This window comes from Lagopus muta, chromosome Z (genome assembly GCF_023343835.1).
Source record: "Lagopus muta isolate bLagMut1 chromosome Z, bLagMut1 primary, whole genome shotgun sequence".
NCBI lineage: Eukaryota > Metazoa > Chordata > Aves > Galliformes > Phasianidae > Lagopus > Lagopus muta.
Genome location: NC_064472.1, coordinates 25,241,498 through 25,385,676, shown reverse-complemented (window position 1 = coordinate 25,385,676; position 144,179 = coordinate 25,241,498).

Below are 144,179 nucleotides of genomic sequence, written 5' to 3'. Positions count from 1 at the left end.
GGGAACAAAGCCTTGGATGTGGGAGTAAGCCTGAGTGCCTGTGCAGCAGGCAGAGGGCATTGCAGGGTTTCCAGAACCTGCAGCTCTGAAATAACCTTGCTAAAGAAGCCATTAAAAGCAGGAGCCAGTAACACTCCCAAAGCTTCTGCAGACCATTTTTGGAGCCAGCAGGAACCTTTGGGTCGCTGGAAATCTTGGCTGTGCTGGGGGCTTTGACCCCTGGTAATTTCAAGTTGAGTTTCATTTTGGAAAGTGAGCTTCAGGTGATTCTGAAGGTAAATCCTTTTGGAAATGTTCCTTTCCACGTATACATTTTAAGCTGACACTGAGTATTTTCCTCCAAGAATTTTCCTAAAGTGAATAAAGTGATTTTCCAAAGATTGGTGAAATGCTGCCAAAAACATTTTTGATGCTATTTACTGTATACAAATGAGAATACCTGCTGAAAGCTAAGACCAGGGACTGTCTACCCAGTACTTTTTGAAAGGTTTTTCTTCATTTCCAATGCTTTGTGTCTCAAAACCACCACTGGGAAGGGCTGTTGATGCTGCTCTGGAGGCAGTAACGTCCATGCGTTGTGCAGGAAACTGAGCGCCATGAGGAGCTGAGCCAGTCTGCTGGAGAAAGGACCCTGAACACACAGAATGGTATGAGGAAGATTTGAGGTCTTTTGTGCCTTTATTTGTTCATTTCCTTTTCAAGCCTCAATCTTCTCAGCAACTGCAACAAAAAAAAAAAAACCCTTTTATTCTCAGATGTTGACTTTCTGCCCTGGAAAAACCCTTCTTGACTTCTGCTTGCCACCCCAGCCTTGCCCCTCTCCTACTGGAGGAGGCTTGATGGAAAACCTAGCAGGTGACAAGTGTACCCACAACCAGCGCCAATCTGCAGAGTGCTTCTGCCAATATGCCATGCCACTGAGATCCATTTGGAGGCCATGCTTCTTGGGTGAGCCTTGTGCTGTCCTTTCATTCATGCTCCTTACTGTGTGTTTGCATGGCCACTGCTCCCAAATAACTCTGAAAATTAAGTTTCCAACTCAAATGAATGGCTGACTGTACATGGTCATATCATCACATCCTCCACATTTTTTCAACATCTGCAAAGATTTGACCATTACATCCTTTATACCTGAGGCACTGCATCAGGATGGATCCTCCTTCGAGCTGCCAGAACTACAGGGACTGCTTGTGAGTAGATTGAAAGCCATCTCTGGATCGGAACATGACAGCTTTTAAGAATGCACAACAGTAGCACAGAATAATTTGGTAGAGGAGGTTGGAAGAAATGCTGCATCCAGCTGACACGGAGGGAACATTCACAGGTAAGAAGAATGTAATTATCCAGGCTGGAAGCAGGCCAGGATGCCATTCATACTGCAGACTTGGCATTTCTCAAAGTGAAAGAACAGATGTTTTTGTGAACTTCTGTCAGGCATACATTTTATTAATTAAATCTCTAAAAATTGCTCTGCCTTTGGCTCTTCTCTTTTTTCTAGAAATGTAAGAAACCTTAATGTCATATATGGATAGATAGATATGCATATGCATGTATATATACATATCCACACACCCATTTTCTGGTTCAGAACAGATTAATTTTCTGAAGTCAGCGAAAGGGGAAAAAGTTGCTCTCTGGGGCCTCATGTTCATCTCTATACTTCAGCTACAAGAGAGACCCCAGACAGACAAAACATGAGAAAATTTGCCGGAGGCAGCAATTTAAGCTGACAAGGTGATGGACTAGGTGATCATATAGATTTGTGCTACTTTTAACCTCTCAGAGGAAGAGAACCAGCTACAAGGAGGGGTATGTTTTAGGAAAGACAGACAGGAGGAGAAATGTAACGAATGCACTGAACAGAAGCAGGTGTACAGTCCTTCAAAGAGGCAGAAGTCATTTTTCCATTCTGCAGCTGCCTTCTGCAGTGTGTACCTAGTTAACAGAGACACAGATCAAAGTTGTGGTCTGTAGTCTTTGTAATAGGTAACACACACAGGTAAACTAAACTCACCCTCTATTCTGAATTGTTCTACCACTTATTTCTTCCAGAAAATGGAAAACAGAGAGAAACTCACTTGATGTACAGCCAAAACAAACAAACAAAACAACAGAAAGAGGTAGTGTGTTTTTTGCTGTTGTTATGTTCTTTTGTTCTCTTTGCAATAAGTGAAATGTTATGCATAGTAACATATTGGCTTTTTTAAACTCTGCACAACAGTGCTGACCTATCCCCCTGTCCCCAGAAGTACTGTGCTTGTGTGAGACTGAAGTGCTATGAGACAATATAGCAGCAGCAAACTGAATTCAAATGTCTCCGTAAAAGTCTCCCTTTGGGCCTTGGTGACACCAGTAACTGCAGTGGTATTCCTCCAGTAACACAGGAAACTCTGGTGATCCTCCGTGCTCTGACAGCTCAGTCCCTTCTGCTGATCACTACTGATCATGGACTTCCTCCTTTGTGATGCTCTGGTGTTTGGAATGAAAGGAAGCTCTGAGAGAAGTAATCCCTTCTGCTTAAAAAGAGAATTCTTCCTGCAGAGCTAAGGGAAAAGCTGTCATGGAAGATCCCATGTTTCTGACCTCAACTCCCCAATCAAGTTTTCCTGGCTTGCAAAGCAAACTAAAACACTAATTTACATATGTATATTTTCCTCAACAGATTTTGAACTTTTTTTGAGTCAGAACAAATCAAGCCAGAGCATTTATCTGCTTCATAAATCGTGTTTATATGGGTGTCTGAAGGTTGGTTCTTTGATAAGTAAAAATAAGTGAATTAAATAGCAATAACTTCTTATTCTTTCAGCTGGGTCATTATTTGATTAGATTGAATAAGAACATAGGGAAAATTCAGATATTTTATTGTTAAACCACTCAAACTATTGTAACTTGACATGAACAAATGCAGTAGCATATCCAAATTCAGTGCTCCCACTTAAAACTGATGTTGAAAAATGGAGAGTAGTTAAAAAGAGCTACATGACTCAATGAATGAATGATCCACAAAACATGCCTGGTGGTGGGAAACTCAATACACTCAATCAATCTGTTTTATCTGAAAGGAAATCAAAGGGGAAAAGTCTGCTGATAGCAGATGATTCTTTAATGAAGCAGAAGAGGGCAGAACAAGATTTAGGGGTGGGAAGCTCATCATGGATTTAACAGATAAAAATAATTTCTGACAGTCAGGGTGATTAGCACTGAACCACCCCTCCAAAGATGTATTTACCTGGGTCAGTGCAGACCTTGCCAGACATTTCTAGGAGAGAACTGGGCAAGGTGTTTCATTTATACATCTCAGAGCCAGGGCAAGGTGCTCCCTCAGGTCCTGCAAGTGATTACTATGACACCAGACTGTGATTCAGAAGCTGGGTTTCTCTACTGCCAGTAGTAGCTGGGAATCCACTCAACTCTGTTTTGCACACAGACATAGTCTGAATTTTTTAAGCCAAGATGGATACTCTTTGAAATGGTACTCATACACAAGGGTTTGTGCTGAAGTAATTTTCAGCTCAGGCTTAATTTGAAAAGCAGTTGTTCAGATTAGTTCTGGGTTCAAGCTCACTCACTGTGAACCCAGCCTCTGACTCATGATTCTTGTTGGATATAACTGAGGCACCACAGATGATCTAAGCCACCTGCAACAGTCATAGTTTCTGCAGCAGAATGGCATGGGGTAATGCAGCCTTCTCTAGCACGGCAAGATCAGCTAGTTTGAATCAATGCAGAAGGTGCGTGGGGTCTTGTACTGAAGAGAGAACACAATTCACACTGTTATTCTGATGCTGCTGTGAGGTGGGAGCCCTGCACCCAGCTGAGAGGACAGATGGTGTGGCAGTGGTCCAAACTGCTTGGGTTGAAGCCAGCAAATACAGTGAGCCATGGCCCCATAGAGGGAGGGCAAGCTCTTGTCCTCCCGTTCTCTACTCCAGCCTTGCAGTGCAGCAAAGGCAAGCAGAGTCCCCAACACTGTGATGTTTTCTATTTGGTTCCCTCCCAAGGTGGGGAGGAGTTTTTATGCTCATCAGAAAAAATTAACGGACTCTCCACTATCTGGTGGGAAGTAGGCTGTTAGCTAAACAGGAAGAAAATTGTTTGGAAACTACTGAGAAAGATTAAAGTAGTTATTTACTCCAGGAAACCAGAAGGTACCCCAGCTGAGAGGTCAGGACATTCCAATGGTCATGGAAGATTTGAAAGATTAACCACAGAGTAAATTCTGTGCATACATCTCAGCATATATTACTAGATTGAAATCACCTGTTCATATTTGTTTTCATACAAGCAAAATCAACAGATTAAAATACTGACTCCTAAAGAGTTGGTGCTGGATTCCTTTATCTTGAAATTGAATAAGGACCTACTGGTTGTACAAAATGTCTCTTTTCTAAATGTGCAATTGAATTCCTTGGCTGTACAACTGAAAACAAACCTGCTTCTGATGCACAACAATTAATTAGAAGAAATTTCTTGCTTTGGTATTTCCATAGGGCAGATTATGAACCACAGCAGTAGAAGTTTGCAGAATCTTCTGGAGAACATCATGTCCAACTTCCCCACTCAAAGAACAGTCAGCGAGAGCAAGTGGTTCATCGCCTTTTCCTGCTTGTTTTTGATGGTCTCCACAACATTTCTGGGCAACCAGTGAATACTGGACAACTGTCACAGCTGGAAAATGATTTTTTCTTACACTGAAAGGGATTTTTCTGTATTTTGTGTTTTGGTTAGTGGCTGTTGCTCTTGCTGCTTCGCATAATGCCAATGAGGAGTCTGGTTCTGATCAAAGTCAGTAAGGAGACCAGTACCCGAAATGCTCCATGGTTTGAAGGAAGAAGACTGGGGTAAGCTGGAAAACGTACCACAGGACAATGCACTTGTGAGATTTGCCTTTCTCCCCTGCTGTCTGGATGAACATCCATTCCACTCTCTCTTGCAAAGCCTCACGAGACCAGTCAATGTCTGCTATGCATTATTTTGAGTCAAAGCCTGTGGGAAGAGGTAATGATTTCTATTAACATAGCAGATATTGCTGAGGGGAAAAAAAAAAAACAAAAAACTTTTTAGCCACAAACTTTTTACAGGACTGTTCCTGTAAAAGTAACTGAAAGATTTTGCCTTATTACATGTTGCAGCTGTTTAATTCATGCCTAACTCATTCGCTGTAAAAAATCTAAAGTTTCTTCTTTTCAAGTATAAAACGAGTACATTTGTTTCTTGTAAGGAAGTAAAAAAGGTGTGTTCAAATTAGAATAAAAGCACCAACACGTAGTTAATGAAAAGATAATATGCCAGTTCATACAATATGTAAGTTCAGTAAGAGCTGATTCCACTTCAGTCTCACACGCAATCTGAGTTTTCCAGTGTAGAGTCAGCGCTTGTGAACATATAACCTTTTTTGCCTCTGGAGGCTGGAACTCACTAGATGCTAGATGGATGGTAGAACTGCTTCTGTCTGACTGTTATGAAATGTAAGATAGAAGACAATACAGAACACTGACATATTTTTCTTTTCATTTGACATTGCCCATATGCCCCTGTTTGTTCCAGCTACATGAAATTATTTCTTAGAAGTCTGGGTTATGCTGGCTCAGTCCTGTAGTCTTCTTCATTTACTGTCAATAAATGGTATTGATTTCAACAGATATTTTGTCTGAGCTATATCTTAAAGCATAAAGACTTTAATTCAAAGTGTATATAGCCGAACAAAAATCACCTAATGCTGAGCAGATATCAGGTTAAATTTCAGTCATGATTCATACACTGGCCTGATAACAGAATTTCCTGTTGATATCAGCACAAAGCGTCTTCAGATCTGAAGCACTGGTATTAAGGAGAGTTCAAGCTTAAGAAGAAACACATGTCTCTGTAAGAAGGTGATTCCAGATTCCTATGGTGACTGAGCTTATTCTTCTTTTTTTAATTTAACCTCGTATCTTCATACACCCTTCCTGCAAAAAGCTAAGCCCAGAAATATTGAGTCGTGTCCATCATGCAACCCCTCAGTAATTCATTTATTCACTAAGTGCAACCATCAGCAAAAAACTGTTCAGCCATGTTTATCATTACTAACAAACACATCTGAAGCCAAACCCAAAAAACAGTTTCAGTTTAGTTCAGTGAGATAAAAAGAGTGTTTTGTTGACCCCAGTTTATTGTCTGTTTAGAGGCACACTGTGGATCTCAGAGGGCTTTGGTCAACTCAGAGAAACAAGTAGTAGAGAAATTTATTCTGACTTTGTCAGAATGAGCAGATTTGCAAATTGGGCTGGAAATCTCAGGAGCGCAAAGTTTGTGTTAATACATTTTGGCAGCAGTCTGGCAGAATTGAAGGAATAGAACTGTTTACTATGGGGCAGTTCAGCATCTCCACTTCCCATCTCTGACAGAGAAAAGATTTCCAAAGGTGCTGAAATAGAAAGGCTGACCTGGGGTCTCCAATCACCAGAGGTGTGCAATCTTGTATCTTTCTGGTGCCCTGATCTGGAAAACGGCCTTATTTACACAGGTAAGAAGTCCTACTGAGTTCAAGATGCTATTTTCATGAAAGCTGTTTCCAAAACTGAAGCACAAACAAGAGATCTTATCAGTTGCTTCTCTAGGCCTGACTTCAGTCTGTCTGGGAAAGAGGTTCCTTTTGGGTTACTGGCTTATGACATTAAGCAAAAGGTATTGTGGCTCATGACGATGATCAGGGATACCAGGGCATTGTCCAATGTCTCTTGAGCCTCTCCTCGTAGGTTGTGCTCTCCAGCCTGGTTACCAGCTGAGTTCCCTCCTCTGGGTGCTTTCAAGGGCTTTAACATCCTCTTTATATTGTAGAACCCAGAACTGCACACAGTGTTAATTGTAGGAATTAGCCTTCAATGAGAAACCCAACAACCTCATATCTGCTAAGCAGGGCAGTCCTAGAGGCCAGGAAGCTAAACAGCAAGTTGTCAAGGTGAGGAGCAGATCCTGCTGCGTATTCCTTGAGCATTCAGTACCTGACCTCTTCCATTTGGAAGCCAGAGCCAGGAAATGAGCTTGGAGCCGAGACCAGACTAGGCTTTTTCAGTAAAACAAGAAAAGACATGGATGAAGTCCCACTCCTATTGTTGACTTTTTCTGGTGGTTTTATGGTCTTTCTCTGGGGAACTTGGTTGAAATCCTGCCCACATGAAACAAGAATGTGGACCCTGGTTTCTGTCTCCCACTCTCAGCTGCATTTCCTGTGTATTGCACAAGCAGCACGACTTCTTTATTTTGTGGAAGAGCCAGTTTAGAAGTCAATTTTCAGACACCAGCCAGGGAAGGCATGGAGGCTTATGGCAAGCTGGGCAAGAGGGGAACATTCTGTAACGCTGCAGAGAAGCACAGCAGGGCTGCCCCAAATGCATGCTCATACAGGTCATGGCAGACAGATAAAGCACCATGAAGATGTTACTGGGAGAAGTAAAAGAGCAGAGAAAATCTGGTGTCTTCTCAAATTATGCAGCAGCTGAACAGAAGAATCAAAATTTTGGAAAGAGTTAAAGTGTCAGTCTCTGTGAATGTAGCTACTGAATGCCTAGAAAGAGATTAATTTCAATCTGCATATCAGACATGCTTACTAGGAGAGGTGCTCTCAGTTCAGACTGGGATTTAGGAATAGTGCCATAGTAAAAAAAATGTTTAAAGCCTGAAAATATTTTTTGAGTTGTATTTTAATTATACTGGTGATAATGCTGTAAATATAAATGAAAATGTAAAGCATATGGCTTGGAGAAACAATAAAACATGTCTTGTAAGTGAGACACGGTCATATTCTATCAGAAAAAGTACAATAATAGGTATATTAGAGGAGTCAGAAAATGCTTGGGTATTTGATACTGAAAATGAAACTAGCTTGCATTAAAATGTAGCTTGAGCAAAAGAGAATTTTTTTGCTCTTTTTCTGTGAGCAGATTACAATACAGTGGACTTCTTAATAGTTTTAAGATAAACTAATCATCAAGTTATTTTCACATTTTGCACATGATGCCAAGCATGTTTGTAGCCTTATGTTTCACAATGACTTTTTTATTTCAAACAAGGTTTAATAAATTTGTCCCATGCTTATTTCTTTATAAAGCAGCACAGGAAGGTCAAAGAAAGGGTTTCCTTTTATATTATGACAGCCCCCAGTGGGGTAAAGAATAAAAGTGGTTTATAAATAAAAGCCTCTTTCATCTGTCCTTTGATCCCCCCACAAAACAAAACCTCCTTGCAAGTATTTTGCTTGACATAGTCATCATTTCATATTAGTTTCAAAATTTCTGCAAAACAATGTCTTGATCATTAGTTACGGTTAAACTCTGTTGGTAACAGAGAAAGGAGTGCATTGTGAAGGTATGGAAGAGACTGCATATTATTTTTGTTCATTACTTTCAGCTCCCCAGACCTTGATAAAATAGCCCAATGATTAAACCATATTTTATATGCTGCACATTTCAGGGCAGCTCCATAGTTGGATAAAGCTTGAGTTACCTACAAACATTGTGTATGTTCACTTCTGCTCAGGCTTTCCAATGCACTTCTGTGGCAGATGGCATAAGCTCTAGCTGTTTGTGTCAGGTGATTTAGGAAGTTTCTGTAGCCCACTGCTCTCCTAGCTCTGAGGAGGAAGGAGCAAGAGGTACATCACATCTACTCTTCTGCTTCCACACCCTTCTCTTCAGTTCTTGTCTGGCCTGAGACGCACAGTGTTTTAATAAGCACCATGGAGAATGGTGCGTATTCAGGTCATTCCTCAGTGACCTGGATGAAGGGGTAGAATGCACCCTCAGCAAGTTTGCTGATGATACAAAGCTGAGTGGAGCAGCTGACATACAAGAAGGATGTGCTGCCGTTCAGAGAGATCTGGATAGACTGGAGAGCTGGATGGACTGGAATCTTATCAAGATCAGTGAGAGCAAGTGTAGAGTTCTGCACCTGGAGAGGAGTAATCACACATCAGTACAGGTCAGAGGAAGAGCTGCTGGAGAGAAGAGAGCTCTGCAGAGAAGTCCTGGGTGTTCTGATGGACACAGGTTGGCCATGAGCCAGAAGTGTGCCCTTATGGACAAGAAGTTCAATGAATCTTCAGGTGCATTAAAGAGAGCGTGGGCAGCAGGCCAAGGGAGGTGATCCTCCCAGTCTATGCTGCCCTGATGAGGTCATATCTGGAGAACTGTGCCCAGATCTGGGCTCCCCATTTCAAGACAGACAGGGAACTACTGTAGAGAGTCCAGCTGAGGGCTGCAAAGATAACAGGGGCCTGGAGCATCTCTGTTATAAGGAAAGACAGAGAGACCCGAGAGTGTTCAGCCTGAAGGAATCTGAGACAGGATCTGGTCAGTGCTTATGAATATCTGAAGAGCAGGTGTCAAGTGAATGGGGGCCAGGCTGTTTTCAGTGGTACAGGACAAGGAGCAATGGATGAAAACTAGAACACAGGAATTTCCATGCAAATATACAAAAGAAGTCCTTTACTGGAAGGGTGACAGAGCAGTGGAACAGGCTGGCCGGAGAAGCTGTAGAGCCTCCATCTCTAGGGTTATTCAAGACCTGCTTGGACACTTTACTGTGTGACCTACTGTAGGGAACGTGCCTTAGCAGAGGTCTGGACTAGGTGATCTCTGAAGGTCCCTTCCAACTGCTGCAATTTTGTGAAAACAGCAGGCAGTTGAGAAGGCAACCAAGACCATTCTCAGACTGCAGCAGGAATATGGGATGGACAGCAATGGAAGGGAGGAATCCACATCAAGCTTCGTGAGTCCTAGGTGCACAAGTAAAGCTGAGCTCCAGGTGCAGAGCCAGCACCCTAACCACTTCTGTGAGCTGAGGATAAGAGAACTTTCGGAAAAAGGCCCTCTCTTTGAGAGATCTAACTGCACCTGAAAGACAATTATGCTCACATAATGAAACAAAATGAAAACAGATGCATAAAAAGAACTATTTTTAGCTGTCATTACATTATTTTTCATACTGTAGCATTTGAAATTTTAATCTGTTTGCATCTTTTTATTTATGCTCAAGCTACATGGGGTTTGTTTAGTCCCTTTTCTGTAATAAAATTAATATTTACATATATATCATTAATTTTCATTTATTAAAAACAGCTTTCCTGCAAAAAAGTAATTCAACTGATTATTAAAAACATACTTAAGAAGGCACCAAAAACATATTGATTGCAGGGATTTTGAATGGCAAGAAATATGCTTTTAATTATTGTTATTTTATTAATGGACAAGAACTGTCTTATTAATAAATCTAAATTGGATATGTTCTGAGGAACACTAATGCAAACCATTCCAACCACAAAAATTAAATACACGTTGGTATATAATAAAGCTCTCGTATAGAATTGAGGTGACTTACAAAAAGATCTTTCAGCTTTTGAACAGACCAACAGGGAAGTATTTCACTGTCTGAGTTCACAGTAAGGTCTCTCACATAAAGTATGTTGCATAAAAGAGCCCGCATCTTCTTTCTGTTGGGATCACATGTTTGTGTATCTCCATCAGCTTCCAGGGTATTGCTTCCAACTTAAGGCAAGATCAAAACAAGATTTGGGCTGGGAAAGCTGAAACCATCCAGCTAAAGTAGTAGAGTAGACATGAACTATCAAACATTGACCCTAAAAATGCATTTCAGTATAGGCTGTTCATCTTGACTTCCTTCTCTTTCCAGGCAGCAATTTAGTTGCCAACAGTTAAAGAAGCCAGGAGTTAGAGAAGTTGGAGATGGTTGTGGACAGCGTCACAGACCAACACTCATCCTCTCGACTATGATAATATCTGATTGCAACCCGGGTTTGCAGAATGCAGAATGTGAATCTTCTTCCTCTTACATTTGTTTTTGGCCCAGCAGTGTAACAGGTCTCTTGAAAGCTGTCCGTGCCTATTCCAGATGCTTCTTATGATACTTTTGTGTTGATAAGCTGACTCTCTAATCCCATCTTTCACCAGAATACCTAGCAAAGCCACAATGCCCACATATGTGTACCAGAATCCTTTATTTTGAGCAGCAAGAGTTGCTTGAGTTTCCAATGCAAGTCTGTTATTGCTTCATTTATGTGGTTCCAGTAAAGAAACAAGCATATTTTGTTATTCTTTAATCGGGGGGTTGTTATTAGACTGATGATCTGAGCAAAAATACCTCACCCCCAGAGCAGCAGTTGGTTTGTCCTAGACATATTGGAATACCAAAAAGGAATTTCCTGTATTTACTTGGAATAAACAGTTTTCTGCAACAAGTATTAAGAATTTGAACACTGTTTAGAGTGAGAAGTGGAAAGCACATAGACACAACAAAGCTGGAAGGTTTTTTTGTGTGTGTGTGTTTTTATTTTTGTTCTAAAGGGAATGAAATGACTTCCAATTGTTCAGTGTTTCACAATCAGCTCCTCCAAACACACAGCTAGATGGTCAGCTTTTCTGATGCCAGGGGTTAGAGGCCAATGTCAAGGTACTTGTATGGTCTATAAGGAACATCATCAGCATTCTGCTGGCCATGGGGATATAAATGCATCCCTGTAAAGTAGAATAATTGCACTTGGCTCACAGGTGAGTGGACAGAGGTATGTATGTATGCCTGTGCACCTGGCCTATCAAAGAGATGACGCTGTGCAGTGCTGAGGCTGCTAGGGCATGAAAAGGAATTAGAGGTCGTGGCAGGTCCTCACAGCTCAGTAAACCCTCTCAGTGCTTCAGCAGCTGTTTCTTCTGCTTCCCAGGAGGCTGAGAGGATAACCGGGCAAAAGGGAGATACTGCTGTGATACACCTTTGCCATGGAACATTTTGCCATCCTTGGGAAGGCAAGAGAGGTGGCAGTGTGTTTCTTTGGCTCTTTTGCCACTGTGTCACATCAGGTTCATGGGCTGGAAACTGAATAATACTGCATAACACACTAGAAAAATCCATAACTATGATCTACAGCCCAAAGAGATATTACAGAATATTTGGAGAACTTACAAGTTTTTTTCTTTTTTGTTGTTGTTATTATTGTTATGTGTACCTGATAAGAAAACGATTGTTTCATAAAATAAGCCAAGTTATGGTGATTTTGTACTGGAAAGCATACTGTGAAATCAGTAAGAACTTATCCCAGTTTAAGGCCCAGAGAATTTTTGGCCTTAGGAAAAGGAGAGTGTAAATTAAAATCCAAATGCCAGCTGGTGTGTATTACACAAACTGTATCCTGAACTTCTCTGTCTTCAAGGTTAATTTAAGGAGTACAGCTAGTTCTTGAAATCTGGCATGATGCTTTTCTACAGCTATTCTTTCTATCTGAAAAAAAGCAAATCATTTGGTAATTGCTAGCAACCAAAAGCTCAGTACATGGAAATGATTAACATTGAGGAAACCAAATAATTTTGTTGCTGCTGCCTTCACCATACACCTGAATAATACACCAAGCACAGGTGAAACTCTGTAGTAAATTTGAATCCACAAAGACTGTGCTTTGATAGGTCTTGGACTGCCTGCATAAATTGAGGACATGGAAAAAAAGTTCTTTGCAGAAGGTCATCTACCAGTAATTACAGGGCATATTTAGCTATTGAGGTGAAAACTGATAATTTTATAGGTCTCTGCCTAAAATGTCCTCTTATTCAGTTAGATTCCACTCCCATTAGCTTAGAAAAACTAAAAACCCATTTCTCTGACACAGAATGTTATGTTCTGATAGAGCAAAAATATTCAGCTGAGAGAAGACAGTTCTTCCATCCACTTACTTTTTATTTATTTATTTTATAATTTAGCTATGTTGGGACTGTAGCTCATTCTTCAGACTTTACCATGCTCAGAAAAAATAAATAAATAAAACAAATAAAACAAATTGTATAAAAGCAACGGCAACAGAACAGAAACACAAGAGTTTGCATGTAAGTAGACTTATGTCCATAAAACTGCATAGGGACTGCATATGCATTTGCTGCATAACTGCAAATAGGACTATTTTTACATGCAAGTACCAGAATTACTGGAGTCCTCAAATGGATTTACACAATAACGAAGGAGCTGCACAGTGAAGTTACACAGCAAAACTTCTTCAGTGAATGCTGTCTGTAAACTTTTTCAGAAGAACTGGTTAGATTCCTCTCCAACGCAGTGTGCAACTTTTGGCTACTGAGATCTCATTTCAAAGTATTCCACTGTCCAGCTTTGCGTGAACAATGAATCCCTGAGAGTGAACAAGACAAATAAATCTTGGGAAGGTGGAGCAAGTGATGATTCAAGATCCATTTGAGTTCAAGGTGAGGACAGGACCCACAGAAGCCAAGTAAGGCTGTTTCAAAATGAGCCCTTTGTCCTGCATGTTCAGTTACTTCATCTGTTTAATAAAGCAGAACAAATCAGCACACCACAGCTGAGCTGTATGAAGCTTCTGCTTTGTAGGAAAAACACAAGCATAGAAACCTCCACTTTGGTGACTGCATCTACAGATGGTGGATAGCAGCTGAGAGAAAGGCATCAATATCTTTGTTGCTGCGCGGAACGCATGGATTTTTCAATAATTTGCCTGGTTTCAGGCAAAAATAAATAAATAAATAAATAAAAAATTTAAAAAAAAATTAAAGATGACATATTGTAATCCAGAAATCTGCGAAACCTGAAGTGAAGTAGTCAAATGCAAGGTTTTGAAACAGAAATACAGAAAACGCTTGACGTCATTTTTGACCAAAAGAGTTTGAAGTCACAGAGACAATCCTGCACCCCTGAAAAGAGAGTAGACACAATTCAAACAAAAGCTCAGAGGAAACCCAGACATCAATTTTGACAGAGAAAGAGAAGAGCATAATCACGTATACTGGGCATCTTTGGAAAGATTTGGTGTTGTGAAGGTAAGCTAAACAAATGCTGATGATAAGAGCCTGTCTGCATGGGGTGTGGATGGGAGCGGAGATTTCCCAGTAAAGATCATGATAGTGCTAGGGCCATCACTACGTAACTGCTGGAGCACAAAAGAAGTGCGACAATTTCTTGGAATTGTGGTTTGCATAGAGAAATTTACAACTAAAGTAGTTGTCTGAATGAACAGACTTAGAGCACGCCTGCTCAAAAATATTCGTAGAACAACAGATGCAAATCTTAAGAGAGAGCCTGAGAAACTGAAGGATTTAATTAAAAAGGCCCCAGTTCTGAGATACTACAACAATAAGCACAAAAGTAGCTTGTCCATGGATGCATCCCAGGAGAGTATTGGCACAATCTTCTTTCAGTAACACAGTTGAAGCTGGAGACAAGTGGCTAATGCATCATGGTCACTAACAAAGACTGAATGTAAATATGCTGAAAGAATGAAGGAGGCCTTGGCCTTAAGCCATGTCTGTAAAAAAAAAAAGTTCTTTATTTATGGGAGACCAGTATTAGCTGAAACTGACCATAAACTACACACATCTAGTGCCAAGATAGGCTTGATAAATACCTCCTGGAGAATACAGAGATTGTTTTTTTTTCAGCTGCAAATGTATGTTCTACAAATAGAGTAAGCCTGGGTGAGATTTGGTGGATGCAGACAAACTCTAAACTTCATATTGTATAACTTCCAGACATTGATTTTGGGTGTACTGAATCTATGAAGGAAAAGGAAGCTATTTACAGGCAAAATGTGGACTCCAATTGTCAATATCATAATGAATTTGTGATAATGGGAAAGGCAACCAAGTCTTGACACAAAGCTGCCAGTGCCATATTCCAGACTCATATATTGCTTCAGTGGTGGGGCCTGAATAAGTAGTTGTGGATTTTTAATGAATCTTGAATGGAGAATCCTAAACACGTCAGAAAGAGGTATATGAAAGTCATTAAGGAAAGTGAATTTGTAGAGAAAGGCTAGGTGCAGTTGAAAAGTCAACACTGGTATGAAAAATACACAATATTATTAAATAACTCTCCTCATGCCTGCAATATAGGCAACCCACTACAAAAGAGTTCATAAAGGTGGCAAAACAGAAAGAAGTTTGTGTAAATCTTCTAATTTTTATTTATTATGTTAATGAAAGCTGCAATGAAAGCAATGCCTCCTACTTTATTATGTTGGCCCAAAATGTCAGAGATGGATGTTAGTGGTGGAGTAGCAGACGTTGAACCTTCCCACCAATATCCCACTAGGTTTTACTTCCTTGTGACAGATGGCAGCAAAGTGGTACTCTCACAAAACGGTGTCTGACATAAAAATGCATATGAAGTAAAGGAGTGTCACTGAATTCCTCCTTGTGAAAAAAATGACACCTGCTGTCATTCATTGACACTTACTGAACATTTCTGGAGACAAAACAGTGGAAGTGAGCACAGTGAGGCAGCTGCTGGTGCTTTTCAGCAGTGGTGACAGTGAGGTGAAAGATAAGCCATGTTCTAGATTGCCATGTGGATTTTGATGAGCGCGGCATGCAGGCTGTTGTTCATCACTGGCAAGAATGCATAGCCAATGGTGGTGACTATGTGAAAAAAGAGTATTTTGTAGCTATGAGTTTAATCTAACAAATACCGTAATTGTGCTCTTTGTATTTTTAATGGAAATAAATAGGAGGCATTACTAATTAAAATGTATTATTATTATTGATAATGGTAGCGTTAACTATTATCTCCACAACATGGCCTTCCTAGGAGTTATTGTAGCCAAACAAGTGGCCATACACTCTTCATTCATTTTAATTACATCTAACACACCAAGCATAAAAATCTGACAACAGTCACCTATGCAGGGGGTATATGGCAGCTATTTGTACTGAAATACTGATCCAGTTTTATCACCACCAATCCCCAGTACTTTCTGACTTTGAAGACTAGCTGAAAACCATTGGAAATAGTAGTCTGATCTGATCATCAAAGCATTACACAGAGTTCTTGCTGCACTGGGCTGATAGTCAGTGCTTGAAGCAGTGGATAACAAAGCTCCAAACTCCCAGTTTCCCAGTGGTCCCTAAACAGTTGCAGTGTAGGCAGATTTTGTGCTGATATGGACACTTGCATGTCACTGGTGTGATTGCTAAACAAGTAAAGGCAAGCTATAGAATACTAGAAGAATACTTTATGTAAGTTTTAGCCCCATTTACACAGGAATACTTGCTGAGATAGAAAAACTGTTAAGAAAACTTGCTGATGATTTCTACATCAGCAACCAAGTCCAATGAATACGGTCCTTAGGGAATACTTTCTGAAGATGTCAGTGAATTAGTAGTTAGCAAGCCTCATAATTTTTATCATTGTTGCCCCTAAAGTCCTTTCATTACTTTAACATCTGTTTTCGCAGTTAAAATGGACTCCTAACCCCCACCCTGGAGAAATACTTGAAAGTACTAATCCCAGTGGCAAATGCAAAGAACCAAGTGCACTACCCTTTTAACCTCACTGGGCTTGGTAAGCATGGTAAGGTGCCTTTTTGGTTTTGTTTTGTTTTTAATATTATGTATGCAACTTTAGACTTCTCATTTCACAGCAAGTGAGAGCAATTTTAGCCTGTGCAGCACAGGGAACATTGCAGCTTTCATTCAAAGCTTAATCGTAAGCATGCTGTGATGGTGGAGAAGGCTTGGAATGAGGCCAGTGGCTGTGAAGCATGACTTGAGTGTGGGCTTATGGTTGTGTGGCTGATCACTGAGCACAGTCTTTTCCCACCCAGTGGGTATCCAAGGCCCTATCAGAGACTATCAGCAGGTCATTATTTCTGCTGAGAATGCTGTCATACACACTGGACAAGGAAAAAGCTGTAATCAATTCGTAGTGTGTCAGAAGTCTGTGAGAGCATGAGCCCTGCTCCTCTTCAATATGCAATGTTTCTGTCAGCAGCACTTTGCCAGGAAACCAGAACTCAGCTGACATAATCAAAAGGATCTGAAAATAAGCTGCCTGTACCACCAGCAGTGGATGGATGTGTCTCCATGGGCAGAAAGGTGCTCTCTCTCACTTGTTTTGTTTTCTGAGACTGAAGGGAAGGAAGCATTTGAGATACGAGGTTAGCTTCATTATTGTGAAACTGCAAAACAGTCAGGTGAGATTTAGGTCACACTAGAAATTAAATTTAACATCCTTATTCTATAGAGGAACTGATGACTTGATTCTCCATGAAATAAAACAGATTCTGTTTGTTGTATTTCCTTTCTTCAGTTTTATTATTTCCTCTGTGCTCAAACCATACTACCCCTTTTATAATACAGGTGTGCTTCATTGTTTGTTTTTTCCTGGAATATTACTTAGAGTTAGCCAACTGAAAAAAGCATGATGTGCATTTGTTATGGTAACCAATACACACATAATTATATCTGCCATTACGCAGCTCATTTGAATAGGGTTGTGAATTTTCTTCTTGAAAGGGTGTGGAGAACGGAGATGTCACCATTATTCGTCATGTTCTTCTGTATTTAGTTTACTCAGTGTTGTAGATCTTGTCCTAAAACAAGAAATCACCGCTGTCATTTATTAATACATGATATCTGACATTGAAATTAGCACACAAAACCAGTTGTAAAAATGGAGGAAGCTTCGTAAAAAATCTCAGGGGACTCTCACATGGTCTTACATTAACAGCTGTGGAAAATGGCATTCTGACCATCCGTGGGAATTTGCAAAAGATGAACGTTAACAATTCTTGAACATCAGAATTAAAGCTTGAAAATCTTTATTAATTTAAATTTAAATTTAAATAAATTTAAAGCTTGAAAGTCTTTAAGCCTTGAAGAGAGTGATGGAAGTACTAAACTGCATTGCAACAGAGAAGGAAGCAAATTGCATGTACATGTTGGCACCTTGAATCTTGAATCACTGCAGTGAAGAAATGGAAAAATACTAGAAGAAAATGCAATCAGGAACACAGGAAAAATCTGTCTGTGGCGGAACCTCAAAATGATGTGGTGTTTTGCTTTGTTGTTACTGTTAAGACATAAAAATCAGAAAAGACTTTTTCATTTGCTTGGGAAAAAATTCATCTGTTGGCAATAATTCAAAAGTTAAGGAAGATTTATACACTAAAGTCCCATTTTGTATTCCTTGGGTAGAATCCCAAATTCTCTTCACTTTCACCTCCAAGGAGTCATTAGCATTTATCAGGTAAATAATCTGTAGAGGCAGATTATATACCCATAAATCCATTATAATTACATTGATTTCAAAAGCTTTTTTGAAGATTTATATCCACGTTGCTGACCTCACAGTCGGTAAGCTTTGTAAGGAAGATTCTAAATATTTCCTCAAGAGAAAACAGCCCTTACCATGTGCTATTTTTTTTTTTTTTTTGTTCTAAACGTCCTCACCTTCCATCATAATGAAGTATTTTATATAAACACAACATGAGGTAATGACACTAACTGAGAAGAAAAATAAATTCACACCGGAGTATCAAGCTGAAGTCTTCTCACCTGTTTTCTATTAGCTCAGACCACCATCTTAACGTTATTTAGCATAGTATTCTTGCTTAATTCAGGCCATCTCTTCCCTCCTTACTTTGTCTACCTGACAAAAAACTTTCTTCTCACTGTATTTTAATGCCAGGCATCCAACCTGCATCTTCACAGATTCTTCAGAGTGAACACTGATAGAAAGTGCACTCATGGGCTACTTTCTGTTGCATATCTGGATGCTAATGCACACTTTCTGTGCTGATGAACCATCCTGAAGGATCAGCTCAGCCCTCACAAAAAGGTGTATGGAAGCCAGTAACACGCTGTGAGTACTGCTATGGAGAAGCTAGTAGGAGTCCTGTTAGCAGATCCTAAAAACTGTTGTGCTGCTCTTCTACTGACAACATCTAACCCATTATTACTGACAAAACAATACATAGATAGAGTATTGTTACAACAATAATAATGGAGTCTACAAAAGACATTCATTTAATCCTCGATGCACAAGATAAAGCAATACTAACTAAATGTCTACATAATCAGTCTCGGAAATGTCTTGGTTACTCTTTCAATTATAGCATTACTGCTTTTAAGATTGTGTTTGCAGTGAGGTGAATAACTAACAATCATTAGTATGTTGGTATTTTTGGAGAGAATAAACATCAGTGTGACTGTTGTGTGATAAACTGGAATCATAAAGGGTTCAGTTTGCTACAATTAAGGTTGCTTATTTGTATAAGGGAGGCTTGTATAGAGGCTGAGCTCAACATAGAGAGCTCACAAGTGTGGGAAGTCCACAGTAACACAGTGAAACTGAGTGGGTGCACTGTGTGAGCCCTGATTCTGGGGATCATGCTGTGAATCTCAGATCAGCAGCCCAACTAGAAGTGCCAAAGTACTAAGATACACAGCTGAAGAAAGTGGGGGGGAAAAAGGAAAGAAAAAAAATCCAGAGCAAAATTAATGGTTGGATGAGAAGAATAACATAACAAAACTGTGTGATCAGATATGACAAACATCTGCAAAGCCAGATGGTTCCAGCACAGGATCAGCTGTTATGTAAATACAGCTTTTTCTTTCCTCTTCTTACACCTCACCCAAGGTATTATTAGTTCTTGTACATCATCGTTTTTCAATTTTCTCCTTTTTATTTTAACAAAGAAGGCGAGAAAATATTGCAGACAAAAATATTTCCTCATCTGACAAATCTTTCTGCTGGCAGAGACAGATCCCAAGATGGTGAGCAGAACGCATTTTGTGTCCTCATCATCCTTACCAGTCAGGGACATGGGAATCCATCATACAACAGGAGCATCATATCACTGATGGATTCCCCCAGGGTCAAGTGCTACCTGGGGGAGTAAGAAGAGGTTTTCCCTAGGGGATGAGTAGTGATCAATGGTCCTAATGAGATACCTATTGTCCAAAGCAACCTTCCTTTCACAAAAGAACAGGTTTACTAGTTAATATCTCCTTTAGGTTCTGCTCTGTAAAAGTGGAGAAGGGTTCGAGTGAAGATTCTCCTTTAAATCATCCCATAGTCAACCTACACATACCCAGCCTCAACATGTGTCCTTCCTCACCCATCCCGTGTAATAATTTTCCATCTTCTCCTGCAAACATAAATGTAATCTCTCATGAGGAAGAAACGCAAACACTGGGCTCTCAGTGTCTGTTAATGCCTCCAGATGTTCTCCCATTTGCACTGCAGGGTGATACGGCAAGAACGCTAAGTGTGACTGCCTGTGTTCCTCTTCTCACACAGACCTCATTTCTCAAATTCCAGCTTGGTTCCCACAGGAAAACTTCCTGAAAAAAAAAAAAAAAGAAAACTTTCTGAAAGGCTTTCTCAGCTCCTTGCTAGTTTCATTTTAAAACTACTCAGACTTTTTTAAAAAACACTGGGTTCACATTCCAGACCCTTCACTTTTTGAACTTGCAGATGTTACGCAGTGGACCTAGGGTGTTGTTATTAGCTTGAAGTTTGCTACAGAGACTGTTTTCTGTACAGGTGTCCAAAAGGACCAGCTGAAATATGACAAAGAAGGTGCTTTGTGCTTTGGTTGCCATTCCTACAAAAAGCTTATACACGTGAAATTATTATTAAAAGTTATCAATGGATATTCTGTTACTGTATCATGACCTAGCTGAAGAATAAGACCCATCTCAATAACAAAATGTATTGCTGTGAACCTGTACACACCTGCACAGTAACAAGAAGTACTGGTTTTAGGCTGACTCCAGTTTGGGTTTAGGAATGCTAATCAGTCTGTGCAGTGTCATAATTTTGGTTTTACTTCATAGCACTTTCTAATTATCTGCACAGTTTTTCTCCTGTTGCTATAAGGCAGTTGTCTCCTATACAATAAGGGACATTTGGGCTGTACAACATGTTGGCTACGACACAAGTGGCACAGTTCTGAAACACTTCAGAAGCTTCTGAAGTAAGATTAGGAAGGCAAGGGAACAGTGCACAGGCACGCCCAGCAGCACACCTGGGCAGGGAATTGTTTGCTCCTGATGATGTTAGCACTAGCTGCTCACAATCCTCTAGCCTGGCTCCTGTGATGGTTCACAAAACTTGGCATAAAGTGCACAGATGAAGTGCCATGAAAACACAGCTGCCTCTGCCCCACTGGGTAGCAATAAGCTACAACATGATAATGGACAGAATGGGAAAATTAATCTAAAATGCTTAGGAATCAAATTGAAAACAGTATTGTTGGGTCTTTCTGAGGAAGACCTGATGTCAGCAGTTGTGATGCTTGGCTGCCAGATCTGGACATCCACTGACAGAACAACACTGCAGTCTCCAGGAGAGACTGATAAGAGCATGAGGCAGCTGGGATCATGCTGATGCAGTATCTCACAACTTTAGCTTTCATCTTTGAGTCTCCAACTCTGTAGTTAAAACCTACATTCTGTACCCTATTGAAATCAGATTGTGTCATTCCTGGCTTGTTTTGCATTCTATTCCCAAGTGCTCATGATTTTGGTTGAGATATCCACACTTCTCAGGGACTGCTTGACTGATAATGTTTCTTTGATGCACTAAATAATCATGAAAATATTCCAACACAACAGTATTGTCCTTGTTCTAGTATTCAGATAAACTTGCTGGTGGTTTTGTTCCTGGCAAATGCAAGACAAAGCTTCCTGCAGGAACTGAAGGCATTGGTGGGTACTTAATTTATGCACTTAATATTTAAATGAGGTGAATAACCACATTTTTGAAGTTCTGCCCCCTGGCAGGATTCACGCAGTCTGGTTTCACCTCATTCAAAAGGTTTAATGAGACATGGATCTCATGTGCATGCATTTATGGAAATAGAGAGAAGGGCTGTAGAGAGCTAGGAAGCATGAGACTGTGAGAAAGAAACAGCTTTGTGGGCTGACCTCAGGTATTCCTCACCTATCAGATCTTCACACGCAGAATAGGTGGAGCCAGAAGAAGGAAAACACATAGAAAGGCTTATGTGCCTACAAGCCTACGTGTTTTCCTTGACCAGAAAGCACTGTTGCTCTTTACTAACTTTACCCTGTTTCTAAGTGTTTCGTCACTTTGATCCATTTCTAAAAGTGTTCCCCCAAAGCAAATCATGCTTGGTTTTATAGCAGCAACTAGGGGCTGGCTTTGTTGCACCGAGACCTGCCTGAGGGAAGCACAGTGGGAAGCAGCAGTCACTAGCAGCAGAAGTGTTTGTTTCGGCAGGGAAAACCATGGGAGAAGGAGGTGATGGTTGCAGGGGCAAGCTGTGGACAGAGTGCCAATAGATAGAAGGCCTATATTCCGGAGAAATTCAATTAACGAAAGGACTGTGGGAGGTTTCAAATTTTAAGTTATTCCTACATGGGGACAAGCTTCTAGAGCGTTAGTAATCTTAATTAATATTGCCTCAGACTTCAATCAGTGATCCACCCAGTTCCTTCTCTATTATATTTCTAATTTTAGATAGGTTTTTCCAATTCCTATACCATTTACACAGAGGAATAATAACAAATACCTCTAAATTAGAAGAGCGGTGACTCAATAGGACAATTACCAGGTAACCACATCTCTCCTAATACTGATATACTTCTTTAGTTGTGGTATTCCAGGCAGCCACATGCTTAACCAATGCCTAGTGCTGCCTCTGCCAAAAACAAATCAGTTTCTCCTCTGGATTTACAGACATTTCTTCCTCGCTGTTAAATAGCTTACTGAAACCTTCTTTTTACCACTTCCAAACAGTCTGCTGAAGTGTGTTAAAAAATTGTTTCTTTACAAGTCATTACTATGAAGTGACTTGCAGTTTTACTTAGTTGTTCAATCAAGAATCACAGATCTTATACTATAAACACTAAGGGATATTCCCAAACTTTCTAGAAAGGGGACTCATCTAGGCAATGGCAGCTCAAGTTAGAAGCAGCAATGGAACCTTTCAAATACTAGTATTTCTCTAAGCCTGGGTGTTACAGCTTCAAAAGAAGCAGCTTGCATATAGATTTTGCATATTTTCTTTCCAGGGATCTTGCAATTTCCAGAGCTGGACAAGTAACTAATAACGTGGTTTTTAAATGGCGGTATTAGATAACTAAGTCACTGTTTGAAGGTACATTGTGAGAAGTCTGTAAGGCAAATCTTATCCTAGAGGCTGTGAACAAGCCATTAGATATAACCACTCAATACTCCAGACTCAGCTTCCTCAGCAATGCTGTTTTTGCTGTGTTTTGTCTGGATAAACAGAATATTTCCAATGAGCTTTCTTCTGCAGATACTCATAATCTTGAATTATATTCCTATTTTCTGCCTTGAGCCAGCAATGTTTGCCTGAATTTTGCTCTTCTGGCAAACAGTTTAAAATGTACTTCTATTGGCTACAAGTGTCACTGCAAATGAAAACAAAAGAGATTATAAAACCATTTTAAACAACTGAACAAAATGTGAATAATTCTTCTCAGATAATACTCATACTATGTTGTCCTATTATTGCTTTAGCAAACATTAAGAGAAATTGAGCTTGTAAAAGAACTGAAATAATTAAGCCCTTTTGAAAATACTGATCAGTTGGAAACTATCTTAAAATTTCTCTAGGATTGTGTATTTTTGAAGTTGTGAAAAGTGCAATAATTAGTATAGTAATTTCCAGTATTTATTTTTTGTAAAGCTTGTCAGATTGTAATCTCTCACTTGCTAAAATGGTGCCACACTCTTAAAAAATACTAACTCCAGTAATGAAATAAATATTGAACATTGCATATGTTTTAAAATAATTCTCAAGATTTCCAATTTTGCTTGAAAATGAGAATTCTCTTTGCTGGAGAATGAGAGCTGCTTTTTCATGAATGACTGGATATTTCTCTGGAGACATCTTCTGATGTTTTGAACCCTACTATACACCAGGAGTATTTTCTTTATGGTAACAAGGCCTGATATCTTCTGATGCATCACTATACTCTTTTGCATCTTGCTGCTTACAGACTTATAGTGAATTACCACTAGCCTGCTTGCCTCCAAATTTCCTACAGGTCTGATCTCTGGTGTGTCTGCTCTATCTCTTAAAAGCAGTGTTTTTCATTCAGTGAAATTTCTTTGTTTATTTTACTCCTGGCCACATGTTTTCTTCAGTAGTTCCTGGAAGCCAAGGAGAATCATGCCTTCTGCATTTAATTTTAATCACTCTCTTCTTAATGGGGATCACATTCAAGAAGATTCTGCCGAAGCACCTTTATACCCTTCTACCCAAGAGTCTCATTCTGAAACAGCCTCAGCAATAAGGAGGGATTACACATACTCAGCACTCCTGAAAAGCTCTTCCAATGACAATCCAGGGCCATGCTACCTAAAAATGTCCAACCTGATTTAGAGGTGGATTTGGTGGAAAAACAGTTTTGAAGGACAATTCTTTTCCTCTACTGTAGTGTGGTAATATCTGTATATACTACTAGCACATGGTGATCACACACAGAGTGTACTGCATATTTCTTTTCCCATGATCAAACTTGCTAAGTAGTTGCAAAAGATTATTTGCATTACTTTAATTAAAAAAAAAAAAAAAAAAAACATTACTTTTTCTATCAATTGTATCACTTAAACCATTGTTGTTACTGGCTTAATAAGTAATCCTGGATAAAAGTACTAAAGGTGAGAAGGAAAAAAAAGATTTTCTCCTTGCTCAATATTGAACATGTTTTCTTACCTTTTACTGAACCAGACAAAGACTCTACCACATTCTACTGACATTTCTGTGAAGGCAGGTGCCTTGCAGCTGAGTACACATACTACAAAAACTACTCCATACACACAGGCTGTAGGTCCCGACTCTCACCATCCGTTACTATTCTGCCAGGTCAGGGTAAAGCAAACTCTTTCTCATTCTCTGTACAGTTGGAAATATACATTTTCCTGTCATTTCTACACAGCCATAGGAGTGAAAAGGATTACTGTACAGGTCTTCAAAAATCACTTAGCTCCTTCCCCGTGATTGATCTCCTATTTCTACCTCTTGCCCGGAGTAGCAAAGGAAACATATATTCATATATATATGTATGTATACATACATTTTATAAAATAGGAGACTACAAGCACATCCTTGCCTGTGGAGGAGGTTAACTGATATGTTTAGTACAAAAGATCACCCAGGTAACCATTACAGACAATGAAATAGCAGATTCTGACCCAACCAACCCTGAAGAAAAAAATACCGTTAACTGTTAAGAAGAGACTTGTCTCGTTTCTCAGATTACCTCTCAATCGGTTGCTTCAGAGCTGACTGCAGATTTCCTATCCTGTTTACAGTGAGACATGTCATGTCGTATCTAAAAATAAACTGTATCGTAGCCTTCAATTTTGCAACTGTCCCACAGGAAAACAGAGCCCGGGTTACAAACTTTTGCCTCAAGCAAAGAAGATAATTATGAGAAAGGCTGTAAGAACTGCCTTTCTAATAATTGGGCAAAGTGGGAAAAAGCTGCAGGCAAATTGCCCTGCTATTTCCATTAGATGAAATAATAGAAAATGTCAGCCACTTTTGTGGTAAAGGGTTTACGCTTAGTTTCATTAGATCTCTTCTGAAGCTAGTAGGACAGAAAATAGTTGTTCTCCAACACAGTGGTATCTGATGGGATGTATCTTACTGGTGGATCTGCCAAGTGAAAAGGAAAAATAAATTACCTTCCTACATTCAGTTTTCATAATTTAGAGTATTTCAGGCCCCAAAAATCCATTGTGGTTATCCAGCTTGATTTGTGCAACATAGTATAAGGATACTTATTTCTAATTCCTCTGTCAGGTCCGTATCTTGTGGCTGAAATATGATGTAATTTTTTGATTACACATTGTGCTTTTGAATTAACAGATTTGAAGTAACTGTGAACGTTCCTGACCAAAGCATCCCTGCAGTCAGCCATCACATCTCTGAATATCTCTATGGACACATCCATCATCATCTACTCACCATCAAATCTTGCTGTGTCTTTGTCTGCTAGTTTAAAAACATTTATCCTATCATAAAATTGTTTTCCTTTTTAGGTATGTATCAAACGCAGTAAATCACCCCTTAATCTTCACCCTCTGAGAAGCTAAGTAGGTATGTCTTCATTTCCCACTGTAGGGTAAACCTGCCAGATCTTACAGTATCTTTTTGATCTTCTCTGTTCCCCTTCTAACTTCCTTGTGCTGTCCTGAATTGCAGGTATCAGACTGGGCACAGCCTTCTATGAATTACATTTTTTAATAGAAAAATAAGGGAATTTCCACTCTTGTTCTCAATATTCGCATCCATAGATGCACCCTGCTCTCCTCACAAAGAATAGGGAAGGATCTGATGCCTGCTTGAGCATATGCTCAGGTGGAAAACTGGTGTATTCTGGAGCATAGACCTTTGCCCACACATGGGTTCAGGGCTGTAGTTGCTCCATCTGTAGCATCACCTCTCTAGATGAACGGTAGCACTGAATGTGCAGCTTATCCCTAGTGCTCATATGCAAATTACTGAATTTACATCCAATCTACATTTCGTACATTTCTACTTTGCTTGTAAGTGTACTAATGCTCACTTGAAAATTCGATATTAAAGCACAAGCTCAGTACTCAAGAGCAAGAAAAAGACCCAGTTCAGCATACTTCTCTGCAGGAAGACTCTCATTCTTTCCCATTGCATGTATAGGATCGTTTTTACCTAGTTTCACCATTAAAATCAATGAAATGTCTGACATAGGTGGAATTACCTTCACACATAATTGTTTATACTATTAAAGTCCACAGTGCTTATCCTAACAAAGAATAGATAAAGTCTAGAAAAAAATTCTGGTAGTTTTCCTAGAGGGGAAGTCCCTTTTTTCAATCAGAAGAATCGCTGTTTGCAAAGGTCTGCCTATGCAAAGCCAATCATGTGACTGAAACCCAAGTCAACAAACTACATGAGAATATAAAGAGTGGTAATCCTCCCCTTCCAGAATAGGGTCATGTTTGAGAGAGAAGTTGGACTGCAGGAGGCAGACAAAAGGCTGAAAAGTGGAATCACTACTTAGACATTTGCACAATCACTATACGGAGAAAATGCCACCTGTGAGAGAGTGCAAAGTCTACTGAAACAACATAGAAAAACCACTGAGTAATTCCATTCACCTCAGTAGGCTTCAGACCCTAATTGCGCCTTTGATTTAATTCAACTTGAAAAAGTCAGAGTGATGCTATTCTTTCCCTGACTCACCAATGCATTCTGATAGAAATTCCAAGATAGTGCTTTGACTGTTTTGCAGATCCCAAATGTTTTTCAGCAGTTGAAAAATGATTACTTGTGCAGCATAGCCCTTGAAACCCTATGTCCAATTCTGCCATGAGAGAGTGATCACAGTATATTTCACTCAGTGGCCTGGTGGGACATCAAAGGCCATCAATGCAGCAGAATGCAGCACGGCTGGGTATGCACTGGGAAGGACACAATAAGGTGATACTGTATGAAAATAGCTGCCATTTCACAAGCATATGCCTCCAATGTAGGAAAAGGTGCTTTTATGCAGAGTGTCACAAAAGTCATGCAGATCATTACTCATAAGATCAAGACACCATCCTATCTCCACCATCTTTTGAATAACAGATGACTCTTCTCAAAAAAAGAAGCATATCTAACTGAAGTGCACAGGGTCTTTGGTCTGTTTATATCCAGTACACCATGGGAGACTGTTCAGCACCGCTCTGAGAAGCTCTCCCTGACACCGAGGCTATTTGGATCAGGGTCTCAATACAGGCTCCTAATTTCAGCTGTTCTCAAATAGACCTGTCTGTACCCCGCCACTACATATTTCACTGTAGGAAATTCCTGTGATAATGGTATAACATACCACAGCTGCTACTCAATGTCTCTTTCAAGCTTTTAACAGTTGCTGAAAAAAAAAATTATTCTTTGCTGAAACAAATAGTGTCATCCAGCCCTAGAATGAAAATTGCTGCCTATACCACTCAAACTTCACAGGCTGGGAATTTCCTTCTAGCATCAAAGTTTTGAAAGACCTCCTGTTCTGAAATCACATTTCGTTTGAACATTCATACATGTCAATGCTTTGAGATAATGACTTGTGAAATCATTATTGTAGCACCCTGGGTAAGTAAAACTGTTGGCACCTACCTAGAAGGCAGAGTGTATTACACACAAATGTCATCTCCTTCAGACTTCCCAAACTTGTATTTCTGTGTTTGTAGGAGAAGAACTTACAAAGGTCTTAGATATAAACAGTACCCTTATGGTCTGAGTACCCCATAGAGAGTGTACAAGAACCCTTTTCCTCAAAGTGTATGCACAAAGGACAGAGCAAACAGGGAGTCGGGTCTGTAAAATGTCAAGCACAAAGTCAGCAGTAGAGCCAGGATTACATTCCTGCAGTACAACTCTCAGAGGTCTACTGCACTTCCCTTGCCTTTTAACAGTAAATATTTGTGATGCCTCCATTGAGACCTTGAGATCAATGACCTCTAGCTTCCTTTCTACCTCAGCTGTTAAATACAGTTCAGGACGAAAGCACTTTCCAAAGTGAGAAAGTTAGGCTGGCATAGCATCTTCCAATCTACTAGCTACTAGCTCTGAGACATACCTGATTCCATGTGTTAGGGTGGCAAGGCACGTGGCAGGAAGAGAAGAAGTGATTTATTACCTCCAAAGCTTCTCAAACTCCACAGGGTACTGATCAAAATTTCAAGGACAACAACAACAAAAAATACTGTATTAGCTTTGCTGCTGCAGAAACAGACCAGCAGACAGTAACTTCTTTTTTTCTTTCTTCCTGCAGCCATCCCTGTCAGTGTTCAAACAGACCTTTCCTCTGACTAGACACCTGGAACATCTCTTTGAGCCAATACTGCAGGTACACAGCCAGGGAGTCTGGCAGCTCCACACTTCTTCCTACGTTGTGTACCTCACACTGTGCTCACCTGCCCCACCAGCACCTGTACTGCTGCCAAACAGTGTGCAGGACACTTCCCATGGTTCCTGCAGATGCTATGCAGCACACAGCAGATAATTTTCATAAAAGGCAAAAACAAATCACTTCTCATGGGTCTTCTGCTATGTGAGTTTTCAGTCTTTCAAAGTCTCTCATAGACATTTTTAAGTCACTTAAGGCACTAACCAGTCTTTTTTTCACATGTCCTGGGATATGCCTTCCTGTCCTTTGCACTAGGAGATAAGCCAAGTGATGAAAAGATGAAATATAACATAATCATCATCTGTAACATATGTAATATATATTACATAACAAAATCATCATCTGTACCACAAAAACTGTTACAGGAACCCAGGTAAAAATTGTAGCACAGTGTGTTTTCCAGAGCACTCTTCCTGAACATTAAGAAAACTACCATCAGATGGGACAAATGATGGAGGTTACGTTTACCAGACCTTGGAGACCAGCAGATAAGTAAGCTTCCCACGGATGAACTCCGAGGCCAGGTGCAGGGAGTTAGTGATAAGGCTGTCTTTTATGCCTGTACAAATGCAGAGAGCCATGCACTGAAAGCCACCATTAACCTTTGGAGGCTTAATGAGTTACGTACCTAACAACAGAACTTTTGAAGTAGTTACATACCATGAGGAGTATAGCAGAAAGGTGGGTCCTGCTTGTGTGATTTACTGCCACTGCAATGTGGAGGAAAATATGTCAGTTCTGTGGCTGCAGTCATCATCAGGAGCCCCATTAAAATTAGTTGCTACTTTTCTGAGGCAATAAAGATGTGTTGTTTTGGAGGAAAAGGTCCTAGTATTGAACAGGTTTGGGCATCCAGCAAGCCTTGCTGACCTGGGACAGACTAGCCTAGGACCCAAACGGTGTTTCCAGCCCCTCAGCATGCAGAGAAGCACTTCCCTAGGAGCTTCAGTTAGGAGTATTTTTTTTCTCTCTTTCATTTTATAAAACTTGATCATCTCTAAAAGGTCAGGAAGTTAAAAAGCTTACTGTTAACACTGAAATTTATACTAAAATTATTTTAGAAATTAAGGAGAACGCATTGAGCAGATCTCCTGTAATATCTTTTTCCCTCTATCCTTTACATGAGTCGCACTTTTCAAAGCCCTCAGCTGCTTGCACCCACTCAGCTAGATCTAGGGTTGAACCTTATTAACACAACAGGCTAAAGGACAACTGATTGAGAACTGGAACAAGGAGATCTCGTATCAACTTGCAACTTTCTGCATTAAGTCAATATACTGAAGTCTAATAGCAGCCTCTTTCAGAATTTAACCTCACCTTGCTGATACGTCTGTGTTGGCGAACACATAGGATTTGGAAGTCCACTGGAATTGATTTTTTTTTTTCCTTTTAAGATCCTTTACTCTGTCAACCTACAGCAAACTAAACATTTTATTGTGTATTCTTGAACTACCATTTTGAAGGTTTTCCATTTTTGTGACAATACATCTTGACCTTTAACATCTTCATATGGGAGAGAATAGTGAGTGAAGAACCAGTAGTTTCTTAATTGCTTTAGAGAGGGGTCAGGCAGGGCAATAAGCTGAGAGTCAAGGTAACAATGCAGTGGAAGGTCCTGTTGTGTGAGCTTTGTGTGTCAGTGAACTTGATTCATACTCAGTGTGAATAGAGGAACTCTCAGCTATTTCAGGAATGTCAGCAATTTTGTCATAAAGCAACTTTGATCTTGCTCCAATTTCCCAGGCTCATTCATTAGCTGAGAATGTGGAGGGTAAGATAGGCTCTCTCTTCCCTGAGAACGACTGCCTGCTACTTAAATAAATCACCTACTTTTTCTCCCCATCCTTCTCATAATAAAACAATCCTTCACAGGTCTTCTTGCCACACGACGAAACTTTTGACTCCAAGGAAATCTCTCCCTGATGCATGGGCTAAGAGGAATGCCTTTGAATTCTGAAACTGATGGTCACATTCTATAAACATACCACCCCAAAGCCCATCAGCCCCCATCTTCCTCCAAAGTAACATGAGACAAGCTGGTGACCTTTTGATACTTCTGACAATGTGGAAATTGAAGAAATTTCTAGCCTTCAGAAAAAAATGGGCTCTTCTTGCCTTTGTCCTGTCAGCTCTGGGTTTTTTAAAGTGTGGCACACTCTGTTCCTTCTCCTCAGACAGTCTATCATATAAAAGAAGTGTCAGGGCAGCGTTTGAGTCTCCCACAGAGACACAAGCACCAGCTGGACTAAACTTTGATATGCTGCTTGCTCTCTCCCTTCCCTGCAGGAGCAGGCAAATGTGCACAGAGGAATAGATCTTTGGGTACAGTGTGGAATGAGGAGATTTTTTTCTCTATTCTGATTTGGGATAAAAATGAATATTCTATGTTGTCTTTGATTTTCACCAACATTATAGGAATGCTTCACGGCCAGATTAGATAGGGCCCTAGACAGCCTGGTCTAGTATTAAATGGGGAGGTTGGTGACCCTGCATGTGGCAGGGAGGTTGGAGATTCATGATCCTTGAGGTCCCTTCCATTCCTGGCCATTCTGTGATTCACTATGGATTTTTATTTATTTATTTATTTATTTAATAATTAAAGCCCATTTTCACCCTCCCTTTCTCTTCTGCCCCTGCTGTGAAGCAGGAAGTCACCTTTTAAAAAAATGTTAAGTGAAGTACAGAGAAGCTAATTGATTCATCCAAAGGTCAGAGGGTGTCAGCAGCGGAAGGAGAAACTGAAACAGAATGTCCCAAGACTCCTTCAAAGGAGAATCGCCTTTAGAAATCACAATCTGCGACAGGTTTCCTCTGTGTCACCACCTATGCTTTTCAATTCCTCTCAGTTCATTTCATCTCAGACCTCCATATTTCAATCTCCCAAAGTTCTTGGCTTTGCAAGCAATGTGTTCGTGTTCTCAAACAAACAACACTCAGAACTCACCAGCACAGTTGTTAAGTCTTCTAATCTTACACATACTTACCTTAGAAAAAGAAATAACAAGCACACTTGTTCAAACAATCTTTGTGCCAGCTTTCCCCGTATTTTAATCTTACAAAAATGTTTCATTTACACAAAGGGATTCAGAAACATGTTTATGAACATTCTTCATAACATTTTTTAAGATTACAGTTAAAGCATTATAATTGCCAAGTGATGAGATTTTTGGATGTTGCAGAAGGAAGTGTATCCCTATGGCTCCATTTCCCATAGGCCCCTCTCTGCATCTCCTTCCCTTTCAGCAAAGGCTCGGAGGTGAAAACTTGTGAGCTTTGACCCAGAGCTGAAAGCCTCTGGGTCTGCTGGGAGGTTTTGTGACTGGATGTAGAATACACATCAGGGTCATCACAATCTCTATCGACTGGGATGGCTGTGCAATTATCCAGCTATATGCAGGATGGGTCAGTACTAATGGGAGAGAAAAGCTACCTTTTCCACTTATCTCTTTGGGTAAAATCATCCCTGTAAATGCCTGAGGCATTACCTTTTGTTCTCATTTTCACAGCCCTGCAGTGAAACCCATGATATCTTTTACTCGCTTTAAAATTCAAAAAAATGTAGTATCAGAGAGCAGAAATGATATTTGGTATTCCTAAAAGCAGCCTCCCTCAGTGCTGCTTTGTGTGTTTAAGCAGGGGGGCTGCAGGGAGGAACACCGCTCACTTCTTATCTTCAGACTGCTTTCAAAACTACTTAGCATGTGGATTCCTTGGACAATGAACGTATTTTCCCCTCTGAGGCAAGAATATCTGCTACACTCTTGCTTTGCTGCACAATAAATCAAACCATTCAAGTACGCTATAATAAAAATACTTGCTTTGAAGTACAACCTTACATGTCTAATTTCCTAGTAGTAACTATGATGCCTTATCACGTGTTTTTTTGGAGGTTTTTTTTTGTTTTTTTTTTCTTTCCCCTTCAGCCTCTTTTCTCTGTCCGGTTGTTTTGTTAACATGTGCGGCTGTCTAACGATTGGATTTTGGATTCCAGATGTTCTGGCAAGAGAAAGCACTAAACGGCCATATACATCCCAGAAACCTCATACCACCCAAGTAGCTGTTATGTCAACTGGCTAGTGTAAGCCTACCCAGACAATTTTCCCCTCTTCCTCCCCCTAGATGGCTGCTAACCCTTTAGTCATCAATACAAAATGACAAAAATTCTTTTCTGCGGCTAATATTACAGAGACACACAGAGTGGGGGATATAAAGCCCCCTACAAATGAGATCCGTGTGGTTTTGATGGAATGAAAGAGCATTTTAATTAAATAATGAGCTCAAGCTCTTTCCTGGTCAACAGAGCGATCAGCCTAATGATTTAAGGTACATTTACACAGGTAGACATACATGAATGCATGTGCACATACAATGCATGCATATATACAAAAGACACCTCTTTTGCAGGCTGCTTGTGATGCTATCAATTTTGACCTAAGCTTTTGCCTGCAGGAAAACAAAAGCAGTAAGAAGAAGCAGTCAGTAATGTTATGTATGTGTTGGCATGTGTTGGCGGGAGAGGTGTCTTCTTTGAAGAGGACAGGGGTATGATTTACCACTTACTATGCAATACCATTACTGCTTGGTATGGATTTTGCTAAGGCATTCCTTCACTGCCATGAGTTGGAAGAGCATAAATTGAGAGATCCTAAATTGCACCCCAATAGAGATTAAGCCCTGGAGCCAGCCATTAAAACTGGAAGAAAGAAAAGTACATGAGAAGTCAAAGAAGAAAAGCATTGCAGATTATTTTAAATAATTTTCTCTGTTTCTTCTCTTATGGGAAATCCTGATGTGCAAATTGCTGGCATATTTGCTGCCTGCTTTTTCTTCTGCTCTGAATACCTTATCATATGCTGCAATAATTTTCCTTCCCTTTAAGTATCAAAGACTTTGGGTCCAATCTCAGATCCAATGCTTTTGAAAAGCTTTGTCTCTCCACAGCCAGACTTTCTGTTTTGTCTTTACAATATAATCCATCATTTTTACTCCAGATGGTAGCCACAAGGGAGAAATCAAATAAGTTCATTCCTGGAAAGAGTTGACCATAATGTATTATCATCTCTGCCATTTCCTGCAGGGATCAGCAAAGGCAGATTTCTTTCTCTCACCTGGCTAGGTTCCACCAAACTCTTTAAGACTCTTGGGGCACATCAAAAGCCAGGTCTTGGGGTCTGGGTGGAAGAGAAAGAATGAGTTCACTGATATTAATTACTGGTTGTGTAGAGCTTTATGGTGGAAGGCATGATCAAAATAAGGGTTTAAACAGAAGAACAGTGAAGTAATGGATAATGGAAGTACAGACTGGATAGATATCTTAATGTGAAGGCTAATCTGCAGTCTGACTCAGAAGAGGCAGATTCACACAAATGGATAAGTGCATGTCAAGGGTAAAGGAAATCATTTTATCCATTATATTTTTAATGGAGTGGAAGAGAGCAAGACTGAGATAATCTGCAGAAGTACATTATGGAAATACATTACACGAGGTGAGAGTCAGAAGAAACAATGGGCAAACACCTAACCAAAGGAAAAAAAATATTGTAAGAAGGGGTTGGTTTCAATGTCAAGCAAGCTAGACCAGACTCCACCTGTGCAGTACTCAAATGCAGGCAACACAAACACTGCTCTCAGCTTTATATGCCTTAAAAAAAGAACTCTCAGGAGCAGGATGGTAGGGAGAAAGGAAAGAAAAAGGCAAAATAACACCAAAACTGCAAAAAATAGTGAAATGGGTGAGGCACAGAGAGTCTTATTCCATGCATAGGCATGCTTCCTACCTTCTGTTTATCTGAATCTGAGAAATTCCTTAGCCCAAATGCCATGCTCCCATACACTTCATATCTCTCAACTATAGCATGGAGGGATTCAATCTTTCCAAGTGCGATTCCCCAAAATCATTTACTGGAGCAAATAATTAGGCAATGGTGATTAAAAGAGATAATACACTGGAAGCTGAGTTACTGTTATTTAAATGGCCAAGCAAAAGGATTAGACAGTGAGTTTTCACAGGTCCACTCTGTAACAAAATGACTACCACAGATTGCCTGCATAATAAAAGATTTCAAAGAAATAACCTGTGAGCAGAAGGATCAGTGAAATTCATCCAAATGCAAATAGTGACCACCTCTTAAAGAGTCAAACTATTCATTTTGCTAGATGATTCTTCTGGCTTAGCATGATTAACACTAGTCAAACTCACCATTCACATTTAGAATCCAACTGCTCTTGGTAAATTACTTAGTATCTGAAATTCATTGCACCTATATAGTTTGAAGTTTAATCCTCTGGAATATCAGTGTAAATCTTTTTGATTAATTAAATGATTTGACCATTAACATGAATTGTGAGCATAGTGGCAATGTCAGTGCCACAACTGTGAGTAGTCCTCCTGATGATAACCACACCCAAGGATGGATAGATAACCATAACCATCTCCACCTGAAGAGTTCTGCATACAAAGGTCTCTTTTTAAGACCATTCCTTTGAATCTTTTTGACCATTTACTGAATACTTACCACAGTGAGGAGTGTTGAAATAAATGTCTTCAGGCTCATGCACTGCAAACCCCAGGAATAGCCCTCTAGAGCTGTTTAACTGTAATGTTTTAGGGTTCTGCTTTAGCTCCCCAGTGGCAAATTCATCAATCTATTTATTCAGGACATTTAAAACCATCTTCAATTTCATTCCCTCTTTCTGGGAGATTTTAGGCCCTCTGTAGTGGAAACTGCAGCATTTCTTTAGCCAGGAAGACTGGCATGAGCAGAATGAGTATCTGAAGTTCATTAAAAGCCAGTCATGTGAATATAGACCTACAAAGAAGGCTATTAATAATGCCTAAGAAATCAACAGGACTTCAGGGCCAACTTGTACAACTTTCTCATTAAATCATAAAACACTGAACCTTCTGTATGAAAGCCAGTTCCAGAGAGATAAGTGACTGTAGAAGATAAGTTTTAATCTCATTACTAATGTTCCAGTATGTATGAATCTAGTACAATTTGTTTCATACTTATAGGGACTGATAAATTGTAATCAAAAACCAAAAAGGAAGATAGAAAGTTTATTTTAAGGAAAATAGTATTTTTTCCCAAGGAAACTGAGGCGCTAATGACAAGGTAAATCTCACTTTTTCATGTCAATAATTACAGAAGTCACACAGCTAGCAATTTCTAACTATGCACACTTAGCTGCTAAGGTGCTGAATATTAGATATTCACTGAGATATTCTCTTTATTTTATTTCTTATATAGAAATCTCAAAATCTTATGTAGATTTTGTTTATAATTACCCTACTCCCAAAGATTAAAATATTAAACATTCCAAGGCAAAAGACTACTTCTCTCTCTCTCTCCGAGTGCTGCTCTGAAAGTAATGTCTCCTATTTTATTATGTTGGCTCAAAAGGTCAAAGGTGGATGTTGGTGGTATGGCAGTAAAGGTTGAACCTTCCCACCATCATACCATTACATATTGTTGTCATGTCACGGATGGCAGTAGAAGGGCAGTGTGAAAAATGGTGTCTGACGTGGAAGTGTGTATGAAGCAAACCTGTGTCACTGGATTTCTCCACGCAGAAAAAATGGTACCCCTTGATACCCATCAACACTGAACATTTCTGGAGACCAAACAGTGGATGTCAGCACAGTGAGGCAGTGCTTGGTATATCTCTGCAGTGGTGACAGCGAGGTGAAAGATAAGCCATGTTCAGGACAGCCATGCAAAGCTGTCATACCAAAAAATTTAGACTTTCTCAATCAACTCATTCACATAAATCAGCTAATGATGGTGACTATGCTGAAAAAGAGTGTTTCATAGCTGAGAATTTGCTCTACCAAATAGTGTTGTTGTGCTGTTTGCATCTGTTGTAGTTTTCATGGGAATAAACCAGAGGCACTATTTTCAGAGTGACCAAAATGGAAGTAAGCATATATGACTCAATATATTTATACAATCATGGCTACTTAGATAAACGCAAACTTGAATTTACTTAATTCATTCAAGAAGTCTGCTTATACTATTTGGTTTTAAAATGTTATTAAAATGATCTTTCCAAAATTAGGAAGTAGGAAGGGTTTATAGATAATTTTGCAGTTTTTAGTTAGTTATGTTTTCAACTTGTTAATAGGAATCATAAATGACTTAGTATTTAAATCTGAAAAGCATTCCATTTTAGTAACTAAACTAAAAAAAACAGTCTAAGCTTCACTTGTAACATTCACCAACAAATTATTTATGCAGCTAAAAAGGAAACAAGAATAAAGGCAACCAGAGAGGGTCCTGTTGGCAAGACATGAGTGCAGAGGATCATACCCAAGCATGTTTTCTCTCTTATCTTGAAGCAAAAGACATCCAAGAGGGAAAGATACCCCCAAAATTTCCTCACAGAGAAGCAATGTGGATCTAAACATTGCAAATCATCAGTCAAATGGCGTTGACAAGAATGTCAGGAAGTCTCTAAGTGACTGGCTGCTGGAAGCTGGCAGAATGCATTAGGGAAGGTTTGTTATTTAGGTACATTTTGTATACACCGAATATCTGTAACTGATCACTGTCAATAGAGATAGGATGCTGACCAAGACAGACTTGTATTCAAGCCCAGTTTGCTTGCTTTCACATCCTTGCTCTAAGAAATAAAGGAACCATTGTTAGACAAAAAATAGAACATTGTTATAAAAATACTCATACTTTATTTCTATGTGTGAATTTCATCTGGCATTCCTCTTGTGAATTATTTGTCTACATATCTACATAAAACTCCTCTGCAGTGAAGAAATGTTTGTGATAACTGATAATCTCTCTTCACTGTAACAGTCAGTTTAGGGCAAGATAGCTGACTTCGGCTTTGTACTGGTTTTAGTTGGGATAGGTTTCGTTTTCTTCGTAATAGTTTGTACAATGCTGTGTTTTGCATTTGTGGTAAACACAGCTCTGACAGCACACAGATGCCTTAGCTGCTGCCAAGCAGAGTTCACAGAGCTGAGGACTTTCCTGTTTCTCACAACTGCCTTACCATCTAAGAGGACTGGGGACACTCAAGCAGCTGTCAAGAGACACAACCAGAACAACCTGTTGCTGTCACAGAGAGCTCCCTGTGAGGAGCTGCAGCCACCATGAGGCCTCCTCTCAGCTCCTCTGCTCTGAGCTGAGCACACCCAGCGCCCTCAGCTGCTCCTCACACACCTTGCCCTCCAGACCTTTGCCCATCTTTTTTCACTGCTGGGGTGCAGCGAGTGACTGGCCGTGCAGGGATTAGGGCTTACCTAGGTTAAACCACAAAGAGCATTTGTTCACTTCCACCTGCCACTTTCACAACAATAATAGACAGACCTTCATCTCTTTCTTCGACTAGTCCCTCTGCCCTGCCTCACTTTATTACTGCCCTCACTAGCCAGGTGAGGCTAGTAATGGAATGAAGCTCTGGTCCCTCCTTGCTCAGGAGACCGGCTTTCACAGAATCACAGAATCACCCGGGTTGGAAGGGACCCCAAGGATCATGTAGTTCCAACCCCCCTGCCTAGCAGGGCCACCAAACATACACATTCAGATCAGGTTGCCCAGGACCCCGTCCAACCTGGCCTTAAACACGTCCAAGGACGGGGCATCCACAACCTCACTGGGCAGCCCGTTCCAGGGCCTAACCACTCTCCTAGTAAAGAACTTCCCCCTAACATCCAACCTAAATCTTCCCTCCTTCAACTTAAAACCATTTCCCCTAGTCCTGCTGTTGTCAGCCCTTTTGAAGAGTTTACTCCCCTCCTGGGTGTAGGTTCCCTTCAGGTACTGATAGGCTGCAATGAGGTCACCCCGCAGCCTTCTCTTCTCCAGGCTGAACAAGCCCAACTCCCTCAGCCTGTCCTCATAGGGGAGGTGCTTTCCCTGGCAGTCTCTGAGACCGCAGGCTGAAACATGGTCTCTACTAGACAGCGGGCTCGTTCTAAGAGGACCGTGGCAACCCAGACTGAAAGCTTACTGAGAAATATTGCTGTTCAGGCCTCTGGCTGCAGGGAGTGCCTGAGCCTACTTCTGCCCGGGGAGAGTGGCAGGGACTTCACCTGTGCGAGGTGTGAGCAGGTGGACGAGATGCTCAGCCTGGTGGTGGAGCTCAAGGATGAGGTGCAGAGACTTAGGACCATCAAGGAGTGTGAGCAGGAGATCGACTGGTTGAGGACTCCCTGGCTTACCAGAGGGGAAGGGCTCCGGGAAAAAAAAACCAGACAGGTAATGGACAGGTAATGGAGTGCACCCTCAGTAAGTTTGCAGATGACACCAAGCTGGGAGGTGGTGTCCATCTGCCTGAGGGTAGGGCAGCCCTTCAGAGGGATTTAGATAAGCTGGATCACTGGGCCGAGGTGAATGCGATGAGGTTCAACAAGGCCAAGTGCCGGGTCCTGCACTTTGGGGACAATAACCCCATGCAGCGTTACAGACTTGGGGATGAGTGGCTGGATGAGTGTGAAAAGGAAAGGAACCTGGGGGTGTTGGTTGATGCTCGGCTGAACATGAGCTGACAGTGTGCCCAGGTGGCCAAGAGGGCCAACGGCATCCTGGCCTGCATTAGAAATGGTGTGGCCAGCCGAGCAGGGAGGTGATCGTCCCTCTCTACTTAGCACTGGTGAGGCCGCACCTCAAGTACTGTGTTCAGTTTTGGGACCCTCACTACAAGAAAGACATCGAGGCCCTGGAAGGTGTCCAGAGAAGGGCAACGAAACTGGTGAGGGGTCTGGAGCACAAGTCTTAGGAGGAGCGGCTGAGGGAGCTGGGATTGTTCAGTCTGGAGAAGAGGAGGCTCAGGGGAGACCTCATTGCACTCTACAACTTCCTGAAGGGAGGTTGTGGTGAAGAGGGATTTGGCCTCTTCTCCCAGGCAATGAGCAGGACACGGGGCAATGGCCGCAAGTTGTATCAGAGGAGGTTTAGGTTAGGCATAAGGAAGAACATTTTCTCTCCAAGAGTGGTCAGGCACTGGAATGGCTGCCCAGGGAGGTGGTGGAGTTGCCGTCCCTGGCAGTGTTCAAGAGGCATCTGGATGAGGAGCTGCGTGATATGGGTTAGTGCTTGTGATGGCAATGGTGATGAGGAGACGGTTGGACTTGATGAACTTATAGGTCATTTCCAACCTTGTGATTGTATGATTCTATGATTCTAAAGTTGTGCACTGATGCTGTGAAATTTGGTCCTACTAATAAAAACAGAAACATAAAAGATAGAAATTATCACAATCAAGATCTAAATTACTTGATGACCAAACACACACGTATACATACATATGTGTAATATATCTACCTTCTCCTTCCCACATCCTGAAATCTGCAGCAGATAGACCACAGTGGGCCCAGATCTGAAACACGCAAAGCCAAGAATCATTAGGGAGTCAGATACTTAAATGCTTGTTTAGGTGTAGTAATGAAGGAAACAAGACAATCTACCTATGTGCAAATAAATTGGCTTTTGTTGGGACATACTGAAGATATTTCTGTTTTATGATAGTACGCTTCTACTTACAGTCTCCTTTAATTCTGTCTGTATTTCTTAATGCTTTCATTGCTGCAGGTGCAAAATTTACTGTGCTTTATCTGAAGTGATATGGATATCTGCTTTGACCTGATTTTTAGTCTATTTTGCTTCAGAGGAATATTAAAAAACTATGACTGCAATTAGGTGGTTTTAAACAAAGAGGTTATAACTCAATTTCCAACTTGTTGCCTTTGAATGAAAATATTTTAAGTGTCACTCTCCACTTTCTACTCGGAGCCTTCTAAAAACAACACCATTAACTTGCTTCTCTAATTAGCTGGCTATATCCATTGCCAAAACAGATTGCTAAGGGCTACGTCCTCTTACATAGCTTCCTTATTAGCAGAATTTATTGCAGCAAAATATAAATGGCCAAGAGATTACCAGTTATACCAGAGCTGTCAGAATATTTCTACACTGGCTGCTGTAGTGTCCACATTTCTAGTAAGTGCTAATCCAGTCATGAGACCACTGTGTTTACACCTATCAGATAAAGGATGGTTTTATCTATTAGGGCAACTAAAAATTATACTGATTAATTTCTTTGAAAAGCTCATGGGACTTAATTGCATATAGCTTTTGGACAAAAGCCCAAATAACTAGAAAGCATCAGCAAAATGCTCTTCATTTCTATATGGATCAGTAATACAAATATGAAATTCAAGCAGTAATTGCATCTTCTTGTTCATAAAATAGTTAGCAAAACAAGAAGTTAAAAGAAAAGGGGGGGAATGTTTTTCCTCCTTCTCCTCTCTTGCCCATGTTCTAGTCTATTAGTACAGCTGTCAAAGAGATTGTAGAATTCCTCATGTCTCTGATAGGAACTAACATTTGAAATAAATGTATGTATTTCCTACATGTTTGCTTGCATTTCTCTTGCTTCTGGTATCATCTGATGTGTTTTGCATTCTCAGTGTGCATGAAACTACCTTATTTCTTTCCCAAGTCCTTATTTTTATAGTGATTTCTGGCTTGCACAATTAATGTATGATAATTATCTGCTTTTTATAATAAGAAAAAGTGAAGCTGGAAATCTCTCTTAGATTTGGAGGATGTGTTCTGAACACAGAGTACCAGCTTAAAGAGCCAATGGTTTTAGAAAAAAGTCAACCAGGTATTAATCACCACAGTATCAAGCCAACAATGAGCAAAGTGCATTTCTGAAAAAGAAGCATACAGAAGGTGATGGAAATATCTCAGTTGAAGAAACTTGCTGTAGAAATAAAGTTTATGACAAGAGCTAACAAATGTCAGAAAGGCCACTGAAGACTAAACTTAAATCCAGTAGGGTGAATTTAGAAAGCATAATGTAAGGATTTAGCTGTGTGACTCCTGCTACAACCAGAGGAAATTTTTAAGCTAAAAAGCTTGCAAAGCATCTTGAAGATTTTTTTTGCAGAAAGGGTCTTAGTTAACATCTCTGAAGTTTCTTTTTTCCCCATCAAGCCTTATTAAAAATTCTGTTTTGTGTGGTTTTCTTCTACAGTTCAAATAACAACTAGTCTCCTATTGAGCTGCTAGCATGTAAATTGTACTTTGCTTTTTCTTCTATAGCTATCAAACCATAGTGGAGAGAGAAGCACAACAAATTATGTGATGAGTTCATCTCTTCTGCCATTCAATGATGTTAAATGTTGTAGAACCAGTGCAGCCAGGATTCAAGAACAAATAATCGTAATTGAGCAATGAGTTATATCATATACATGGCCAATCCCTTCCTCTTCCGTTTGCTATGCTAAAGCATAGCATGAAGTTTTCACACTGCTTGTTTAATGCACACAGAGCTGTTTTCCTGGGAACTGTGAATTGGTGAATAATTCAGGCCAGCAGCAGCAAAAGCTTAAAGGTGAGGTCAGCATCCTGTTGGGTATCAATGACAGCTGACGTAATCTTTCACTCTTTGTCCCAGTGCAAACCTTCCCAGTTCAGCTCAAATTGATGCATCTTTACTGAAGTGCCTGAAACTCCATCTCTATGCAACTTGCTGTTTTCTCACAGTTCTTACTTAACCTGTAATAAGAATCAAATGCAATCTTTAAAGGTGAAAATGTTGTTATATATTCTGAACGCATGTCATTTGGAAAACTCTGCATAACAACACATTGCAACTGGATGAATGGCTTCCTTTCCATCCAGTGACAAATGGAACATGAGGAAAATGCAATGCCTTCTCCATCAGAACGTTGCTTGTACAGAAGCCTTATTGTATTCAAGTGCCTTTACAACTGTGGGCCCTGACACAAAGTCACAAAGGATATACAAGCTGTTCCTTACAGCTTCATGCATCAGCTGTACATACAAAGAATGTTTTTGGCTGGGCAACACTCACAGTGATCTATAATAGTGCTGTTCTCAGCTTTGGTGTGAGTGACATGCCTGTTAATGATCCTACAGGCTGAACCAGGGGTGGTCTGTCTATCAGAAAACTCAGAATACTTCAAATGGCTCTGAACTTCAGGGACAAGCTATCCTTCTTAAAATTGTGGGGAAGTTCTTCTGGAACGATTAGCAGACAACAGATAACAGCTCACATCACTGTAGGAGGGTGGACAAGCAGCTAAGACCTAACAATCATTTTCCACAATCTGTGGTGAAGTTCAACTCTACTGCAACTCTGTCCTAGCAAAAGGCAGCACAACAGCTCACAAGCAGCCCATGGCCACCCCAGCACAACTCTCCTTTCACCAGGCTAAATCCTGCTCCCTTACCTAGTTCCAAAGTGGATGTTTCTGCTTCCATTTGATGAAGTACTTGACTGAAAGAAATGATATACACAACCCAGTGCTCTTCTATAAAACATAAGCAACTTCTCCCCAGTATCATTTGAGACATATGCATCCAGACAATACCATAATTAAAAGGAAATTAAAAAATGCTACTGTGGGATGCATCGAGAAACTTTAACTTCCCAGAAAGTAGATTAGCAAAGCTGGCATTATTTCAATTGGCACTGAGCTGGTTCTGTCTAAAATTGATGTGGGCGTTGGATAGGAAAAAAAATTTGGTTGCTTTGTTCCAAATCCTGCAGAGGTCTCAACTCTCCTGCTTCTCATTTTCACCAATTTTGCCACATTATGTTAGTTTCATTAACTGCAAATATATTCGGTTGGCTTCACCTTTGGTACGAGTTGTAGCAGTACTGTATGAAGCATTGTTGCAGCATGGCAGCTACGTTGATCCTAAGCCTGAACAGATAGCTGTGTGGGAGAAAAGCGATCTCAGGAGGAGGGGATGTCTCTGGAAAGAGTCATCATGAGTGATGCCTGAGACTGCCTTGCACTGAGATGCTGGAGCTTCCACCACAAAACGAGGCACCCTTGACTATATATGCTTTGCAGAAACTACTAGGAGCAATGAACTACCCAACTTTGGTCAAGATGGAGACCAAGGCACCAGCAAAAATCCAGGAGCAAAGTGAGAGCTCTCACCTGATAGTGATGGTGTTTCTCTGAACAGAAAGAACCAAAAATGTAAGAGAAGATTTGGCTACAGTAAAGAGGAACTTATTGGGTATGGCATCACTCATTCTGAGGAAAAGTATTCTGGAAAACGAATCACCTTACGCCCAGCCAGAATGCTTTGATTTCATTTGAAATGTTACATGGATGGATTTCCATACCCAGGTATCCCCTATCTTCATCCTTACATGAGAATGGCTAGAAAAAAAGCTCTTTCTGATGGTGGTGTTGGAGACCATTAACCCTAAAGCTGATTTTGAATCATTTAAATCATTTAAATCATCATGTGGCTCTTTGTGATGAGAGATTTGTCAGTCTTATTGAAACCACGTGCTTTTGTTCTGGAAATTGAATGAATTTTAGATGTTGTAATCTTACTGAAATAGAAACTGATAAAATGCTCAGTGCCTGCATACTGCAGATAGACATCTGCTTGTAGACAAAACAGGAGTGATGATATGCAAATCGACAGCATCAAAATATGACAACTTTTAATCTAAATGGAACCAAAGTTTAAGTCCTTAATAATTTAGGTGGAAATGTTGGTTTCGGAGAAAAGTATATATGTTCCTTTATGACACCTTTCCTACCAGCAAATGAAACTTAAATAAAACTCCAAATGACTAAAAGAGTCATGTTTGCAGAGTTGTTTTTCACTGTAACACCTATATGCAAGTACCTAAAGGTCAGTATAGCACTTTATATGCAAAACAGAAAGACTGTTGTTTTGTTTTTTTTTAATGTACAGTATAAATATGCTCCAGGGTTTAAATAATGAGGCAAACTTTGAACTGTCTTTGTTCTCCTGGAGGAATCCAAAAGGGGAAAAAATTGGCCTTTGAGGTTGTAGGAAGTGTTGCTTTACATTCTCCTGCAAAAAACATAATTCAATTATAAAAATGCTCAGGGCTTCAGAACAATTCAAGGACTAGAAATGAGACAGAAGCTATATTCCACTGAAATCCTAAGACATGGCAAACTTTCCTAGTAAATCTAACTTACACAGCTGTGGCTTTATAACAATTAGACACACCTAGAAGATCAAACCCAGATGCCAAGAAAATGTTCCCAGGACTGAAATGATAAACAGGCTGACATCATAGTCATTGATTTGTTTTTAAAATGCAAAAGCCTGTGCAAAAAGATCATGCTCTGATAAAAATCCCATCATTCGAGACACATAACTGTTTTCTATCAATTGCTTCTTGGAGTGGCTGGAAAAACATGATCTACAAAAGATAAAACTATTCCTACAAGCGCAGTAAAAAGGACTACAGTGAATGAATTATAGAAAAAAATATATCTGAATTTTCAAAAAGATGTCATTAGTTACAGCAGTAAGAGAATATTGTTCCATCCCAGTCAAAGACAGCTTATAAGTATACATGGATCTGAAAGAACATACTGGATATGAATGACCTCAAATATTTCTCTTTTAGGAGTCTTCTCAAAGACAGAAACTGATCTGACCCAGATTTCATATTTCATTTCTTACTAAATAAAATACAGTATATGAACATCCACATGGGATGAAATTCAGATCTCCAGAAACCAGAAAAGAATCTTATCAGAATGAGCAGTCTGTGAGAACAGGAAGAATAATATGCTATGATGAAATTTATATTAAATATATATACATGGTGGGATTTCTTTGGGGGGAGAAGATTAGGAAAGACTTGTTAGACAGGAAATTCCCATTCATTGCCTTCCCCCCAATAAAAACTAGGTTCACTTCAAGGCACTAGTGCCCAGAATAGAACAAACTTATAAATCGTGGAACATTTTTTTGGAGAGGGTACTGACACTGGTTAACTGTTTCTGTAGAATTAGTCTACTTTTCAGTTCTAAGCTGATCCAATATACTCGTTTCAAAGACTAGAATTCTTCGTCACAGGCTTTTCTATGATTTCTAGATTTTAAGTACATCGAATCAATCTAAACAAAAACAAAGCACTTCTTTAAGTGTTCTCTGCTTTTCAACAATTTAATTGCAAATGATAAAAATATCTGTACACTCCAATAAATAAATAAAGGATAATGGTTACAGTATATTATAATAATACATGCTGAAATGTCAATTAAGAAGCACTATATTTATATTAAGTATAAATATTTTATGTGAGCAAACAGGAAGAGAGCGTCTCAAGGTCATTGGATGAGTCTTCCAATTACATTAATACAAAAGTGGCAATAGAGAGGATGTGACATTTAAGCTAAACAAGTACTATGAATGAGCCCAGTTAAATAAACTGTTTTGCAAAGGATACTTCAGTGGGGTAATGTTGGGGTAATAAAGAAGGGCAATAACTTTTTTTTTACAATATACAGAGCTCCATTATCTACTTTGCAGTTCTACTCTGTCTTTTTCCCAGAGGGTAAAGGGAAGAGCAGATTCAGTCACTGTTCATCCTGATGAAGAGGCTCATAAAATTTAAAGAGATTATTTGTCATTAATTCATAGTAAAGAATTACAACTGACAGACAACATAAGGGAAATGAGCTCAGAAGTCTTTTCTTGTACAATACTAGATGCTACCATTGTTACCAAATGACTGTCTTGCAGCAAAAAACAAAGTTGTACTATGGGAATATGTGTAAGGAAGAAAGATTTTCACTGAGATAACAAAATAAAGTGAATTGAATTGATCATACGTTTACAGTGTACTACATTTTTTCTATTAAAAATAAAAAACTTATTCCAAAAAATATTTGACAATATATATATTTCCCAGTGATTTTACTGTATATCTTTGAAGTAAAAAGGGATCTTGATTTCCTCCTCTAGGACTCACAAACATGAGCCCTGACTTACAGAGGTGTATGATGTTGTGGTTCTGCCACATTTTGCAGACATCAGGAGCTTCCCTTTCTCACCTCAAACTCACAAACAGCCAGTCTGGACCTGTTCTCATACCTACCAAATTACTTACATAAATAACCAAACAGATGTAATTCAGAAGTATGTCAATTTGCCTGCAATCTAGATGCAGCATGACTCTAATTTTGTAAGCCAGCCTACTGAAACCCATTCTGTATGCCCACAGCCAACTGCTGGTCGTTTGGGATTTGCTGCTGAACAGAGAGCCATTAGTGAGCTGTGGAACTCATCATCACAGCAAGCCAACATTACAGATGAGCTCAAAAAGTGACTATACATTTAGGCAAAAAATCAACCATGAGCTAGTACATACATAACATTACCTAGACTCTCCAATTCAGGAAGCCCCTCCATGACAGACCACACAGCATGAGAAGAGCAGTGTTCCTCAGTAGCTGCTCCTTGCCTCACATTTTTTTACTAAGCACCTGCTATTTTCCATTTCCAGGGTTTGAGCAGTTTGTCCAACAGATCTCTGGCCTTAGCTAGTACACTTTTGCAGGTAAATAAGGACACAGAGGCCATATTCAGTAAAATCAGGATTAAAAGCCTGCACTTCCAGTTTCAAAACTGACAGACAGAGCAGATGCCAGATAAATAGTGATTGTGCTTTGAGGATGGGGAATAGCAGGATCTGCTTTTCTCACTGCCTTATTTTGCCTTCCTTTATTGTTCTCTTATCTAAGTACTTAAAGAGGAAATATATTTCCTGAGTAAAATTTCTATCCTTTTAATATTTATTTCATTTACTGAAAACTGATTTTGACAAAGCATTCATGCCATCTCTCAAAGCGCTGTAAATCAGAATTAGCACAACTGATGTCAATGACCTAGACCTACAAACTGAGCCTAATAACGGATTTCACATATTACCATTACAGCCTGAAAGTGCTCAGCCAAATGTGTGTTCATGTGGCAATAGTCAGTAACTGAAGAGAGTATGATTCACAGAGCACATAAGATAAAATAAATCAGAAAAGATGTGAACTTACTTCTAAGAATAAAACCAAAGTTTTAAAATTCTGTGAATTAAAAAAGAACAGTGCAAGTAAAAGCTACTGGGAAAAAATATATTTATTTTTCAGAGAAAGTGCTTTCTATGCTTTTATGCACACCACCTACACACTGCTGATGAGAAGTGAACAGTTCTATTTTCTACAGGTCCTCAGCTTTCAGATTTGGTTTATTTCACTCTAAGTGAAAAGAAGGTACTGCATAGCAATTGTGCTGACTGATTGTGTCATTTGTGTGATTATGTCATTTGACTGAAAGCATTACTTCTGATTTTACCTCCTGTAACGCTGGAAGTGAATAGAGGTGCAACTTGACTTCTCAGAAGATCAAAACAGTTCTGAGAAACAGGGTTTGTTCCAGCAGAACAGCATAATTCTAAGAAGTATGTAGCTCAACTATAACTTCTTATACAAATGAAGAACCTACATCTGACTACAGATTGCTCTGCTTTGACAACGATTTGTTTCAAACACTTCTAATGAACATTTCAGAGAACTAGGCCCCTTTTCCTGGCCCTACCTCGGCCTATTTTTGCCCTGTGAAATTAAATTTGCACATTTCGGATGTGATTAAGAAATACCTATCTGCTATAAATAAAAAAGCAGATGATATGACACAAACAAAAGTCAGGCCTGCCAAGTCCTAACAAGTCAAGGAGATGACACTGTTTATACACGCTTGAAACCACAGAGCAACGAATGCTTCCAACCCAAAGCAAGCATTGCCATGCCTGCACAAACAAAACTAGGTATGTCCATATTTCTGATACGTTTCATCTACACTTTTCAATACCAGGCCACCATGGAAATTTACTTGATATGTGGTTTGGATGTCTGATCAAATGTTTGAAAATTAACTTCTTGATGTAACTGAGATGGGTGTGGGTTCAAGATCTCTTATTAGGTGGAGTGATCCTTTGTAGTTCTCTGCAGACTACACCTTTGCATTTCTTAGCACGCTTTCTGGCTGTGTAACATCAGGGCCTATAGAGTGAAGCAGACAGTTACTGGGAATGGAAACTCCGTGTGCACTTTGCAAGACCCTATTTCAAAACAAGATCCGACAAAATAATTTCAGTGGCTTCAGTGAGTTCATATCATGACAGTTAAGTTGAACTTTGTCCTGTTTTCATTTTCCACAAAATCAAAGGTATTTCTAAAAGTACATTTGACTACTCTTTGCTCTGGAGGAATGATTCTCAGGGAGAAACAGCAACATACCTTTGACTTTAAAATTTCCGTAATTTTCTAATACTTTTGTACTGAAATAATTTTACAGGTTCATCAGTGCTTTTATTGATATCCCTGTGTCAATTAAAGAAACACACTCTTTCTTTGTTAAGGAAATGATAAGTACTGTGATACCAAGTGACAAGTCAATGAGGTATATTAGGTATTTTTTCCATTTAATTCTCTGCAGGATGTCTTTTGAAAGGAAGAGAACTGTGATTCACTGAATAGTATTTTACCTGAGCATCCTTATTGCTGGCTGTTTTATGGAATTAGTTTTATAGAAAGAAGGGATTTAGTTTCTGATAGAAAGTAAAAACTCTTTGAGTTAGTGAGCAGAGAAGGAATTCCCAAAATAAAAACATGCAACAGCATGAACACCTAGAATTCCCAAAAATAAGTTAAGGGTCAGAGCACTCTGTTTTCTAACACTGTTGTTACCATTCTTTGTGAATTTTATGGAAAGCTGAAAGTGCCAAGCTTAGTAATATTCACATCCAATGAGAACTTCAGGAAGCACGTGCTGTTCAGCCTCCATGGGCTTCATGGCTGAGACATCTAGTCAGATTTGAAGAGATGAAATAATCAGAAATCCTTTAAAGAAAAAAAAATATATTTTGTTCTAAGCTGCCTTGTTCTTGTATGTTACCATTCTGACTGGTCAAGATAACTTCATTATCTTCCATTTTTGAACTCTGGGAATCTTATTTTCTCAGATCCAGTTACAGTATATGAAATGGTCTGCAGAGTGAGAATCATACCAGAAAGGAGAAGGTCAGTCTGAAGTGCTAAACCTCGGGAAGAATGAACACCAGTACCTGTATTCCACAGAGAAATCAGTTTAGTGACATGGCTAACAATGGGCAACCCCAAATCATCAAAGACAGGAACAAAACTGACAAACAGACATAGCTTTTTCTCAAGGTCAGCTGATGAGGTGAAATCTGGAGGTTTGCTAGGAAAACAGGATGGGTCACTGTTGTTTAGTACAGGATGTTAATTGAAGATTTGAAATTACATCTTCATGCAATTTGAAGGTGAACATGTGTTTACCTATGCAGGATGGCCATGGGATTCCTGAGTAGCCTCTTTCAACACTCCTAATTAATACTTCTAAAATGTTCTGATGAGAAAAAGGCAAAACACACTTGTAGGGCTAAATTTAGACGCAAGATTTTGTCACTGGATTTGTATTTAGCACATTTGAAATAGAAACAATATTAGAATAGAGTGTAAACATGCTGCTGTGATGACTAACCATAAGGGTTTTTTTGAAAACTGGTTCCAGGGGACATGAAACTTCACAAATACCTGTTATTTGCTGAAAGTATTTGTTTCATCTTTAAAAGATAGCACCAGAAACTTTCACTTTTCCATTTATCTTCCTTTGATTATGACTTTCCAGACATACAGCTCTTTCCCTACCTACTTTATGTTACTTAATGTTACCATAAGGCCCAAACAAAATTAAAGAAGCATATATGAATGTGAACCAAAACCAGTGATGAACAGTAGAACAACTGAGGTCATCAAACAGGACACTAAATCCTGCATGTTTTCCTGACCTGATAGGATTATTATCTCCAGAGACCAGAAAGACAGCCAGCCTCAATGCTCATTGAATAATGATCATTCTATTGGAGATGCTCGCTGAGGTGATAGCAACAGTCTGTACCCACAGTCAGCACTTGCTCTTATTTGCTGACTTTTAATTGTGTGAAAATCAAGTTCTAGTTTCAGCTAAACCCACCCTCCTCGAGACATCCCTTTGTATTTCTGCTAGTTTGAAACCCCAACCCAAGCTTAACCTGAATTTTGTTTGTCCAACTAAGGGGTATCTAGAGGTTTTAACAAAATGAGGTTATTTTCTTAATAAAATAGTACCAGATAATCAGTTGAGGAAGTGGCACTATTTCAATACTAAAAGTATTAGGTCAATACAGGCCAAAGGTCTCTAAATTAATTCCTTTCTAAATGTATAGAAACATGCAGAACGTGTATTGTTGGCCTCAGAAAAACATTTACCTAATGGAGTGAAGCAGCTGAAGGGTGTGTATTTCTCTTACTCACTTCAGCACTGAGAAATACTGATATATTTAAGAGTGGAAGAAAAACTGTACACCTTTTATTATGAAAGTAAGTACATTGGGTTTTGGGGGGACTGAACAATCTCAATGTTTTCTAATCCTTATAGGCTCACAATCCTGAAAAGCTTTGATGCTCATGTACAGGAAGTATTTTGCAAATAGTCAAAACTGATCATTAATGCCACACAAAGCATCCATCAGGATCAGTGCACACAACCTAGAAACAGTACACAGGCCAAGATAGTCACAGGTAAACACATTAACTGGTTCTGACTTTATGATGTTAAGCTTAAGAAAGAATGAAGAAATTGTAGGTGGTATTTACTCGTATCTTGCAATCAACTGCATGGTTGATATTGACCCACCTAATTATATGACGAATATTCCTGCAACTGATGAACCAATATCACCCACTAAGACAGACACTGAAGAACTGGATTTTTGGCACTGAATTTCACAGAAGCAGAGCTGGATCTTCCAAAAGCACTGCTCAGTTGCTGAGGTTTTTTGATCTCTCATTTTATGACAGCACATTCAGCAGCGTTCAAAGATGAGGTTTTCGCAAGATGAGACAGCTCCAAACTGTGAAAAGAACAGAAGTTACCTCCCCATGCTGTTGTGGAAATGGCTGGATGTGGAAATGCAAAGGCATGTTGAGCCACAAGGAAGTGCTGAGCTGCAAGAAATATTTCAGTTAAAAGTAATCACAAGTAGCACCACAGAGTAAATTTCCAAATCAATATATAGACTCATCAAAAGTCACCTTAATTGCCCATTTTGGCTCTTTTATTAGATTACTTCAAGTCCAGGAGCATGGCCTTGATTTATAATCCAATCCACTTGTCATTAATAGTGAATCTGAAAATATATTTGCAAAATGAAAGAGTCAATTGGATACAGAAGGCAAGCTGCCAAAAGGCAGCAAGTTATTAATTTTAAGCAGATTTTAGTCTGATCTGATATTGAGCAAGCTGACTCACTAGTTTCCAAAGACGCAAAGAAGACAGAGAGTCATCATATTTGAATCAGAGAGTGATTAAAGTATTTTTGTACCCTAATTCTGTTTCACACTATTTGTCAAAGCTTCACCCATCTGGGACAACTCAACTCATTTGTCACAGGATTTAAAAGTGGCTCTTAATATTGACTTGCAGAAGATTGTGTGTAATCATAATTTCTTTTTCTAGCCAATAAAGTTGTATGGAGGTACATTCCCTTAAAGCACTCATACAGTTTCAGGACATATCTGCTCTGGGTAACAAAAAGATAAGGCAGAGTTTCTTGAACCAGTGCAAACCTCTGCCTGGAAAGACCTTATGGGCTCCTCTGTGCAAATTGTATGTTGGATTCAGAAATAATACAAGGTTAGACTAGACTGAATATTCTAGGCCTGAAATATTTAACAAGTTTTTTGAAAACATCAGTAACTGAGCTCCTACAGATTGACTTTGGTGTACATCACAGTGATTCCTACACTGTGGGCATTTTCAGCTGTGTTGGCTCCATAAATTAGTGCAGCAGCTTTATTACCAATCATTTTAGCACAAATGATAGCCTCACTTTGAACTCCACGAAAGAATTGCAACTTTCATCTTAGAATCAGGCCCTTCTCATCAAAATCAATTGTGACAACCTGAGTTCAAGCACTTGGCTAATTGTTGTCCAGAACCCTGCTGAGTTTCAATTTTCTTTTTTTTTTTGTCTTAAATTTAATTAATTAATTAAAAAATGTCTTCCCTAGCAAAAATGTGATACAACCCAAAAAGTAGTTCCAGTGCTACCTACACTTTTGTTAGCAGAAAAGAAAAATACCTTTCAAGTCATATGTTTATACATGTAAATTAGAATCCAATCACAGTCTTTTTACACAATTTAAAACAGCTAATGTTTGTGTTATTTCTTTAAGACATACACAGGTTCTTGCCACCTGTGAGTAGAGAAAATGCATTCATAATTTCCTCTACCTTAAGTAGAACAATTCAATAGTAGGTATTAATAACTATATCTTCTTGAAAATGCATTTGTTTTTCAATTGAATATATTTGATGATTCAAAAAAAAAAAAAAAAAAAAAAAAAAAGTTTTCTTGTTCTAAAGAAGCAAATAGTTTAGAGATACAGCCAGAACCAACAAGAGGCACAGAAGGTAAAGACTTCCAGCATAAGGAACTTAAGGAAGAGAGGATCAGTAGTACTGAGAAAGACAGTAATGAAAAATAAAATAAGTTCTGCTCCTGAGAAATCTTCTCAAGCATAGACTATAGAGACAGTGAAAACACAATAAACAAAAATTAACTGTCATTTACCTTACAATATATGTTTTTCTGTTTCTCTTTTCTTAGCACTCATTTTCTTTCAATCTCTCATATTCTCCATTATCTCTTCCACTCATTTTTCTTTTCCTTGTGCATTCCTATATGGTGTTCTCTTCCTTTCTCTTGCCATCTAATTTTATTTATCCTCTCCAGAGTTACGACTCTGCCTTTGCACTGTGCCACCTTCTTCCTTTACTCTGTCTTCCTTCAATCATCTTCAGATGACCACAACCCAGGCTTTTCACTCCTACCTGTACTTAACAGTCCAGAACTAGCCTTGATGCTGAATCCAGGTGCTTGGGGCCCCATTTGATAACTCTTATTTTACATTAAGGCTACAGATTGCTGAGCATTGTGCAGTGCAGATAAGCCTTCTTCTTTACCATATCCTCACTTGTGCCTTCAGTCCTTTCTTAAATGTTTTCCCCTCTGTTAATAAGAGAAGTACAGCCCATGGAGATATGTTTTTGTTTTGTTTTGTTTTTCTTTTCCTCACATCTCAGCACTGACAAGATATGTAGACTATGGGAAAGCCAAGCTCTGCCCACCACTATCCTATAGGACACCCTGAGGTAATAGCCTTCCAAACACTGCTGTTAGGCTGCAGGATGAACACTTCACGGAGCAGCAGAGTTGCTCTCTGATACTCTACTGTTCCCCAAGCTCTGCAGTGCTGAGGTGCACACAGGCAGAGTGGTTGATGCCTACTCTCATTGAACTGAAACTTGCTGCTGCTTCTGGGATAACTGGAGTTCAGTATGGATGATCTTTAATGCTCTCTGCACTGTTTCCTTTATGGGATCATGGAGGTGGAGCATGAAATGCAGAATGCACAAAGCAAGGATCATTTCCATAGCCACAGTGACAACCAGACTTGCTTAATGATTAGAGGAGCCAAAAGGAGCTTAATCTTTACGAAAAAGAAGAATCTCTAACATGCTTTTTATCTCATTCTTTCCTGTTTAGCTCTTTTAATGATTTTCTTGCAGCTGCTGCTGAGTGATGTTGTTTGTGGAAGAGGAATGCAAACAGTGCTGGACTGTGGACACAAGGAGGCTAAATCAGTTTGCCTTTCTTTGATCACTCTCTGGATACAGACAAATTCCCATGCATGATCAAGCTTTTGCTAACCAAGGGATGGTATCTGTGACAGATAACAAGCAACTTCTTGTCTCTCTTCTTAGCTATGAGGTAAAAGCTAAGAAATAGTCTTGTGTTAATGAGGAAGAAAACAAGGGATTAAAAATGAACTGTACCTTGGGGCCTGCAGAGCTTCAGTCTAAGGATTGTAGCAGAAATTCAGCACCTAAGAAAAAACTGGGTACGGAGTGAACTGCATCATTTAGAAGCATCAGTTATTTTTTGTACTGCTTGAAGTGCCCTTCCACACCTAATTGTCACTTGCAGAATATAGCACTACTCATTGTGTCAACTGTGTGTTCTTAAGGAAAAGACTACTGGGAGGGTGGGAGACATAGGGAAGTGTAATCTACCTTGCCTCTCCTTGATGGAGTCCTGATAGCTATTTGTTATGAACCACTGATGGTAGGGACCTATAATAATTGGCATTTGATTTTGCAGTAAGAAAATCTCATGAAGATACTTCATTGAAAACAAAGATTTTGGTAAAGCCAGTAGAATGGTGTGCAGGTAGTCTTTCTCTGCCTGTCCTTTAGCTGCACGTCACAGCACAGCTGCCTGCTGTTTAATTCACTGCCTCCTACACAGACCTTGTGTGCCTTCTTTGTGGATGCAGAGCCAAGCAGCAGACTCATTAGCCTTCCCTACAACATCAGCCCAGAGACGTAAGATGCATCTGCAGAGGGCATACAACACAGGATGTGTGCGTGCATCCCCAGATATTCCCAGAAGCTAAGAGCAAAATGTTGCTTCCCTGAACAGTAGATTTCTACCTATATAAACTATTTCATCATCTATTTTGAAATGGAGAAGTAGACACTAATCACAGGATCTGGGGATACGTGTGTTACAACAGTATCAATAAGGAATTACATATTTGGTGTATTTGCAAGACGTAATAGGGCAGGTGCCAGCATTCTCCACCTTCAGTAGGTCCCTTTGTAGGCCTGTAGATAAGACAAAACTGTGAGGATGGTCAAGAAGCTGTGGTGCAGTGCTATGCCCCTTTCACACTGGAGGAATGGGCCAAAAGGATTCTTTTCTGTTCAGCCAAGAAACGTGAAGACCTCCATATGTGTTGGTACAGGCTAGGGGCTCTGGTGCTACAGCTTTGCAGAAAAGTATCTGTGGCTTCTAATGGGCAGCAAGTTGCATATGAGTCAGCAGTATGCACTTCTAGCAATGAAAGCTGTGTACTGGGCTTCTTTAACAAGAGCATCACCAGCAGGTCAAGGGAAACTATTGTTTCCCTCTGTTTGCCACTCATGAGGAGGAGAAAAGACAAGTAAGGCTCCAGTAACAGCCTACAACTTTCTAAGGAGGGCAATAAAGGAGAGGATTATAGAAAAGACACGTCTAAAGTCTTCTAAGAGGTGTGCAAGCAAAGGGCAAAGGATGATCATTACAAGCAAGTGAAATTCCAGCTGTTATAAGGAAAAAGTTCCTCACCATAACAGTAGTTAAACACTGGGATATACTGTCCAGAGTCATCATGGAATCTCCACCTTTGGATATGTTCAAAATTTGACTGGAGAACACCTTGAGTAATCTGATAGAACTCTGCAGATAGCTCTGCCCTCAAAGGGGGCTGGATCAGCAATTTCCAGAGATCACTTCTACGTCAGAGTTTTCAATGATTTTTTACGATACATATGAAATGACAGCATCCAGAATGCAGTTACAGAGCACCAGAGATGGTGAATGTCTGGACTGTGGTGGATTTAAGTACTGGAAGAAGAGGGATCCTCTTACTTTACTGCAAAAAAACAAATCTTCAAATGGTCCCTGAAGTGTGAACAATCATCTTTAAAATTTTCTTTGCAAATGGATGCCATATTATACTTCTACATGCAGCTGGAAATAACTTCACAAGAGGATTATTCCTAGAAATGACTACTCCAACGTATGAGCCTGCAGTGTGCCTGTGTGGCCAAGAAGGCCAAGGGTATTCCTGGGGTGCATTAAAAAGAATGTGGCCAGAATGTTGAAGGAGGTTATCTTCCCTCTCTACCCTTCCCTGGTGAGGCCACCTCTGGAATACTGTGTCCAGGTCTGGACTCCCCAGTTCAAGAAAGGGAACTACTGAGTCCAGCTGAGGGCTACAAAGATGAATGGGGCCTGAAACATCTCACTTATGAGGAAAATCTGAGAGATCTGGGAGTGTTCAGCCTGTAGAACAGAAAACTGAGAGGATAAATAAATAAATATATATAATATATGTAAGTATCTAAAGGGGAGGGGGCGAGGTGTCAAATGCATGGGGCCAGACTCTTTTTGGTAATGCCCAGTGACAGGAAAAGGGGCAACAGGCACAAACTAGAACACAGGAAGTTCCACGTGAACACAAGAAAAGCTGTTTCTAAGGTTGACAGAGCACTGGAACAGGCTGCCCAGAGAGGCTGTGAAGTCTACTTCTCTGGAGATATTCAAAACCCTGGATGTTTTCCTGTGTGACCTGCTGTAGAGAACATACTTTAGCAGGGGGCTGGAAAGGATGATCTCCAGAGGTCCCTTATAACCGCCACGGTTCTGTGATGCTGTGATGTGAAATAGAGTGCTGCATTTTATAGTGCTCTTCTATCACTATCTCATTTATCATGACATTTAGTAACTTTCTTAAAAGTTCCTGAAGCCATGAGATTTGGGGAGAATTTCAGATTTTGTTTTCAAGAAAAAGCTGTGGGAAAAGTAGGGCAAAATTGTCAGGAAAGACAACTAATTTCCTAGGAGATGAGCAAAAAGACCTCAGACTATTTAAAAACCAAAAGTAATGCAGGATTTTCAAAACAGTCTGATGACTTTATGAAACCTGGCTTGTTATTATGAGATGCCTGTGGTGAGTCATTGGCTTGTTATTGTTAGATGCCTGTGGTCAGTCATGTTGTACAGAGAATACATCTGAACAAAACTCTTTTCAGTATTTTGGAAATGAGCTACTAGAATCCTTCTTATCTCCACAGCATAAGGAATCAACCTCCCAGACCTGTAAGGGCGCAGTCCAGAGTAGAGTCAGTAAACACAGGTACACTTCCAATGCTTAGGAGCCCAGCGTTTGCGTCAAAGCAACTAAGACATCTCAGAAAGGTCACTTGAGATTTACCAAACCAAGAATACAGCAAGAATCACTGATTTCTGCTTGAGAGAGCAAGAGCCCTTATGGCACTTATCACTTGTGCAGCTCGGACAGGAGCTGCTGACCTAGAAGGATTTTGTTCCTAGCACTGAGTGCTTCAGTAGGCAGACAAGAGGGAAGAGAGGATGAATTAAATTGCTGTGGACAAAAAATTGAGCTGATGAAACGCTTTCTGGAGATGGCAGGATATTTTCTACTGCCCTCTTTTTCCCCCATGATATCCAAAAGAAAAAAAAGAAAAGGAAAAGGAAAAACTTTCCTGAACAGCCTTGAGATTAGCACAGTATTTAAATCATTTAATTACTGTGATGAATTACACGCCTTCCATTGATCTCTTTGTTCTGATTTGCCTTGAACTACTAATAGGCTGTTCATTTTGCCTTTTAAAAGTACCAAGTTTGAAGTAGGTTCCTGTTTACTTATGCTAATAACTAATCACAGGAATCAAAATGAGCTGTACATGACTAATTGACCAGTTTGTTTTACTGTCCTCCGCGGCAAAGCTGATAAACTTTTCTGACAGCATGCAAATCACACTGCTATCTTACAAGAGAGGACTTCGCTGTAGAAATGCAAAAGGAGCAAGCAAGCTCTGGTTATTAGCTAGGAAAGATAGCAACCGCTTGGGGACAAGGAGCTCCCTTTAGCTGGAAATAACAGACCCGGGAGGGGGACGGGATTTAATGAGCTGTGAGAACAAGAGACCTGCAGTGTAATTAACTCCCAGAAGATCTCATTGAGGGTTCAGCAGAACAACCGCTCAGCGGTGCTTCTACCTTCTCTGGAATTAAAGTTTAATTTGGTGTCAAAGGGCAGAGGAAAGACCTGCATTATCAAGCACAGAAATCAATGAACTGTGTGAAGGAAAAGGTCACTCCCCCCATCTTTGCAGCACAGAAGGTTTGAAGAAAAAGGTGAAAATATAAAACAACTCAACACTTTCTCATCAGTGCTGGGAAGAAGAAGTGGTGGAGGTTTTACCCCACAGGCTTGTCTCTACCTCTCTTTCAATAGGAAATCACAATTTTCATGGAAAAGGGTGGTGAATACTAATGGGTTCAAGACAGATTTTTTTTTCTGTACGTAGTCACCATTGATGTTTCTGAAGAGTTCTTGCAGAAATTGTTACCTGGTTTATCTCAGATATGCATCAGGTAAAATTAACATTTCCATTCATAGTGGTCTCAGTCTTTTCAAGACACCATAATTAACTGCATTTTCCTTTTGTAGCAGGGCCACATATCCACTCTGCTACACACATGAGAATACCAACAGTAGTCAGTGCCAAAGGACTTACATTGCCCTGATGTATGGCAAATGAAACATTTTCAATGCAGAATCTTTCCTAAGTGATGACTAGTGGCCTAAAACAACACAGAACATGAGTAGCTCTCTGGTGGCCACAAGACCAGTGGAAAGTATGAAAGTATATATACCTTTCAATGACATGCAGCTTTCCCCAGAACAGCAGAGCCCTCTCCCTGGGAAAGCACCATATTAAGAATGGCAGAACTTCACCATGTCAAACCTGTCCCTCTCCAACTCTGTCCCTTGCCTCCATTTGATAATATCACTCTTCAAGTGAATCAAATCTTTGCTCTCCCTCTGCCATTCCCCTCCAGCTACCCATCAGTCCCACCCTGTGCTGAATCCACTGCAGAAATCTGTCATTCTGTCCCAGTAACTGCTTTTTTTCTGAACAGAGTGGGGACACTCTTACCATCGTAATCAAAGCATCTGGAAATTAATAAGGATTTTTATTCCTGTTCAGAGTAAGTGGGACAAACCCCTGTGAAACAAATGAGTAGTTATTCTCTCTCAGCTTGAGTAGTTATTCTCTCCCTCCCATAGGCAGGTTGCTCTTGGGAAACAACACCATCTCTGACCACACAGTTAATGACTTAAGTAACATCTGCGTGGAGTTACTTCACTGGTTACCTCACAGGGGTGCAAGTGGTCAACATTCCCCCATACACACAAACAGTGCCCTTGATATCAATTAAACACTGAGCTCTGGCTGTTCATTTTGCTGACACAAAGCCGCTCTTGCTGGCAGAAAAGTATGTTTGTTTCATTCTGCAAATGAGGCTGGTGCTATCGTTGCACGTACGTAGAATACAGAAAACATAGCTTGCCATTTAACCCCGAGAACATCTTGTAGTCTTTTTGGAGCAGAAGGTTTTCCTGAAATGTTTCTACTTCCCAATTTCAAGCATTTTGTCATGCTCAGAGGAAAGTAACAATCCTAAAGGAGAAAGCTTTCCTTTGTGCACAGGGATTTTCCTGAGCTGAAATTGTTAGCTTCAGCAGACCAGCTTGCAGGCTGCCCACAGCTGTACTCAGTTTTGGCTATACTTTCAACTGTTTTCAATTGACCTTCATCTTCACCAGCCTACATTCATTGCCTTTTCTTTCACACTTGCATTATCACCATGCAAGCATCCACCATGCCAATCATTTTGGGGTCACAACTGAGTGGCTCAGTACTTACTTACTTGCTTAACACTGGGCTTGAACAGACCTTCTACTTCTGTCTGCCAGATCATATCACTCTTCTGAGTGAGTTTAGCTATCCATGGAGCTTTTATGTCAGATGCCTAAATTACAGATGTTTCTGCCCATCCTTCATAGAACACAGTGGCAGCATAGGGTAGTAGCACATAGCATGTAGAAGTGGACGCTGGCTCTCTACAATTTCCCCCATGAGTCAGTAGGTTGTGCATCTCATGTACTTCTATAATAGAAAGGTGAACCACCTCACTCTGCTCAGTCACTGAGTTCAGGCAAGAATGGCTCCTGCTAATGTGCAGATACATTTGCCAGTTGATAAAGTCAAGCTTTTCTATAAGACTGCAGCAGAGCAAACCACATCACTTCAGCTGCAGCTAATTGTGGTTCATCAAACAGTCCCTTGGAGAAACAGTGGAAACATTATCTGAATTGCTTTTAGAATTAAGCCATTGATTTCTATTCATCTGTGTAGAAAAGTCAAAATTAATTCCACAGAAATAAACTATTTGTGATGCAACTCTTACATATGAAAAAAATTAGGAGCTTTTGATACATGATTTTGATGGATTTTACATTATTTGGGACTAGATGTGGACTTCATAATTACTCTACTATAGATAGTCTAATGTTGTTGTTTTTCATATGTTATTTGAAAGTTTCCATGATTATTCAGATTAATTCTTTCAATACAAAAATACAAAAGCCATTCTCAAACCTTTATACAATGACCATTTCACACAGGAAACCATCATCTTACAGAAAAGCTCTGCTACTATTCCAGCTCCCTTGCAAAATTCTTTGTACAAATTTCACTGCACAGAGGGGATTTCAGCCTTGTTTAATTTTTTATCTTTTTTTTTTTTGTGAGTAAGCCACAGATTAGTAGCAGAAGCACTCTTCAACCTCCAAGCACTATCTATCAGAAATATATTTTCACTTTCTTAAAACAGCTGTAGAGAAATTTTAACTTTCCAGTTCAATATGCAATGTCTGCCAATAGGTTTTCATAAACTTACAGAAGAAATTAAGTAGAATACATAAAGAATTTGGCCAAAAGCAACAAATCATACAGCTAAGTTTCATGTCTACTTCAAAAAATAAAGGAAGTTTTAAAGATGCTTCTATTTGACAAGTCTGAACAACTGGTCTTCTGTTGAATGTGACTAACTTGTGAATTAGAGTTAAAACTGTAATAGAAAGAGACATTTTTGTTAACATTCATCCAAAATGCCTACATTATCACAAGTTTTCTTGATGGCTTTTATAATCTTCTCTATTTGCTTTCTGCACTGTTTAGACTAGCAAGGCCTAATTCACAACAATATTTCCAGAAAGGCTCTTGAGTTAACATGGCTTAGAAGTGTTTGCAGACCTGCCTCCACAGCAGAATTACAGAGACAGACAGTCCATTTGTAAAAGCTTTACCACATGGCTTCAGTGACCAACATCCTGCAGGAACAATGAGAAACCAGCAGTGCACAGACCTGTCTCGTCAACTTGCCCAGAGAGGTAAAATGAACCTGCAGCAATCACTCCTTGTGTATTTTGGAGTATTGTTTTTTTTCAAATTCTTTATACAGTTATTTTGCACACAGAAAAAAAATGGGCAAAATATCAATAAAGGGGAAAAGAACATTTTAGGTTACCATGGGGGCAGTCAGTTGTTGGGAGGCATATGGCAGATCTGAGTTGCTTTTATCATTTGTTTGGGCCCCTGCTATATGCTGGAAAATTTTAATTCCTTATCTATCCATATAGTTTCTAGAAATTCAAGTTACAGCTTTCTTAACTTCAGACTTTTTCTGCAGTGAAACTAGATCTTGTAGGGTACTGCGAAGTGCCAAATGCCCCACTCCCAAGTGGATCTCAAGGAGAACATTGATTTGAATGATAATGCAAAATTCTGCATGCAAACAGAAATCTTTGCTTGAAACTAATGGCAGAAGCATAGCTAGAAAATTCTCTGTGCCCAGAGAAGAAAGGGAATGGAACCCACATTGCTCTGGCCAGCCCAACCAGAAGTATACCTCAGTGGACCTTTTTGAGTCCTTTATTTGCTCTTATGTTTTTTTTTAAAGTTTCTTATAGGCATGTATTTGGTGAACCAGTAGAGAAAGAAGGCGCATACATGCTCTGTTTGTGCAATTTATTCCTTCTTAAAAGACAGGCGTAAAGATCCCACAAGTCTACTGATAGGCAGAGGCTGCCTACTGAGCCTGCCTATTACCCTGTGCAAGTAGGTAGAATTAACACATGATGCAACATCAATACTACTTGTGCTGGTGGTGTTAACAGGTAAAAAAAGGTGACCTCTGTCAGGAGGGACACGGAAGGCTGCTTAGAACTGAGGGGTACTAGTTTTGGGCATGATGGATGCATTTCCTTGATTGGCATGAAACACCTGCACAGAACTCTGCAGACTCAGACTGAACGCAGCTGATGATTGAGAAATACAGAATCCCAAATACTTTGAGACACATCTTCAGGGCCTACAACAAGGGTGCACAGTAATTAAGTCCTTTTGTTTATTCATGGGCTTTGTTACTGCATCTGCTGAATCCCATTTGAGAAACTGGTACCACAAAGCAAGATGAACTAGTACAGCAAGATCACTGGAAGCAATGCTGAGGTCAGATATCTCTAGTTTCTTGCAATTTTCAGAGATCAGATGTGGTGTGCAGCAGTGAGGTGAGATGTCTCTGCTTTTCTTGCATCTAATTGTATTGCAATCTGTGTGTTACAAATGACCAAGTGGCCAAGAGCCTTAGGAAAATCTTAGGTAAAAAATAATTCCAGGGAAGGCATTGTGGTGATCTGCATCTTTACAGTGCAGCAGTCAGACTTACTGTGAAAGCACTGGCCATAATGAACAATGAAGCTCCAAATTTATCCGTTTGTTACACATTGCAGGTATTACCATACCAAAAATGTTTTCACAGCTTCAAGGAAGTGCTGGTTTCTAAACAAAAATGTCTTTGTCGCCAATTATCACAACCATCCTGAGAAGTTCTCAGAATCTGGAGTAATTGGTGCAACTAATAAGGCCTAGCCATAGTCGAACCATTGATGCATAAAAGGACAAGACTTAGTTTTGTCATCTGAGGACTACATTATTTACTGTGGTTGGAAGTAGGTCAAGTGCCCTCAGGAAATAGCTGTTTGGTTCTCACTGAGAAGTAACCTGATACTCACACATCTTCAGCCTTATTAAAACCTTGGTGTAAGGCAAAGCTGAGGATATCAGCTAAGTTTCTTGTTTCATTGAATAGACAAGGAGTGAGGTTTGAAAGCAAATAGTTTATTATTTTCAAGCAAACACTTGTGCAAATCAAACCGTGAATGTATCACATGCAGAGATGTTTGGTTTCCCAGCAGCCTCTACAAGACCTATGCTCTGAGGAAATAGCAGATCTGCTAGAAAATTGATTTTGCAAGGTGCTATGAACCACAAGGCCATGTAAAAGCTTAAGTGTATGCTTAATTTAAATGGCATGAGTATTCCTTTTTTTTTTTTTTTTTTCTTTTTTCTCCAGTAGAAGCATTTGTTTACATATTTGGCTCAGAACAGGAAGAGATAAAGGGCATAAGAAGAAATATCCCTGCATGCTAATAGGAATGAGGAGTACAACAGAGGTATCTGCAAGAGATTTTCAGGAGTGGTTGTGTGTTGGGCCGTAGCGTTTTGCTTCTCCAACCAGAACTGACATTGTCTGCTAAGCACATACTCTTTCCTGAGCCCTGTTATTAATTACATTAATTTTTAGCTCTTCAATGCTTGTTTTTCCTTGGGGAGAGGATTATGTAACTCTGATGTGTATTTCATGAGAGGATTGAAAACTGGGCTACATGGGCTGCATGCAATAATTTTTTGACTTGACTAGGGAGGTGATGTGGTCTCTGTTATGCAGGTTTCAAATGATGACACATCTTGATGTCTGATTTGACACAGAACTCACATGATGCTTATGGGGAAAAAAAGTCCTGCAAGAAAAGACACATGAAGTATATCCTTTGAAAGTTTCATTCGATTTTTAATTATTTGAGAACATAAACATTGTACTAAAACTTAGCTAAGGTAGGAAAGGCAGGTAGGCAAAGTAAGAAGTATAGCAATTCCCACTTTGCCATAGCACTTTCCCTGCCTTCCACGCTTGTCTTGATCTGAATCCTTTCTCCAATCCATTTAGGAAAATCTGGAGTCCTGCCTGTTGCCCATTCAGACTCTGGCACACTATCTGAAGGCTACCATGAGGATGCCAAATGGCATTTGTGGTTGACATCTTCCACCTCACCCATTCAAATGAGCACTCCTGACCAGAGGAGGAAGGTCTCCATAGACGTCAACTAGAGTCAGCCAGTGGGGATCCCCAGAGCAGGAAGCTCTAACGTAGTTCATCCTTCTCACAAAGAGATCTTGACATTTTTTGCAAAATCCTAGCAACTTAACTCACTCAAAGCCTAGCTCATTGAATATGGCGATTTCCATCAGATAGCCCCACTACAGAAGCTTCTCATGCTGAACCACAGAAAAAAGCCAACACTTGAGAAGGGTTACTGCAAGGGTACAGGTAGAGAGTTCTTGACTCAAACTCTGTCCTCTAGATACACCTCTTTTCAGTATGAGGTTTTTTTTTTTGTTTGTTTGTTTGTTTGTTTTTTGTCAAGCAACATCTGAGGGAAAAAAAAAAAAAGAAAAAAAAAGAAAACCTAACATGTTTTCAAAATAGACAGTCAAAGCCTTGGATGTCTCCTGAAGTGCCAAGCCAAGACACATTCCTTAGCAGCTTTTGATAGAAACAATTAACATTTTAACTTTACCTTTTCTTTCAGACAGTTATGAAAAGCTTGTCAAAAATTACTATAGTAGCATTCACTGGTGCTGACTCAGTCCTGCTCATTCTGAACTTTCATCAGCACAGGCTTTTGCTGGAAAGGGCAGCCTGAAAAGCTCAGGGAGACTTTCTTTCCAGTCTGATATTCCTAATGGCAGGAGGAAATTCAACAGTGACATGAAAGCAGGCCAGGTCAAATAGCACATCAAATAGCCTGATTTCCAACAATAAATTCTTTCTCCATGTTAATATTTTCATGTTGTTGTTAGTTTTGCCTGCAGCTGGTTTACTTCATTTACTCCCAAGGAATCTTATGAATCAGAGAGGCTTTCCTCTTGAGCCAAGGTCAAGAAATGCCAAAGGAAGAGTGGGATAATCACGTTGCCTAGCTCATTCCTCACCCTTTCATAACCCTTGAAAAGTTGGAGGGAAATTACATCCATTTCAATGGTTAGAGACAGAACCTCCTCATACTTACCGTGGTTTAAATCAGGAATATATTGAGGAACTTAGGTCAGCTAAGCTGATGTATAAGGGAAGTCAGGACTTCTGCTTAGCCTTTCTGTTCTTCAGATTATTTATGCCCTGAAGAAATGAAGAAAATGCACGACCCATTTCTAAGTCCCAGTTTAAAATTAAGCTCACTAAGTCAATCACAGCTGGAAGATAAGTATCACATTCTCCATAGGGCAGTATTACTCGGTAATAAATCAAACCACAAAGAACAGTGACATTTTCTTTTTTTTTTTCTTTCCTTTAGAAACTAAAAACTTTTCTATAACAGTTGCAGTCTCTGTCTCTTATTAAACTTATGTGTTACTGAGTTCCACTGATATCCAGATAAACAGTCTCTAGCGAGCTACATAGGTACCTACGTCCAGATAGATTTGTTGTCACTGGTAGAACTAATACCTACTTTAACTACTGAAGTAGGCATATTTGTTTTATTGCATAAAAAGGCTAATTCTCAAAGCTAGAGTTTGTTCTGTCTGGCTTTGTTACAGACACCAGTGCCGGTCTCATCTCCATGGGACAGGTCCCCACTGAAATGTATTGTCAGGACAGCATCCCTTTGTGCTTGTGAAGCTGATGTCACATCCACTGTATTGTGATTTCCTGCTGGAGATTCACAACTCTTTTCATAATTTTGGAGGGACACAACATCTGTAGCACCCTGCAGTGACAATCTTCTTGATTACTCTATATGGGAATTATTCTTCTGCAGGTGTCTAATTTCTGTAGTCTCCATCATGTTTTGGCATAGTATTACAATGGGAAGGAAATTGATACAAATCTGAGCTTTGAGGGCTAATGACCCACCAAACAGACAAAATGACAGTAGCAGGACTTTCCTCTAAGAACACTTTGCCATCAGATCACAAAATTCAGATTTGGGGATGGTCATGGTGAGTATGGTAACTTGGTTCAAATATCCAGTGGTGCAGAGAATATGAGAAAAGGAATCTTGTTCTAATAGTGGGATCCTAGTAATCCGAGCATCTCATCTCATTAGCTCAATCGAAGTGTACAAGTGGCTGTTAGTACAGACATATGTTCTTCATACATACAGTAAACGTTGATGTTATACCCAAAAATAAGTAGTTAAAAAAAAAAAAGAAAAAGATTTTAACTAGCAGTTCTAATACATGTGAACTAACATAAATATTTGCAGCAGTAATATTCACAAGAAGAGTGGAGGAATCAGTTTAATCAGCACTCAGATAAGCCACTCTGATTAACAGGATCCGTGAGCCTGACTCTGCAATATAATGAGCTGCCCTGGCAAGCAAACAGGAAGCCACTAGAGAAGTTTGGATTAAGGTATGGGATGTCACTTAGGCAGCCAGCAGCAAATTGTGCTAGTGCTGGAGCTGCTCAGTGGGCTTTCCTAGAGGAGGCAGCAATATTGCTCCTATTGTCAAGGTGACATGACCATGAAAAATAACAGTAATGGCTGTACCTTTTCTGCTTTACTGCTGTATGTGTACTTTGAGTCTGGCAACAGCTGTGGATGCAGCAAGACCGTGACCTATTCTGGCAACTGGTAATGTGCAGTGGAGTAAAAAGAGTTATATCACACAAATACCTGTGAGTACACATACAAATGCTTGCTTGAATTCATAGAATCATTAAGGCTGGAAAAGACCTCTAAGATCGTCAAATCCATCCATCAGTGCATCATCATCATGCCCACAAAATCATGACTGCAGGGGCTGCATCTACACACAATTGAAGGAATTTGGAAAAAAAAGAGAAAAAATGCTGCTAACTTGTAGCAGGTGAAATCATTAGTATGCAAGTAGATTTTAGTGCAGCAAAAACATTTACTGAAAGATTAAATAACATTGAACACAGAGAGTAGATTTGTGCAAAGCTCCCATTTAATGTGCTAAAAGGACTCACGTAAGTACTGCCTTTTAGTTGAAATTAAATGAAAAGCTATATATCAAGAAAATAGAAATATTAAACTTTGTTAAAAAATGGCTGCAGTGGTAAATTCTATAGAAAGTGACTTTGATAGGGAAACTTACTGAATGATGGCCTGGGTAGTTATTTTATAGCATCATAAGACTGGTACAAATAAAGAGACTGCCTGCCAGTTCCACACAGATTTAAATAAGAGGGTGAGATTTTGTATTGGCAGACTAATAAAAAGAAGTTAGAGATCAGTCCAGGTAAAATTTAAATGTTTTAACTTACAGTTCAATTAATAAAAAGTAAAACAACAAAACAGATCCTGTTCAAGACAGTTAGAAAAAAAGCAATGAAAAGGAAAGGCTAGCCTTATTCCCCATCTACTAAACCATGAGGTGGAACAAGTCTCTTTAATCAATAACACAGAGGGTACAGAATTCAGTTCTTATTTCAATCTGTCTAAAGAATGCTTTATGTGATATTCAGTGGGGAAGGTGACATGATAGACACACATCGCTCTCAATTTATCCTAACGGTGTTCCATTTTTCTGTAAAATACTTAAATACTCAGAAGCCAAAGGGAAGGAAAATAACTCTATAAATTCATGATAAATTGGATGCCTCCTGAGAGGTAGGATGTAGACTTGCATCTTAATTTCGAGGAACATTTTCTCAGAGTGAAAAAACACGTGCAGAGAAGTCTGAGAGTAAAACAGACGATGATTGAAGGAGTCAACAACTCCAGGGGTGAGGACATCCTCTTAAATGTGGGGAACACCAAGATCTTAATTCCAGGTTTCCATACCACAGATAAATACTCTAACTGCTATCTTTTCAATAGGAAGAGTGATCAACATCTCCCCTGCTTCATGAGAGCAGCCAGGAAAAAAATGTTCAGCTTGAGAAATTTGACTTGAATCCTTAAATAGAGATTCTCATGAAGCCAACAGATTTGCACCGGCACAAAACTGATTAGTCACACTGGAAAATGAGGCCTTCCACTTACTAAAGAGATTTTACAGCTGAGGTCAACATGCTCTTGGAGCCATGCTGTTTCTCCATTCTCTCCTGATTCATTCTCCTGGGCTCTACAGCAGGGAAATTTGCCCTTCTGCTTTTCTGTCTGATGTTCATAAACTCTCTAGTTCAACATTTAATACTGGGTCATGTCTGAGGATTGGAATATTAGTCTGGAAGCACAATTATACAGACTGTCATAATATACTGTGGAGGAAAATCCAGCACAGGATGTAGATTGGTGATCTTCATTTTGGGACAGGCTTCAGTGTGTATGTAATTCTCTAAATTACCAGTGACAACATAAAGGTAAGTGTCATGAATAACATACTAATGGCTATCAAATAAGCAGTTTAAAAACATCCTTTTTCTTCACACTGAAGAAAACATACAAACTGGGGGAAAGCTACAAAGATTATGTTTCACAGCATGCATCTTGATCAGTCCAACAATTAATAACTGGCTCTACTTACACCATATGGACTCCTCTTCATATCCAGATGTCAGCTGTACTCCTTGGAAAACTGGACTCTCACTCATTTTACTTCATTTTTAGTATTATTCATCCTCAGAGGATGTGCAGACAGGCTAATATAACATCATTCTGAACTGTATCACTTTGAGGTTAGCAAATTACAGAGGATACTCCAGGCTTCATTCAGGCTTCATGAGTGAAGAATGGTAATCTTATCTTGTCTCCAAGCTACAGTTGATTCACTGATCCATTTGTGATTTTGTTAAATCACAAATCTGGTGCTCCGATCTGGAATATCTTTCTAATTCTTTGCACAGTAACTTCCATTCAGTTCTGCATATGCTTTTAAGTACTGGTTCCTAAGTGACATGACAATGGCATCAGGCAGTGAGATTATCTCACACCACTTGCTGTCCCTGGCAATAGGCACCATCTCATGAAACAAGCAGGACAAATACACAGCAATGCTATGCATGTTATGCCATACATAAACCAAGCATATCACTAGCATGTGCCAGCTACTCTTCTGTCACCATTCTTCCTTTAAATTGTTTGGTCACTAATTTAACTTATTTATGCACTTGGCCTCCATAATCTCTGTAGCAAACAATTCCATAACGCAATTATGCATGGTGTGTCATAGTACTTCTTTTGTTTGATTTAAACCTCTTGCCCAAAAGCTGTTTGTCACATTGGCAGTACTGTCACTTTACTTATCTGTCACTTTACTGTCCTGTCACTCAGGGACTTCAGACCTTCACACAATTCTTTATCATAATGCTGAGGTTCAGCTTTCCCGAATGCTGTTATATATCTGCTAATTTTGTCACTTCACTGTTCACTCTTCTTTTAGATTGCACGTGTTAAAAAGCACAGATCTCATCATGAAACCCTGCAAAATTCCTTTATGACTTTCATTTCCATTGGTAAAAATGCCCTTTTATCCTTCCTGTATTTTAATTAACTGTTTATTCCTTGCCTTGCCTTGCCTTGCCTTGCCTTGCCTTGCCTTCCCTTCCCTTTTCCTTCCCTTTTCCTTTCTCTTCTCTTCTCTTCTCTTCTCTTCTCTTCTCTTCTCTTCTCTTCTCTTCTCTTCTCTTCTCTTCTCTTCTCTTCTCTTCTCTTCTCTTCTCTTCTCTTCTCTTCTCTTCTCTTCTCTCCTTTTCTTTTCCTTTTCCTTTTCCTTTTCCTTTTCCTTTTCCTTTTCCTTTTCCTTTTCCTTTTCCTTTTCCTTTTCCTTTTCCTTTTCCTTTTCCTTTTCCTTTTCCTTTTCCTTTTCCTTTTCCTTTTCCTTTTCCTTTTCCTTTTCCTTTTCCTTTTCCTTTTCCTTTCTTCTCTTCTCTTATAGTATTCTCCAATATACCTGCTAGTTTTTTCAAAATGAAAGTCAAATTCACTGGTTTATGGTTGCCTAGATTCTCCCTGGAAGCCTTATCTAAGAGGTAGTGATGCCATATTCACTTAACCTTTAATCATCTGAAACAAAGCTTGTGTAAGGTTGTGTGCTAAAGGTAGTACAATGGTTCCATACGTAAGCATCTATAGGGCACTAGGTCAATACAGTTTCATCCTGCTGTTCACCAGTTTTCAGCTTATTTTATTCTTATTTACATCATTTGTCACTTCCAGTGTGATAGTCAGGATAGAGGCTTGGGCTTTCCAATATAAAATCTACAAATTCAGCCTCTAGTGTTGACCTAGATAGCAGTAGTAAAGACACACACTCTTGAGGTAACTCCAGACAATCCTGTTAATGATTCTGTCCATGAGTTTCCTATGTATTACAGGGAATAATAATTGTTCCTTGTTCACAGCCCGTGACTTTTGGTCTCCCTAGGTTATTCAGAGTGAAGGTGTCTGCAAAAATGCTTTTGCACACCACAAGCCTCTATCCTCAGTGAGGGTGTCTAAGCCCTTTGGTAACACCAGCCATAAATAATTCCAGTAATGCAACACAGTTATATTAGTCAGAGGTGACCCTATATTCCTTTTTGGCTGGAGCAGGCCAGGGCTATTGAGACTGTCCCGATCTCTTGTCAAAAGTCTGTTTTGGATGTTATTTCATCCTGGATTTTTGCCTGACGGGATTTTTTCCTGTCTCCATCCCAAGCCAGGGCTCTGGAAAAAAGCCTAAAGTAATTACACTGAAATCTTTTCATCCTGTTCACAGCCCAGTATGCAGTTAGCAAAAAGCTCATGTCTTTTTGGAAAGTTTGGCTTTACCACGGAATTTAGGGACCTGCCACCTTTGGCTCTGAGACTCTCAAGTCCACCTATATCCACTGCACTTCTCATAACCCTATATCCAGCTTTTCTCTTAAGAAAGTTAGTGATTCTGGAGTAGCCCAGATTACTTCCTCAAGCAGGGGAGGCGTATTGTAATCCTGGTGTGCAGTATGATATCTGCCCAGAGCTCGCTGCCTAGGTGCCTGGTGACAGCAGGACTCATAACACTGGCAGTCCACGGGTGTGTTTACCTCAGAAGGGGACAATGCACATCCACTTTTTGTCTGTGCATAAAGCAGCCTGCCTTTGGTATGACTGAAGTAAAAGGGAGCTAAAATCGCTGTCAGAAGATATCAAGGAGTAAATACGTTTAGTCATCTGAAACGATCTCTTTAAAGGCCACTTAAATCAGCAAGATTCCACCACTGGAATCAGTAGATCTGCTTTGAGAATGACACAGCCCCTGTAAATGTAACAGGGCTGCGCTCTAGGATTGTGGACAGAAGCCTCCCAAATGGTAAAATGGAGAAAAATGTTTATAAATGGGCAGGGAGTACATGTGAATGTGCAAAGCAGCAGCCAGCTATGCATCAAAAGGGAGGCACCTGAAAGCGTGGGAAATGGATTTCTTATTGACTGCAGGGCTAAATTGTCACTGCTGGGACCAAATGACTTTCAAAAGCCACATCATGTGTTTGCAGCCAGACTGGCCAAACTTGTACACGCATCTGTAGCCTAAGCAGGTTTTAATTTAATTAGCTGCCTATTTCCATAAACACATGGACACTGCAGTAATTCAGAACAAGAGGGTCATTAAGGCTGGAGAGGTGCATGCTCGTTGCTTTAGCACATATACCAGAAGTAGCTGCAGGGACATTGCAGGGCTGTGACCTGTCAGCTGGCTGCAGGGACACAGAAGGTGTGCATGGGGCAGGCACAGCGCACTGCAATATCCATTTTTATTGCAACATCACCAGAAGTGTAATGCTCACACTTGCTGGGGCAAAGAGCTGGTGGCAAGTGAGAACTTGGCCTAATACATGTATCATTCCAACAGGTCCCTGCACCCTTTAGATTGCACAGGTACATTTGCACAGGCTGCATCAGGCTGTCAGAGATCGTTTGCATTAACTTTAGGGGAGAAAAGGAAGAGGGGAAAATCCAGAGAGCAAATGAAAGAATAGATGACAAAAACTGTGTGCTGTTCCTTTATCTGATGAGTCAGTAGGGCTTTTGCCATCACTCTGATGCTTTTGATGTGAGAAGGAACACATCAGAAAGAATGTTTTTTTTTTTGTTGAGGAAATCCAGAAGCCAGGAATACTTATTGAGGAACCACTGTTTACTGGGGATAGCAGGAAAGCAAGAAGCCAGGAATACTTATTGAGGAACCACTGTTTACTGAGGATAGTAGGAAAGCAATTTAAGATTTTTCAAGTGACATAAACAGTCAGGTCCAGAGCCAGGTCTGTCTTGGGACAAGACACTAGCACCAGCAGCACAGATTCTGCCTGGCTACATGAGGATGCATTGCCTAAACCAGGAATGACTCCACCAAATTCTGTCATGTTTCCCAGAGTGATCTGTGAGTGTAAGAACAGAATAATACCAGAATAAAAAACAGAATAATATGTTTGAAATTTCTAAGCAAATCTATTGTTGTGGTTTTTGTGTGTTGTGTGTCTATTTGTTGTTTTTTGTGTGTGTAGTTATCAAAAGCTAGGATGGGGTGGTCTCCCTTCCCACAGCATAAATCAAGAGTAAAGTACAACTATGCCTATATTCTTACATCTGAGATTCATTCTGGAGGCAAAAATTTGTGTCTCCACTTGGCTTAGCACTACAGTAATCTTTGTCTTTTTGAAAACTGTCAGCTCTGTTTGCTCACTGAGCCAGCGCTCACTGGGACACTTCCCTGCCAAGCAACACTGAATTTTTATGGCCCAGACATAAGTGCAAGTTGCTAAAGCAGAGGCACTTGGATAGTGCTGTAACTATGGCTTACAGTCTTGTAACAGTCTTGTGAGCTGAAACATGCCATTTTTAAAGCACTTTAATGCTTGGGAGGAAAAAAGGTCTCAATTCCTTGTTTAACTTTCCTCATTTTATGTATTTCCCTTTTGCAGTGTATGCCCCCAGTAGCTCAATTCTTACTCCATCCTTTTCACGTTCTCTCCCAGTTCTCTGCCCCTCTCTGCCCACTGTCATCTCAGCGTCTTCCCCCTGCAGAATCCCAATATGCACTCTGCAGGCCCTGTCAGCATGCAGAGCCCTACCAGGGGACACTTTCAGAGATGGAGAGGTCCCTACAAGCACTTTGTTTCACAGCACAGTGAAGCAGCTTGAGGAGTGATGGCAGAGCTCAGCCCCACGACCCCGCTGATGGGCACAGAGCAGTCCTGCCATGCAATCCCTGAGCTCATGCTGAGAGCATGCTATTCCCTTCCTGAGAGCAATGTGCTGATCACATGACTCAAGAATGCTTCTGGGCTTTTATGAAATATCTGGAATTTTTCAAAAATCTTCTTGGGATCTCCTTTCCCTACTGCTTGCCCACACAGAGGCTCTTGTATGACTGTGTTTGCTGTCACCCACCAGCTTCCAGAGTCCTGGAAGTGTGCTGCAGGAATGCCTGACGAGGCAGCTGGCAGCATTGCACTGATTCCTCAGCTTCCCAGGCCTCTGCTCTCACATCTCACGGGGGATGCAGACCCACTCCAATGCCATCCTACCCTATCCTGCACTCAGCAAACACAATGCACATAGGAAGGTGGGTGGAAGTCCACCTCTCATCTTTCTCTGCTAGAAGCTCTGAGTAACAGAAGCCAAGGAACTCACAGCCAGTGCTCCCATCCCATGCATCATGCCGTGGTTCTTTTTAGAGCTCTATTTCCAACAGAATTTAGCTACACCCTGCCTACCTCTTGCATATTGCTAACGTCTTTCTCATCATCTTTATAGTGCTATGGCTGCTTGCGTTACAAGTGATAACAAATTGCAATTTTGCATGCCACATCAGCAACTTTCAGCTTTTGCAAAGACTTCTTTTGCTTCATTAAATGAGCTATAGTCCATGTCTAGCCTTCAGGAAAGTCAGTTTTATTCTGCAACCAGAAAAGCATAATTTTAAAACCTCATCTTTTAAAGGAACAGTCTATCCTATACCCTCAATTATTCAATTAAATCAGCATAAATAGATGGAACAAAAACATGCATTTTTCACAATCGAGTGTACTTTTTGTGATTTTTTTTTCAACTGAAAAACACTTGGACTGATAGAAAGCTTTCTTTTCTTTTAATATCAGATTGTTTATCACCCCTGAGTAATATTTCCATCTCAGTCTAGCACAGACTATTTTGATTTAGTTTAAAATCAGTTCCTTATTATCTTCAATTAAATCAATAGTCAGTTAAAAAAAAAAAAAAAAAAAAAAAAAGTAGAATGTCAAAAAGCATATCAGTTCAAGCAAACTGTTTCTACTTTTCCAAATCCTCAAATATACCAATATTTGCATGAGGTGACATTGCTCCACATTTGCATTTGCAGATACTTACAATTGGAATTAAGCATTAGAAGTTCTAAGCTCCCTGCAGGAAGGTTTCCTGCCCTGAGAGGTGAACTGGTTTGTGGGACCACAAGTTCCTTTTCCAAAGGATGCTTCTGCAGGAAAAAGCACAAGCTGAGATTCCAAGATGATTAAACTAGATAAAATCACTACACAAATGTTTTAAAAAACTTTGATTACATTCAGGCTGTTTCTTCCCATCATCTACAAGAAAGCGTTTTGTTGACCTTTACTGAATTTGGGGATGAAGATTTGTCTAAGAATACCAGTCTATTTTTTCTAAGAATGTCTATTTTTCTAAGAATACCAGATTTGTGCTGTTATACTCTCTTTGTAATCTCTATGTCATCTGCTAGGTGAATGCACTGCAAACCCTGTGACCAGCTTTAACAAAGTTTGACACAACAGCTGAGTTCTCACAAATAGTGAGTCTCTAAGCTTCATGAAAATCGTGATTTGCTTTCCACAGGGTGTAGCTGTCCCATGACTGCTGTGTGTTTTCACTCTCATTACATTTGCTCACTCATTTGCAACAGCTCTCTTGAGTAGAAGGGGGTCAGGAAAAGGGAAGAAAAGGGAAAAGGGGAGCACAAGCAAAGCAAAGGCCATGGATTAGAAAGCAAAGGTTGCATATAGAAATAAAAAATGCACATTAAATACTGTGCAGGCCATGGCTTCCATCCATGTTGCTTTCATAATTCCTCCCTGTCCCCACAGTCCTGACAACACACACAGTGCAATTACTGGCACAGGAGGTACACACATAGATGCAGAAATATGTTAACAAGGGGAGTAATGAAGGAAAAACAGATGAAAAAAACCTCACTTGTTGGCATGAAGAAATAATGCTCCCAAGAAATATAGAGGCTTTATATAGCATACACCTGGCTGCACACATGTATCTCAGTTATAGTTCAATACGTCCGGATCTAAACACTTCTATTTTACATCTCTCAGAACCAGACATGAAATCGAACCTTCTAGATGCGTAATGAAGCCATATTTTCCGTCCTGTATGATAACCTGGCTTCCCTGAATAACATAGGTGATATTCATTGCTAAAATGAAGGGTTATCCAGCTTCTCTGCTTCTGGAAAAGACGTGCAACTTGTACACACATTTTTAAAAACTGAAGCACATCCCATTTGTGCCAGTCAAAACCAAGGCCAATCACTGGAGCACTGCCACATGTTTGCATAACAAGAAGTAGATTTTACAGTGGTCACTTCTCTTCCTTTGCATAATTAAATACACTCAGAAAAGCTGTGCTTGAAAAAAAAAAGATGATCTTAGGTTACTGGAGTAAAATACATAAATAAAATTGGCCATACTTGTGTTGTTCTTTTTCTCTGCATTTCAATCCTGTCCTAAGGCTGGTGGACTAATAATAGCTTTGAGTAAGCAGCCATGGCTCAGATGTGAAAAATACTTGTGCCAAGGTTCCTGACTCAAGTTGCAAAGCAGCAGATCAAGAAACAACCTATCATGCCATCAAAACTCTGGTGGCTCAGACTGTGTTTAAGTACACACCATCAGGGCTCTGGCAGATCTGCACTCTCATCCAGTCTTCCCAAAGAAATTGTCTGTATCCCTACGGTAGGCGTCTATCCCTAGAGGCCCAAAGTGAAATAAGTGTACACAAAAATAAACCACACAGCTTACGCACCCATCTTAGATCAAATCATTTCTATAATGTAGTCTTCTGTTGAGATTCAAACCACTCTTTGTAAGCACCTCTTGTTATGAAACTGCCATCACCTGCAGTTTAGGCATTTATTCTTAGTATTATTTGAGACACTCTCCTGCCATCACTGCAGCTCTCTGAGAATCCAGCTGAAGTTCTCAATGTTCAGTAAAATGTCAAGTGCACTCAGTAGTGCAGGATCCAGCCCCAAGCCTCTCTTCAGGCCAGTCATGGCAATTTTGCATCTAAAATTTGCAAACGAAGGTCTAGCAGTGCCCAAAATTGATGTTACTCCTCTGCTGGTATGAAGTTCAAGTAAAGCTTGAGAAAAATTGTGCAGTAGAATGGATTTCTGTCTGTTCATAGTTAAAAGAATTGAGAAGCACAACTTGAAATCACTACTTATGTAACAAGAGCTTGAGAACTGCACTAATATTTAATTGAGGGAAAAGTAACTAAAGGAGAATTGCTTGGAGATCTGCCAGAAGGATTTTAACAGCTGGAAGTTGAAAAGTGATTAATTTTGACAGCAATAAACGCTCCATGTTCATAAGTAATTATGTTTAGATTTCCGAGCTGTCTGAATCCTTTTCTGTGCACTATTAACTTTTTATTATCCAGATAGAAATTTGAATCATCTTTATCTGGAAAAAAAAAAAAGAAAAACTGTTTTCCTAGGATGTTCCCAGTTATCCCTGCAAAGACAAAAGCGAAGGCAGCCAGGAACAAACCATTCAGCATAACTGGTCTTGTAATGCAAAGTGACTGCCTTAATCCTATTCCTTGAGGGAGGACAAGGGACATCTGTCAGGGCAGGGCGACAAAAGAGACAGAAATGTGGGATGAGAAAGCTGTAGCAGGTAGTAACTCAAAGAGGCTCTGTTCTGCCTTTTGGATGGCTTATTGTCTCTCCTGACATAACATTTGCAGAACATAGTCACTTCTGAACAGATGCAAGCATGACTACATCAAGAGAGAGGGCAAGAGCAGCAAGGGTAAGTTAAAGCCATTGCACATAATCGAACAGTAGCATTGGAGTGGTCAAAGTGGGATGCAGAGGCTGGATTTCATGGTGCTGTGCAGCATCTGGAAGATGCAATAGAACCAAGCTGTGAGAAATGAGAGATTTAAGTAGTCCTGTGAGACGGGGTATCCTCAATCATAAAACAGGCTACAGTCACTACTGCACAGAAGATGCAGAATTCTGCAGGATACAGAACATTTCATCTTTCTGGACCCTCTCTGCCCTGAGCACAGCCCAGTACAAACCTCAACCCAGACATGAAGGATTGACCAGTCCCACTGCTTTTGCTTATCAAGACGAAGGCATTCAGCTTTCTAATCAACTCTTTCCCTGAAACAGTGCTTGAAACAACCGGTCCAGATGGCTGAGGATAAGAGTGCTCAGAAGAAACTAATAAAACAACTGCCTTTAGGAGAGAGTATGGCTGGGAATTCTTTCCTGCAATTTTATGGCCGCAAGAAAACTCATCAGAGTTAACAGCATTTGCCGTGACAGCCAGCTCTGAGGGCCTGCCAGTTCTGACAAGAAAGCTCTGAGGAGCTTGTCACTAAACGCTAGTTTCTTGTGCACACACACCTACTGCCTTCAGAAGGCAAAGATGGCTGGTGTGGTTTGCAGGAGGCTTCGTAGAGCACATGAAGGAAAGTAAGAAACCCCAAATACCAGTGAAGAGTGCCACCCAGCAGGCTGGGTGAGGGGTCAGTATGCCATGCTGCTATGGATAAACCCATAGATAAACCCATACATGACCTATTTCAGAGTGCAGAGCAGGAATGCCTCAACAAAACTTCCTTTTTCTGCTTCGCAGATAACCTAGCCTGTGCTGTGCTTAGTAGGGGCTGACTTGTTGCAAACTGGATAGTAACTGGCTGTGCTTCTTTAACCAGTGATCTGAGAGTTGTGCCTTCACACCTTTTCCCCTCTACCCAGCCTTAAAGAGATGAGTCGGAGTGAGGCACAGACGGAGAGATCAGGTAAAGGATGGGGCTTCTGGTGGCACAATGTATTTTCCAGGTGGGTCTGATGAAACCAAATAGAGCTAACACTGCCCTGACCATCAGGTTTTTCTTTCACAGGAAAACATACAGGGCCTCTGGCAGCTATGAAAGATGTTTCACAGCAGGTGGAAGTGAAAACAAGAGCATTAGATCCCTGAGTGGACAGCCCAGTTCTCCAATGACTGTTGCACTGAGCCAGAAGGCTTGTTGGGTGAGCCTCCAGTCTGCTCTAGTGTCAAAATTAAATTGCGCTCAAATGGGGCATCCAAGAAGTTGCCAAGGAGGAATGGACATTTCCTCCTCTGTAATCTCACAGGGTTTTATTTCAGGAAAGACTGAGCAGGGGCTTGGCATTTATCCCCAGGAAGCATCGTACTTATCCAGTACCTTCCTGCTCACCACATCCTTGATGTTAAGCAGCTTCAGCTGCAAAATAAAGCAGTATGACTGCTATCGCTTTTGTCATTTCCACTCAGCCATGCATTTAGCCCCTTGCTTTATATGCATGGAATATCTCATTTAATATTTCACTCAGCTACTTCAATCTTAGAAAAAGAGCTTCGGGAAGATAGTTAAAATAAGCATCATATGATATTAAGTGTTTTTGATGTTTAACGTCATGGCATGTATAGAAGCACTGTGCAAATTGGATTAGGTTCAGAAACAGTCGCCTTTAGACTGGAATAGCACATGGTTATTAAGCCTCCTTTTAGTCTTGTAAAAGAGAAAATTCCTTCAAAGTCTGCTTACCTCCATTCCGCTTTTGCTTATTCCATCATAAGCCTCTTCACATCAGATGAAACAGCAGAGGAAGAAGTGAAAATGCTGGTAAGAAAAATGAACAACTGTTAAACTAGTTGGTACTCTGTAAAATCCTAGCAAACTCTCTGGATTAGGATACTTTTTCCCAGTGCACTTAGTGATTCTCAGACATGAAACAGATATTACAGTTGAAAAGGCAAGTTTTTGGGTCTCTCACGTGGACAAAAAGAACTGGGCAATGATTTGGGCACATTCCTGACAAGTGCTACCATCCCACAGCAATTTAGTATGCCTCCAGGTTCAAACCTAAATAATTCTTCAACGTGGGACAGTAAGGAAAGAGAATCACAGTGCTGACATTTTTGTCTGCATTGATAAGATGTACAAAACATGCACCCCACCTCCGGCAGTATTTCCTCTCTTCCTCTTCATGACACCAAGCTTTGTTATTACAACCCTTTAATAGTCAGCTGTCAGCAAACTACTTCCAACACACTGCTAAGTGCTCCTGCACATTTGTTCTACAGAGAGTTCAGAGAGGCAAGACTTGTTAGCAAGCTGCATGGAAATGGACTATTTTCCTCACTGACTGTTAGTCAGCTAAAATGCCATCATACTGCTAGCTAGTTAGGTTAGCAGAAATGCTAATTGTAATCAGTGGCCTTAATTTCTTTGGAGATGTTTTGATTTTCTCCATGTACGAGGTTAATAAAATTCATCGTAGCTACAAACTCACTACAGATCCAGTCCCTGGAAGATAAGCCAGTCAATGTACTGGCTGCAAAGTTGGCAGATTCAAATTGAGCAGGATCATTTGGTGGGATTTTTGCCAGTAAGGGAGCCAAATGCTAGGTCATGCAGGGTCAAAGGCAAGCTATTTGTTTTGTATTGCAGTGCAAGTGTGATTTTAAGTGAGGTCCCTTTTGGCCTTCGAATCTCCAAAAGTGAGGATGGGGTTGAAAAAAAGGGTTTCCTAAATCCTACTGTGTTCCAAAAAGCTTAGGAATAAAACAAGCAGCAATTATGCACTGTTATTAAAATAGCACCTAGAGATGAATGCCAAGAACCTTGCTGAACATCCAGAGATGGTTGCTGCTCCAAAGAATTTTCAGTATGAACAGACAAGACAAAGGCAGTACTGTTATTCTCATTTTGCAAACACTGAGACTAAGTGACCATGGCACAGAATTTCAGTCATTTGCCAGGGTCATATGAGGGATCTATGTTAGAGTCAGGACCTCAGTCTATACGTACGGCTGAATCATAGCCCTGTGATTCATAAGAGCAGCCTTCATACTCACCCTAAGTTTCCAGAATAGTACTGGTCCACTTCTGATCATCAGAACTAAAAAACAAAGACATTTCGTCTTGCAATTCCAATTCATCCATCCATACACCCCCCACCCCCACTGATCCCAAAGAAGCATGTGAAAGCAGAATTAATGTGTTTCTGTAAACCAAGCCATGTTCTCTACAGGCCCATGTCTTGAAGGGCTTATCATATGCACTGAGTTGCCACCATACCCACTGTTACTTGGATGCACTATCCAAGCAACTGCCCATTTCACTGCTTGCTTGCCATGTGACAGTGCCTTTTTTTTTCCTATGTGCAAACAGTGGGAAGGAACCCTACTTAGCTACAGCTAAGTATCAGATCAGCCTAAATTGTTTTTTTGAACTGATATACTGCATCAGCTTTCTAAATATATTTTCGATGAATGTCTTCCTTAAATAGTAAAATAAATAAATGAGTACAAATTTAAACGCCACTGTAATCTTCATTTTTTTTCCAAGGTCCAAAGTAATGAGGGGGATATTTCAAAAGCAGAAATGACAAGAATCTAACCCTCACTTAGTTTCAAGTACAATTAGACTCTGCTTGCCCTTTATTCTTTCATGGAACTTTAAATCTTCTGGGTCTTGTATCCAAAAAGTTGTTCTTGGGCTATTTGGCATTAACAAGAGTACTTCACTTTCAAAATTCTGACAGTGACATTTTATATGGATGATACAATAAGACATTAGTGTTATTCTGGAAGCAATTGCTTATCTCTTCTGCATGACACTGGCTTCCCCTCTAAGCACTTTACAGGAAATGAATAGGGAAGATAGAGATTTTGTTCTCTCCCCCACCTTCACTGCTAATTTAAGAAATAAAGCAAGCCTTATCTGTTTTATCTGTAGCAGTCTGAACAACTCAAAAGGATTTCTGATGAGGTTCATACGTTTTACTGACATGCCATTTGTTACTAAGGAGAGAGCAAAACATTTTATACTATCATATTCTGCAAACATTATTTCAAGTGAATTTTTGATCTCCCCTGACTACTTCACCACCACTCCTTAATTAAGAGATCAGACATACCACTCCGGTTATTTCTCTTATATTCATTAAAATTTATAGCTCTTGTCTGATTATTCAAGATAGCAGAAATAATAAAAGATTTCAGTTTTTGTTTTTTTTTTTCTGGCTCTCACTTCTGCCTGTACATGAAGCTATACTACCTTTGTCAGGGATAATATCCCACTTGTTTACAGAAATGTTGTCTGAAAAACATTTATGTCTGCCAGAGGTTGCACACATTGAATGCAAAGCTGATTCAAAAAGCCCTAGTGATGTAGGAACTGAATCACTATTGCCCCTAATTCCGAGTCCCAACACTAAATTCTGAAGAAAGATGAAAATTGGAAGGAAGAAATTATTTCTGGAAGTATTCTGACTCTGTTACAGAAACTGAGTAAGATGTGTGTCTCACATAAAACAAAACAAACCACAAGCAACAACAACAAACAAGCAAACAAACAAACAACAAACCCTACGTAATCATGTATTTCTCTTATTTACCCTACACCTATCTTATTATTTACGGTACAGATATCTCATCCTACAAATCAGCATGTGGATCACTGATTTCCAGAGTGACTGAGAGATGGCCAGAAAGAAAGTCCATCTTAGAGTTAGAAATGCTTAACTCCAACTCACCAACTTAGCTGCAGAGATTCAGGCATCTTCAAAGATACTGTCTCACAAACAAAGAAAGAGCACTTGTTTCCTCACTAAGTAATTCTGGCCTTAGAGATAGCATCAAAACTGCTGCACAGATAGCTCTACTTTTAAAAATACAGCTTTTCTTCATTGGCTTGTACAGAAGATCAAAACAAGAGCACTTCGTGCACTTTGGGGAAGAAAATACTCAGCTGTGAATCAGTATATCAGATAAGATAGTCCTTATTGACAAATTAATTATTTCCATCATTCATTGCTGTTTTTTACTTTTTAATCAAAACATCATTCAATCAGTGAACTGTTCTGAGGAAGAATAATCAAAAGATAATCACAGCAGACTTGAATAATTTTATCACGGTTCATCCATATATACTTCTCTCATGATTTAAAGGATGAGATTGAACTTCATTATGAACTGATTACGGATTTAATTCAGATGGATGGAAAAGTAATTTGAAGAATTTTTAGCCTGGTAATGAGTTCTCTTTGAAGCTTGTGAGCTGGTTGTTGGACAAATTTGTAAACAATTACTGCTTGTTTTCAAGAAGTTAGGAGGTTGAAGAAATTCTTGGATTGTATTAATTAAATTAGTTTCTAAGCAGGGAATGAATAATGAGGATCCTCTTTTCTCATGTTAAATGACTACCCTTACTGCAAAGGGCTGAGGGTTTCTATAAGCCCCTTCATTTGGCTTGAGACCATGCCTGTTTTTTCATGCTACAACCTCTGGTCTAATAATAGAGATGCTCTCCTTTTTCATCCATTAAATAATTATACTTGGGTACTTAGACTACTGAAGTATTTCAGGATGTCCATACACTGTTGAGAGCAGTATTGCTGTTCCGGTAATATGTAGCTTACTCAACTCCTTTAAAAGGATTGTTATCATTGCAGATCATATTTCCAGCACTATTCAACTGCTTTCAGAGACATGGAAAAATAACCCAGTAGGTGGTTCATCATGATCACTAGGAGTGGCTATATATCGTATCATCATTGCATCGGATTCATTACCATTACAGAGTACTCAACTAATTTTCCTTATACAACACCCATTTTTCATTGCACTCTTCCAGGAACACAAACCATTGTGAGAATGTGTCTTTGTATACTGATGTACAGTAGGCCTTTCGGAATCATCTCCATGCAGCTCAGAAGGTATCATTATTGGCATCGTGTTCCAGTCATTTATAGGACCATGCTTTGCATCATGGTAGCAAGACAGCAAGTTTTCTTTAATACTTGCATGCACATCAGTCCACCTCTCACTTGCAGTACTCTAGTCTAGGTTTACAGGTGAAGACAAACAAGATCCTAAACCTCCTTCAATAACCTGAACTTCTCCACATCTGGCACGTCTGCATGTCTGGCATGTCATAATCCACAGCCATTTTTTTGGAAATGTGAACCACAGGGCTATTCTTGGACACACCGTTGTACCATAACATCATATGCAGAAACCACCAGTCCTGATAGCAGTCTTGTGCTCAGTGCACTACAACGAAGACTGGTTTTACCTTAATGCTTGGTGTCCAAGAAATGAGTCTGAACCACAGCCTCCAAACATGTCCAAACACTGATAGGTTTTGAGTTTTGACAATTGCTTGTTACAGACAACTGCTATAGTAAAAGCACCAATTCAGTAGCACAGCTACTTTCCCCTTTCAAGATACATAACTGTTTGTCATAACAAGCCTGTAGCAGCCCTCAGGAAGCTGTATCAAATGTGGTAATGCTACTTCTCTGGTCAGGCAGCTGGCAGAATGAGTGTTCTCTTCAACTAAAGATGTCTTTATCTCTATGAATGCAACAATAAGAAGGAAGTTTACAGTCCTTCTTTGTATGCTGATATCTACAACATTCAGTCTCTCAGATTACTGGGCAGACATGAAAATAGCAGTAAACACAATACACTAATTAATAATGAATTGATTTTCCTCTACAGGTCTGAAGGCATTTTCTCACTGAAGGCATAGATCACCATTGGTACTTTGCAGATGTAAAATGTAGAATGACTTAGAATCATGCCTGCACAGATAACACATTTTGCTACAACTGTTCTTGTCCATTTCAAGGGCAACATCTTGTTAACACATCTTAATCAGTTTTTAACATAATGCATTAGATAAGCTCTGGCCATAAGCAGTCTGGGTAATCCAAGTGAAAGAGTAATGCCTTTCGAAAGGATGAACTGATAGAACAAGAGGCATAAAATTAACTTCACTAGAAAGAGAAGCACCTATACCACAGGCACAGGACCCTCAAATGTTTATTGTTTTTCCTCGATTTTCCTTTAGCCTGCCTGCTGTTCCTACAAGTACTGAGGGTTCAGTCAAACTGTTTTGACGTAGATTTGGGAACATACATAGGAACAAGTTCAGATCTGAGTTATGAATTTAAGTCCTACCTTAAAAACAGCTACTTTTTTTTTTTTTTTTGCCTGATGGTTCACTTAAGCAGCTGTTAAAAGTCCTCACTTTTTTGCCCAATAAAAACCTCTTAACTTCCAGCTTAATCCTATTAAGCCATGACAGTTGTGCCTCAGCTAACATGAAATTTTGCATCCACAGAAACTAATGACAGAATTCCTACTGACCTCTGTAGGACAGATATTGCTTGCTAAGACTTGCAGTATATTAATATTAATTTGCATATGCATTAAGCCAGAAAAAAAACATTTGAAATAAGAGTGCACTATACCCTACCTAAAATGCACTTTAGAAATGGTAGTAGAATTTATATTATTGACTTCCCACAGAGATGTACATCAAAGCCACTGTACTGAGCAGCTTTATTGCTCGCTCATGCTGCAAAGAGTTATTATTCAGCACTTCAAATTCCACACTTTTAAGAGCATTATATAAATCAACATGTAAAATAATCAGTCCCTTCTAAAATATTTATTACTTTCTCCTACAAGAGAAAGCTATAAACAAAAAAGAGAACTACATTCAAAAACTGATTAAAAATGGCAAATAAATCACTCTTTGCTGCCATTTTAATTGTCAAACAAGAAGGATAAGCTTTTGCAAAGACAGCACACTTTTTTGGTGCTTAGATCTCAGTGTGTACAATTAACAATTCATCCCAATACAGACCAGACTCTGAGCCTATCAGATGATGAACACTTTCACCTCTTCCTCTCCAGTGATTGCTGAGGTCACAATCTATACATTCTATAGGATCATCTCTTCGTTTCTAAAACTTTGGTAACTTTCTGCCTTCTTTCAGTGAGCAGCTTGCTCCACATCTTTTTTAGAGAGTTCTGTGTATCATGAGGCTGCTTGTCCAGAACACAAGAGAGACTGCTGATTCAAACAGTTGTTTAAATTTTCAGTGGCCTTTATAGTACTGCCGCTTTAATCTTTTTAAAGAAGCCCATACACTTTGTTGCTCTGAAAACATAATGAAAAAATAGCCCCCTGCTATTTGAAATCTCCTATCTATAGCAGTACTTGTAATTTTTCACAGTCTCAGAGGCAGAGCTGCGTAGGCAGTGCTGTGAAAATCTCTGTGACTGAGCCAGATGGCTGCTGGGGTAGGTCTGCAGAGCCAGAGCACCAGCTGCGTGAGTGCTCTCAGCCACTCGTGCTGGAGAGGTAGGAGTTCACCCAATCCTGCATATTGCTGGAGAAAGAACACATGCTTGCCTGCATGCTTGCATGGGCATATCTTGTATCTTATCATGATAATCATATCATGATTATCCTCAAGGCGGATGGCACTGGTGCTCAGACAGTCTAGATTATGATGACACGTTCTTTAATGTGTTGTGTGCAATACTGGACCAGGCTGCCCAGGAAAGTGCACTGTTCAAGTGTTCAAGAAATGTGTAGAAGTAGCACTGAGGGACATGATTAGTGGGCATGGTGGTGATAAGCCGAAGATCTTAAAGATCTTTTCCAACTTTAACGATTCTATAATTGGTGAGAGGCCAGGAGCAGGTCGCTTACTATCCTGACACATACACTTGTTGTACTTTGCTGACTATAACCAGAAGTCAGGACAGCTAGATGAGAGGGAGGCACCTACACTGCAGATATCAGAGGTTGAGCATGCTGAGATTCATTTTTGGTAACAAATGTGAGTTTAATACTTCAGAATATTTCACAGCTGAACCACTATTAACTACATAACTATTCATTACTCACTTGCAAAGTACATCTTTCCATAAAGGAAAAGACCCTACATTTATTAATAGGAGCAGCTTCTATTACTCCAGCTACCATTAACATAGGCACTTCAATCCTTAACTTTTTATTTCTGGTATTAGCAGGCCATAGGAGTTCAGTTTAATTCTCAATACATCTTTTGATGTCATTGATTAAATTTATATCTAGTAATAACTTTCTCCTTTGCTTCCTCTTTTGAGCATTAGGAAATTCACAAATGCCCATGGTTTGTTCATCTTAGGTTCCTTGCAAATGTGTTACAGATCTATGCATATGAGAAAGATTTCTTTTCAACAGAAAGTATCTGCCATAAAGAAAGACAAATACCACAACTTACATGGTTTCCCCTGTTCATTTCCATGATTCTGTGTATTACAAAGCAGTTGTCTCCTCTGGAAATCCTGGACTTATACTTCAGGTCTCAGACACTGCCATACATATGCTAAACTTGGTAAGTATAGCATGTTTTTTAAAAAGCAGACTGGAAAACTGTTTTCTTCTAGTCTCAAATCAAAGGCCTCAAACTAGAGGTCCAGCAAACCTTGTCCAGCCAGGCCACCTCATAGTGACACGGGACCATTCAGCCAGGGTGCAGGGGTGGGCTGGCTGCTCAACAGTGACAAGCACACTGATGTGCAGCAAGGAGGAAGCTGATCTCTCTAATTACAGGCCTCTAATAAGAGGCCTTGGCACAGGTTCAGATGTTGTCATGCCTGTGACTTGATAGGTTTAGAGGAAATACATATCTGAAAGGAAGATCTGTCCAGAATGATTGAGTTATACTGCAGTTAAAAGCAGAACAGATGTATAAGCAGAAGTGATGGTGTCACTGAGAATCAGTTACATATCCTATGGGAAAACCTTCATTTGTTGGATAAGAACAATATGCTACACTGCACACATATCCTCCTATAAATGTAATCCATTTTTCCTGCTCTGAAAGCATGTGTGACAGCTGTTCTGCCCAGAAGCAAAATGACATTTCATATCAAAAGCATTATTGATTCTTTTCCTTAACTAATTTCGGTAAAATATTAAAAGAAAAGGTTAATATGCAATACAAATCTACAGAAATCATCAGTTAGCCTAGGAAAGATTTTGCAGTTTTCTGCTAACTCTTTGCATTTTCACATTGTTTTGCAGTTTTGCCAGAAGAAAAGACTTCATATTTGGCTTGCCCAGAAACAAAGTGCTAAAATCCTAAGTAAAGCCTGCTCAGGAAAAAACTGCAGACAAAAGAGCTGTGGTTGGTTGATTTCAGACATGCATCCAGGACAGAAGTGAACCAGAACAGGATGCATGTGTCTGCATTTGTAAGCCAAAGTCCTATCTGAAGTATCACCATGGCCTACTGGAGTGAGGCACTTCAGTACTTGAATTCCACTTAAAAACAAGTGAACAGCAGTTCTGCAAAAAGCCTGTGAATTGCTTCTTGCACGACAGTGTGTCCCCCCTGTTCATCTCCTGGCTGCTTCCCCAGATGAAGGAAGAGCTTATTGTGCTTATTGTTTTGTTCCTTCCTTCCTGCCTGCCTTCCTGCCTGCCTGCCTTCCTGCCTGCCTGCCTTCCTGCCTCCCGGCCTTCCTTCCTGCCTTCCTGCCTTTCTCTCACCTCACTCCCTCCCTCCCTTCCTTCCTTTTTTTTTTTCACTGGACCAGGAAAAAAGAGTTGTCATACAGATTCCCTGATCCAGAAGAATCGTATTGATACAAAATGGAACACCTCCAACAGGGTAACAGTAAGAATTCCCAACACCAAATACATCATAGCTCAGTAGTTAAGACACTCACATAGACTGTAGGAGAATGAGGACATGAGAAAAATTCATTTCTCTAATAGAAACCTTTCCTGTCAGGAGCATAATGTAACCTCACATGAAGTTTTCATCTCAGCGAAATATTTTTTTAATATGAAACTCTTTTATGGTGAAATTCCTAACCATTGTCATTTCTAATTGTATCTCCTGGGAATCCACTTACCAGGTGCATACAAGAACTGGGAACATTTCCTTTTTGGCCATTTACCCTCACTTGTGCTGGCTGCAAGCTGCTGTTATCTAAGCTATGAAACACTTTGGAAAAAGAGAGGAAGGTATGAGATGATATCTGCATTATCAAAGAGCCACATTCATAAGTTTCAGCTGTTGGCATCAGCTGGCAAAATGTAATAGTGTTTCCAATAATTTTACATTCATAAGTTACATTTAGTTACTACCATCTTTGCTGAAAAAGTGCAGTAGTAATTTTGTCACAATGACACTTCAGATGGTGAGAAATACTCTTTTGTATGATAGGACACATTTTATCTGTTTATTGATCAAAATAGAAATTCTTATCACAGACAAGGAATTATCACTGTTCAAATATGCCAAGAAGTGTCCAAAATTTGTACTTATTAAAGTAGTTTGTGTGCTCCAAATGTTTCTAATAACTCTAGATATGCATTTCTAAAATCATCATTATGCTTATTCTTCTCTTCAGAGTTTAAAAGATAAACATTCTCCTTTGTTACCAATGTTTTCTTCAGTGAAAATCTGTATCTTCACAGAATCACAGAATCACCGAAACACCAAGGTTGGAAAAGACCTACAGGATCATCCAGTCCAACCATTCACCTATCACCAATATTTTTCCAACAAAACCATGTCACTCAATACACATGTAAACAATTCTTGAACACTTCTAGGGATGGTGACTCCACCACATCCCTGGGCAGCCCATTTCAGTGAACTTCTTCAGGAGAAAAAAATTTTCCTAACTTCCAACATGAATCTCTCTTGGCACAACTCAAGACCATTGCCCCTAATCCTATCACTAGTTACATGGGAGAAGAGGTCAACCCTCACCAAAACCTCCCTTCAAGTAGCAGTAGAGAACTATAAGGTCACCTCCTCTGGACTGAACAATCCCAGTTCTTTCAGCTAATCCCTGTAAGACTTGTGCTCCAGATACCTCATCATCAGGTCTGTTGTCCTTCTCCGAACATGCCCCATGGCCTCAATGTCTTCCTTGTTGTGAGGGGCCCAGAAGTGAATTCAGTACCCAAGAGTGGCCTCACCAGTGCTGAGTACAGAGGAATGAGCACTTCCCTGCTCCTGCTGCCAACACTACTTCTGATACAAGCCAGGGTGCCATTGTCCTTCTAGGCCACCTGCGCACACTGCTGGCTCATGTTCAGTTGAGTGTCAGTCAACTTCCCCACGTCTGTTTCTTCTTTAAGGTCTTCCAGCCACTCTGGGCCCAAGGCCTGTGGAATTGCCTGGGGCTGTTGTGACTAAAGTCCAAGACATGGCACTTGGTCTTGTTGAACTTCATCCCCCTGGCCTCAGCCTTATGATTCAGCCTGTCCAGATTCCTCTGTAGGGCCTTCCCACCCCAGGCAGGTTGACATTTCCTCCCAGTGTGTGTCATCTGCAAACTTACTGAATCCCCTCATCCAGGTCATCAGTAAAGATACTAAAAAAGACAGGCTGCAATGCCAACCCCTTGGGAATAGCAGTCATGACAGCTTGCCAGCTGGATCTAGCTCAATTCACCACCACTCTCTGGGCCTGGCCATCCAGCCAGCTCTTTACCCAGCAAAGAGTGCAGCTCTCCAAGCCACAGGCTGCCAGCTTCTCTATACCATGGAAGACAGTGTCAAAGGCTTTGCTGAAGTCTATGTAGACTATGTCAACAGCCTTTCCCTCATCCACCAGGTGGGTCACTTAATCACAGGAGATCATGTTGCTTAAGCAGGATCTGCCTTTCATGCATCACCATCTTGTGCATCTCTGAGAACTGAATCCCCTTCTTATGCATTTACAGGCATTAAATCCAGCAGGAATTAGCAAACTCACATTTTATATGCTCCAAAGTAACTTTGCTGTCCTGATAAACGGATAGATGACCAAGTTTCCCTGCTACCAAATGACAACTTGCAAAGCCCAGCACAATTGGATTTACATTCCAGCCTTGGTGTCCACATTTCAGGAAGGTAGTTTGCATGTACTGCATAACAAAATAGAAAGGTTCTGAATGATTGAAGTTTTCAAGTTTAACCATTTTCTTGCACAGAAGAAACAATTCCTCATCTTGACTGCAGTTTTAGGGATTACCAGAAGGCATGCAAACTACTGTAATTCCTGAAAAAAAATCTAGCAAAGGCATCCTCTATTCTTACTGTGGGCCAATCAATATTCTACATGCATTTAAGGCAACAGAACATGCTATGTTACCCCAGTGTATCTAGTCCAATCTTCTAATACAATAGGAATGATAGATAGATTTGTATCTGTTGCTGAGATACAGTCTTCACAAAAACACCACACATGTGCCCCTTGAAATTATTTGCAAAATCTCATCTCCTTATTCTTGCCTTTGAATAGCTTGAAGCAGAGGAACTCATATACGACATAGGAAAGTGATATTATCCATCTCTAGCATGTGGGTTTGTGCTAGTAACTGGCTTCTTTCTGCAGGCTCTGCTAATATCTGCTAACACCACCTCTTCTTTGATCTGCACTCTTCTCACCAATAACACAAACAGAAACTCCAAGATGATTTGTTTCAGCTATGCTTACATTGTTTACTCTCTCTCTAAAGGTTTCCGGCTTGTTTGGTTTTCGTGCCAATCTACCCTATAGTGTCAGCATAGGAAATTTAAACTGGCACAGCAGTCAGACTCACACTTCTACAATACAAATACCTGTGCTTTGGACAACAGTTAATTGGTTTCATGCTTTGTCTGACTTCCTTGTTCAATAACTTTGTGACCATGTTTGACCATGTTTTCCTTCATTGTTTAGAAATTGGTCTTTTCTCAGTGTGTGATGGCAGAAACAGAGGTTTCAGCAGAAGAAATCCATGTTGTTCTAATGTATATAGTAGATGACCTAACCACATTCAAAGAAGTATGCAATTGAAACACATATTTAATGAAGCATCAGTTCCACTCTGATGGCTGTGGTGTCTGTGTCTGATTCATATTTTTACTGGTATGGTCTATTTCAACAGTAAAAATAATCTACTGAAGCCTGCTAGATCTGTTTCTGCTGAATTGGCTATTTTCAATTCCACCCTTAGTGGCAGTTAATTTCTGTTATGTTTTGACATTGGCAAATTAAATTTACATGAAAAATGCCTTTGTCATCAAGAATGACATGTGATGATCTTCAAAACTCAATCTCCTGTTTACCACAATTCCCTGTTTACTCCTTGCTGAAAACTTTTTGCTGACTTCTGTGCAATTTCGCAGATGCTACCCGTCCTGCTTTGAAATCAGTCACCGTCATCTATAAATCTCCAGATTTATGGAGGTATTAAATCTAATGGACACAAACAGTTCTTGGCATACATTTGTTACGTAACATGCTCAAATTCTGGATCATTAGATCCATAACAGTTTTCACTACTACAGGTTTACACGAAACAGTACGAATTTTAATTGTAAAGAGCTTTGGCAATGCTAATATTTACACTGATATTAGCGGGGATTCTATTATCTTTCATACTACTGAAGCATTTTCCACTTGAAATTTTGAACATAGCATGCTGCACCGGCCAGTCTTTCACACCATCTATTTTCTATTTTAATTCAGATTGAAGAATTACTTAACGGATAAATAATCATTTGTATGGCTACAGCCAGAGGGTTGCAGTCAATGACTCTATGTCTAAGGCAAGGCTGGTTAGGAGTGTTGTCCCCCAAGGTTTCATCTTTGGAGAAGTGCTCTTCAAATCTTTGTCAGTGCCATTGACAATGAGAGTGAGTGTACCCTAAATTTGCTGTTAACGCTAAGCTGAGTGGTGCAGCTGACACAACAGAGAGGGGGAGGTCATCCAGAGAGGCCTGGACAGACCTGAAAAGTGGGCCCACACAAGCCTAATGAGTTTCAGCAAGGCCAAATGCAAAGTACTGCAGCTGGGTCAGCCAATTCTAGACACATATACAGACTGGAAGTAAAACTCAGTGAGAGCCATGTGAAGAAGGATTTGAGGGTCCTTGTGGGTGAAAAGCTGGATGTGAGCCAGCACTACATAACTGAAGACTGAAAGGCCAACTGTATTCTGGGCTGCATCAAGACAGGGAGAGGGATGTGATGTCCAGCAGGAAGAGGGATGTGACTGTCCCCCTTGTGAGCCCTATGCAAAATATTGCTCCCTACTCAAGAAAGAGTATGGAGCTGGGTTGCAGTGGGTCCAGAGAACCACGGAGGTAAATCAGAAGGCTGTAGCCCCTTTCATATGAAGAAATGTTGAAGCAGTTGAGCTTGTTCAGCCTGGAGAAGAGAAGGCTCTGAGCAGACCTCATTCCAGCCTTCTAGTACTTGAAGGGGGCTTATAAACCAGAAGAGGACTGACCTTTTCTATGTTGTGATAGCAATATGACAAGGGGGAATGGCTTTAAAAGAGAAGGAAATTAGGTTAGATCCTAGGAAGAAATGGGCTGCCCAAAGAAGCTGTGGATGTCCCATCCCTAGAGACATGTCCTGGGCAGCCTGAGCTGGTGGGTGGCAAACTTGCCTAAGGCAGGGGGTTGGAACAACGTGATCTTTAAGATCTCTTCCAACCTGGCCCATTCTGTGACTCTATAAAAAATACTCCATATCATCCAGATGATGATGCAGCCTCTCTCAGTGATCTTGTGATGTTTTCTCCTTTGCTACAGATACTGCTATCCATTATCTTTTTTTGATACAATATAATCCATAGTCTTATACAATGAGCAAGCAAGGCCTTTCTGAGGATTTGAATTAAGATTTTAGGCCCACATAGGAAGGAAGATGCAGGTCAAGGCAGTCAAAAAGATACAGCTTGACACTGTCCTGAAGAGATGCTAACTGTAGTAACTGTGATCATCTTCCCTGATTGTTTCAGAGGTGTTCACCATCTCTTGTCTTCTTCTGTGACTTTGGGAAACAAGACACTTCCACATAAAAAATAAATCTAAACTAAAAGTTTGTATGACAGGAAGTGGACTGTTCAGCCCCAAGCAGAGGAAGCTGACAGGAGGGACTCCTCATGGTGGCTGCAGCTCCTCTAGTGACAGGGACAGGGCCTGAGGGAACAGCATGGAGTCATGTCTGGGGAGGGTCAGGTGGGGATTAGGCAAAAGGTCTGCACCAGAGGGTGGTGGGCATGGAACAGGCTGCTCAAGGCAGTGATCAAGCTTGCTGGAGTTCAACAAGCTTCTGGACAACACTCTCAAACATATGGTATGATGTTTGAACGCCCTGTGTGGAGCCAGGGGTTGGTTGTGAGTCCTCTCCAACTTGGGATATTCTATGATTCAATGACTAACAGAAATCTATCAGTTCCAAGTAAATAAGAGCAGCACTGACAAATACAAAAATAAAACTGAAGTGACGACATTTGATTTTCATTCCAGTAAGCTCCCTAACAAAACTAACTCATGCAGAAAAATGTACCATAGTCTGAAAGGTCATTAAATAATATAAATATGCCTATCTGAGTTTGATTTCACTAGCTGCCACCTGCCCCAGGGACTTTCAGGTTTCATAAAAAGCACCTTGGTGCATGACATAGATCTTAAGCTACATATCAGCTGACCTTGCACCTTTGACAACAGCTACAGCATGATCATTCTGTGGTCTTTGCTTGGTTTGAGACAGTCAAACTCTGCTTAGATACCAAAGTAACACACGGCTTCTCCCTTTTGTTTCAGAGAATCTCCTTACATAAGTTAAGTTCTAAGTTGAACCAACATCTAAAACTGGACACAATAAAGACCATCAAAGATAACAAAATGATAGGACACCTGCTTTGAAAAATATAACAAATAATGATTCATGTGATGAATTTTCTAGTATGTATATAAAATCTGATGTTGTAATCCTTAAATAGGGATTGGAGACCTGGGGGTGTAAAGACTTAAATAAAAACTGGTCTGTTTTCAAAGATATTTTGTACTGAGATCTCTCATTAAAACCCAAAGAGGCTAATATCTGTTTTGCTCAACAGAAAGAAGAGTAAGTAAGTGCTTTACAAGTGCTAATCAAGGCATGGATCTGTATCTGGTGCCTCAAGACAAGCTCAGAAATAACGATCAAGATTCAGTTGTACAAAAGTATCTAAAGCTGCTTGAAATGTCTAAGACATAAATGTGGTCTTAGTGAAGTTGATGCAGGAAACCTAAAGGAGACCCATGGCATTCTGTAACGATACAAATCAGCCACATAAGATATCTTTATATGTTCTGTATGGCACCAGGTATCTAACATGTGATGACGCCTACCACATCAGTACTGCTTTGGCTGTTTGATATGAGCTTTTTCAACAGTTTTGGAACAAAATGGAACAAAGAAGTGAAGAGTCTTTCCTTCATCTTCTCTTATCAGTCAGTGTCCAGGAGACAACCTAGGAATTTATAGAAATATCTCCCTGTCCAAAAGTGTAATATCCCAATACACGTTGTATGTGTGTTGGTACAGGCATGTGAGCACTAGATTCTCTTTCAAGATCCCTGGAAATGTAAGAAAAACAGTGGATAGACTGGAAGGTGAAAAATGGCCAAAAATATACAGAGACTGGATTTCCTTCTCCTTCCTATCTATTTTTCTATTTTTTTCCGTTTATTTTTTTCAATTAAAAAAAAAGTATATTTTTCTATTTTTAAATTTAAAGTAAAAAAGCGACCACATTCATTTTCAATATGTGAAAATTCATTTATAAACAAACATAAAAAAATAATCCGTAGCAACCCCTTTGAAATAAGGTTTAAGAAACCCCCAACATGAATAGTGATATTAGACAGGAGTCCTGCAATCAGTCAAAAGTGGGTCTCCACTTATTTGAGTTGACAGTAATCACTGGAGTTTTTGTTTCTTCTTTAACTAAATACTTGAGAACACTATTTCAGAAACTAAAATCTTCAAAGCCTCTACTTCTCCATGGTATAAGTTAGCTTTTGTCATGCTTCTCACTGCATGAAATCTTCCAGCAGTCCCACCTAATTTTAAAGTCTTTCCAATCACTTCACTATTTTTTTTCAGTTTAATAAGATAGAAATAGAGATTAGATTAATGTGACCAGTCACTGCTGTTCTGATGCCTTTAGAAATTTCAAACAAATGCGTTTCCGGTACTAAAAAAAGAAACCCTAAACAAGTAGAAATCTCTCTGCCAGAGCATCTGTCCTAGTCAATGACTTATATCTCTTCCATGCAGTCATTTTTTTTCTAAACAATGACCCAAGTGTCCTTGTTTTATAGGAAACTCTCTCGTCAGAAACTCCCTCCTGCAAATCCAGACATGTAGAAGTTCAGCTCAGGAAGTCAGTCTGTCATGGCTCCAGGCACTGTTAATCACTTTAAAATGATCATTAAAAAGCAGCAGCAGCAAAAGGATGCAGCTCTGGTGAGGTCAGATAACAAAAATGCCTCTTTTTTTCTCGATGGTAAAACAAAAACACATTTTGCAAGCTGAGTTTTATGACCTTAGTCAACACATCACTGTTTAGTACAGGAAAAGAAACATATACTACTGAGCTGACTGTTTCTGAAGCAATTCCTAATCTACTTTCCCTTCCACCTCTCAGAAAATAGAGTCCCATGCTCCTTTTGTCTGTCTTAGGGCAATCACAGAGACATTGCTCAATCCAGTGCAGCCTCAGGTCTGACTCCGGGCAATCCCAGGCTTCCCAGTTCCAAGACCTGCTTAAAGTGCTAAGCACTGCAATAAGACTACATACTCTGCAGTTTCTAAGTGCTGTGCTCCAGAAGCTTCTAAAACCTCTGTCTTGTTAGCATCTTTGAGTTTTACATCTTTTAAATTCAGATTTAAGCTTAAGTCTTGGAATGCAACTCAATTTTGATAGACCATACTCTTTGTTTGTCAAAATTGTTTGCTGTACATATTCTTTGCCAGTAAAGATTATGCTGGCTCATGACACTGTTGTTATTTGTGCCATCAACTAATGCTGACATGAATGTCATTGACCATATTGTAATGAGAAATGAGAAGTGCAGTGTATTTCTTTTCCTCTCTGAACCTTTCCTGTACACCACCATATGGTTTCTGTACCAAGGGCAGTTTACCATCTGGAGCATTGAGGCTAATGCCCTGAGGAAGACACTGACATAAACCAATTTATATTAAGATCCAGACCCTAGATATATGGTATCAGCATGATCATACATCTGGCCCCAGAAAATGAGGATGGATTACTGAGTCCCACGATTTCCCCCTCCATTACATGGCTAACCCCCTGTCATTGATCTCGAAGCCACCAGTGTTTCTTAGCCGTGCTCCTTTGGCCAGGTAAGGATGATCTCTACTGAGGTATCAGAACCCAATCAGTGACCAACAGCTCTTTTCTTTTAACATTACTCCCTCCTTCTGTGAGCCCCCCAGTTTAGCCTCATAGTTTCTAAACTCCACTTATACTCCTGTTCTTTCTTCCCTAGGTCTAGATTTCCACTGTGTCTCCAGGAACTGAGCTTTACCCCACCTCTTTTCCCCACCTGCCCAAAAAATATCTTCCACTCCAGCAAGGAGGAGAGGATGAATGTTGACAAAACATTTTCACACTAGAGAAATATAGAAACTTTGCCTTCAGTCCATTTGGAGGCAAAGGGTTTGGAGGCTGCCTGTCATCATGCTGGAGCCGGTGCTGCTTGGACCAGTGTCTCAAGGGGATGCTGAGTGCCTAGGTAGTTCCTCATCAGGTTGCCACCTCTGCCCATAGCCTGGCAGTACAGCTTTGCCAGGCAGCACAAGACTGTACCCACTGCCAGGAGACAGTGAAACCTTCAATCACAAATACATTTTTTATATATTGTTTAAAAAACATGAGAATAAATAATAGCTGATGACCTTACAGAACAAACAACAAATATTTGCATATTAGACTGCACTTAATTTTACAATTCAGTCTTGCGCTCTTTTGTTTCACTTATGTTTTTTTGCTTCTTGCTTCATTGCAAAGCATTGAGCTGGACTGCTTGGCAGCTAATTCACAGCTGTAGTTGCTAAGAAACCGTCCAAGAAAGTAGATTAGTCTCCAGTAACCTGCTTCATTGTTAGAGATATTTATTTTGCATAAAGGCAGTTGCTGTATACAAAGGGCTTTGTTGAATTTGGATGAATAAGCAAATCACGCAGCATTATGTCTCCTTCCAGTAGCTTTCTTTACTATCATAAAGCTTCACACAACCATTTGAGCTCTTCCTCAGGAAATAGGACCTATTCCTTCAAAGTTGTGAGATCTAAGCAGGGCCAAAACGGAAGCTGCAGGATTTCAGGATTCATCTTAGCTCCTCCGAGCATGAGGGACATGCGTCTGCTGCCCTTCCTCTCCAAGTGCATCCTTCTACCAGCCACATCACCCCCTGGTCCACTCCAGACTGACTGGAGTCTGATGACTTGCACAGATCCAAAATATCACTTTGCTGTTTTTCAGAGCTGGTTTTCTCTGCCTGACATGTCATGCCCCAGGCCCTATTGCATTGCAGGTCACTTCCATGCACTAGAAAAATGCTGGAGTCTCTCCCAAACTCTTTGCTTTTAGGCAGAAACAAATGCATTACCAGCCACTTAACCAAAGCAGAGGAGTCTATCTCTCTATTTTCCCTCAGGACCCAGTTCCTTCAGTGATCTTGCTCTAGAGCTCTTTTTCTGCAGTCATGTGAAGGGACATGAAAAAGAATGTGACACCAGAGCAGAAAGCCTTTTGATTTGGTGAACATTTGGTGTTCTTTCAAATCATGTTTGGATATCAATAAACAAACAGGAAGGAATACATTGTTCAAGGGTTACAGTAACTTGAGATTTGAAGATCAGAACCAAAGTAAATGCAATTGGTAGTAAACCCTGTTCAGACTGTTGCTTGTCCTCAGTGATCCCAGGTAACACTGGCCACACCACCTAATCCAGCAGCTCTGTCCTGCCCTAACACTGCTTACAAAAGAAGAGTCTTGCAAACTTTTGTGCACAGACTTCTGGACATCCACAAACCACTTCAAAAAGGTGTACAGAGCTAAGTGGTAAAAACAAACCTATCATGTTATGCTTAAAATGTGTCACTACTTCTTCACTGGCAAAATGTACATAGAGCTGCAGATCAAAAATAGGTTGAAAGACAGAAAGCCAAAATCTGTATCTTTTATAGAAGATCATGCAGATCTTCAAGAGGTGAAGTGGTGAAGAGCTCAGTCTATCGATGTACTAGCCTAGTAAATCCTGTCACTTTTTTTTTAAGGTAACTCCTAAGATGAATTCATTTGTACGACCCAAGAGATTGTCCAGGGCAAGGAGATCTATTCCATGCCTCAGACTGCCTCCATCAAAAAGAAAAGAAGGATTATTATCGTGGGCAACCCACTTCTGAGAGAAACATAAGGGGGCCCCTTATGTCATCCAGACTCTACTCAAAAGAAAGTAAGCTGCCTCTCCAGGGCCTAGGTTAGGAACATTACTAGGAGACTCAGTGCTCTGGCTTGCCCCTCTGATTATTATCCCTTACTGATAGTTCAGGTTGGCAGCAATGAAGTCGCTGAGAAAAGCCTGAGGGCTACAAAATGGGATATCAGGGGACTGGGGCAGTTAGTTGATGGAGGAGTGTAGGTGGTATTTTCCTCTATCCCTTCAGTGGCAGGAAGGGATACTGAGAATACCAGGAAAACCCACCTAATAAATATGTGGCTCAGAGACTGATGCCACTGAAGGAATTTTGTTTCATTTAACCATGGGGCAGTTCATTCAGCACCTGGCCTGATGGCTGCTGATACGGTCCATTTAGGTCACAGATGGAAAAGAGCTCTGGCCCAGGAACCATCTGGGCCCTTTGACAGAGCTTTAAATTAGTTTTGTAGGGGGAAAGGAGTGATAGCGAGCTCAGAACAAGGTGAAGGATAGCATAACTAAGTCAGACGGACAAGGTGTTGCAGGGACCCTTCGACCCATCTTATGATGATGATAGGCAGGGAGACATAGGGAGACTAACAGTAAATACTTCAAAGGAATTGAGGAGCTATCCTCCAAGAAGCTGACAAGACCAGCTGCGCAGCTGAAATGCCTCTACACCAATGCACACAGCTTGGGAAACACCAGGCTACCAGAAGACCGTGCAATTGCTGTTACCAAAACCTGGTGGGATGATTCCCCTGACTATGGGACTATGGCTACTGATGGCTACAAGCTGTTCAGAAGAGACAAGTGAGGAAGGAGGGGAAGGAAGTCGAGGAAGGAATAGAGTGTGAAGAGTTGCTCCTAAAGAATGACCGTGAACAAATCAAAGGCCTATGGCTAAGAGTTGGAGGCAACAAAGGGAGCCTTGTGGTTAGTGTCTACTACAGGCCACCTGATCAAGTGGAGTCTGTTGATGAAGCCTTCTTGCTCCACCAACAGGAGGCATCACAATCACAGGCTCTCATGCTGCTGGAGGACTTCAATCACCCTGATATCTGCTGGAAAACAGCACTGCATGCTGTAGGTGATCCAAGAGGCTCCTGGAAAGTATCAAGGATAACTTTCTGAGCCAGGTAATAGACAGCGCCACCATGGAGGTGCAGTGATGCATCTGTTGTTACTCACCAATGATACTGAACTGCCTGGTGACATCAGGATTGGAGGCTGATGGGGCTGCAGTGACCATGCAACAGTGGAGTTCAAATTCTTGAAGGATATTGGCAAAGGGTAAAATCAGGAAGCTTAATTTTAAGAAAGACAAATTCCAGCTCTTCAGGGAGTTAGTCAACAAAACCCAGTGGGAATCTGCCCTCAAAGACAAAGGAGGAAAACAAAGCTTTAAGGAAGCTTTTCTTAGGGAACAATAGTTCTCCATCCCAGGTGGACGAAGTCAGGAAAGGAAGACGAGGCTGGCATGGCTGAACTGAGGCCTGCTGGTCAAACTGGAGAGCAAAAAAAACCCAAATGCACAGGCTGTGGAAGCAGGGACAGGTAACCTAAGAGGAATATAGGGATGTTGCTAGACTGTGTAGTAGAGAGGCAGTTATAAAGACCAAGGCCCAACTTGGCAAGGAGTGCAAAGGATAAGAAAGGCTCTTATAGGTACATGAACTAGAAAAAGAAAGTGCAGGAGGACACACCCTCTCTAGTGAGCAACACAGGTAGACTGGTAACAGCAGACAAGAAGGAGGCTGAGGTATTCAACTATTTTTTTCTCTTGGTCTTCACTTGCAACTGCTCTACACATAACCCCTGTTCTGATGGTTCTGAAGGTGGGAACTGGCGGAGCACTGCCTCTCTCACCATAAGCGAAGATCATGTTTGTATCTGCCTGAGGAACGTGAACATCCATAAATCTATAGATCCCAATGAGTTGCACTCCAGAGTCCTGAGGAAATTGGCTGACACAGTCACCAAGTCACTCTATGATATTTGAAAAGTCATGGCGATTAAGTGAACTCCCTGATGACTGTAACAAAAGCAAAGCAGCACCCACTTTTAAGGGTAGAAAGGATGACCCAGGGAACTATCAGCCTCACCTCAGTGCTATGCAAGATCATGGAGCACATCCTCCTGGAAGATAAGCTAAGGCATATGGGAGAGAGGGGGGTGATAGGGAAGGTCCTGCCTGACCAATCTTGTTGCTTTTTATGATGGTGTAACTGTGTCAGTGGACAAGGGAAGAACTACTGATGTCATCTATCTGGACTTCACTAAGACCTTTGATACAGTCCTCCATAACATCCTTCTTTCCAAATTGGAAAGAGACAGATTTAAGGAGTGGACTGTTCTATGGATGAAGAATTGGCTGCAGGATCGAGTCTAGAGTGTGGTGGTCAATGACTCAGTGTCTGGATGGAGATCAGTGACGAGTGATGTCCCCCAGGGATTGCTGCTAGGGCCAATACTCGTTAATATCTTCATCAATGATATTAACAGTGGGGTTGAGGGCACCCAAGAATGTTTGCTGTGGTCATCAAGCTGTGGGGTGCAGTCAGCACACCAGAAGGACAGGATGCTATCCAGAGGGACCTACACAGGCTTGAGCAGTGAGCCCAGGTGAACCTCATGAGATTCAACAAGTCCAAGTGCAAGATTTTGCACGTGGGTTGAGGCAACCCCCACTACAAATACCCTGAAGGCTGAAAGGATTGAGTGCAGGCGCACCAAAAAAGACCTGGAGATACCGGTAAATGGGAAATTGGACATGAGTCAGCAATTGTACCTTCACAGCCCAGAAAGCCAACCGTATCCTGGGCTCCATCAAGAGAAATATGGCCAACAATTCAAATGAGGTGGTCTTGCCCTTCTGTTCTGTGCTGATGAGGCATCACCTGGAGTGGAAATGTGGAGTCCTCAGTAGAGGAGGGACCTGCTGGAGCACATTCAGAGGAGGACCACAAAAATGATCCATGGAATCATGGCTGAAGAGCTGAGGCTCTTCAGCTTGGAGAAGAGAAGGCTTCAAGGTAACCTAAGCCTTTCAGTATCTAAAGGGGAGCTACAGGAAAGAAGGAGACAGACTCTTCAGCAGGGTCTGTGGTGACAGAACAAGGGGAAATGGTTTCAAGGTTGAAGAGGGTAGATTTAGGTTGGATGTAAGGAAAAAAAGTGAGGTTGGCAAGGCACTGGAGCAGGCTGTCCAGTGATGTGATTGATGCCCTGTCCCTGGAGGTTTTTAAGGTGAGACTGGATAAGGCTTTGGGTAACCTGATGTAGCTGTGGATGTCCCTGTTCATTGCAGGGGAGCTGGACTAGTCTGCCTTCAGAGGGTCCTTTCAACTCTAAGGATTCTATGATTTATGACACCAAACTGTCTGGTGCTGTTGACATGCCCAAAGGACAGGATGCCATCCAGGGAGACCTAAACAGACTCAAGCAGTGAGACCAGAAGAACCTCACAGAGTTCGGCAAAGCCCAGTACAAGGTCTTGCACCTGGATCTTAGCAGCCCCTGCTACCAATACAAACTGGAAGATATAAAGATGGAGCACAGCCCTAACGAAATGGAGTCGGGGTACTGGTATACAGTAAGTTGGACATGAACCAGCAATGTACCTTCACAGTCCAGAAAGGCAACCATATCTTGGGCTGCATCCAAAGAGTCATGGCCAGCAGTTCAAGGGAAATAACTCTGCTCCTCTACTCTCTGCTGTTGAGACATCATCTAGAGTACTGCATCCAGATATGGAGTTCTCAGTCCAGGAGAGACATGGATATGTTAGTGTGGATGCATAAAAAAGATCCAAGAGATGGAACACATCCCCTACGAGGATGGAGTGAGAGAGCTCCAGCAGTTCAGCCTGGAGATGAGGAAGCTCCAGAAGAGCAGCCTTTCAGTGTCTAAAGTGGGGCTATACAAAGGAAGAGGACAAACACTTTCAGCACGGGCTGTTGTGATTGGACAAGGGGAAATGTTTTCAAACTATAAGAGGGGACATTAAGATTGGACATACGGAATAAGTTTTTTACAGTAAGAGTGGAAAGGCACTGGCACAGGTTGCCCAGAGAGGCTGTGAATGCCCTGTCTCTGGAGGCATTCAAGGTCAGGCTGGATGGGGCTCTGAGCAACCTGGTCTAACTGTAGGTATCCCTGCTCACTGTAGGTGAGTGAGAACTAGAGAGCCTTTAACACTCAAATAATTCTATAATTTCAGGATTCTGTGACAAAAGGAGAAAAATTTCCAAACATGAAATCTTGTGGTGACTAAAATACTGATTAGATCTAAAATGAAAATTTCAGAAACTTCCTATTTTGAGTGAATTTAAGTTTCAGGAGTTGTCACTATATTGCAGCTGAAAGCACACAAGATGTTATAAACCCAAAACATTCTTCAATGAAGAGCAAAACTAACAACAGTAGTGTTTACTGCAGATTTGTTTATAGCAACCTCCGTTCACCCATTCCTTCACATCACCAATATGCCACGATCAGTTATATTATATTCATACATGAAGACTGCCTGGCTGCTACTAAATGACTGTCAGACAGCTTAAGTCTATCTGCCTTTTCTTTTGATTCTTTCCTCTCTTCAGCCACAGATTTTCAAAAAAAAAAAAAAAAAGAAAGAAAAATTGGGATGGGGGTGGGGGACATATTCCATGTTAAGACTTCTATTATCTCCTTCAACTCCAGTTAAATTTGGCCAGCAGGATGCAGTTTTCAGAGGAGAGAGAACTGATCTACAGTTGGAGATACAGCCTTTGTTACAACAGGAACCCCAGTTCCTTAGGAAATCTGTCTAAAAGTCTATATGAATTATTATTATATTATATTATATGAATTATGAATATGAAAGAATTATGGTTACTTAAAAGAAAAAAAGAAAAAAAAAAAAAAAAAAAAAAGAGCTTTTGGAAAAGGGTAGGCAATCCATAATTCAAGTTTAAGCGATCCTAGGTTTGCATTTCAGCAGTGGTGACAGCAACCAGTGGTCATCTCCACTGATGCAGGTTTTTATGAGCAAGGCATGCAGGCTTTTGTTCATCAGCGGTGAAGATGCTTAGCTAGTGCTGGTGTCTCTGTTGAAAAAGCGTGTTTTGTAGCTGAGAGTTTATTCTATCAAATAGTGTTATTGTGGTCTGTTGTAGTTTCCATGGAAATAAATAGGAGGCATTACTTTCAGAGAAATCTACATAAAATATCCATAGTAATTCTGATTTAGGCACCATTACAAAGCATTTACAGGAAAGGGCTATAGACCATATACTCTGTATTTTGAGTCAGAAAGGAAGCTGTCATTGCAAGTGTAATGGAGAGAACTGTGCACTTACATTCTGTAAAAACTGATGAGAGGGACACCACTTTGGATTTTTAATCATTCTAGCAAGCAATGCTAGATTCTTGCCACCAGCAAGGGGATGTCTGTGTTACTACCTTATGTTGCAGTGTCTGGAGACTGATGTAACTTCTTCATCAGACTGCAAAATCCAGCTGATAACCAACCTAGGTCATTTTCTTAATTTGCCACTGATTAATGAGCAATCCAGCTGTTGCTAAATTTTCCCACTAGAGCAGTTTGTTAGGTCAAGGAGACAAGGGGAAAAAAAATCCCCACTTAAGACAGAGCTGTTTTCTGTTTTGTAGAAACTGCTACAAAATAAGTTGCTACAAACACTAAATATTCCAAGTTGTGAAACAACTGGAACTTCTGTTCTTCTGAAACAACTGGAATGCTTCTGTTGCATTCCCATGACAATTTCTTTAACAAAGAGAGAGGACTGTAATACTCTTTCTTGTTTTCAAAGTATGATCTCATTCTCCAGATCTCGTCAAGGGCTGAAGCAGTTTGCTATTGTAAGGGCAAGAACAAGAGGGGCATCTGCGTAAATGCATTTTTTAATTGTTCATGAAATTATTTTCACACTCTACAACAACTACATTCACCTCTACAACAACTTGGTGTAGCAACCCAAAGTGTAAGTCTAATCACTGCAGTATATCAAGATGTACCCAGAGAAAATCACATAAACTGTATGTATCATGTCATCAAAGTGAGAATGTTTTGTGGCCACAGGAGAGTTTAAAACAATGGCATCTGACCTGTTTAATAATTATGTAGACATTCCTCATAAGGCAAAAGCTTTTACAAAACATTATTATTCATTGAATTCATTTTCAACTATATACCCAAGATTTTTTTTTAGGATTGGACAGCGTACTTTCCAAATGCTCTGACCAATGCCACATACAAGGTCTGTTCAGCTTTTCTGTTCCTGCTTTGTCTTTCTTCTCACACACTCAAGAAACAAACTCCATTCACACCAGTTCTGGGGCAACTCCTCCGGGGCAATATTTTTATTGATCACACGGATGAGGGCATTAAATGCACCCTCAGTAAGTTTGCAGATGACACCACGCTGGGAGGAAGTGTGGTGGGAAGGCCCTACAGAGGAATCTGGACAGGCTGAATCATAAGGCTGAGGCCAGGGGGATGAAGTTCAACAAGACCAAGTGCCATGTCTTGGACTTTAGTCACAACAGCCCCAGGCAATTCCACAGGCCTTGGGCCCAGAGTGGCTGGAAGACCTTAAAGAAGAAACAGACGTGGGGAAGTTGACTGACACTCAACTGAACATGAGCCAGCAGTGTGCGCAGGTGGCCAAGAAGGACAATGGCACCCTGGCTTGTATCAGAAGTAGTGTTGGCAGCAGGAGCAGGGAAGTGCTCATTCCTCTGTACTCAGCACTGGTGAGGCCACTCTTGGGTACTGAATTCACTTCTGGGCCCCTCACAACAAGAAAGACATTGAGGCCCAATAGAATTTTAGATTTACACAAACACATTTTGCTTTATGGAAATGATGATGTAGGACTTTCTCAGGACCACTGCTAGGTCAGGGCTCCTCGCCTGCCATGGCCTACAGCTGACCAGCTGTCACAGCATGCTGTCTCCCTCCTTTGTAAGCCAGACCTCTGAGATGGTCTGTCTGCTGCATTTAGAGCAAGGGAATACCTTCCCACTCCACACTATACACCAGCTCCTGTTCTCAGAGTCAGATCAGGTGGTAGTCTTCAAGGTCATGACATGAAACACTGCCTTTCTGGGTCAGACAAGAAATGTTTCTCAGTCAGTGCTCATTTTCAGTGGTGGCCAGTAACAGATGCCTGGGGAAAGGATGATATAAATACAGCAAACATGTTGAGTAAGATGAGTCTCATCATATCTTTCCATCTATCACCAGAATACAAGCTGCACAAGCGTATACAAAGACTGGATCCATGCCTCTGGATTTAGTACAAACAGACATACCTGTCCTCAAAATCTTGTACAGATTATTTTTTGAATCAATTACATGTCAATGATTTTTTCCTCTTACTCCTCCAGTGAAAAACCTGAATATATACCCTGCTATCTTCATCAAGTGTCAATTAATTTTTGTTTTGTAAGAAAGGGATGAATAATCATTTCCTAGACATTCAACATTTCTCTTCAAATTTTCTCGGGCCATCTTCCTCCAAATCACAGGCTTCTCTTTATTCTTAGTATTTTCATGTATTTGCAACCATTGCAGTTTCCCTTTCCCGTGACATTTCTTATTCTACTTGTTCTTCTAGAGCTAAAGAGACTGAAAATACCCCTTGTGTTCCAAAATATGTGCTATTAGAGATTTTTGCCACACAGTACTGGCAATTTTTGTTTTGCGTGTTAGAGTGACATTTTCAGAACTGCTAGGAGAAGGGGAAAACACAGTGGAACAAAGATAACTTACCAGCCAGAAGAGAGGTGATGCAAGTGGAAGTTATTTACAAAATAATCCCCTTGGGACTCTGGTTTTTGACCTTGGACAGATTTGGAAAACGGATTCCAGATCCCAGGGGAAAACCTAAGAAAAGTCAGCGGGAACTAGGAGTGCTCTCTGGGAGGGAATCTGTTTCTGGACTGTTTGTTGTCTATCAGGCTTCTCATGAATAATACAGAAAATTACCATGCTTTGAAATCTTAATCTACAAACACCAAGAGATCATGTAGCCTCACAAAATCTAAAGGATTTTCCCACTTGACTACCTGGAGCCAGTTTTCACCTTCTATACTGAAGGACTCGTAACCTTTACTTTCCCATGCCCAGCTCCCTGTTGGTGGGCTGGCTAGGGAATGCAAGCATCTTCTGAGCAGCCAATTCATCCATGGGAACAAACTGATGAGCCACATTATGTGTTCTACATATTACATACTTCATCAGCAGAGCCAGTCTGGTGGCACACATGTGCCACAGCATCCCACTTCTATCAAGAGGATGTGTTATCAGCTGTAGCAGACAGCTAAATAGGTGGGAGGAAGAATTGTTTATTCTCATTTCATGTGGTTACAATAGGTTTTGACACAGCTTTGGTTGGAGACTCTCACACACACACAAAAAATTACATCTATATTTAGATCATTTTCAATTGGTACTTAAGAATTGTATGAAAATAACAAAGAAAGATAAAAAAATATATTTTAAAATGCCATAATTGCACGTTATTTTACATTTCACTATATTTCATACATGAAAACAAACAAACGAACGCCCAAACTTTGCTTTACTTCTTCCTGAATCATCTCTATTCAGGTAGGAAAATCAGTGTATTTATGCTGATTTGTCAACCTTAAGTGTGTGTCATTTACAGTCTTTAATCCCTGGAGTCCACCATCAATGTTGTACTTATTCAGGTATCTGACAACATCCTGATATTCACAAAGATGAAACAAAAATACCCAGTAAAAATAAACCAAGGAAGGAATGGTAACAAAGAATTTATCTGCAAATGGTCTAACAAGATTTTGCCAGTGGTTATTTTATGTTGTTTTTAACTAAATGTAGGGAAATAGAAGATGAATTTTCAACCTTGTAGTCCCATAACAGGAAAAACATAATCTTTCGAGAAGAAGGAAGGGTTTAATGGGAAGATTATGAACCACAGAGATTAAACAAGTAGATATATAGATATCCTTTGGAATGGAGCTTGAGAATAGAGGAAACATCATTTTGGATCCTAGGATGAGGCTTGTTTGAGGGGGCCACACTGAAATAAATGAAAAAAAAAAAATCCAACTGATTTTGATGCTGTCAAATTCTGAACTTATTCAAACAAACAAACAAAAAAACTGTACAATATAGACAAGAACTTGCATTATTATGCATAGAACTTAAGCAGGAAAGGTATTTATTGAATAAAAAATGATCTGCAGATGCCAATAAAAGTGCACTGTCCATAGACACTGTTATGTGTATCTCCAACCAACCTACCTACCAGGTATCTCCTGACTCAGACAGAAAATCCATGGGGCCAAACAATGGGATAAATCAACAGTTTGCAGGATGTGTAGTCAGCACAGACTGTCAAAGCAGAAAGCAGTACCACAGAAGTTACTCCACCAGGATTTTGCAAGGAGTCTCAAGGATTTTCCCAGGAGACTTCAAGGCTTAAACATGATGCTGAGTTTTTTCTCTTAGGATGAGGTAGCTAGGATTTCTTTTTTTTTTTTTTTTTTTTTTTTTTAAGTGCTAAAAATGCATTTAAAGTCTCCAAGTAATTTGGTGAAATATTTGAAGACTCGGAAATGTGAAATTTATTTTCTGATTCTAAATATATGCATGCCAGTAAGTACGAGCCCACAGTGTATCATTTCTTTTATTCAAGTGTTAAATATTCTAGTTTTTCTGTGGAAACTTGAGAATCTGCTGCCATATCAAATGTCTTTCTGAACTACTTTAGCTTTGGGTAATAAAACAGAACTGCTGATGCACCATAATTTCCAGAAATACTGAGGACACAGATGGCAGGAGAAAATGGAGCTGTCAGAAAGTATGAGTGTTCATATAGGCTGTCACACTATCTGTCCTGATGCTTTTCCATGAGTACCATTCAGTGCAGTCTGTAGTGCCTGAGAACTATCGGCCTTCAGAATGGGATAATGTGCCGAGTCCTCCAAATACAAAAGTGATTTGGAAGCCAGAGGAGAAAGTGTAAAAATCTATATCTAAGCTATTATTCAAGGTAAGGGTGACAGGTTTATAAAAATTGCCTCCTTCTGTCAAGGACAATCGTGAGAAATGCCATGACATCAGCTCTACAACACTTCTAGAAGTTAAATGCCTCTAAATTTAGGAGTGCAGATCTGTAGCCAAGGGCAGTATTTGGCAATAGATGCGTATCTACTCCGTTTTCTCCCTTTTAACTTCAGCACTCTATTTATAGGTATCAAGATATTTTACAGAGTGAGAAATTTAACTTACCTAAGATTTTATTTTATTTTATTTTATTTATTTTATTTTATTTTATTTTTTTGGTGGGGAGGGAGGTGGGGGAGACTAGAACCTTAAGAAACTAAAAAGAATGAGGTCTTCCTATTATTCCCCTGAAGCAGCAAGTAGATCTATTATAGAATCAGTACTAGAAGCCAGACTTCCATCACAATCCTTCTATTCAGCCAAAGGAACATTTAAGCTATAAGAAGAGAGAAGAAAAATAACTAAAAGCAGTACCTAAAAAGAGAGTGTTTGGCTTTGTTTTTTTTTCATACTACAGCATAAGTAAGCCAAAACCAGGGAACTTCAAGGGAATTTGAGGTGTATACAGATGGGAGATACTTTTCAGGCAATGTGAACGAGCAAGGTAGAGATCTCACACTGATGAGATAATGAAACAAACAAACAAAAAAGAGGAATAGGAAAGGAAGAAAGGTCCAGATATAAATAAAATGGTCAACAGAAGGTTTTAGAAGACTTTGTGATAGATTGCATGAGTGCTGTTTCCAGAGATATTCACGCTTGATTGGGAAGAATGAGAAGAGCCTGGCAAGGTGAGTATGAATGTCATATTGCCCCATGGTTTGATAGGGACAATTAGATTAGTAAATGCTTACACAGTCATCCTGAAGGGAAAAAAAAAAAAGAAAAAAAAAGGTGTTCTATGGATCTCTTTGTAATTCTTGATGAGCTCTAAAAATTAGAGAGAATGTTACAGGTCAGAATACTTCAGTTTTTACAAAGAGAGTAAGTGCTTCTACCTAAGGTCTTAATTTAATAATATATAAAAATAACAACAATATTAATGACATTCATCTTTCAAAACGTCTATATTTTTAAGTGCCAAAACATTTTTCCTCCAGTATAATTGACAGGGTTTTCTTTATTTAAAAAAATAAAAATAAAATAAAAGCTCTGAAATGATATTTACTTTGATCGAATACATCTTTCATTCAAACCAATCTGGAACTGGAGCTCTTATTCAGGTAATTCAGAAAGGAAGGGTGTGGTGAAACATGAAGTCACCTCTGGTATTAAGGCCAAAATAAACTGAAATCTGCTGCAGCTTTTGGAGTTGCATGTACCAGAATTTCCTTGTATCTTGACAGGTCAAATTATGCCCTTCTTCCCAAATACAATGTCAATTTTCTATAAATGCTGCACAGCATCTGTATTAGAGAATCTCATTCATCCATCTGAGCAGATGATTCACTTATGGACACTGTAATTACATGGAAGCATCTGCTATCAGGAAGCTAATTTCCTTAGCTGCGTATGTCCTATTTATATCTTAATGTGTATCTTCCGCAGTGTAAAGAAGGAAACCAAATGTATCTCTGAGCTTAATAAAATAACATTTAAGAACAGACAGAAGAAGCATTGGTAACATGTAATTGTATTTGAGAACATCTCTTGTTAACTGGATCCACCCTTCTCCACAGAATTGGTAATTCTCATGGGCAATAAATCCTCCTAGATCTTGTTAATTGTTTCCTGCCATTACATTTATTTCTATCTGACATATTTTAAATCAAGGTAACCAGTCAAATAGGAACATAGACAACTGGCTATTTTAAAAATATTTTTTCAAAAGGATTTCTTAAATTGTTAATAATAGCAGCGTTGTTAGGCTTTCTCCCACCCTTTTCAAACACAGGACATTCAATATTTTTTTTTTCTTATGTAGGTGGAATGACAGGAAGGAAACCAAAGGCCAAGCAAGTCTCTTTTCCTAGGTGCAAAACATTTTGCTCTCTGGTCTCCACAGCCCTGCTTTCCATCTGTACCTGCATCCACCTACCCTGAAAGTCAGCAGGGGTCACGGATGCTCACTCCCACTCTAGCATGCAGCTGGTTGGCACTGGTTGTAACCCATCAGAATGTCAGACTTTAGAAGAGTCACACACTAAAAAGAGATACTGCATTTCCAGACAGAAAATACAGTGTGTATCTGCTGCTCTGATTTATATGCTGAGATGGGACTGTGAGAATACCTCTGAATGGCAGGAAATGAATGGCTGCATTGTTCCTCTTTCCTCCTCTCCCAGCCACCTGCACCATATCCTGTCGTCCTTGTCACAGGCTGCCTGACCCAAGCAGACAGCAGGAGCGCATGCCATGGCAGGCCAGCAGGGTCTGCAGCTGATGCTCCTCTTTTGGCAGCAGTGGAGGTCTGCGAATACAGACCTCTGTGCTCTTCCTTACTAGCACTGAGCCCTTGGGTGTACACAGCACACCAGATCTCCTGTACGTATTCTTTTATTTCCTTGCTGTTTGGGATGTTTCCCTTATTTTCCTTCCCACTTTGTCATACACATTAGAAGTTAGCAATGGTTCTGATAATAGGATCACAGTGTGGAGTCCGGGCTAGCTTTGCTCACTTCTATTTTAAGCTTTATCACATCTCATATATATTCTACATATGTTCAGGTACGCTGAAAATACAGCACTTGAGATTGCTGTTATTGTTAGCTTTAGTGACCCATCAACCAATGATGACTCTGGATTTCCAGGTCACCTCTGGTCTCAGCATACTGTCTTTGAAAGATCTAGGTAGATCACAGCTTTCTGAAACACCTTTGCAAAATTACAGTTTAGTAATATAACCTAGAGATGAGGTTTCTACAAAGGATGCTCATTCACTGAAGTATCATAGCTGTTAGATGGCAAACAAGAGAGGGAAACATTAAAACAGATCATGACACACAATTCTTTCCACCTGGCATTCTCTTGTAGTCTTTGTAGAAAGTTTAAAGAATTTTTTAAAACAAGTCTGGTGTCTGTAATAACTGTATCTTTTATTCTTAGGCATATGATGCTTAATGAAAACTCACACAGGAAAAGACCCATCACACACTTCTACAGGTGCTTCTGCACTGTACACCTTGACTACATTTGTTTAGTTGGTTTGCAATCACTGTTTTGTTTAGGAGGCATGCTACTGCCTCAGAACAGCCTGGAGACTTCCCTGAAACACTGTACAAGTATTCCCATACAGAGTAGGGAAGGTACTGCTGGAGTTTGCACATTCTGTAGTGACAGTCACTTCTAAGTACATCTAAGTATGTATATATGAAATATGTGTAGTAGCAGATACGGTGATTGCAGATTCATAGTTTTGAGCTCTAAGGTCTTCCAGAAGTCTCTTATGGGTGAAGTTTTAAATCTCACTCAAGAAATTCATTTGGAGTGGATAGTAGAAGTTTTATCCTCCAGAATAAAAATTGCATCGCAGATCTGGTAGCGACAGAAATAGTCCTCTGTACTTCACCCCTCTTCTCAGCCCTCAGCCTGCTCCCTCCTACAGAATTCTCAGTTATTACCACTATCAGAGAGTTTTGCTTTTACAAAATAGGGCATGCTGGCTTGATTGCTAGAAGCTCATAGTATTCTGAGCCTGGTTAAAAGCCGTAGACACCGGGGTCTCTGGTTAATGCCATGAACAGCTGGGATAAATCCAAGAGCTGCCTCAGAGTTGCTTTTCTTTCTTTCAAGGTCTAATCTGTCCCAAGCCAGCAGCACCAGAGAACAAGCATGATTTACAACCACCTTTTCTAGTGAAGCCAAAGACTATTCTTTCTTCCAAGCTAGAGATATTTATTCTGACTCCAAAACAACCTCTTTTTTTTTGCAATGTTTTTTTCTTTTTTTTTTTGCTTTTTTTTTTTTGCTTTTTTTTTTTGCTTCTAGTCTTTGATGTTAATGCCAAAATTCCCATTAATTTCATCAAGTGTAGGACTCATCAGTGGGAGATACAGGCAAAAGCAGCAGGCTAAGGTTTAACATGTGTGAGCAGGACATTTCACTTTATGACTAAATCAGTCTCCATTTTTTCCAACCAAACCCAGTGTTACAGCAGCCACAATGCACAAAATGGCCCTGCAAAGTGTACAAATCAATAGACGTTGTAGCACACAGCAGTCAAGTAGTGAAGCTGGAGGTATGTCAGCAGCTGGAGGTCTGGTTGTCACATCAGACCAGCACACTGACCTCAGTGGGCATGAAAGGAGTTGCACACCTGGCTTTGGGGGGGGTTTTGCTGCTCCTTACGAAGAACTGCATTTTCCTTTGCAGTTTTGCAAATGATTTCCTTTGTGTCCTTGCTAGGAATGGACAGACATTCATTCATGCAAACCATCTCCTGGAAAAATATGGAGCTGTCTGTCTGACCTCATATTCTCCTGCACTGAAATCCCACTGTCAGGCTGAATTTCCCAGTGCAGCAACATGGCAATGACAGCCCAGTCCACAGAGCTATTTACACTGCTGTTTATTCAAGATCTCAGTGCCAACATCCTACTAGAGAACACTAGAGGAATAAAGATACCTGGTGTTACCAGACAATTAACACCATCTTTTCAGACCACAAAAGGAGAAGTAGAAAAGCTATGCGATTGAATTCTGGCTTTCCACATCAAACAGCTGAAGACTGTTTTCTGAGTAAGCAGGCCATTTCACAGTCTTGTACTGGCTCTGATTATGCATGACTTTCAATCCTAGATTTAAAAAAATAAATCTCTCCCGGAATCTTTCTCATAAGCAACCTGGGTTAGGTGTTGATAGTTAATTCCTGGAGTGCACAAAGGCACGCTATATCGTCACTTTTTCTCATGACTAATGACATTCACTTTGTATTACAGAAGAGGCACAACAGAGAACAAGAAATTAGTTATTTTTTCAGCCTGCAAGCTGGAAAAAACGACACAGCAGAGCTTTTATTGCTTGTAACTCAGATTTGTTTTCCATTTAAGTATGTTTTGGAATGTGAAGGTATAAGTAAACAGGTTTATATCATACTGCCAGACAGCACAGAAGAGGTGGCAGAAGGGATCTATCAACAGCCCAGATAATTCCTAAAAGAAAATAAGCTTCTGCATTATAAAAAACCTTTTTTTTTTTTTTTCCCCCTAGGTTGTTTATTTGATGGCATGGCAATTTGCATGTTGTTATTTCAGGTGTGAACTCTCCACTGTAAGAACCTAAAATCGGCTCTGTAAACAGTCGCCTCCCCTGGTTGCTATGGAAACAGGACGAGTTTGAAGCTGAGCAAAATATGAGTTTAGGGGTAACAACAATGGTACTCAGTTTAAGGCACACACACACAGAAAGATAGTTGGTCAAAACGACAGGCAAAATAAACACAAACAAGCTGTTTCCAGCTACATTTATATCCACAATTCAAATAAAAATATGCTTCCATGGAACTAAGACGTATTTACAAGCAACTGAGGACCAATCTTGTGGTAGGTAGCATGCCTGCTACATCCAAGCTCATGACATTTTATTTGTAGAAGCTGAATGTTGCTGGAATGTGGTTATTTGCAGAACAAAGACATTTTGTGCTTCACACTAGCACAAGAAATGATTAAAATCAGATAAAGTCATGAGAAACTGCAACCTAACTGGAATGGTCATAATAGTAACAACTTGATATGCTACATAGGCTTTTCAACAACTTTTTTGTGTCCTAATGTAATCCAAACAGATACTTCTACTTCCCCACATACTAAAGCAGTCTCCAGTTTTTACAATACTAGTGTTTGGTGATGATGAAAGTGGGTTAGAGACTGGAACAGCACCTTTAGGGCTTCAGTACAGTGACAGTAACATAAAGCCTTTTAGATGTCTGTCTTAAATCTGTCACCACGCTGAACTCCAGGTTGGCCTGGGCTCCAGGGGATGCTATGACATCGTTCTCCTTCCAATGGGGAAATGCCCTCCCTACTAAGGTATGGACTGGACTGATTCTAGAAAGAGAGATGGAATCTCCAAACTATTGCCTTAAGATGGCTGGTTTTCAAAACAGTAAGCATAATTCTCAGTGGCAGCAGAGTTAGGCCAGTGATGTTCACGGGAAAATGAAAATCAGCAATGTCTGTATGTGCAAGACAGTCCTTAGGATACACAACAGTCCCTGCTAAGCTTTTGTCACTGTTTTGCATTGACAAGTTTGCATATTTTGTCTGAGCAAATGTCAGATCTGTGTTGCTCATGCAAGATGCCAGAGGCCAATTACTTGTTACTGTTCACATAGTTTGTTGGCTGTACGCAGGTTCATTGAGAAAGTGATCCTGCAGAAAGACCTTCGAAATATAAATGAATATAAATAAAATATAAGTCCTTTTCCCCTCTTCACATCTCTTGGAAATATTTTTCTTGATGGAAGCTTTGCTAGACAGACTTAACAGCTGGAACATGACACATGTCACAGGAACTGAAGCATACCAGGGAAAGGAGAGCTGGGAAATGGCTCCATGCTTTTTCCTTTTCTTTTTCCCATACATTCTTTCATTTTCCTTTATGTACACATAAATGTACACAAATGTGATCAGTGAGGATTCCTCTTAATGCATGATCTACTGTGCAGAAATTGTATCAGAAGCTCAATTTTTTCATGCTTCAGCAGCTCTGTATTAAACATACTTCTCCCTAGCTGTCAGCCAAACACATCTTCAAATTGAAAATTAAAGTCTTTTGAAAGGGAATAAAAGACTCCTTTTGTTGGATCAACAACAAAAGAAGCTCTGAAGCTCTGTAACATAAACAAGCCCCTACCTCATCTACATTAACCCAGAACAGTGGTTTACTTGCCCTTAACAATACACATCTTAAGGATGACTTCCCTCTAATGAAACTCTCCATCTGCAAGTGATAATTTAATAGTGGTAATCTGCTCCATCATTTGAAGCAGTTTTCCTTGACACACATGCAAGCTCAGGTGACATTGCACTGGACCTTAAACAGCAGCCTGGGGCTGCAGCATGCCTGCAGATTCTGAAAGAAGACGTGTAATTCAGCTCACTCTCAGGCACCTTGACTCGAAAGAAAGCAGGAAAGACTTTGTGTACTTCAGTTCCTGGCTTTGTCTCCACGCAGAAAGAGGGAGGTCAGCAGGATAGAAATAAGCATTTTTAGAACTGTAACTTCACATTTTCCTGCCACATTTCAAACACTTTCTTGGATAATTGTCCAAGTTTCCTACAACCCTAATTTGGACAGTTCTGATTTTTTTTTGTTTTTTCCAGTCACAAAAATTAAGTATCAATCTACATGCTATGCTCTGATCAAGGAAAAATTCCTGATTCTCAGCAGACTTACAAAAGCTCCAGCAGAGATCACTGGTGACTTTAATCCACATTACTCATATAAAACACACTGCTGCCACTGATCATTATTTTTAATAGCGGTAATCCTTCCTAAATGGCTTTATTAAAGTGTCCTCAGCATCACTGTGGGCTATTAACAATCTGCTGCTAACAGCCCATTCTACTATGCCTACTGCTTATCCCACATCTATTTCTGCTGTGTGTTTTGTTGTTTTTTTTTTTCCTCCACATCAATTATCTGCTCAAAGCATTTTTCGTATTCCTTCCTGCAGCATATCTAGAGAAAGCCCACTGATAGAAAGAAATTCTGGGTCTGCTTATTCTGGATCTTCTGCATAAGCAGTCTTGTAAAATCAGCAGCTCCGTGCAAAATGAGCAGCTCTGCATGCCCCTGCCCTCCCATCCCTATTCCAGAAACAACTGCAATGACATCTTCCAGCTGTGTTAAAATGGGACCACAAGCTGCCTGCCTTCCCAGAGACTTAGCCTCTTCCTGCATTCCCCTCCCACATACACTGCAGCACATTGCAGCACTCTGTTTCCCTAACTGTCCAGAGAGATGCCCCTTTGGACCACACCTGGCTCCTCACCTTCACAAACTACTGTAGTATCAGAGAGGCCATGATGAGGATGCATGCTCATGTATGCTGCATCTGATGCACGCATCCTGCTGTATGCTGATAAAGTCATGGGAAAATACCTCAGCATAAAAATGGGCTCAGGCATCTGGAAATAATCTTATTTTCTCAAGACAAAATCCTAGAAACAAAATCCTACCCACAGTATACAACATAAAGGAAGATCATTGTATATTTGCATTGTTTCAGATTTATCTGAATTTTCTATTTAGCAAAAAGTATCAATGGAAACTACACCGTCAGCCTTGCAATTTTCTAGGATCTGTCTGGATGGCAAAAAAAATGTTTAGAAGTTCTCAAGTAATTCCCAGCTGTCAGCTTGGTTCCTTCTCAAACAATTCCAATAGAAGATCGGAGTATAAATATTTAAATTAGTAATGCAATCAATCTTAACGTTGGATTCCTAAAATCTTAGTTCAGGTGATCAATTGAAGGTTTTCAGAGATACAACAGGAAAACTCTAGTACTTATTTTCTTAATAACTTTGCTAGCTTGATGCTGAATGTTGTTAATATCTGAGGGGAAAAAAAAGGTGAATCAATTATGCAAAGAAAAATGCATGACACACAATATACCTTCCCTGCAATTGTTTTGCTCAGTTAATTTTTGTTGTTTGCTTATAGATGGGGAAAAAAAAAAAAAAAAAAAAAAAAAAACTGACTGAAATAATTTGGAGTACTATTCCAGAAGTCTCTGAGATTAACTATGTTCTTTATAACGAGTGATGCTGTTTGGCACATCTGGAGCTGTTCAAGGCCAGGTCAGATGTGGCCCTGGGCAGCCTAATCAGAGGGTGGCAATCCTGTCCATGGCAGAGAGTTGTGACTCGGTGGCCTTTAAGGTCCTTTCAAATCCAAGACACTCTATGCTTCTATGATTCTGTGGTCTTGTTGTTTTGTTAGGAAAATTTCTTCTCCAATAACATTGTTCAATCATACTTATCCCAGAAAGAGCTGGAGGAGATTCTTCAGCTTTCTTTATTCAGATAAGTGGGGAGTCCAACGGAGCACAGTCCTGTTGGGTCTCTCAAAGTACTGGGGAACGCAACTCCTCTTTTATCCCTGTATCCCAACACTAGTGAGCCCTTTCTCCTTTCCTCATTTGCTGATGGACTCAGGTTTCATTCTCCTCAATTCTCCTATCAGCTCATCCCCCTTCATTTCCTTTGTTTATACATACTTTGTAATCTGGATTCAGAGTCTGTTGTTTGGTCCGCCTAGATCTGTCTTTGTATCCTGTAAAGTCTATCACTCTTTGTTCTGCCCAGCAAATAAGATTTACATGCAGATGCTAAGCTAGCATCTTCTGCCATATACTTGCAAGATAAGTTTGTTTGACCAGTTCCTTCTGATTGAAAGTCATCTTCTCAGCTTTTCCTTTACCTTGTTTTGCAGGGACCCCCTACCTATCCTTTCTTTGTTCTTCCCAAATTTTATTTTGCAAGGATACCTTCTCCTTGTTTTTCCTTCATTTCTATAGGTCAAAAGTAATGGAAGGAAACGAGTTTTCAAGTTGTGTCTTAAATGCATCAGATTCTCTTCTCATCAATCAAATTACAGTAAAAATAGATGTACCATCTTCCCCAAGCAACTGACTTTTCAAGAATACAGTTTTTCTTTCAATAATAAACAAGACAGAAGACAAAATAAAAACGAAAAAAAAAGAAGAAAAAAAAAGATTTAAAAAGCTCTCAAATCCTACAAAAGACTCTAAAAATAAAATAAAATAAAATAAGAATCAAGATTCAAGACCAAGATCTAAGTCTCTAAATATTCCCCTACAATTTGGAGTTTGATTTGAATCGAAATGTCATAGCATTCATGTTTTGCAAAATAGTTAAGCTGTAACTGACTCTGTGTTCCAAGACATTTTAGAGTTTTGATTTTTTTGCTTTGCTAAACTGCCATTATAAAAATAGGCTGAAACTTCAGTTCATTCTCTGTTCCCCACCACTTTCATTTGCTCTCATGTTGGGAACTATCAGTTTGAATCAAAGGTGAGATTTTTTTTTTAATATTTTCAACCATATCCCAGCATGGAGGCAGTAAAGAAACAAAATAAAAAGACAGCCCTTTAGAGAAGACTGTGTAGTACTCAGCTTGAAAGGCTTGCCTTTCACAAATGCAATGACTTTTGTCACGCTAGATACTTTTAAAATGCTTGAGATAAGCAAAGTAATAATATGAAATCCATAAGGACCATTCAGGTTCCTGTAGACAGAAACGTTCAGAATTTTATTTGCACCTATCACAAGAGTAAATGATGCTTTAGGCTGCTACATGCCCATGCTCTGTCATCATGGAGCAATAGCAGTGACACTGCTGTAAAAGGTTCCATTCACAGGCTTCTCATTCAATACCTCCAACTCTGGAGTTTCATTTGGACCAGACCTTGGAGCTACAGAAAAAGCCACTTATCCAACAAAGTCAGAATCAGTATTCAGAGAGATGAATAAATACTTTGGACTAATTGTGGTAAATCCCCAAATTGCACACAGTTTTGGTGGTCTTTTTTTCAATACCCTGTGGCATAAAAACTGCCAGATTTTTCTTTCCCAAGGACAGTAAAGGCTACAAGAGGGGTGGCAAGGCTTTCCCAGGCTCTTAGGAAGTACCACCTGTGATGTTTTAGAAAGACTCCTCTGTGGTTTCACAGGGTGCTCTGAAAGGCTCCATTGACAAACGTTTCCAGAATACAGTGACATTAGTCTACTTATTTGTCCTTTTTATTGGTGTTTCCACAAGTGGTTTTGCATATATACATCTTACTATGAAGGGAAGCCTGTTTTAACCAGAAACTCCCAGTTATGCAGTGACAAGTAGCTGAGGCATGGAAGGAAAGCTATGAATTGATGAGTCTCTCTCTCCAGACCACCCTCAGCTCTTGAAAACATGCTGTGCTGCACACACCCTCAGTACTATTTTCCATAACCACACAACCACCTGGTCTCTTCTAAGAGGAGGGCTTGGGACTTCCTTTTAACTCTCAGATCTCCTTACATAACCTTCAGCAAATCAAAAGCTTATGCCCAAGAAAAACTTCCATTTTCATGATCACTTTAAGAGCCATTTGTGCCATTTTAAATGGATAGCTGTGCACACATAGAAAATACACTGAGAAAAATACCAGAAAACAATAGGTGAGATTGAACTTTCATATTTGGGCAGTGATATTCTTTCCATTGCACTTTTTTTTTAAATTCCAGTCTCTATGGAGCTTACAGAGATCTCATTGTTAAGGTTTGAGTCATGAAATAGTTAAAATTGGCAATATTTCTTGTAGGAAATGCACCAGCTGCAACCTGTATCAGAATTTCTACTTTATTATGAAGCCATCAGCAAGGCTAGAACATAGTTCTGTATTAAGAAAATTTATTCTGGCCAAAGGACAGAGAAGGAAAAGCTGTATCATAGCTTTGGGCTTTGCTTTCATTAGCTGCATACTGTCTTGCATCATGTTCATCATACCAAATTTCTCCATCAGGATAGCATTAGCCTATTATTCAGAGTTTGATTTCAGCACTGTGTCCCTTCAGAGACTCCTCTGTGTAGCCTCAAGTCACTCTTTGCTGTAAGGTTGGGGAGATGGACCCTGCTGCCTTTGACAGAATGAAAAACACCAGGAAACACCTGCACGTCTCCAAAACATTAGTGGATACAGATGAGCAGAAGTGGATTTTGTATGCCACTGTCATGTAAACTGGGACTCCAACATCCTTGTGCAGATGTATGCTGTTGTCCAGTGCAAAGCTATACAGATGATGTGAATTCCACCCACCTGCCCAGCCTGTAGCAACACAATTGTGTCATTTGAAAACTCTTCTCTAAAACTTTCTTTAAGTCTTACCTGCCTTTGGAGTTCAGCAAAATGAAACAGAACAGACTAAAATTGCTTTAGACAGCTGCTATAGGAGGCGGCAGGTGGTTAACCTAAGGCCCCAAGGAACATCATCAACACTTCAAGCTGACAACCCACCAGGCCCATGGAAAACCTCTCCCACCACCAGCATTTGTCCAGGTCGCAGCAGGTCAGAGAAATTCAGGTAAGTACTAGCAACGTCAAAACATAGTAAAACCCAAATCTGCCAGGGTTACTTCTATTGCAAGAGGCTAACCAGGCAATTTTGTGAGTTGGCTGTCATCTTGTCACAGCAATTTCATTGGTGACAGGGCTTCACAAACTGCCGCTCTCACAGGGCTGTGTATGTGTAGACAATACCATGTTTTTGCAGTTTCTGTGTGTGCCACCCACTTCTTCTTCCCATTCTGGGCATTGCTTATAGCCTAAGAGCATTGTTCTATTCTGTGAAACAAGCTCTGTGGCCAAGATTTGACAATTTAAAAAAAATCAGGTTTGCTTTTTATCAATTAACAGTGCATTGCTATCTTTGGAATTAAGCATACATCTCCACCCTATTCAGGTAAATGCTTATACATTTCTATTTTGATATTAAATCTTCCAGTCTTCCAAGTTTACAAGCTGCTCTTTATTTTGGCAGGAAAGGGAGAGATACGTTGTGGTAGGGCGCTTTTTTTCTTTTTTGAACTGTTGAAACAAATTAGGTGCTGCACTGATGGAAATAACGTTTATCAACCTGTCACTCAAAAATACATTGAAAGATTAACTACAGAATTCTGTTCTATAAATCACTATGTTTAAAAATCAGATTTGCTGCACAAGTGTGTTATTCCAGGGAGACATTCAGCATTTTAAATTAAACATTTTTTAGAGACAGAAAAAAAATTCCTCAGGAAGAGCACTGGTAAGTTTCAGTGTTTCCTATCTGAAGAGCTTTAAATCTTGCAAAATACAAAACACAAAACAAACACAAAAGAAAACCCACAGAATTTTATTATTATTCAGCAAAGGAAAGCAGCTTTTTTGTTTTTTTTTTAATGAGAGAAATTACAATTTGTTCTAACCATGCTTACATTGATATCTCACACACACAAGTGCTTGCTTTATGGTGTACAGTATATTATATCATACAAAAGCACAGACAGAAATTTTGCATCATTGGTGTGAAGTGACATCAACAATAATGAGGATGCTACCAAAGAGCTAAGCAGTGTTTTAAGAATATGGTATTCATACCCAGTTTCATATTCTTTTATCTGTCAGGTATATACACTATCTTAAAGAATGCACAATCATGCTGTCTTAACATTTATTAACTTTTTTTCTTGATAGCAAAGTCTGGGAATCTTATAATTATGTACATTTAATTCCTGACTGGCCACCAGAACTTAAAAATACCAGGAGTTTTTTTTCCAGTTTTCAAAATGCAGATGCATTTCTCTTGAGAGGCATTTTAAAGCTATTCCAAAACCATCCTGACCTATGGTCTGTACAGAAAAACATTCTGGCACAAAATCAGTTTGGTATCTTAATATAGCCTATAGGTAGAAGATATGTTCCTGTCTCTATGAAGATCATATCCCTCCAAGAATGTAAACATCCAATTTTTGTCCTTCCAGACAACTAAATAAGCAGACATATTACTCATCTCAACAGTGCAACACTGTAGGTGGGGGAGATCTGAAGAGATTTCTGCATGCATTCACTGTGGGAAGCTCTCAGAAGTCTGAAAGCTTGGCTGAAGCCATCAGGAACTTCTCAGGTACAGTCACAGTTGGTTTGCAATTTGTATTGCACACACAGCTGCATATTGCATATACAGGCCAGACTCAGCTGTTAAGGCTAAATGTGAAACCATATACTCAGCTGGTATTTACTTTTATTCCAACTGCAAGTCGCTGGAGTTCTACCCAACAGACACAGGCAGATGCAGTTCAGGGTAGGGCAGGATTCAATCACAAAATTATCACCTTGGGGAAAATCTGAAAAGAAGAATGAGCCAGAAACTCAAGAGAAACAAAGCAGCTGCATAAAACACAGGTCTTTCTGCTGTACACACACAGAGACACAAACACAGATACTGCAATAGCTTGGGAGGCTGTGGTCATTACTTCATGCCTGATGTCATGATGACGTAGTACAGCATAAACATGCCTACATCTGCTGCCCAATGACAAAACATGACATTGTCACACATGTTGCCATACAGCAATACCTTATGCCTTACGGCAGTACCTTATGCTTTCATTATATTTTCTGCAGTCTATTTAGAGTCATATTTCCTAGCTGCTTTTAGGGGAAAAAAAAAAAAAAAAATTGCAGTTCTCCACAGCTTTCTCTGATTATTTGAAAGAAAGAAATTGGAATTAACAGAAAGATCCAACCACCTTTAATTTTGCCACCATCCACTACTTGCAGGCTCCGAGAAGCACTTGAAAGACAGGCATGGATGTTCTGGAACAGGCACCACATAGGGCCACCAAGATGATGGAGGTACTACATGATTCCCCTACAAGGAGAGATTTAGAGAGCTGGGACTGCTCTGCCTGGAGAAGAGCAGGCTCAAGGAGGATCTTATCCATGTGTAGAAATATCTGAATGAATGGTTTAATTGTCCCAAGACGTGCACAAGTTAAAGCCAGGTAATCTGTACAAGACCAGATTCCAGTCTGCAGTAATGTATACCAGTACTTGTCCAGATAAGGCTAAGAGGATCTGGGAAGGAATGGGGTGAAGGAATGGCACTGTGGAACAACATCAAAGCCAAGGGAAGAAGCTGAGATGATACAAGGAGAGGGTAAGTAGTGCCTAGGACACAAACAGCACAAATCCTTTGGGAAATCAGACTTCATTAGTTTCAAGGATTATGGTATGACCTGTTGAATTATACCACACACATAAGCATAGACAGTGGGGAGGAACTCATAATACATACACGCTTTGTGGTACACTGATGCAATAGAAACACATTTAACTCTGTGCCATATTAAAAAGAAGTGACATTATGAATACTGATCAAAGCACAAAACCATGCCACTCTATGGAAATAGTCTTGGTCTAGACAGTCTGAGCAGACTTAGCTCATTAAAGAAGACACCACCCTCAGCCAAGAGTTTAATGAGCACTTTCACAACACCCAGGCAAATATCCTAACTTGAACATACAAATCTCTAAATTGATAGTGAACAGCACTCTGTCTTCTGCAACTCGAAGCCAAATTTATCTTCAAAATTAGCAGGAACTCATGGTCTCTGAAGCACGTGTTCTTATTAAATCATTCTCCCAGACTGTGATCTCCCAATTACTGTACTTTTGTTGATTAGAAAAGATTCATACTGAGTGCCAAGTGAGCAGAATAACTGACCTCAATAAGAGTTGCAGCTGGACAGCAATTTACAGTTGTTAATTTATATCAAAGTTTTCTTATCAGAAGCCAACCATCAAATCAGACAAGTATCAGCAGCATACTGCTCCCACATAACAGACCACTAACAAGTGGATGATTTCCACATGGTAAATTCTAGAAAATTTCCAAACAATTTTTATACCTAGTTTGTATATAGAGCAGAGCACTTTGTTCCAGAAATTTACTCTAGACAGATTTGAGAAGAACATTAGTATAAAAAAAAAAGAGAAAGAAAAAATTGGGACCTCATCCATATCACGTAACACTGAATAGCTTTCAGATATTGCCTAAAGTGTAAAAGGACTCCCTCTTCTTCTTCCTTCCCCCCTCCTTAAGTACCTTATTCAAGAGAACTTCACATTTTTCTTTTTCAAGTTATTTACTTCAGAAGTATAACCACGATCAAAAATTCCTGTGCAAACTATAAGTCATAAGCTAAAGCTTTATTAAATTCCAAATACTAGCATAGCTCTACTTAAAATTATGTCTGTGAAGATTCCTGCTTTTTACTGGCATAATTTAAAAAAAACTATTGTTTCCCAAACTCTGGAAGAACTCTATCTACATCATTTTTGCAGTTCCTGCAATAAAACAGCTGACACGATCACTCTGGATAACATAGAGTTGTGCTGCAGCACTCTGGAAACATTGCTGTCTTTGTTAAAAAAAAAAAAAAAAAGAACATAAGTTTTTGTCAAAATGAAATATGAAAATATTTTTAATGCTATTTTGGAGAAATATTCTTGGTGTTTTCTTCCATAACTAGTTCTTCATTTGTTACTGTGGGCTACACCTTTCCAGAATATTTTTTACTCAAGTGATTAAACATTTAATGACCAAATACTTTCTTGCCTACACACAACAATGCACAGAAACACAAATAACAGAATTCACTCACAGCATACTGAACAGAGTCCTCAAAGCCAAGATATAATCTACTACACATAGAAAGGTCAAATGACAGAACAGAGCAACTGTCATACACCACGAATAAAGTAACACAAGTATCATGGAAGGTGAGATGAGGGGAAATGTCTCATTCCAGTTTTTCCCCATTCAGTAGAGGGACCCAGTATTCCCCATTCAGTAGAGGGACCTCCTGTTCTCACAGACAGATTTCTGATTCCCTGAGCTGTTTCCAGCATCTTGTCAATTGGGCCTAACTTGACTAGGTTTAAAGAATTAAAAGTACTTGTTAAGAGCATTAAAGGGAGCATTCTCTTATTTGCATTATACCTTTAAGAAGGCCAAATCCAGCAGAGTTGCATTGCTGTTGGCAGTGAAAAGCAGCAGTAAAGGAGAAAGCTATTGAATGAACATGGGGGTCTGCCTAGGACTTGAAAAGTAGAGATTAACAGAGTTATACCACCAGGGATGACACTGGACAAATCACTTACTCTATGACTCTTGTGCTCTTAGGTGGTACATGCGAAAAATAAGCATTATTCTACCCTATTGAAACATAAAAACAGTTTGAGAAAGACAGTGGGAATTTTATGTCTACTAAAGACATTTTTCCCCATAAAATCTTTGCTAGTTAAAGCAACAACAGCATACTTAGAATAGCAAGACAAAATGTATCATTGTATCTCAGTTACAAGTACAAGCTATGCAAGATCGTAGCTCACTGAATCCAACACACTTTGAGCCACATGCAAAGGTCATTCAAGCTCCAAGTTGTTCTGGTCTCTCTCTTACAAAGACGCTTGCCAGTAACAGTCTAAAGATTGTAGGCCATGAAATTTGATTACAGCATAACCCACATGACTCTTATTTTCTGGCTTTGTGAAGCTACGGATGAAGTGAAATCCTTCCCAGGATGAAGAATTCTGGAACGTGTCACATTGCCTTTGGCTGGCATCAAGTTGAATTGGGCTCTAGAAAAGTGTGTAAACAGATTAGGGAAATTAAGATGGCTCACATTTACATGTGTGCTGTTCCATAAACATGTTCATTACAAAACCATCCCTCCCAACATTGTACTGAATGATGTATTTCTTCGTCCTGACCAGCAATTTCACGCATACCACATTTTTGGCATCTTCCTGCCTGGACTGACCCCTTGCTCACAGTGATGTCTGAGCATCACAGTGAGATATGCCAACCACTGGCTGCCAACACTGCCAGACTATGTTAGCCAAAAAAACTTCATAAATTAATGAGTGGTTTTCTTGGCTGGAAATAGTTCTATTGATAAATTATAGATCTCAAACTTAGAAACCAATATATGCAGTAATCAACAGCATTTAGAGTGTATTCCTGACTTGCAAGATGAAAAGATTTCTAATGGCTGAAAATACACACAAAAGCATTTAAACTGTAGTTCAACTAAGCCTCCAAAGTAACAAATAATTCAATCCACCTGTTCACATCTTTTGCACGCATAATAAAGCATACCATGGCAATCCTGAAAAAAACAATTTTCTCTGTGGCAGTATGTTACCCTGGATTTTTTTAATTTTGGGGTGGTGGTCTGTCCATTTAAAACTAGCAGAGTCTTTCATAGACAGCTTGTGGCAAATCTATTCCCCGTAGTTCAAATCTAGTACAATAGGAAAACGCCAAGAATATTTCTCCAAAATAGCATTAAAAATATTTTCATATTTCATTTTGACAAAAACTTATGTTCTTAAAGCAAATCATTTACAAGGTAAAGTCCAAGATTGTTTACAACAAACGAAAACAACATCACAGCCTACTTTACTCGAGGTCTTTTTTTGGCCTGTTGAGTATTTTTTTCACTTTTCTTTCATAAAATGAATTTCAAATCTCATAAGACAGAGCTCATAGAAAGGTTAGATCTCATTAAAACACTTGAAATTACTACACTAGTTCTTCTCAGACCTGGCTTTTCTCTATTAAAGCTCTATGAAATATTGTCATCCAGCTGCCTGCTTTGTAAGATCATGAACCAATTGCACGGTGACTGCTGTATGAAGTGAAGAAAGCTTTCATTAAAACTCTGCAATACACAGCTCTTTCAGCATCAGTAGGTGAGTAATCCCTCAGCTGGACCAGCTAAGAGCAAGATTTGCAAGCTGTATGCCCAGTGGTATTGTTTGTTTGTATTACAGTAATACTTAGAAGTACTAAGTGGAATAGGAACTGCTCTTCTATAACGCTGTATTTTCTTGTGCATGTTAAAGATGGTAGGTCTTATAAGACCCAGCTGAAATCTGTAGCCATATTTCTACTACAGAAGCAAAGAAAATAATATATGAAGATTATCATGCATCTTGCAAGTTGCCTACGCAGCTGCCTACATCAAAACCAACTGCAAAATTAATACTGAAACAGAACAACAATAAACCACTAATTAGAAAATCCCTTTCCTCTTATGATGTGTTTTACTCAGAATATCACAACAGACTCAATCTCAATCAGATTCTTCCTCATCTTTCTAGTGTAACAGACTACCATCAGTATATACTTTATAGGGCTTATTTTGTTTACTGACTGTCATCACAGGACTGAACTGTAGCTTGTCAACATCTGTTGCAAGCAGCACTGAAGCCTACTACCATAAGCCTAAATGAGAATGCAATGGTCAGATTTATGATACCGTTTGGTTCATATTTCTCTTGATTCACAGTTCATAAGTGAATATTGCCAAAGAAGAAAGTGAATATTAATTGCACAACAACCCAAGTTAAGAATAGGACATCAGTGGGAATGTGGGCAATAAAGTAAGTTAAATCTGGTAGTAAGGTACCAAATACATGAAAAACCCAGAGGTCATCTATTTGCAAACCTTATGTTTGCCTTAATGAGATGGTCTGGTTATCCAAATACCCCTCAGAAGAAATTTCTAGTGAATTAATTTGCCAAGATCTGGACCCTCTATTAACAGATAAGTCCAAACCATCAAGTTCATCCCCTCCACAGACCTCAAGATGAGGTTTTATTTCAAAATTACAGTGCACAGCAGTCCTTTTTGTCCTCATATTTATACTTTCATGGTTGTCACCTCTGTTGATGCCAATACAACGATTAATGTTTCCTACTATTCCTACTGATACACACATCAGCCATTACACACCAGGCCTGAAAACAGAGGGCAGAAAAAGCCAGGCCATATATTGACAAACTGAGACATGAAAGGAACTGCAGAGTGCTGTGCTAGAATTTCTCATATGAGAATTGCTTTGTAGCCCAGAGAAAGGTTCATGAACATCCTAAACCACTGCCCATCAATGCATTTCCCATAACCCACCATATTATTTCTCACATTCAGCAAGCCTTAGAAGTTAGAGCCATGTAATTAATCCCATTTAAAGACTAGTCTAGTTAATTAATGAAACTAGACTTCATGGGAACATCTCTGACTAAAGCAGGATTATAGCCTTGAGTTCCCCACTCCTCTATGTTGAGTCACACAACAGTCCTTCCACTCATATCCAGTAAGGTTTCTGTTGGGCAAGGACAGGGTTCCAGAAATGAGTCAGGCATCTGTCAGTGAGAGCACTTAAGTAAAAGTGAATTAAAAATTAAAATACAAAAAAAAAAAAAAGAAACAGGTTGGTCACTGAAATGAAAAGAACGAGGGCTTCAGGTGCTTGATTTGGAATTCCTTGAACATGTAATCACTGTCTCAAAATCTGAGCATTTAAAATAGCTTGAAGGTTTGCAAACATAACTCACCAAAAGCCTTGAAAAAACAGGATTCAAAGAAATTCATAGACTTTACCTGCTGGTTCTCAAGAGTCACCTGTATTTTTTAATTCATTTGTAATCAATTCTATATTTCAGCCTTCTTTGGGACATATTGGTTTTACCTAAATTGAGCTGTGTTTGAATTCAAGCCATGCATCTTTATTATTTTTTTTTTCACACCTTTGTCCTCTTGCTTTGCCATCACAACTAACCACTAAGTTCAGTTTTAACACTATGCTGTTGCATAGAAAGTCTATCTAAAGAAATCACATAGTAATGCATTGTTTGGATGACTTGGTGTGAAAACTTGATGGTATGATGCAACCACGATAACCTAATCATACAGTATTTCCTTTGCATTTTCCAGACAAAAAAAAATTGAAGACTCTGTAGTGCATTTCACTGAGCTATATTTTGTCACTTATTTGGTCTGGATATTAGTTCTGTCTGATGTTTAAGTTGTTTGGAAGTGATGTATTAAAAAAGAATAGAAATCTTGACAGTTTGTTACCCAGTATTCAAGACAAATGAAATCTCTTTTCACTGAGTACTTTCAGCACTAAGCTTATCAGATCACTACTGGCTGAACGCTTGCAAGACTAAGAGCCTCAGGCTACAAAGCAAAGTGTTTCCTGAAGTAAGTAATGTCACTCCAAGAGGACAGAAAACAGCATTAACACTTAAAACTTAAAAAGAAAATAAAATGAAACTCAGTTAGTTGCACTAGTGCCAATGATGATGAACTTATGAGATACCATGAAGACATCAATAGTATGCCATACCATAAAATAAAGAATCATAGACCCCCCAAAGCTAAAAATTTATGCCAAGATGGGAAGCAGGTCACAGCAATGTATTCTTGTTCTGCTGATTTAGACAAAAAAAAAAAAAAAAAAAAAAAAAAAAGTTAAGAATTACATTTAAATTACTGATCCAAATGCATCCATTGTACAAGCAGCACTGTAGCAACTCCATAATGTCTACTGCGAACCCCTCATTTCCTTGTTTGATAACTTTAAAAAAAAAGAGAGAAAGAAGTATTTGCCTTTAATGACAACAAATAAGGTCATTCTACCCAGGTTTCTTTACCAGAGGCTAGCTAACACCAACTCAAGTTATGGCAGACTATCCCTCTGTATTCTATCAGGCATTATGTAATTACAACATTATAAAATATTGCACAATAAAGGGACAACTGATCTATATTCTTAAAACACCAATTTTGCTGGAGACTTCAGAAAAGCTTCAGGGCTGTATTTCTTCTCAGTACCATATACTTAAGGCAATGATTAAACCTCCATTTTTACTCCATTCCACTTCGTTTATCTGTTGGGAGCCAAGCCTTCTCATATGTTGTTGGTTACCATGTACTTCAACAAATTAAAAATGCTGCCTAAGTTTGTAGCAGCAAAAATTAATGCTCCATTGCCAGATTTACACACATTGCAAAACAGACCCAGGATTCCTGACTGTCTCCAAAATAAGATACAGTAATGCATCAGAAAAAGAATGCATTTTTATTTTAACTGTATTTTCTTATGTTGATTTTTAAGGTAACAACATCAAAAAAAGAGCGTGCCTCCATTAGCAATATAGTGTGGATGAGATACACATATTAGAAACAAATCTGGTAGTATCCACCAACAGTATTTTGATTTATACTGTAGATGGTCTCAGAGTGTACAAGCTAGATTCCTTTGGGATGAAACTAAACCAGAGGATGCACTCTGAGAGCACACTAGTACTACTTTCAGGTCACAGGATAAAATTGTAGAGGGAGGAAGGTTGGCAGGCAGTGAGGAAGATATCGTAAAAAGCACACAGTGTGGATTTTGGGTCTTAACACCATACACCTCAGTACAATCTATACCTCATCATGCCACTTACTAATCTAGACTTCAGAAGAAATCTTGTATTTAGATTTTAAAATATTTTTAAGTTAGCCAGCTATATTCTCTACTCAAATAAAAGAAGCAATAGGATTTAACTAAGTTAATATTCCAAACAGAAGGTTTCATCTACATGCAAGGACCTTCTTTTCTTCAAGAATTAAGACATCCATCAAGCACCTGTTAAGAGAGTTTACATACTCACATGTACTGAGTTTAGCCTCTACAAAATTCCATTGTAATTTCACAGCTATATTCACCTTACCTCAGTTTTCCTCCTACACTACGTCCACAGACGCAGGTCTCTGAGAACTTTCAAATGCCAACTGCTGAAATAAAACATAATTAAAATCAGAGTTGGACCAGCTTCTTTTCTTAATATTTTTGTCATACTGCTCTCATCAGAACTCCTGCAAAGTGAATCTCAACACCCTCTACCTGCTTTTTCCCCTGTGCTGGTTTTGGCCACTGGTTGCCACTTCCTCAGCACTTGTTAAGAGTCCTTTCTGAATTGATTTACATTGCTAACTCAGTGGAAAACTTTTTTCTTTCTGGAGTAGGTGAGGGATAACTAAATTAATAAATGAAGTAAATCAACTCAAGAGGACATAAAGCAAGGACAGAATGTGCATAGCCATGAAGGAGATAAAGAGGAAGAAAGTTCTTCCAGACAGAAGTAACTGGGTCACTGGTAACATTCAACTTGAGTTACATCAGTATTTTATAGAACCAAAACACAAGATATGGTGAACAAGTACCCCTACTCCAAGTCTACATCGCTACAGAAAGGTCCTGATAAGACACAGGTTTCTTTCACTTCACCACAAACAATCCAGCAAAGGGCAGGGACCAGCATTTCTCCCATTCCAATAAGTCCTCAGCTGAGCAGGCTTTTGGTAGCCCTTCACTGGCCAGTACTGGTTTTGGACACACCATTTAGATGCTACAAACCTTCTATCATCTGTTTTAATTAATCCTGACACCACAGGGATCAGAATCTACTTACTTCGACTGATGGATCACTTGACATTACAAAGTACAGGAGCTTAAACATATCATTAACAGTTGGACATTTCTAGAAAACTTTATACACAATGTACTGAGACAACTGCTGTCAGGACAGCAAAGAAGCATTAGAGTTTTCTCCAATTCTAAATATTTTGTTGTATTTCTCTGTATTTTAAATATTGAGAAAACAGATTGCAGAACTAACTATCAGGTCCAATGATTATTTCCAGCAGCTTTTGTGTAACAACTCAGTTCACTTGTTAGCACTGGAAATTTGCATTGATATAAGCTGAATTTGAACAGGGACTGACACAGTTTCCTCCTATATTGTCCTATTCTCATCTGAACATCTTTCTTCTTGTTTTGGTTTGTGTTATTTTGGATATATAATTCCATCCAGTAACATCAATAACTCCTGATGGGGAAGTACTCCTTACACCATATTGCTACAGAAATTGAACAACCTCCGTGTGATTAGTAAGACTTTGCAGTGCACAGAAAGTCTAAGCTTCTCTAGCAAGTTACTTCTCTGGTGCCATTCCAGAGAGGGATTATTGCAGTAGAAACCTGTATCATCTCCTCAGCACACCCCTCTGGCACAACCAGCCCCAAAACTTTCAGATGCAGCAGTCCTGTGGGAAGCTGTAAGGCCAGAGGGAGAGCATGATCTCATTCCATGTGTTCATGTTGCCCTTCGAGGAAGCCCAGGAAGGAGCTATCCAGACATCTCATTAAATGAGAGAACAAAGCATAAAAATGGTGCAGAAGAAAATAAAACCCAGACCCAAAGAGACGAAGCAGCAAGCTGCATGTACCAAGTGCAGGGTTCTAGATGAATGTTCGCCTCAAAACAGTTACTTTTGATTGTTTCAAAGATTTTCCAACTCAGGGTTCATGGTTCAGACACATTTCACAGTGCCTGTGAAAAAAACAATGTGTATTTCTGAAGTAGAAACTACATGTGAACATGCCAAAATCCTAAAGAAAATCAGACTAATATGAGTACAGTTTTTTTTTTTTCTTTCTTAAAACTAAAAGCAAACTGCAAGCACACAAAATTTTTGTGAAGAGGTATCTGAGTATCCAAGTTACTTCAGTGGTACTGTAAGCTGTGAATCAGAATGCCAGTTTGTAAAGAAGGTTTACTTTGATCCTCTTGTTTGACTTATAGTCTGTGTAGACAGTTTCAGACAGGGAAGATGGAGGAAAGTAAACTCTTGAAACCTTGCAGCTTGCAGCAGTGAATTAACTTCAAATGTTAAACGTACAACCTTCCACAAATAGTTGGGTTTTTGTTGCCTTCAGAGCTGAATGTGCTATTGCAGTCCTACAAAGAGGGGTGAGTAAATATATATTTTTAAAGTTTCCTTGAGTATGAAGTACTGTTGGCAGCAATATCCTGGAATACTGCAGTGTTCAGATGTTCCTGTTTGAAAGGAATACAGGAAGACTGAAAGAGAACTAGAAAGGAATCACAAACATGATTAAGAAATAGCATTGTAAAAGACCCTAAAAGAACATGAGTAATGCTGGATTCTGTAACACTTTCTTACCTGGTTGAAAAAGCACAGCAAGAAGCAACAGCTGAAAGGTAAAGCCAGATAAACTTAAAGCAGGAATGTCTCAGAATGTCGGTTGCTAACCTGTGGAACACGCTACATGACGAAGGAGTGATTCTTCTCTCACTACTTACAAGGCAAGCCCAAATGCCTCTCTGAAGGGCATCTACCTCAGCCAGAACAAGTAAAAGGTAGGGTTGGTATAACAACTGGGATTAGTTCAGAAATCCAGAGATCTGTCCCGGGCTCCGCAGAACTATGAGTGACACCAACTAAATTAGAAGCAGGATCAGTCCGTGGTAAGTTCATTAACTTAGTGAAAAGAGATCTAATGAATAAGCAACTCCGCAAACGCCCATCACAATGATTCCTATTTGCACACTGAAAGGCCCCTCACTCCAGCTGCTTGTCGGGCAGCCGAAGCCTGTCATTCACCCCTTTGTACTTCTACCCATTGTTCAAAAACCCTTTTCTTCTAGGGAGAAACCCCTTATTTCGTTCTTATAGAGAAACCTTTAAAAGCTGCGAGGGAGAAAGGGAGCCTTTAGCTCAAAACAAAGAGGAACTGAGCTTCTGCCAGCAGGAGCCTAACAAGCAAATGACAATTTCTATCCCCAGGGTCCGAGCACAATCTCTGCAGGCTGTGTCACGCCCTGCGTCAGCTCGCAGCCCCGCCACGCTTCCACAATGCCTCAGAATGACTGCCCGCCGTCCCCCGGGGAGGGCTAGCACCGATCAAGGCAGAGGCAAAGCCATGTGGCCTCGTGTTCTGTGCTAACAGTCATTATATTGTAAAATAATGCGAGGTCTGTGCCGGATGAAAGCATGACCTGAATGTGTGCAGGACACGCAAGCCCAGGGAGCTGGACAGCTGCGCTGAGGCAGGTCATTGCGCACTGCAACCAGCCAGCAGCTCTGCCTTAGAGCATTCCTGGCAGCTCCTCTAGATGGACTGGGAAGAGAGAAGTCAGTTCTGTGCAAAGCAGCTCTACCAAAACCACCCCAGTAAGGGCCAGAAGATCTCAAGGTGGAGGACTTGCATGGGAAGGAAGCTGCTTGTACACATGTGCCCGCTCCTTCCTGTGCTGTACGGAAGCAAGAAAAGAGCACAGCGCACGCAAATCTGCACTGGATACAACATGCCAGGGCCTGGTTCAGAGCACAGGGAAAGGTCACAGTGCCCATGACTCAGCAGCCATGGCATTCAGGACTCTCTGAGAAATCGTAATCCACAGTCATTCTGAGCCTTCTTCCAGCATTTTTCTGATGACATACACATTTTTTTTCTGCCTGCTCCCTTTAATTTTTCAAATTCCTGGACAACCACACTCGTAACTAAAGACAATGGCCCCAGAATGAGCAATGACGTCTCTTTCACTAACTGTGTATAAAATGTTGTTCTAGATGCAGCTTGAGTTCTGTGATAATAACACTGTTGGGAAATCATCACCAGTGAGTAATGCTACTGGCTTTAAGGGAAGCATGAATTTTGCAAAAACTCGTGTGAGAACTAATCTCCCATTAACTTCCAAGGGGACTGCAAGCTTTTATACTCAGACCTCAAACAAAGGGAAAAAAAGCCATCAAGAGATGCTATGGTCAAAATATCAAAGTGAACCGAGCAAGAGCCTCTCCTTTAACTGTACTCTTTGTTATTACATGCTCTTTTAAGACTTGCTTCATAATCCTTCTTTGATTCAAATAATTTCCTTTCTGCTTTTGCGAAGCAGCGAGTAAAATAATAGCCTTTTTTGTGATAAGAACATCCAAAACAGTAAAAAGTATTCTTTTTTTATGGAACTGACCCCTAATGAGCAAAAATAAAAAACAATCACTTGTTGTAAGTGATCCTCTGCCAGCAGCCCCCATGCCTGCTACTAATTTCAAGCACTTTATGTTCCCCCTCCAGTAAGGCTTTGTACTCTTTCCCACTCATTAGAAGATGGCTACTGTAAATAGCACTTCCAGCATTAATATTAAATACAGAAAGAAATACGCTCAAACCAGGTTATAGCTGTAAGGCAAACTGACAAAAGCCAGGAAATTCATAAGATAAATTCAGTCCTTAGCTCAAGCTGTTGTGAAAACAAATACGTGGGAGTTACTGAGGTGCCCAGGGTCAGTGCAAAGTGCTCATTTCCTGGCTTTTGTCAGCTGGTGTCAAAACATCAGCCTTACCTAAACATCAGATTTGCTGGTTTTAAAAATGGCCTTGCAGTCAGAAACAAGGGATGGGTGGATGCACGCCCTCAGCTTGCTGCTTGCACCAGCACACCAATGGGAAGCACGTCTCCCAACCCAGTCAACCATGTCAGGCTGAGCAGGAGATGCCATGGGCAGCCTGCATGATGCCAGGCTCCTTTTATCTTTGTCCCAAGAGCAATTTTTAGGTGGGAGGCAGGTGTATACAATAGTTCTTGAAGAACATGCTGTGTGCTTGCTGGAGTGGCTGTGGGACAAGAAGCTTGACAGATGCTGGGTTTGGAATTGACACATGACCTCACACTCTCTTTTTGATTGGTAGCTAGCAGAGGGAAGAAGGGAAACTTGGCAGGTACCATCCTTCATATTTAGGTGCAGACCTTCCTTCAGGAGCATCTCCAAGCATCCTCCAAGCAATGGGCACCCGCCCAGCCCCAGGGGAACACAGCTGCTCCAGGAGGGAAATGACAGATGAGAAAGATGAGCATCGCCCCTTGAATGTTCAATTCATTCTAATAATACAGTCATTTTGATGGTTTCTGACTTGACAGTCAATACTGTAGTTAGAGTTTTCTAGTAGAGAAAAAAAGAATGTGGGGAGGGAGAGGAGAGTGGAACTTGCCCAGAAATATTTTCAGTTGCATAAGAATAATTTTTTTTTTGTTCTCATGTGGATGTTTTTGTATAAGACTAATGGACTCTGATCCTAACCTCTGAATGGAGAAGGTGATGTTTAATCCCTGAGTTGCCCATGAGAGGCGGAGAAAAACATCTAGGCCTAAATTCTTTTAAGCAATGCTTTGGGAAAATGTTGCAATATCTTAACTGGCATATAATTTAAATGGCTTCAAACCTCTATCATTAAAAATGCACTGTACGTAGTTATAGTTATAATGATGCTTGACAGCTTAACTTTAATTGAAGAGAGGCTGAACTGAGCTGCATGACAGCTGTCAGTGCAGCTTTTTGGACCAGTTCACCTAACACACACAAACACCTTTTTCTAAGCCAGTGAAGATCTCACCCAGAATACCCTCAGGGCACAATAAATATTTAATTGTATGACAAATATTTTATCTGCCTCAGGAGGCTGACAGGAATACAGGTGGTCAACTGAGTGCAAGCTGAGAAAAAACAGGTGAGTCAATGCCATACTCAAATGTTAACTTATTCCATGACGCCCAGCCTTTGAAGGAATACATCTTTTATAACCTGGGAGAATAAGGAGGAGGCTACTTATGGAATTAAAGGTTCCCAGCTTCTAATTAGAAGGAGAGTAATTGCAGCATCATTTATAGAGATCTTAATAATTTATTTTCTTTTCTGGACAGGTTCATTTGTGCTATATAATTTTCATTCATACATATACAAATTTATAGTACTTTTCTTTGCACTACATATTTCTCTTCACTTTAATCCTTTATTTTAAGGTATATTTTGGTGCCTTTCATGCAAGGAAAAATAAATAACGAAGAGATACTGAGCTTTGAAACTGACATTGAAACTGAAAAATAGAAAATTTGAATTTCCTTGATTTTTTTTTTTCCCCTTTTCTTCCACGATCCATTATTTGTTGAAGGAATGAAAATATGCAAACTTCAGCTCACTGACACCCAATTCATTGGTGATTTTCAGCCAAATTCAATAAATAAATAAAACAACGATTCATTAAGGAAACCATCAAACCACCATAACTGCTTACTTATGGCCTGGAGCTTTTTTTTATTTCTTTTCAGTATTTTAGATGGGGAAAAAAAAAATAAAAAAATCCCCTCTACTTTAGGCTCAGTGTCTAAATTAGAGACAGTATCATCTAGACACATAGTACATCAAAGCTGAGACTTCAATTAATTCCAGAGTTATTTATTTAAATACAAGTTTCTCATTGGCAAACTACCTCTGAAGGGCCTCAAGAGGAACATGGAGGCATTGAGGGGAATTCCATCATTCCCATCCTCCAACCTCCTCTCCTGGGCATAGGACCAACATCAAGAAAATAAAACAGTCACCAAATATAGCACAATGGGCCTTTTCCTACTAATTACCTTAAAAATTCCCAACTGAAGAAAGAGACCCCACACAGATTTTCTGTGCCGCATGTTAGCCCTGGTTCATCGGAGTGACGAACCTCCGAAAATAAAGCTTCATGGTGGAGCTGCTGACACAACACAGAGCAGCCCCATATAACGAAATAGTTTTAGACCAGCCGATTGACTCCATCGTTTGGAAGAGAGGCGTTTTCTCTTTGAAAGTCTGCCTTTTGTATTGCTCACACTCCTCCTACACACTGCTCCCTGGCAGACTATTTGCTATTCTTAGGAGGCTTCTGCAGCTTCCTACATCAGATGGAATTTACCTTCATGTAATTATTTGTTCTGGGAGCTTTGATCTCTACTTCCCTTGTAACTGCAATGTAGTCACACTTTGAACTACAAGAAAGTACCAATTTAAGGCTCTTGCTGCAAACATCATAATGGTTAATCCTAACAAAAAGGTGTTAATTGGTCTCCTGGTGATTCTAAGCCGCAGTCACAATATGTTCTTATATTTGTTTACCACTGCTATATTTCCTCCTCATCCCAGTAAAAGTGCATTAGACCTGATAACCTTTTAGGCAGGCTTCTCGATTTTTTGGTTGAGGGTACGAAATAAATATGTATCGATATAGGTGGAGCAGTTCTGGCCTGACCCATTGTGATTACTGACTACAAGCTTCACAAGAAGCTGTTTGAGGCTGTGTACTCATGGGTAAGAGGTAAAAAGTTAGATGACTCCAAAACTCTTTCTGAAGCACAATAGAGCCTCTGTTCTAGATGAAAGCTGTTTCTTCACATAATGCATTCACTCAAACCTTTGGCCCTGACAGAGATTTCATAGAGCTGGGGAGAAGCATTATTCTGTTTCATTTTTGGATCCATCTCCTGCTCAGCAGTCCAAGAAATTTATACTGAAAAAATGCTTAAGCTCAAACTAATGAAAATTGCTCATCATTTTGGACTGTGCTATTGGGTTTTCAAGAGGTTGTTTTATTGTTAAATTGGCTGGTTTTATAACATAACCAGGGTAGAGAACACCTTCCCAGCAGAAAGCTAAACTATGGTCTCTGCTGCTCAAGGTAGGGCCGCATATTTTATTTGTCTGTATGGAACATGGTGTGCTTTTAAGCAATCACTGTGCAAACACATTTATGGCATCACCCAATGGAGAATTAGGCTTGTTTGTTTTTTGTCTTACACAAATGTGGTCCTTATTTTTAATATAACCACTAAATTCTGGTCAAATATACTATATCCATCTCTCAAAAATAGAATAAAGCAGAAGTGACATACGAAATAGAAGTGAATAGTTGAGGAATGGCGCTGAAACTAACTTTGTCAGGCCCTGGGGCTATTTCTCAGGGCAATGACAAAAGGACCAGACAGAACTGCAATTTTGTTGCTCAGCTTATGTATTCCTGGAGTGCAGAGGATCCGGCTGTTCAACAAAACATTACTCACAAGATAAACATGAAAATGGCACAGAACACCAGAATCCCACCACGCTCTTCTGACCTCCTAGGGACATTCAGCATTCTCAATGAGCGCCAAACTGCGAGCTCTCCCTCCCTCTTTCCCTCTCAGGCAATTAAAATATTTTTGTTTGCTTCTGCTAGGCCAGCCCTTCCTACTGACCAGTTCTCCTGAGGAGAGGTTTCCGGTTGTCCTTTCCTGTGATTAGAGCACTTCAGAGTCATACACTTAAAATCTGACTGGAGATGCCAGGAGAGCCCCTGCTGACTGAGGACAACTCTTGAACCCCAACTGAACTCCCAATTTCTCAGCTGAATCTTTATTCCCTGAATTATGTCTGTGAATGGACCATACTACACAGTATCTCCCCAGTGCACTCAAAATACCTTTAAGCCCATTAAGAGCTGACAAAATTCCATTGTCGTGATCGCTTCAAAATGGCACATAAGTGTGAAGGATATCAGTTATGGGAGAGGAAGCAAAGTCCAGGCTGGAGCCAAAGAAGCTTAGTGGAAATTGGGTGACCTGTGTACAGGGTCCAGGCTGGGAGAAGTACAACATTTCTTCTTCCTCAGCTGTGAGCAGGGAGTTCACTCTCCCACCGCTCTACGTGTCCAGCCCAGGAGCATTTACTGATGCTTGTCCACCAGCAGAGGCCTTAGCCTGTTGCTGCGCACATGCACACACATTCAATAGCAAACTCATGTCCCAGGATTATAGCAAGATGGCAGCCCTGAAACAAAAATACTGCTATCAGGGGAAACATTTGAAAAACATTTGTTTTATTTTTCCACTTTTGCTTTGCATGACTTCCTACAATCTCCTGAATATAATCCAGACCTTCAGCAGCTGCAAACTGTGATATCAGGCGTTGATAAATTTATTTTGTAAAATATCCGCAGCACTCTCATTTTATCACAATGCCGCCTGTGAGGAGGAAGGGACAGAGGATTTGTTTGAATTCCCAGCAATCCTGCAGTTTCAGTTTCTGTGTATTTTGCATCTGGGGAAGCTGACAGTCTCTCTAAAAACTTTTTGTTCTCACAGTTAAAACTTGAATCGGTGCCTTCTTTTTCTGGCTCATATACAATGTTTTGTGCTCAGCTTTCTTTGTTTTTTTTTCTTTGTTTTTTTCCTTCTTTTTTTGGGGGGGAGGGTTGTTGTTGTTTGGTTTGGGGTTAGTATTGTTGTGTTGTTTATTTTTTTAACTACTGACATGAGATAACCAAACATTTAATGGAATTTTGTTGTGTGACAATTATTGGGTGTTTGTGTGTGTGTTGTTTCCTCTGACTGGCTTCAAAATGAAAAACCGTTTAGAACAAACTATACAACGCCTTCTCAGTTCTGCTATTTGAAGGATATTTGCAGCCCCGCCTTCCTTGGAAAATAAAGTATTTTAAAAGGGCGACTTGATACAATAAATCTAATCATAATCATAAATCACACTTAAAAGTTACATTTCAGGATTATGTAGGCTTAGCAGTGAGTTTGAGTGTTAAAAAAAGAGTGCAAATTTTGCTATGACAACTGACAGGACAAAATTTGACATCTTTGATTTCAAAGTGTAATTCTTCGCTAGGAGTACAGATCCCTTCTATACCTTACATAAACATTCTCTTGAAAGCAAAGAGTTTACAAAATTCCGTCACAGTATTTTTTTCTTACCTGGGCACTTCAAGCAATCTGCTTGAACCCTGAAGCTCATATTACTGCATGAACACACAGGTTAAAATTATGTGATTGCTTGGATTAGAGTGGAAGTGACTGAAACAGGTTTTCCACTTTTATAACTCTATCAAAGTCAAAACTAGCATGCATTCGTGTGTGGGGTTTGGGACTTTTTTGTTGAAGAGCAGAGCATATGATGGCAGTACTGCATCCTCTGTCTGTTTGCTGGGTTTAACCAACTTGGTAAAAAAATATAAATAAAAATCCAAGGGAATAATATATTTTATGTCTGCTTGTAACACAGTAAAGAACTTAACAATCTTCAGTGTTTTCATCTTCTCAGAACATGTACAGAGGTAGAAATTTGAGGCAGGAAACTAAGCTCCAAAGAGCGTAAACAGTAGTTCAGTGTCACGCACAAAGGCTGTGGGAAAACAATCTTTGTATGAGATCTGCTCAACATCAAACACACACTTGAATCAGACCATGTTCTCACCTTTCCTTTCAGGTCCAGTCTTACCAGCACTTTCCTTGCAGCAAAACATTTTTTCTATCTTGAGCTTTATTAACTGATGTTTAGTATTCTGAGTGAATCCAGGGCAAAACTGCTGATGAGAGTCAGCAGTAAACAAGGGCATGATCAGTTACAAAGGTGGCAGCAGTGTATTTAAATTCCTAGCACTGTTGGTGCAGTACGTGTCGCTTAGACTGAGCAGTGACACCCACAACAGATATCTCAGGAGACAGAGCACTGTCCTTTCCCTGTGATGTTCCTGAAATGAAGAAGCAATTCTTTCAAGCCACTTTTCTTGAAATGAATGTGGGGGAAAAAAAACCACCTAGTCTTCATACTTCAAGGGAGAAATGCTCAGAAATCAGCTTACAATCCATAAGGACAGGCTCCTTCTTTTCAAGTGTTCTCATACTTCCATATGCCACAACTCAGTAGGTTCAGCATTTCTGATGAAGTACAAATGAAAAAGATGGGTCTGGGAGTAGGGACATTCAACATTGTTGTAAACTAAGACAAATCTTTGAAAATTAAATGATAACTGAATTAGTTCTGACTAGCTTAGTTTCTGATTCCCTGAAAGCCTGTGGATTACACAATGGCTATTCATCTGCATACAGTTATTTCAAAATGAGGAAAGAAACCCTATTTTACTCTAAAGACAACATGTAAGATTGAATGCAGGCTCTATGGACAATGCCAAAATTCAAGACAGAAAGTTGGCCGCTAAGAGCCTTGATTTCACAAGTGATCCTTTCCATAATGCACTCTTTCCCCTCCATATCTCCATTCCACAATGTCTTCATAACCTTCATAACTACCTCACCATCTTTTTATATGTCCTGTCCATGCTTCTTTCCCTTTTGTTTATGTGTCCTTGGCACATCCCTGTATTTTCACTGATTTTTTTCCTACACAATATTATAGGTCTCAGATACAGGTCACCTTTGGACTGCAGTAGATCCACTTACTCATATACTCCGTGCAGCACACCATGGTCCCCCAACACTCCTACCTACTACATTCCATTGTCCTTTCAGTTCCTATCCTGCCTCCACAGCAGTAGCCATAGCAATTCACTCTCACTAGTGCAGTCTACTGCATCTTCAAGGTTCTTCCCTTCTGTCTTAAAACCCCAGTGCTCTTCCCTAGCTCTGGCTAGGGCATTTGCCAACAAGTGGCATTTATGTTCCGTAGCTGATGTAGAGCCACCCAGCTACAAGCTGGTATGTCTGTAACAGTAGGCCTGACCACACAGGCATTCAGGAATGGGAATGAGATGTGTATCGGCAAGCCTGCCAGCAGCTGCCTACTGCCTCTCAGGCAATCAGGATGACATTGCCTACCAGATGCCTGGCAAGTCCAACAAATGGCTTTGGGGATGGCATCTGGTCCCCAGACCTATGCTGCTCCTGCCAAGTGCCATTCAGCATACTGGGATTTTTGATGGCTGTTTGCATGAAAGTGGGATTTGGTCTTGAATGAGCAGATGTCAGCCTCCTTCTCCTGTGATGTCTCTTCAGCTCTCTGATGACAGCTCAGTCACCACCACCTTCCCTCTCTTCTCTCTCATCCCTCATGCTTAGAAGATGCCTCGTGCAAAGCCAAAGAGCTCGCTATTCATTCACTTTGAAAAAGTCTGCCTCATCAAGATGGAAATAGCAATCTCAACCCAAGGATGTGGAGAGGCCAAGTCCTCTGTCTCTCATTCTGAGTTTCCTGGAGTATCTCTGTTGTCCTCACTTGTCCACTTACATGTAACTGCTGGTTGCCTATCTTTTGGAGTGCATGCTTTGTGGGGACAAGGACTACATTTCACACTGTTCTTGTAAAGATTCGAACACAGTGATCCTGGGAAAGATATCAGGATCAGAGCCATCTAAACAGTTCAGTAAACAATCCAGTAAAGTCTTGCCAGACATTCAGTTTACAAACATATGGTGTTTGATATTAAAAAGCTGAATCTCTGCCATTGCACACTCAGCTTTGTTTTACACTTCAAGTCAGTTGCTTATGGGGAAGAAAGATCATGCAGCAGCAATGGGCAGTGAGCTCTTTTCCCAACTGTCAGTAAGAGGTTTTGATTCAGAACTTTCCACAGGGCATGTGGGAAGACCTCTATCTCCCCAGAGTGAAAGCACACTGTCCTTGCCAAAATGAGGTGGCTTTTCTGATATTCTGTTATCATCTTCTGCACTCCTAAATCCCAAGGAGTCATCTGCAGGCAACATTCCAAAGGGTATACTGAATTTTATTGACAGGAAAGTACTAAAGCATTGGTTCCCACATCCACTATCTGTAAAAGTCTTTCCCTCAGGGCTCACACAGGGAGCAGAGCTGTCCCTTCCTGCATCATCCCCACTGAGAACAATGCAGGGAAGACGGCCACTGCCAGGGAGGCTTATAAATCTCTGTTGATCAGTTTTGCTTGCCTTGAAGAAAGAACAAACACACATTCTTGAGATGAGTATTCCTAATTCATTAATGGGCCTTTAGAAATGTTCCAGCTGCATTATCTAAAAATAGAATCATAGAGTCATAATATGACTTAGCCTTCAAGGGACCTTAAATATCACCCAATTCCAACTTCCCTGCCATGGACAGCGTTGCCACCCACAAGCTCAGGCTGCCCAGGATTCCATACAATTTGGCCTTGAGCACCTCCAGGGCTGGGGCATCTACAGCTTCTCTGGACAGCCTGTGCCAGCATCTCACCACCCTCTCAGGAAAATACTTTTTCCTAACATCTAACTTAAATCTCTTTTTTTTTTTTTTTTTTTTTTTTCTAGTTTAAATCTAGTACCCCTTGTCCTATCTCTATCAGACCATGTAAAAAAGCTAGTCTCCCTCCTTCTTGTAGGCTCCCTTAGCTCAAGTAACCTTGAAAAAGAAGTTACCTGCCAAACTGGGTAAGCTAGAGAGGTGATTGCCCAATTTGCCTCTAACAGCTGGTTGGAAAGCAAGCATTCTCCCACCTAAGAAGTTTGAATTCTCTTAAAAGGAGGCATTTACAATGAATTCCTTAGGTCTAGTGTTTATATTTGTTACTGGGACAGCCATCACTGTGAAGTCCTCTTTAAATTTTTAATCTTCCAGGCTGTGTGTGGCCCATCACATCTGCACTGGATCTTGTGTGTTAACAGGTAAATATTTCAGGGTCATGATGGCTTCTACACATATTTCTGTGTAGAAGCCGTCATACAGAAGTCTCATTTGAACAAATTAGTGCTGCTAACTGACCTCAATATCTTCGTTATCACTGTAATCATGCCAATTAATTGACTCATTCCCTTTGCCCTGATTCTAAAAGCATAGGCAATACAACAGATGTAGCTTTCTTATGAATCAAATTCCTTCCAA